Source organism: Triturus cristatus, chromosome 8, assembly GCF_964204655.1.
Source record: "Triturus cristatus chromosome 8, aTriCri1.1, whole genome shotgun sequence".
NCBI lineage: Eukaryota > Metazoa > Chordata > Amphibia > Caudata > Salamandridae > Triturus > Triturus cristatus.
In genome coordinates, this window is record NC_140591.1 from 574,070,180 (window position 1) to 574,214,358 (window position 144,179).

A 144,179-nucleotide genomic window follows, 5' to 3' on the forward strand; every position below is an offset into this window, starting at 1 on the left:
GGCTTGTCAACTGGAAAGGCGCCTGGCTTGGATGGCCTTCCGGGCGACCGTTACAAACAGGAGCCGGACATATGGGCCCCTTATTTCCTGATGCTATTTAACGCGATTCTAAGGGGCATGGAGGTGCCCTGTACTTGGCTGGGCGCAGAGGTGGTCCCGATCTTTAAGAAGGCTCGCCCCTGCTCCCATCCAACTACAGGCCCATCAGCCTGATAGATGTGTCGCAAAAACTCTTCGGGAGGCTCATCTTGGACCGCTTACAGAATTGGATAGAGGAGGCAGCCTTATCAGGCCGGGTTCAGGAAAGGGGTTTCCACTATGGATCAAATCTTTGGCCTCAATCTCATTTACTGGAGGACGGCACTCGTCGAGGGCGGCAGCTTGTACACGGTATTTGTGGACTTACGGGCCGCCTTCGACCTGGTCCCTAGATCCAAGCTCTGGAGTGTCCTGGGTGAGCTGGGAGTCCCGCCAGATATCCTGGCTATTTTGATTAAACTACACCGGGATAACTTTGCGCGGGTCAGGTGTGGCAGGATGGGGGGCCTAGCCGAAAGATTCCCAGTTGACAGGGGGGTGAGGCAGGGATGTGTGCTTGCACCCACCCTGTTCTGCCTCTTTGTCAACGGGGTAATCGCCCATCTGTCCAGGCTGAAAGACATTGATGCTAATTGAATGGCAGCAGGGTGCCTGCCATAATGTTTGCAGATGACACCCTGCTGCTGTCTAAATCCCCCATGGGAATCCAACGGATAGTGGATGGGTTCTTGAAATTTTGTACCGAGAGGGGCCTAGAAATCAACGCCTCCAAGACAAAATGTATGATCCTATACCCTACCCCCTCAACACGTCCAAACCCTTTGTTGGGTATGGTGCGGTTGGAGAGGGTCTCCACATTTGAATATCTGGGGGTAACCCTGAACGAGAAGATGACATGGAGGACACATACGACTAAGGCAAATTTGAAATTATTGCAGAAGGCGGGGGGCATTTTAAGGATGACGGGCAAATCTATATATCGCCCACTGGGCCCTATAATAGAGATTTATAAATCTCAAGCCCGGGGTTCAGTTGTATATGGGGCGGAACTATGGGGCCATGTTCCTGTAAAAAATTTAACAACTACAGAGAATAAATTCCTCAGACAACTAGTGGCCCTCCCCTCTAGCACCCCACTGCTCCCCCTGAGACTGGATTTAGGTCTAAGGCCAATTGCCGAGGAGCTAGGTATAAAGCCCCTTGCCTTTTGGCGACGAATATGGAGCAGCCAGGATCTCAGTGATTATAGAAGTGAGCTCCAGGAGTTCCTGGCTTTACCAAACACTAATAGCATCCCCTGGCTAAAATATATAAGGAGCACATGTGAAAGCTTAGGTCTCCCGGAACTATGGACCGACCCTGCTAATTCAAGTAGGAGGATCTCTCGAAAGGCACTTTCACAACTTTACTATCAGACAAGGCTGACTACCGATTTAGGCAACACACGTGCGGGATCTTTGACCCACACATTTATCCAACTGAAAGATTCCTATCAATTGGAAATTGTATTAGATCGTATGGGTCCTGTGTTGACAAGAAAACTCTACTTACAGTGGAGGTATGGCTCTCTACCTCTGAGGGCCTTCACTAGCTCTTGGTCCCACCTTTTAACAACAGAGCAGTGCCCAGCCTGTACATATCCTCAGGAGAGTGATCTACACGTGGTCCTTTTTTGTAAAGCCTACCAAAGAGCAAGGAGGTACTGGCTCTTACCTATCCTCAAAAATATGGGCTTTAGGAAATACCTCCCTGCATTTAGAATCCTCAAAACTGATTTGTCACCTCCGACTGTTTTTGCTGTGGCAAAGTACCTAACGGCCATGTGGCACGTTCGGTCTCGCATTCCAAATGAGGGGGGCACTGTATGAAGCTATAAGATATTGGCTTATCCTTTTATGATTCTTAATGTTTGACTTATGGGGATTTCCTTTTCTTTCTGAAATTTATTTATAAATGAAATTGTTTAAAGCACTGAAAATTTTAAAATTTTAAAAAACTGTTATGTATTTATATCTTTGATGATCTAAATGATCGAGAATAAAGATTATTGAATTGAATTGATTGTATAACTGACTGATTAAGCGTATCTTAGTGAATACATGGCTTAGTGAGTAATGTTTAAATATGTAAATATCTGTATCACTCTCTCACTTTGTGTATAAGTGGCTGCATGGGTTCGTGAGTAGCTACATGAGTGTCTATATAGGTTATTAGTTGGTTTTTTGAGTATCAGTATGAGTGTCTGAGTGTCTGTATGGTTCGGTGGGGGGTATTACGTAGTGCATAGGTGCATGAATGAGTGACTCACTGTTTGTATGTGTTGAAGACAGCATGTGTGCAGGGCTGTATGGGTGGATGAGTGTGTGCATGGGTGTGTTAGTGAGTGAATGACTGTCTCAATAGTGTCCTTATGAGTAACTACATATGTTTTAAACTAGTATATGTGACTATTGGTGTATATAAGTGAGTATATGTGAGAGTGAGAGATTGAAAGAGTTCCTGTATGAATAAGTATGTGTTTCTATAAGTGATTGTTTAAAAGACTAAGTATGTGTAAGTTTCTGTAGAAGTAAGTGTGGTGGTGTGTGTACAACTGTATATGCAAGTAAATGGATGTTTGATTCTTTATTAGCATGAGTGACTATGTGTGTGAGTAACTGTATGGATGAGTGGCGTTGTGTAACAGGATGTATAGGTGTAGAGTACATATGATGAGTGAGTACATGTATAAGTGACTGTATAGGACTGTTGGTGAATGAGTGCATGTGTATGTGGATCTTAGAATTACTGAATAAGTTGTTGTATCTGATATTGGTATGTCCATTGTTTTGAACATTTTAGTTTCTATTTTTGAATGTGTGTATCAAAGGTTTTATTAGGAGGAGAGAAGGTCTGCCACTCTATCACAAGGATGATGTCATCAGTGATGTCATTTGAGATGTCATCAGTGATGTCATGAGTGATGTCACTGACCATGTCATGAGTGATGTAATATGTGACGTCATCAGCAGTGCATTGCGGGCGCGCGAGTTATAGTTAGCTGAACTAACTATAACGGGGGAATTTCAATGGTTTTGTACGAGTGAAAAGTCCAGTTAACTATAACGTCCCTGAATCCTATGGTTTTTTCAGTGAATTTCTAAGGTTTTTTAAATGCTAATTCCTAACTATAACGTGCCTGAAACCTATGGTTTTTTCAGTGAATATATATATATATATATTAACTACTGGCAGTCGCCAGTAGGTAGTTATTGTTACAACCTAGTTTCCATACGAAAATCATTTTTTGATTTGCTAATAACTTTGGCGTCGTTTGACTAATCTTTGTGAAATTCTCCCAAAAAAATGTCTATCCAGGTCAGCTCTTAGCCTGAAAGTTTGGGGGTGATTCATCAAGCGGGAGCTGAGAAGAATGGGGGGTCCCAAAACGCATTTTCTCCTATGTTAATTTCCATAGGAAATTTTGCGACGAGCTACAGCCCGAACTGCTTAACAGAATTACCCCAAATTTGGTAGAAAGGTAGAGCTTGATTCAGAAAGCAACGTTTTTTAAATGGTGTAAATCTGTTCAGTAGTTTTTGAGAAATTCAAAGAAGAGTCAAAACATTATTTTCCCATAGGAAACTTCGTGCAAGGCTAGAGCCGAAACTACTGAACGGAATTACCCCAAATTTGGCAAAAAGGTAGTGCTTGGATCAAACAGCAACCTTTTTTTAAAATGGTTTAAATCCGTTCAGTAGTTGCTGAGAAATTAGAAAAATAAAAGTTTTGATATCTGGGTGGAGCCTAAGTCCCGTGCACGAGCTTCACTGTGATTGGCAGTCAACATTCCAAACCAGGAAGTGTTGGCAGCCATCTTGTGACTCGGTAGAAGCAAGTCACCAGGAAAAAGAGTAACAAAGGTATAAAACAAGAGAAGGGGCAGGGTAGAAACGCCCTGAGTCCTAGGCCTGTTCAGGGGGTCCCAGAAGGACCCTGAGGGCCAAAGAAAGCATTAAAAATATATATATATATATCGGCGGAATTTGCGCTGGGTTCGCGGGTTCCCGCATTTTATTTTAATGAGACCCCGGGGTGGGTAGGTCTCGGTGGCATTTCTTAAAAAATAATAGCGGGGGCTCGCTGGGGCTGCGGGGGCCCACTGGGGTCCCCTCCGACCCGGGGCTTCACTAATGTTGGGAGGGGGGTTGCGCAGCCCCTCTCCTGGAACCCTCCATGTGCTTATAACTTTGCCGTCGTTTGACGAATCTTTACTAAATTTTCCAGAAAGTTTCTCTTTTTTGACCAGCTCGTATCTTGAAAGTTTAGGGGTGTGTTGAGGACGTACAAGGTTGGTTGTTGATTGAAAGCAAGTTTACTGCGAGACATTTGCACCCATGACCGGAGCCATCCAGCTGTAAAGACATATTACAGGGTGATTGGTCAAGGGGAGGCTGAGAAAAAAGGGGGGTCCAAAAAAGTGTTTTCTCAATGCATTGTCCATAGGAAACTTTAGACAAGGCTACAGGTCAAACTGCTGAACAGAATTGCGCCACATTTGGCAGGGAGAAAGGTCTTGGTCCAGAAAGTGCGCTTTTGTTGAAATTGTGTAAATCCGTTCATTAGTTTTTGAGAAATTAAAGGAAACAAAGATATATATATCTGGACGGTGCCTAACTCCCGAGCACGAGCTTGCCTCTGATCGGCTGCTAACATTTCAAACCAGGAAGCGTTAGCAGCCATCTTGTGCCTTACATCAAGTGAAAATATAAAAGAAGGTTCCGGGGGCAATTTAATATACAGGAGCTCTGTCTGTGCGAGATACTGCTTTCACGCTGTATCTCCCTACATCAGCAGGTAATGCACCCTTTTCCCCCATCAACAGCATACCTCCAACAACATTCTTGGGCCCGCAAGTCTCCTTCTGCGAACCACTTGTCGGCTCACAGCTCTTCGGGTGCGAGTTCTCGGGCCCACAGTTGTATCTGTGAAGCCAAGACTGGAAATATACCGCAGGTCTCTCTCTGCGAGATACCCCGTTCACGCTCCCTCTCCCCACAACACTGTTCCTCAGCTATCCCTTTGGAAGCCGATGGCCCGCACCTTTCCCTATACCAGTCGGTCCTCAGGTGTTCCTATGCGAGCTATCCCGCAGTTCTCCCTCTGTGAACTGACGGGCTGCGGTTCTTCCTCTATGAGCCTGACAGTTGGGTCACAGCTCTTCATCTACGAGCCAGCCCGCTGGCTCGTAAGTCTCTGAGAACAGTTGCAATGGAGGCAACGATCATGCAGGTCGGACACCCAACACTGCTCTGACATCCCCTAGCAGAAGCTCCTTGTCTGCCATCTCCCCTCACCCCCACAAACAAATGTGACAGTCAAGTTAGGTTAGACAAATAAGAATCTTAGTCATGTATGGATTTACACATAAAACATTTTATTAAAACAAAACAACAACACATAAAACTATGTACAGCCATGTCGTGTCCTCGCTGGACCATTTGTGAATCACAGCCTGCAAGACAAAAAAAAAGATAAAATGGTATGACATGCGTCCAGCAAAGGAGAAAGAGAAAGATAGAAAGAGTGAGGGAGAGAGAAACAAAGAAAGAGTGAGAGAGAGGAAGACAAAGAAAGAGAGAAAGTGAGAGAGAGAAAGATTAAGAAACAAGGATGAGAGAAAGAGAGAAACAGTGTGAGAGAGAGAGGAAGAGAGAGAGAGAAAGAGTGAGAGAGAGGAAGAGAGACAGAAAGAGTGAGAGAGAGGAGAGAAACAGTGAGAGAGATGAAGACAGAGAAAGAGTGAGAGAGAGAGGAAGACAGGGAAAGAAAGAAGAGTGAGAGGGAGAAAGAGAGAAAGAGTAGGATACAAGGAAAAGAGAGAGAGAGAAACAGTGTGAGAGAGAGGAAGAGAAAGAGAGAAAGAGTGAGAGAGAGAGCGAAAGAGTGAGGGAGAGGAAGAGAGAGAGAGAATGAGAGAGAGGAAGAGACAAAGAGAGAGAGTGTGAGAGAGATAAAGGAAGAGATGGAGAGGGAAAGGGAAAGGGAGTGTTGGCACTGGAGAAAATCTTCGCAGCTCACCTTTGTTCCACCAGTTTGTCTCCACGCACATGATGGGAAATAGTGCACCCTCAAGTTTAGTCATCTGAAAGATAGTATAGAATTAGTAATTGCAGAGTACATACAACTGCATACATCTAATTCTCTAATTTCGGCAATGTGCACTCAGGTTGCTGCAGCCCATCCACTCCCACTGCTCGGAGGTGTCTGTGCCCTTTTTTTGCGCCCAGGCTGCTGCACACTATCCACTCCCACTGCCCAAAGGTGACTGCCCGCTGCTGCGGAAAGAAGCCTCTCTGCTCACATTCCGCCACCGGTGTGTGTGTGAGAGGTTGCACCCCGTGTCAAAGCAACTTTCTGAGGCGTTGTCAGGATGGTCAAGCATCATCGCAGGTTGTACACGCGTTCTGCTGTGGTGGTGTTGGGGGGGACGTCCATTCGTGAATCACAGCCTGTTAGATAAAAAGCAAGATATGATTGTGCGCTATGCGTCCATCAAAGGAGAGAGAAAGAGAGACAGAGACAAATAAATAGTGAGAGGAAGACAAAGAGAAAAAGAAAGAAAGAGTGAGAGGAAGAGAGAAAGAGAGAGACAGTGGAAGTGAGAGGAAGAAAGGGAGAAAAAGAAAGAAAGAGCGAGAGGAAGACACAGAGAAAGAGTGAGAGAGAGAAAGAGAGAGAGAGAGAGAGAGAAAGAGTGAGAGAGAGGAAGAGAGAGAGAGAAAGAGTGAGAGAGAAAGACAGAGAAAGAAAGAAAGAGTGGGATGCAAGGAAGAGAGAAAGAGAGAAACAGTGTAATAGAGGAAGCAAGAGAGAAACAGTGTGAGAGAGGAAGAGAGAGAGAGAAGAGAGAGAGAGGAAGAAAGAGAAAGAAAGTGTGAGAGAGAGGAAGAAAGAGAGAGAAAGAGTGTGAGAGAAAGAAAGGAAGAGATAGAGAGGGAAAGAAAGAAAGAGTGTGAGTGACATAAAGGAAGAGCTGGAGAGGGAGAGTGACTGTTGACACTGTGGAGAAAATCCCCACAGCTCACCTTTCTGCCACCGGCGTGTGTCAAAGAGGGTCCACCACGTGGTAAAGAAACCTCTTCACCCATTGTGTACACACGGCACAGCGGAGCTCACAATTCAGGTTGAGTGTTGATTGTAGGACGGCCACGCATCATCGCAGGGCTGCTAGACAAAAAGCAAGATAAGATTGTGCGTCATGCGTCCATCAAAGGAGAAAGAAAAAGAGATAGAGAGAGAAAGAAAGAAAGAGGGAGACAGAGAGAAAAAGAAAGAAAGAGTGAAAGGAATATAGAGAGAAAGAGAGAAACAGTGAGAGTGAGAGGAAGAGAGAAAAAAAGAAAGAAAGAGTGAGAGGAAGACAGAGGGAAACAGTGAGAGTGAGAGGAAGAGAGAGAGAAAAAGAAAGAAAGATTGAGAGGAAAACAGAGAGAAAGAGAGAAAGTGAGAGAAAGAGGAAGCGAGAGAGAAAGAGAGAAACAGTGTGAGACGAAGAGAGAGAGAAAGAGTGTGAAGGAGAGAAAGGAAGAGATGAAGAGGGGCAGTGAGTGCCCATACTGTGAACAAAACCCTTACAGCTCACCTTTATGCCACCGCTGTGTCTCCAACCACGTGCCGGGACCTAGTGGAGCCCTCAAGCTCCCACATCTGAAACATAGTACAGAATTAGTAATGGCAAAGTATGTACGACTAAATACGCTTAAATCACTGTGCCGCTTTTCTGCATCCAGGCTGCTGCACCCCATCCACTCCCGCCGCCCAGACGTATTTGCCCACCGCTGTACACCCAGGCCACACTGCTCACCTTTTCGCAGACAGGGCACCCTCCACATCATGCAGCCGCGCTCCGCAAGCCTACAAGTCTTACCATTTGGAGCTGTGTCTTGATTTTTCAATGGCAGAGGACATACTAGTGCACCTATCATCATTTCAGGTTGCACACCCGCTCAGTCCTTGCGGTGCCACTAACACAGTCCCCAGTGAGGCCACGCACTTGGCGGTAGGTCTCCCTGTTCGATGGCTTAGGCCTACATGAGATATCTGGACCACCGGGACGGGCCATCACAGTGCATGCGGTGGGAGCAACTCTACAATGGCGTAGAGCACGTGTGCCCGGTCTTATTTATTGGTAGGGCCATGTGTCCTGTGATGCCTGTGCTGGATGGGTGTGGTATGGGTGTATACCATCCGTGAGGGAGTGGCTGTGGCATAATGACAACTAGACCTGTGACCAGCGGATCACTACAATGAAAATCTGGGCTATGTAGCGTTGTTGTCCTTTCCTGTAAGCGTAAGCAGAGTGGGCTGGCCTGGCGTATGCCAGTCCTGCGTGAGGCTGTGAAGAATGACTCACGAGCTATGGGCGTGGCTCCATCATGAGCTGTATGAGGAATCAACTGATGCGGCACTGTTGACAGATTGGGCTAGATCATGCACAATTGGGCTATATTTTTCACAGTTGTGCGGTAAAATTTTGGTTTTTGCTAGTTACCAGATTATAAATATATATACAGCGCTCCAGCAAACTAGCATGTTAAAGCGCTTTTTTACACAAATATATATATGGCAGCCTGCTGCAACATCAATTCTAATGCATTCACCGCCTGCTTGACGATGTCCCTGCCCCTCCTTCCTTAAAGTAGCAATATTGGGCTTCTTGGGCTACTTTTTGGTTGGCTTGTGGCTAGAGAATGCTGAAAAAATCTGGCAACACTGCCATGCGGGTGTTCTTGTTGTAGTGCTGCCATCACCCGGGTCGCAAGCATCAATATGTCACTCTGTGAGCCAAGTCCCACAACATGGCCAACATGGAAGGTATGGGGAATCACTGACCCTACATTGATCCATAGTTCCGCACAAGAAAGATGGTGGACATGACACATCTGTGTGGATGTGAATGTTTATTGCACATTCAGTGGAGTATTGCAGCTGTAGCAATACAGGGCCATGCACAGCCCAAATTTCAGTTTTTGGGACATGGAGGGCAGCCAATTAAAGACAAGCAATGTGTCTTGCTTACTGGACTGCGTCATCTGCAATCACAACTCTATCTGTATTGTGAGTCCTCCTGTCCGCCATATAGATCGAAGGCAGTAGTGTGTACAGACGTAACTGCAGTGCTGTGCCGCAGGGGGCTTGTGTTGAGGAGGCTCGCGGTCAAGGCAGCAGCCACGTGGTAGGGTTAGGGCCGCCTCTCTGGCAGACGCGTTGGCCTTCACAAAAGTGACCCACGCCCAGAGACCTGTCCTATGTAACGATACAGGTACATGACTGAGATCTTCCCCACTGCCTGAGTTAACATGGTTGCGTCCACTGTCCACAACCCTGCAAGCACCAGCAGTATATGTACACATGGAGAGGTTTGTACTCTGCATAGTGAGGTCTGTCCAGCACATCGCCTCTACACTTGGTATTGTGTGCATTATTATTGGTGGGTGACTTGCGTCCTTCACAAATGTTTGGTTGCCACATCTCACAACATTCAGCTATTGTGTGGCTGAGGGGCCAGGCTTTTTTTGGAAGGTTCTCTGTCCTGTTGTGCGCTGTCTTGGTGGTAGTAGGGGTGTGTGGTCCGAGGGAGAGGTCCTGAGGGTGGTGGCAGTGGGCTTTGTGGCCTTTTTGGGTGTAGGAGGTGCATGATCAGTAGCCCTATGACATGAGTTGGTCTTCAGATGTGATTCTGGGCTGGGCTCCCTTTCACACTGTTGGTAGTCATCCTACTTTACACCAGTAAAAGGCATATGTTACATTCCGACTGCTAACGCAGCTTATTGCCTGTTTTATCATTATTATTATTAGCGTTAGTTGTTGCTCTCATTCGTTGCAATTTTGTTTTTGTGGAAGCTATTGTTTGAAAATTGGCGATATCGGCTGTTTTCAACAGGTTGAGAATGGAATGATAATTTAAAATCACTGAAAAAACTATAGGTTTATTAAACATTATAATTAGAAATTAGCATTTAAAAAACCTTTGAAATTCACTAAAAAAACATAGGTTTAAGGGAAGTTATAGTTACAAATTATCATTTAAAAAACCTTTGAAATTCACTGAAAAAAACATAGTTTTCAGGGACGTTATAGTTACAAATTACCATTTAAAAAACCTTAGAAATTCACTGAAAAAAACATAGGTTTCAGGGACATTATAGTTAGTTGCACATTTCACTCGTACAAAACCATAGAAATTCGTCCGTTATAGTTAGTTGAGCTAACTATAACTCATGCCCCCGCAATGCACTGCTGATGACGTCACATATTACTTCATTCATGCCATGGTCAGTGACATCACTGATGACATCACTGATGACATCTCAAATGACATCACTGATGACATCACTGATGACATCATCCACCTGAAAATCTGATGCACCTCGTCATACGTAATAAAACCTTTGATACACCCACTCTAAAATACAGACTGCCATTTTCGAAACAATAGAGACACCAATACCAGTTACTATGTATGCACGCACTGATTACTAGGTCTACACACACATCCACTCATTCACTCATACAGTCTCTCATACATGCAGTGACTCATCAATACAACACTATTTTAGGCATTCATACACCTACACTCACAAACCACCACTCATCCAGAGTTACTCACACATCTAGTCAGTCATACAAAGAATCAATCACACTTCTATTTACTCAGCTATACAGTTATACACACAACCTCACTTATTCATAGTGATACTAACATATACTTACTCTCTTATACAATCACTGATACAAGTACACACTCATCCATACAGCACTCTCACAATCACTGACTCTCATGTATAGTCATTTATATACTCCAACTCTCTCATGCACAGCATTTTACATGTGTAGTTATTTGGACATGCAGCACTGAGATATCCATTCACTCACCAACACCCCCATACACACACTCACCCACCCATACAGCTGTTTCCACATGCAGTCTTGAACCCATACACCCAGTGAATAAAGAACTCACACATCTATGCACAAAGTCACACACCTCCCACCCACCCACACACACACTCAGGCACCCACACAAATGCTCAGCCAACCAATCAATAACCCATATAGACACTCATGTAGCTACTCATCAACCAATGCAGCAGCTTCCACAGCAATAGACAGACTGATACAGACATTCACACAGTTTAGTCACTAACCCATGAATTCAGTAAGACACATCTAATCACTCACTTATACAGTCAGTCACGCACCTACTAAATCCTCCATCCACACACTTATATACCCACTCATTCTTCAATATACCATGGCCAATATATTTATAAAACATATTTAAACTTTACTGAAACACACAGTCACTGAATGATGTCATCAGTGATGTCATCAGTGATGTCATTTGAGATGTCATCAGTGATGTCATCAGTGATGTCACTGACCATGTATTGAATGATGTAATATGTGACGTCATCAGTAACCCTGGGCGTCGTGCTCCGCTTCGCCCATGGAGTGCACGTAGCGCTGCCTGCTTCGCCGTTTACGAAGTAGGCATAGCAGGCAGCGCTACGCACACACCGTCACAAAGCAGATCTGCCCGCCACCTGCCTCCCGCCCGCCCTAATTTTTCTCGCGAGAAATGCGCATGCACGGGCATTCGCGCATGCGCATTTGTGTGAAGAAGTTACCGTCAGCAAGAAGAGGGAGCCCCGGGACGCCGCGCTGAAGGTAAGGAGGTTTATTTACTTTTTTTAACCTTCTTTAAATTATTTAAAAATTAGGGCGGGCGGCGCGTAGTGGGGCAAAGCGGAGCGCGCGAGTGTGCATAGATTTTGCTCCACGTAGCCCCAATACGCCCACTACGCCCAGGCCTGGTCATCAGCAGTACATTGCGGGGCGTGAGTTATAGTTAGCTCAACTAATGATAACGGCTGAATTTCTATGGTTTTGTACGAGTGAAATGTGCAACTAACTATAATGTCCCTGAAAACTTTGTTTGTTTCCAGTGAATTTCTAAGGTTTTCTAAATGCTAATTTGTAACTATAACTTCCCTGAAACCTATGGTTTTTTAGTGAATATATATATATATATATCATGCTGTTTGAGATACTTCTCAATGTAATTTCCTTTGAAGCCAGCAACGTGTAAATATTGAGCAGCGTATTAGAGAGTTTCTGTATACCCTGTCACTTCTGCAGTATTCTAGAAAAGATGTTCTCATAGATAATCAAAATATTTACCTGATTTATCTCTTTGATGATTGGCTAGAGGTCTTACAAGAGAGTTATCCTTACTGCACAACTGAAAAATGTAGACCTGGTAGAGCAATTATTTGCACTTACAGGTTCAACTTACATTTACAAAGGCCATGATTTACTTATTCACAATATTACTCTCAAACATATAATATTATGCCTTGCTTATATCGCATGGTTGGGCTATGGAGTAGACCTTAATAGGTGTGGATAACCCTCAAAATTTGGACATTCACAAACTCATTAATGTGTATGTAGTTGTTCAATGTTTTCTACCCATTTCTCCAGACATGCAAGGGATTTATTCCTCTGAAGGTCAACATTAAGACCCTCATTTAAAGTTTGGCATATGTTAATGAAGGCTTTTGGTCACCACTCCTCTAGTGTAGTGTCTGGAGCCTTCTATACCCTCCCAACCTCTACCTGCCCCTGCAGTGGCTGTACTGAAGGGTCTGATCCTTTGATAAACAGAAGTGGTAATGATTAAGGAATAAAATCACCCTCCACGTACCATATAGAAACCTCCAATCCGCCAATCTCATCCTAGCCGAAACCCCACAGCCGAAACCCCACACATCCACAGAGCCAAAGCAGGGGGAAGATCCTTCTCCTACAATGCAGCCAAGACCTGGAACGAGCTCCCGATCGACATCCGAAGCGCCCCCTCCCTGAACACCTTCAGGAAGGCTCTCAAGACCTGGCTCTTCGGTTGAACACAAATGCTGACATCTCCTCCCCCCCCAGCGCCTTGAGACCCTCACGGGTGAGTAGCGCGCTTACAATTCCCTGATTGATTTGGATACTTTCTAAAACATTTAATTGGGTTAAGGAATATAGAGAAACACGTTTCCTGTTCTGTGTTTTGGAAATTAAGTCCCGGCATGGTTTTAGTTACCTCATAAAAGAGAGAGAGAGGTCTGTGATTAATGCAGGCCAGGGTCTCCTAAATCCACGAGACACACCGCAGAAGCAACATTTGCCCTTTCGACTGAGGCCCTCGTAGGATAGTCCAATTTTCAAGAGTCTGACAATGAACAAAATGAGCTGTGCGCTCTGATTATTTTTAGTATCATCATCATAAAATCGTTATTCGGTTTTAGTAATTCACGTTTTCTTAAATATGTGTGCATTATGTAAATAGGTATAATGACAACTTACAGCTTTCACAGTACTCTCTGAGGAACAATATTTTAAGCTCATGAACACCAAAGGACATTATATAAAATGTGAGCATTGTGTATTGTAGAGATCGATCTTCATGTCAAATACAAAGTTCAGAATTGTATTGGAAGAGCCCCTTTGAGACAGGGTAATAATTATTACCTCCGCAGCAGACAGCAAATAGCATTTAAAGGTCATGTTTGCGTTTTGTCCTTGAGAAAAAAGAATATTTGACGTTCCTTTCTATCCAGTTACTGGTTTCTCAAAGCAATAAATATGTCACAAACAAAACGCTAATTAACCTTTAAATTAAACTTACAATAATATGCAATTCTTCTTTACATCAAATAAGAAGATATATGTTTAGGATTTGAGAGAATATGCACAAAATACGATTAAAATCGCAATACTCCTTCCCAACAGCAATGAAAGCTTTTCAAGTAAGGTGCATTTTGTCAGTTTTAAGGATATGCTGATAAGAAGGAGAGATGTTTTGAATATTCAGCAGTTTATTTGTGATTACTGTCAAGTATTTCCCGCAGAAACTGTCAAGGCTGTTTTCAGGTTTATTAAAGTGTGCCCTTGTTCTGATGACCTGCCCTTGAAAATCATGATCTGCTTCCCTTGACGGGTAATGGTTGTCAGGTTCTGTACTTAACTATCTGTCTGAAATATTTCCAAAGGGAAGTGAATCGATATATATGTGTTGGTGTTACATGAGTAGTACTTTGACACCCAATCATAAAGACAGCTGAACAGATTTTTTTTTTTTACTTAGGGAATACTTAGTTTCATCTCAGCCATGGATTCTTTCACCCGTGCTCCTCATAAACGCTACATCTTTCAGCATTATAAAACCCAACATTTGCACATCCTACATTCAGAAGTCATATGTCCGATTGTGTCACCTTGTTTCAATCCTGATAGCATGAAATTCAATGTATACATAAATGGCACGACAATTCGCCCTTACTTTGTACAGTGTACATGTGTCCTATTAGAACTCTGTATATCAGAATAAACACCGCTTCTCAGGCGCACAAAAACTCAGAGCTACCAAAGAAACATGCAAAGCAATGCTGCATAATGTACAATCAAAGCTCATTCGATCGTTTATGTTATTGGCAGAGTTGCTTGTCAAATTACTTTTTAAAAAACAACAAACAGCGTGGAGCATTATTTGACCTTTGGTGGGTGTCCCTCCATCCTGCCAGTCAAGCAGAGGGATGGTCTGTGCTCCACTACTGAAAGAGATCCCCACCTGGCCCCCTAGAAAGAGATCCCCACCTGGTCTGTATATTTCTGCTGAGTCTGATTTGAGAAAATCAAAAATGTAATGCACAGAGAGATTTCCTTCTACACGTTGAGCCCTTATTTTCACCCTCCCTCAGTCTGCCCTAGATGGTATGGCATACAGAGGCAGAGATAATGAGTGTTAGTCAACCTGCTCTCAATTGAATAGGACAAGTGTCACAGTGACCTGGCGGGCCATCGTCAGACAGACCTCCAGGTCCAGTGTTTACAGCTGTAAAACTAGCGGAGGTTCCACAATTGTAAACCCGGCGCGTTCCCTAACTCTAAAAAGAGTGGGGAAAGTGTAAGCTGTGTGCGGCAGGAACACAACTAATTTACTCACTTTGCCAAACAATAAGTTAAGCCCTTAGACAATTATTTTTTAATAGAAGGACTACTTTAGGAATGCTGTGGGTTTCAGTTCTTTTGGTTTCTTGCTTAAGGACATTGGGGCGATATCTGGTGTATCAAAATGTCCCGTTCTGATTTATTTCCCTCCGACCAATTATGATGTGGTCGGTTGGAAAAGAATCCAAACGGGTTTTCCGAATGGCTTCTGATAGACTTGGAGAGCTCGTCTGTTATTCGGAAAGGGGCCTATAACCCCAAGTGTGGTTCTTTCTGCCTGAGGGATTACGATGGCAGATTCCCAAAAGCCTTTCTGTGCCAGCCTTTCTGACACAGAAAGGCTGTGGGAATTTGACTTAGGGGGCCCAAAGCAGTGCCCCCATGGGTGCACATGCCCCTCTGTTGATCCCTGCCCCCGGTGGCAGGCACCTGTGGTGCAGGGATGAACTGCACCTCTGCTCTTTACAATGAGAGCATGCATTCCATTCGGAATGCATGCTCCTATTGTAAAGAATAGGATTGGGACAGAACAGTGCTCAGTTGCATCCTACTTGCTGGTTTGGGACCGTGGACAGGAGGTCGGTCAGTCCTACTTCCAGATCAATGTCGGACAGACTCAGGTCCGTCTGCCCATCGAAATCGGCCGCAAAGTCCACATCCACAGTGAATGTACAGAATAATTGTCACTTACGTGGATGATACACTTGAGTGACAAATATTCTCTGTTCATCTTCTTCACGTTTGCTGCAGATGCCTGATATGTTTTTAGAGATTCTTCAAGTAAGTGGTATCCTGTCCAACATAAGGGGGGGTTCATTTAGTTAGGGTTCCTTATACCTCCCATCCCTTTGGAATCAAACACAATACTGATGCACAAACTGCTGTCCAAATGGAAATGTAGCATTTGAAAAACATTACATCTGCTTTTAGACAATCAGATCAAATACCAATGAAAAATGTATATTTAACTTTTGTTTCCTTTTTGACACCTGTGGTAATTGCAGGTTGTAATAATACACCAATACACCTGGTGTTACCAAAAAGAAAGTTATCACGAGTACCAAGTTGGTGATGTACAGGGAAATTGCAACTAATCCCCTGTAGGTCCCTCTAAAAAGGGCAATAACATGAATATTAGTGTCCCTACTCCAAAATCCAAATGATATTCCAGGCCTTTTTTAACTAAGGCTTGCCCTTAATAGTCCCACACTTATAATGCTGTTGGGGAAGCACACTTTTATATTTGCAAAATGAAATGCATTTCTAAACGAAATGAGATTTACATTGCTAATAAACAGGTGCATATTATTCATATAATTTGTAGTAGGTTACTGCCTTAAGCCATTATGAGCAGCACTTGTGTAAAACTCTATGTAACTTAAGTTAGTTTCAGCTCTATGGCCAACTTAAATGTTGTTCTTTACACATTTCAGGCTGAGACGCCTGCATTTTGTTCTTGTTTGTTTTGCATGTTATGTGTTCCATTGTTGATGCTGTGTGTTTTCAAAGATGCCTGTTGCTAGCGAGGGGATAGTTTATTGTTGTGTATTAGACGACTGATAGTGAGGTTTTCCTCAAAAGAAGAAGGTGCCAGAGGATGGGACAGTGACTCGTTAGAAGAGCAGAATGTATCCGGCAGTCTGTCTAGTGTAACAATTCAAGGATATAGGTATGCATGAAACATGCATGGTCATGTGTGGTCAGGGAAAGAGGAGAGTTTACCAGCTCCCAGAGTCTTGAGTAATATGATTGGCTCCAGAGTGAGAGCGAGCTGTAATATTGCAAATCAGTGCCTTGTTGAATAATAATAGTGTGTCTTCCTTAGACTAGAGATACTTGCTGACTTCAAACTGCAAAGACACTTCTCACATCTGCTGACCTCTACAGCCGGAGTGTGAGGGCTTTATGCCTAAGCATTCATATTCTTTCATCAGAGACCTTTAGTTGGTTTTCTGGAACTGACACCTTTCCTTTTTGCATAACTAAATGCCCCTTCCCCACATATTCCTGCTTAATTTACATTAGGGGTTTCCTTAATGGAGCAAACGTGTTGCCCATTTTGCATTCTTTGTGTAATTCATTAAGGTTTTATTCTTCCTCATATTGAAATATCGACTCCTTGGTCATTTAAACTTGTAATAACTATGCTTAAAACTGAATACTTATCAAATGAATACCTTTGATTTAATTAACTTCTTAATACATCTTTTCAAATTTCACTCAGATCTCCTTGCAATTTCCTGTGGAGTCCCGCTGGTCTTCAATGTTTATGGAAATGCTTTCTCCTAACTCTCTCTTCACATCGATGATAAAAGGTCCATATGACCAGTGGTAGGGTTTGTATAATGATTATACCTGACATTTGAAATTCAAGAATCTCTGCTCTATCAAGTGGCAGCAGAGTGACGGTTTTGTAATTCGAGAGAAGGTGCTAGAAAAGGTCCAGACCTGATTGAACCTTATCCCAGCCCACATAGGTCATGCCCATAAAGTCCATGGTCCAACTTTGAAGATCAACATTTTGATGGTTAAAAAAGGCGTTTGCAATGGGGGAGGAATGCGTATTAATAGGTGTGTTTGTCACAGCTTTTTATGTCGAGCTTACAGTGTTGTTTCAAAGTTGTGTATTTTGCATTGTGGTGATGTCTATGGCCTAGTTTTGTAAATGTGCTCATGCGCTTGATATTGAGCTATTGAAGCTGTTATCGGGATTGTCGTAGTCCAAGGTTCTGGGGTTTAACTTGTCTGCTAGGTTTTGTGGTGTCAGTTAGTGTGGTACCGTGGGCTGCACAATTTAAATTAGGATCTGTAACTGATTGCTGTGAGTATGCATTTAGTGATTAGTGCTGGTAGACCCCCTATTACACAGAGGGCAAGCTGCATTAGTCAAGGTGATTTCCCACTAATCGAGATTTCATCTGTGTATGTGTGTGTGTGTGGACATTGGTAAGTGTTAAGTGTTATTTTCGGCTGCTTATTGTGTGAGTGACTGTCTTAAATTCCTTATGAGAGCAGACAGGAGTTATTTGTTAATGAGCTTGCTTTACTGTTTGTGGAAATTAACATATGGAAAAATTGTAAAACAAGGTTAAGCTGCTGAGATAAGTGAGAATTGAGTCAAAAAGTGTTGCACTGCAATAGATCAGTTGATGAGAAATGTTGCGCTAAGATTGACTGTTGCGTCATCAAGTTTCATGCTGTGATAGGTTCAGTGAGAAAAAAACTGCACTGGGAGTGGATGCAAGCAGCAATCTGTATTAAATTGTGATTCAAAGTAAACTCTGCATATTTGAATTGAGATATGTTCATTTCTTTTGCTAAATCATTGTAATCATGAAACATTTGAGAGCTCTTAAAGATTTGATAAGAGATGATATGTGTGAGTTCCTATCCTTGAGGGCAAGAAAGTTCTGCTGGAAGGTATGCCAGGTTAGTACATGATGAAAAATGTAGGGATTCACACGTGTTTGTGGCTTCGTCAATGGTATAAAATCACCAAAATGAAAAGACCTTTAAGATTTCCACATTATGGCATATTTCATTTGAGAATTAATGAGGGGACTCTATTGTATGAAATTAAACCTCACTCTAGGCCACCAGAGTATGAGGCGCTGAACGCTTGGGATCATGCTGCCCATGCAAAGTAGAAAGAGAAATAACATTTTAGAGCAGGTGAGTGGTGCATAATTATTTGGAGTATATGTTCATGTGCTATGGAGTTGAGGTAACCTTGCGTCATTAATGAAGAATTCCTCCAAATTGAGACAGAATCCTTCTGAATGGTAAATCCAGGTGGACAGGTGTGTTAAGATTTTGAACATTTTGTGGATGGATTTAAACCCCTATTTAAACTTTGTGGTACCAAGTGATTTATGAGTGTAAGATAGCTCTACAATGGCCTCGAATGGAGCCCCGAAGAGATCCTCATACTCATGCACTATCTACTGAGGTGATGACAAAGCATGATGGGGTGATTACATTTTTGAAGGGAAAGATCCCAGCAACAGATATTGATTGGCATAAGATCAATAGAATGTCTCAGGAAGATAACAATCAGTGCATACCTATTTTCAACAGGAATTGATGGTGTTTAAACAATATAGCGATTTGGAGAACCCTTAAATGGGAGATATGGGAAGTTTTATCCCACAGTTCACATTTGGATTGTTCCCGGAAGTTACCATGCATATCCACAGGAATATGGTTTGTTGACAGTCTAATTACTGAATGAGATTTTGAAGAATACCAAGTACCGTAGTGATGAGAAGGAAATTAAAAGCAGGTGACTTTAGGAAAACTTTAGACTGGTACAGACTAAGGTAGGACAGAAAGGATTTCAAAATCAGCCATAGGTGGGAAATGTTGGTAGAATGCAAAGAGTTGGTTATCAGCGTGGAAGTCAATTGTTGCTAGGTGGGAATTGTGTTCCATAAGGCAGAGGATGTGATGTTCCAGTTGATGCGAACTCAAGATTAGATATTCCGGAAATAAACAGATCGACTCCTTGTCAGTATTATAACAAGCTTGGACATTGGAAGACGAAGTGCTGTCAGAACCCAAATAGAGTAGCTGGTGAGAGGCAAATGCAAAATGTTAATCCTACTCAAATCAGAATGTTCCGGTACAGAGAATACAAAATTCAAATCAGTCACAAGCCCTAAATGAATCGAGTCCCACAAGCTCCGATGCCTCCGTGCTCTATGGGTAACCGGAAGTTCAATAAGAGTCAAGCCCCGACAGCAAACCTGAATCCCTTCCGGATTCAACAGTAGACCATGTTCGAGTATGAGAGTTTTGGCTTAGATTAGTCACTATGACGGTGCCTGAAGGTGGACGAAGATTGGGTGCTTGGGGTAGTGTTGGAGGTAGACCAGAGTGGTCCATTTGTATAAGTGAGGTCAATGGCCATCAAGTGTAGTTTTTGAACAATACCGCTGCTACCTACTCCACTGTTAGAACAGCAAAGGTCCCAGAACTACCAGTCTCAGGAAAATAAATCTAAATTGTAGGTGTTACAAATAACAAAGAAAACACAAGGAGATGATGGACAGAGAGCTGAAACTTTTCAGACACTCACCCACTGTAACAGATCTGGGTTGAATCCATCATCATTCTTAAGCTCACTTCGCCACCTCAGTTCAGACCCAGCCATATACAAATTAGTCTTGACCCTGTGCCGAATTGCCAAGCCAGGTCTTCCCTGGATCAGAAACAAACATCCTGGGACCAGTTTCGGGGTAACACCCCTCATCAGCCAGGGTAGTTTGAATCCAGTGGCAAAAAGAGTAACAGACTCATGTCTGGGCATACCCTTACAAACAACTAACCCTGTGTCAAAGATGTTCCTTTTTTAAAATAGGCTCATTTGAAGATCACCAACAACTATTATGTTATTCAATGCCCATAATCCTGTTAGGGAGGGATCTCTTGTGCAATTTAAATTGCACAATTTACTGTACAACTGATTGTGTTGAGTTCCAAATACATGATGCAGATGTTGAATTTAAAATGGCCAGACATGGTACAGCTGAAAGGCTGCTCCCTGTAAAGACAGTAGAGGACCAACCCCTCTATTTAAGAGATATTGTGAAACCTGAAGTGTGGGATTTCTCAGGGAAAGCCAGTGGACTTATTAAAGGCATAGAACCTGTCCAAATAATGATCAAACCTAATACTGACTATCACAGAATGGCACCATACAGTCTCACATCTGAGAAAGTGGCTGAAGTTACCCCAGTGAGTGAGTGGATGGTTCAACAGGAGATTTTGAGAGAGATAAGGGGAAGTCCATACAATTGGCTGATTATGGGTTTGCAGAAGTTGAACAGCAAGAACAGAATTGTAGAGGATCTAAAAAAGATTAATACAATTTCTGTTCCATGTTGTCCTATGATATCGAATCCAGCTGTAATGTTATTCCAGATACACTTTATTGCTGATGGGTTCACAGGGTTCAATTTGCATCAGCAATTTTTTCTATCTCCTTGCATGAAGAAAGTCAACTCCTCTTCTCACTTCGGGTCCAGAAGAAAGTGCTGGCATGGTGTCAAGTTCCACAGGGGTATACAGAAAGCCCTTTGATTTTCAATCAGACCTTGAGAAAAATCTTGAGCCTTTATGATTGCCATGTAACTCTGTTCTTGTTCAGTATATTGACAACCTGTTATTGGTGACAAGAACACAAGATGCCTATAAACAGGATACTATTGTCTGTTAAATTATTTGGCTGACAATAGACACAATGTGCCCCCAAGTAAAATTGTGTTTGTGTGAAAAAGAGGCCTGTACCTAGGATATCACAGTGAGAAGGTAGCAAGGACGGTTTTACAAGAGAGACTTGCTGCCATCCTGAAACGTAACCCACCTAACATGCAGAGGGAAGTCCTAATGTTTCTGGGAATGATGGGCTACTTTAGAAAGTGGATACCTAAAATTTCCCTAACGGCCAACCTTTTAGTGCTGTTGCCCCCAAAGATGTGCGTGATCCGCTTCCAGGAGTCAGCAAATGTTTAAAAGCATTCCTAGAGCTGAGAGATAGTCCCTGTCTTGCCCCATCACTGGGTATCCTTGATTATGGTAAAATGTTGATGCTGTATTGCAGTAAGAGGGAGGGCTGTGCTCTGTCTTTGCATACTCAATTGCATGGAGAATCTTGAAGACCTGTGGCTTACTTTTCAACTACCCTTGGCCCTGTAGCCGCAGGACTGCCCGGTTGCCTTAAAAGAGTTGCAAGGGTTGGTGCCAGTATTGAGAGAAGCAAGAGTATAGTCATGGGACATCTTCTTACAGTGATTCTCCCACACTCAGTGGAGATTTTGCTTACGTGCACAAAACCACAAAATATGCCAAACAGCAGGCTCATGCAGTATGAGCAATTGATCCTGGCTGCTGAGAATGTTACCTAAAAAACTGTCAGACCTTTAATCCAGGCACCTTGTTACCATTGCCTGAAAATGAAATTAATGAGGAAGCGGTTGACCATGACTGTCTCTACATCACTGATTAATACTAATACAAGACCTGGTATCAAGGATGAACCCCCGATAAGCTTGACTCTGTCATATTTATTGATGCTCATGCTTAAGAGACAACATAGGAGATTTAAAAGGAGCTTTGGCTGTCTGCTAAGTTCATGAAATACTGGAAGCCTCCTGGGTCTGTGCTGTTACCTCTGTCCAAGTAGCAGAACTGATTTCAGATCAATTGAGGATGAAAATTCCACTCTCCTTTGAGAGTTAGCAGACTTTTGACCACTCTTCATTCCGCTTGGAATGCTAAGTTCTGGCAAAACTCTGCCAACCGCCATGTGGAGGGGCTTTTTCTCACAATGCAGCTCACCAAAGTTAAGTTGGGGAGCGTGAGCAAGAACTTGCATTTCCTTGCATGATTATTGGCTGGTATCATGCCTTGCGATATAATTTCTCAACGCGGGTGGTCGTGGCAGGTCGCAACCATTCATGTTGAGTAAATTAATGCTCAAGTAGAAAATCTAATCGGGCAGCTGAAACAAGCAGCCCCCTCTACATGCAGTGTTGTGCTGTTCACTCTGATTTTACAGTTCAGAACAAGCTCTAGGATACTAAAGTTCAGTGCGAGCAGCGCTATGTGCTGAAGTCTGCCCATTCCCGGAACATCCGGAATCTCACAGAGTTTTTATGTAACCATTGGGTGAAACTCTGCGAGTTCTTCCCACCTCTAATATTTGATGGCAGTCAATATGGATTTGGTGAGGTCCATGATTTTGGACAGTTGTAGACATACAGGGGATTCAGATCTTCATCCGGAATGAGTGATATATGATGCACCTATTGCAATTTTTGCAGTTTCCACATTAAGTTGCTGTAGTTAATGGAATATCCTACAGGGAAATGATATGTAACTTCTGTTAATAGATACTCCTATGAAGTTATGTATAGTGCCACTGTGGAATGTGCATTTAAGAGGGAGTGCACAAATGAATCTGATGAGGACACACATTTTGCTATTTGCTTTCCTGTTGTCTGAGGCTGATACTTGGGAGGAAATTAAGAGATTACAAGTAGAAGTGTCAGAACAACACGGATGGGTTAGTTCAGGATTTACCAAGAATACAAATGAGATCTGGGTCTCAGCTGCTGAAATACCTGTGATGCCTGATTGTTTGTTGTTCGTATTGACTAGACATTTTCATGGTCCCGTACATATAGGAAGAGATGCCATGGTTAGATTGTTCAAACACAATTGGTTCAATCCCCGATTTATAGTCATGGCTAAGGAATTGTGCCATGGATGTGTGACCTGCCAACAATCTAATGTTGGTAGACGGCTACCACTAACCATGAATCAAAAAGACAGGTCAGGAGGATCCTTTAACAGAATACATTTGGGCTTTGTTGAGATGCCTGTCTGTAATGGTCTTAGATATGTTATGGTCATAGTGTGCATTTTCTACCATTTGGTTTGAAGCCTACACAACATGGAAGATCACTGATGTTGCGAGAACTCACACCACAGTACAGAATTCTGGTTTCTCTGGAGTCAGATTGAGGGACTCATTTTAATATTGAAATCCTTTGAATGCTGCATGCAGCACTGAAAGTGGTATAACTATTACATTGTAACTACAGACCAGAAGCTTTGGGTATTGTGGTACAGATACAGGGACACTGAAGTCTTGTTTAGCTAAAGTATGTGTGTCCAGTTCTTTAAATTGGCCAGGTGCAGTGCCTTTGGTGTTAATGAGTCTCCGAATTACACCTGACAGAAGAACAGGATTGCCGCTGCTTGAAATACTCATGTGATGTGCCATGAGACTGCCTGCTGTGCCTATAAATATGCCTGTAAATATCAGTAATTATATGATTCTGGACCAATGCAAAGGACTGGCTGATGCACTATGTTCTGTCTCTCTGCAGATCGGAGCTTCAATTGCTTTTCCACATCAAGAGCAATGCCATTACATTAGACCTGATGACTTAGGGCCTGATTAGGATGGCAGTGAGACCACCACTGACTGCGCTTTGGTTGCGATCTCACCGCTATCCTGAGCAAGTTTCCCACCCACCACATTAGGATGGTTGGTGGTTTGTTGTCGGTCGGAAAGACCAACAGTCATGCATCCGACAGGCTCCTTGAGCCCACCAGTGCAGTGGAGGGCCTCATATTCCCTACAATGTTGGCGGTGCCTACCAGGCAATGCCTTAGGGATTACAATATCCCTTTCTGCCCGCCTGTTCATGGTGAATAACCCACCATGAACAGGCAGACGGAAAGAGACTTTGGGGGCCTGCAGCACGCCCCCCTTCTTTCCTTGCCCTGATCTGTGGGCACTTGGGGACACCCATGGTGCCCCCCTACATATCCCTGCACCATGTGGCAGGCACCACATGGTGCCTGCCACGTAGTGCTGGGATATATACAGTGTCCCTTTTTCTCATTGTGGTGGGTGCTACATCCAGCAGCACCCGCCGCAATACGAAATATTAGGGGTGGGCGGAATTTGCGAAATTAACTTTCACAAATTATCGCGAACATTTTTAAAATTATCGCAAACAAGCGGAAATATCGCGAAGATGCGGAAGTTTTTTTCCGGCATGTTCGCGAGATTTTCTGCATGGTTGCGGGTCGCCAACTTACCCATGTGGTTGCTTGCGGGCGCGGCCATCTTGTTTTGAGTTGTCTCGCGGTGCATGATCGCGAGAAGAAAGACGTGATCGTGCGACGCATGAAGTCACTGCGGGCGCGAACTGTCGCGAGACAGCGCAACTGGCTAAAAACAATACAACATCTCATGGAGAACGCGACCGGATCAAGAAAACTTGTCAGCGAACGCAGGGATTCAGGTAAGGCGATTGCGCGCGCGCGAGAATGTATTATTTTACAGCGCGAGCAAGAAACAAATTATCGCCAAGCTGCGGAAACTGGAATTTTTGACATTTTCGCGCTCTCCGCGGAACGCGAAAATGTCAAATTATCGCAATTTCCGCGAATGGAACGAAATTTTCGCCCAGGCCTACAAAATATAGGCATTGCAACCGTTGTGGTGGCTGTCGCATCGTAATGCCTACTACGTGACCATTGAAAGCCTGTTGGGCAGTCCCATCTGTGATAGGGTGGCTGGCGGACGATAGTTCACCCGCCATCCTAATCAGGCCCTAAGTTTTGGTGAAGAAGAACTTTCAGAAGTCAGGTTTTGAGCTAGGGTGGAAAGGACACTGTAAAGTGTATTGGACTACCTAAATGGGTCCATGCATCTCAAATTCAGAGAGTGAGCTACCTGCTTGATGAGGTGGTGATGCCTAAAGTAAGTTTGCAAACTCCTGTACTTGGCTATCTGGAAGGACCTGCGCGAGGATTTGTGCGGAGGGATTCCCCAGCTGTCCAGGTTCCAGAAGTCTTGTAGAGTAGGGTAAAAGTGTCTCAGGAGTAGAAGGAGACAAGATTAGAGTGAGTGAAACCCACAGAGCTTCTGCAGGAGAAGACATGGGACCCTGGTGAAGGAACAAGAGAAAGAAATGGGAGAACGGGAGAAAGAGATCAGTGGCCAAGAAGCTGAGAGAGATTGAAATCTAGTGCATCAGTTGAACGCTTACCACAAACATTTATTGGACAGTGTGCCCAATACAACAATCAAAAAAATCAAATCAAATAAATTAACAGCAGAACTACTTGAGCTCCTGAGATGTAACACCTCAGTAATAATGATTGATTCTGAATGTAATCAAGTTTGACATGTATCTTGTCCTGTCACTGATGAACTGTGTTTGACCTGGACAGACCTTAAACAAACATTACAATTATAGCTTTAAAAGAAAAGAAATAGGAAAGAATAAAAGAGAATGATAAATAAAGAATTGAGAAGATTCCCTAGGTTTAAAGCCATCGTAGAAGAGTAGGGTTGTCATTTTAGAAGTAGATGGAGTAGTGTTAGGGATGCTTCACGAAGACTGCTCTATATAAGCTGAATTTTAAAAAACACAATTAACAACAATAATTAGATTTGCTCATTTTTCACAAGTAGAACCAATTGCAAAGTATTACAAGTCTGGTTGCTACTTTATTCTACTAAGGGTCTGACTGTAGACAAACATGTGTTTTCTTACCTAGAATAGATGTAGAATAGTGAGTCCTAGTAATAATAATCCTTTTAGTTGGAATGAATATTTCTCCTGATATAGGTACCCTTAGGTCTACCTCTATACCTACATTACCTGCACATTCAGTGGATCAAATAAAACTTGAGTCTTCATATTTAGATGCTTGAGAAAAAGAGTTTGCTTTAAACATTTATTCTAGATTTGTGGAAGAATACACAAATGCCCTACATGCTTAGGATTGCTATTTGCGCGCACACTTACCTTCTTTAGCTGTAGTTGCTGATGGCTTGTTCAGAGGGTGGTGAGGCGGGGGCACAAAAAATAAAAATAAATTGACTTACCCTTCTAATTTGCCACGCAATGTCGTCCTCCCTTGGGTGTCTTCTATCCTCCTGAAATCTCCAGAACAGGAAACTGCATTACCCAATCCCAGCGCTGCTCTCACAGTGTGAGGGCAGTGACAGGATTTGATAGAGCAGGCACTCTCAGCACTCGTAAGAGCACTGAAGGCCTGCGCTTTCTCTAACCTAGCTATCTCAGACAGCTAGGTTAGAGAACTTTGAAATGTGCATATCTGGCTGGCTGTCCCAAGATAGCTGGCCAAAGAAACATGCATATTTTAGAGTGCAGTGCTCCCTGCTGCAGCCACTCGGCAGCACTGGCCTGACACATCCTGACACTTGAGGGCCGATTATGATGTCGGGCGGAAAGCCTCTTCCCGACAGTCGGAATCTCCTAGACCATGTCAGAACACTTTCAACTGACTCGTTTGGATTAAGATCCGACCTATTGATTACGATGATCGCGGTCAGATTGTAAACCGGAAGGTCTTTCAAACCAGTTCTGACTGGCTCTCCGGAAATTCAGGTCAGTTGGACCCTCATCGTACAGCTCTATTGACTGCATTTCCGACTGAGCAATTACAATGTTGATTTCCAACAGCCTTTCCGAGTCAGCCTGTCTGACACGAAAAGGCTGTCGGAAATTGAATTTTGGGGCCCCTGGAAGGACCCCCTTCATCTTGAGGCCTCCGATTGGGGTCATAGGGGGTACCTAACGGACCCCCTTTAAAACCATGCACTGTGTGGAAGGGTTAATGGGGGCCTGCCATATGGTGCAGAGTTTTCCGCACACCCCCATTTCCTCATAGAAGCCTGTGTTGTCTGGAGTAACACAGGATCCCATGGGAGTCAATGTGAATCCGACCAAACAGTGTTTGGTTGCATCGTAATCGGTCATGCGGAACCACTGACCGCAAGTTGGTCAGTCCCGATACCGAGTCGGTGTCGGGAGGATGAAACTCCCAAGGGCATAGTAATGAGGACCTTAGTTCAGTACTGGTTGCTGAAAAATAAAAGGATAATAAATAAACATTACAACCATTCTATTTTTCAACTCTGGGGAATGTGAGGCAATGCTCTTCCACTCATATGGAGGAACCACCCCTGTTCAGCTGCAGAGGATATAACCCATCATCATATTCCACTTTCATATGGACTCACTACTATATTGTTTAGCTTACTTTATAAGCAGAATCATGTTGATTATTACTTACCCAATTATGATTTTATTCTTTCTGAAGTTCCCCTTCATAAGAGAATGCATCTTACCCCATGTGCCAAAGAGATGGAGACAGATTAGAATTTCTTCAGGTCCCCTAGTAGAATAGACAGTGTTAAGTCATATTAACACAATTTGACCTGTTCTTTGAGTCTACTATAGAAGAAATGTATTTAGAAGAAAGTAAAGCTCACATGTTTCATAAGGCAACAGAAAAAAATATGTTTTGAGGGATATGTGAGAAAAGGAGGAAAAAAATGAGTATGAAGCAATGATGGTATATCCTAGATTGAAACTAGACAGATGACAGTAAGGGAAGTTATGCATTTTTGAAACTAGACAGATGACAGTAAGGGAAGTTATGCATTCACGAAAGAAGGACATACAATAGAAATCCACACATGGGATTAAGTGGATCTGTGCACACATTTGAAATATTCAGAGGGCCTGGTCAGATTCTTGATGGATAGCATCCTGTTACTCTTAGAGTATATTTTGTATGCAGACATCATGCCTATTTTCACTTGCCCACTAACTCGGAATGTACATACTATTTAGCTTTAGTGTTTCTGAAAATGTATCATGTGAATAGGCATTTTTCAAAGAAATCACCTCACAGATCTAAATGTAGTACTAATGATGGTTGACATTTAGGGGTCGATTCCGATCCGTTAAAAAAATTCCCCGTACGAATCGTATCCGGATTTTTTTACGTACGAATCGTACAAGTCCCGTACAAACTGGCAAGTACGATTCGTATGTGAAAAAAATCCATACGAATCGCATTGGGAAAATTCCCCGACACATCCTCGGGTCGGAAAAAGTGTCCGACACGTCCCTGGACAGTTTTACGTACGAATCGGGAAACTGAAGTCCGAGCGCGCAAGTACGATCCGTCCAATCCGTCCGAATGCACAACCGTATGGAAAAAACACTGTATGGAGCGAATTCCCATAGCAGCCATGAAGACGTCCAAACATGTGCCCGCATACGCGCCGAACACCCCCCAGCCCACCCCCCCAAGCACGCGCCATACAACCAGCCCCCCCATGTACGTGCCATGCCCCACCCTACCCCCGTAGGCACAGAGCGTACCCCCACCGCGTAGGTACGGAGCGTACCACCACCCTGTGTAGGTACGGAGTGTACCCCTACTCCGTGTAGGTACGGAGCATACCCCCACCCCACCCCGTAGGTACGGAGCGTACCCCCACCCCGTGTAGGTATGGAGCGTACCCCCACCCCATGTAGGTACGGAGCGTACCCCCACCCCACCCTGTAGGTACGGAGCGTACCCCCACCCCCATATGTACTGTGCGGACTGCACCATACCTACGGGGGTGGGGGTACGCTCCATACCTACGGGGTGGGGGTACGCACCGTCCATACGGGGGCTGGGGGTATGGCGCGTACATACATGGGGGCTGGGGGTATGCTCCATACCTACAGGGGTGGGGGTCCGCACCGTACCGACGGGGGCGGGGGTATGCTCCATACCTACGGGGTGGGGGTATGCACCGTCCATAGGGGGGCCTGGGGGTACGGCGTGTACATACGGGGGGCTGGGGGTAATGCGCGTACATACGGGGGGCTGGGGGTATGAGCTGGGGGACGGTGCTTACATACAGGGGCTGGGGGTATGCACCGTCCATACGGAGGTGGGGGTACGCACCGTCCATACGGGGGTGGGGGTACACACCGTACCCCCAGCACCCCGTATGTACGCGCCATACCCTCGGTTCCCGTATGTATGGCATGTACCCCCAGGCCCCTACACCCTGCCCGTGCCTGTATGCACCCTACTCCAGGCCCCAACACCAGCACCCTCATCCAGCATCAATGCGCACAGCAAGCCATAGCAAATGTGAGCACTGTTTAACAACATGGCCAATGTACAGGCGCAAAAAACACACGTACAGAACCAGGAGACTGCAAAACACCACAAGGAGAGTCAATTCGAATCGCACAACACCACAAAACAGGTCCAACAAGCCCAAATACATCCAATACACTGACCTGCAACAGCCAAACCGGTAAACAGAGGCCCACAACACAACCACTCCTTATAACACACCCACCCAAAGTTCAAACACAGCCACACCCACAAATGGACCAATAAAAAGGGCCCACACACACAAACCATGAGCCTTTGCAACAGACCCACTGCTGCCAGACCCCACAGACAACCCACAGCACCATACTTGAACCTTCACTACACCTTATACTTGCACACCTTCACACAACCACCTTCACAAACACCCCCTCATCACATTCACACACACACCTTCACAACCACACACACACCCCCACAACCATCCACACCCACACCCCACACCATGCCCACAGACAAGAACCCAAAGTTCACAACAGCGGAGCTGGAGATCCTTATCAACGAAATCATCTGAGTCGAGCCACAGCTCTTTGGAACATTGGTCAGATAGACCAGCATAGCAGAAAAATCAGCCATGTGGCAGAGGATCGTTGACAGGGTGAATGCTGTTGCGGCCATCAGAAGGACCAGGCATGAATGCCAAGCCAGGTGGTACGATCTGCGGAGGACGGTCTGCCGCAAAATGTCTGACGAATACAACCAGGGGAACATCACTGGAGGTGGCCCACCCCGCAGACCGGTACATTACCATCCCTGGTAGGAGAAGGTGATGCGCAAGCTGCCGCCGGTGGGAGTACACGGAGTAGAAGGAGTCGCTGAGCCTGGGGAGTACACAAACAACTCACCTCACATGGGGGGAACCGCATCAACAACCCAACTCCCAATAATGCACGCAACTACCCCAAGGCCATCACCGGACACAACCACACTCCAAAAACACGCACATGCCACTAGCGGCTACATGCCCCATGCACCAAGCAAGGCCATGCCAAGTCACAGGCCACACAAAACACCAACACAAGACAGGATGTCCGTGATGCCGGGAGGGTGGGCCTCCAAAAAAACATTGCGCAACTCAGAAGCAGACACCAATGCCCTCAGCCCATATGGCCTAGGGCAGAGCTATACAAACAGTGTGTCCCGACACTGTACTGTGTCGCCTGCAAATGGTGGCCGCGTCGCAGGATGACATGGGTATGAAGGCCCAATTTGCACATAACAGCAGCTAATGAAGAGGCATCACTGTGAAAGAGTGTCAGCACACACCACCGCGGCAGCGCAGACTCAGAGACACTCTGCCCAATGGGGGCCAGGAGATTCTAAACAAAGCCACATGAACAAGCCAATGGCCTTTGAAAGACCTGCAAAGTGTGTGTGCCCAGGAAGCTGGGCTGAGGTGACAGAGGGTGACAGACAGACGGAGGGAGAGGGAGAGGGAGAGAGAGGGAGGGAGCAGAGGGCGACAGAGGCCGACAGAGGGAGACAGACAGAGGGAGGAGGGTGACAGAGGGAGGGAGAGAGGGAGACAGAGGGAGACTAAATCACCCTTGGGTGGTGTGGGCATGTCCGCTCGTCAGCAGGTGGACTGTGTGCATGTTGACAAGGTCTGGCAGTGCGTGAAACACCCCATTTTCATTAGGAAATCACTGGGCCATGTGTCAAACTGTGCACAAGTAGATCCTTGCTGCAGGCACAAACCTAACCTTACACCCAGTATACCCACTCACTGTGTTTGTTAGAACCCAGTCACAAATGCATAAGTTACCTAACTGCATTCTCCAATAGATATGAAAAAGCACCATTTGCCCACGTACAGTGCAACACGTAAGCCGGTTCTGCATCGCTCGCTAAGCACGCTCGCTACACTGCTCACTGCGCTCAAAAATTATGCAACAACAAAGAGTGTGTCACACATAGGAAAAGTGTTGAAAGCTGTGGCCAAGGGACATACCCATGCACCATGCACAATGCACAGGGACTTGCCCAGTACAGACAAGGTAGATGACACTTGGCCCCGCTGTAGACAGCACAAGGCAATCCTGTGACCACTGTACACTCAAACACCAACTCCACATGCCACCTACCTACCACAGGAACTCACATCCACTGTCATGCCAGCATGCACCATGAGGGGATAGGTACATTACCTGGTAGACCCAATGACAAATCACACCACACCCAACAGCATGCCCGGTCACACCCCCCCCCCTTACACAAGTACACACCCCCGGGGCAGCCAACGCAAATTGGCACTCCCACAATGGATATGTGACACACCAAGACCAATCCATAGCCAAATAAGCATCCCAACACTCATGAGACAGGCCAAATAACCAGGAGTACATACCAATCTGTCCCCCACAACATACCCATTCACAAGTGCACTGTGAGAGGAATGCTAGACATATCCAACTACCCAGAGGAACTGTGCCAACTTGAGTATGTATGAAACATGGATGTCGCATGAAACACCATTAACATTGTCTCTCTCTCACACACAGGGCAACGTCGTCGATCTCCCCCCAACACTGGGGGGGAAGAATCACAGGACCAAGCTCGGCATGATGATGATCCCACCGGCAGCGGCGACTCTCACCACACCGTGGATGACTCCGACCAACCTGGCCCCTCTGGTGCCCAAGCACCTGCAGCACCTGCATCAGGTACAACTGTGCCAACCACCACCCCCATTCCTGCCACATCCCAGGATACACACAGGAGCCCTGCTCGCACACAACGCAGCCAGTCTGACCAGGAGGGACAAGGTACTCCGGGCACCCAGGAGGAGGCAGGCGACCCCAGAAATGCCATCCCTCAGGGGTCCCGGAGACCTGATGTGCCCACAATGGCAGGCCAGGCTCAAGTGGGCAGGGGTGGTGGGAGTGGAGGACGGCAGAGGTGCGAACCTGGCCAGACAGCTGAGAAACTGGTTATGTCACGCGTCCGCAACATCCTGGACACATACCGGCGTGACACCAGGGGCATCAGCCAGGCCATGGAGGCCCTCAATGAGATTAAGAACCTGCAGGCCGAGCAATATGCCAGTCAACAGCAACACCAAGGACTGATGGAGGCAAGACTGGCTGAGCTTGTGGCGGTGCAAACGGAAATGACCCGTGTACTCCGTTGGATTGCCGAAAACATGGGCAACCCTCCCTGTGCCACCAGGCGAAGTTCACCACCAGCCACAGGGAGGGATCAAGAGGAGGAGGATTCGTCAGACGGAGCATCACAGACATTGTCACGGCCTGCTTCTGAGGGTCTCCGGAGGAAGGTGGGTCGTCCACGCAAAAGACCGTGAGAGTCAGCGGACCATCACCATCTCCCAGGTCACCTGGCCTGGCACCTGGCCCTCTGGCGCAACAGCAGCACCTCATCCAATGACATTCTCTGCCACATGGACTTGCTGGTCACTGTCTGACCAATGTTGACAAAGACTGTGGCATGGACTCTGATGACTTCCAATGGCAAGGATCCCAACTCCCCCTGTGAACTTTGGATTACAGACACCCGGCGAGCACCACTTTACATCCCCCCAAACACGTACCCCACCACTAATAAAGATCATAGAAATCACGAGATGATGCCATTTGCATTATTCCATAACATGTGTGTGTTGGAAAGTCAAACCATGCCTGAGTTTTGAAGTAACTCCAACCATGCATACCCTGGGGTCTGAGTCTGGCACAGGACACACAAGGGTCACAATGTATCATCCAATACAGACATGGAGCACCATACTCACCCGTGATGGTCCCAACCAGCTGAGGGGGTGCCTGCACAACTGTGCGGACAGACCTATTTCGAAGAGCAACAGTCATGCGCAGAGGTCAGGGATCATGTGGAGTGTCCTGGGGTGGGAGTCCCAGGTATGTGTAGCCAGGTGGGAGAACTATGCCCCGCATGCAGGAGTCAGGTGGATGTGGAGAATGGTGGCCAGGCCAAGGTTGGATGCATGGAGATGGCACAATGGGGTCTTGGATGACAGTGCCACAAGGTTGTGTTGGGTTCGTGGTCGTGGGCTGGATCCTGAGTGTGGGCGTGGATTGTGAAGGTCATCCTGCAGCTGACAGTGATCCATTGCAGCTATCTCTGTTGGACGGTGATGTGGCTGGGTCGCCGGATTTTGAAGCAGAGCTGTGCAGATGCACCCTGGATGTGGACAAGTATCATGGGAGTTGTAACGTACTTCTCCGTAGAGTGCAGGGTAGGATTAGACACGGATGTTGTAGTTGACCTGGGGGATGGTCTGTCTTGCCTTGAGGTGGATCGAACTGTGGATCTTGTGCATAATGCAGAGTGTGCTGAAGCCTGAGGTACAGATGCTGGTGATCAGCATAGCACATGTGAGCAAGCAATCCATGATGCACACCAGCTCGTGTGCGTGGACACTGTGTGCCTGTGCAGGGCCCTTGCGGGTGGGACACAAGCAGTTGACCCAGCTGTAAGGGGACAATCCGCAGATGAACACCTCAGTCGTGTACAAGTCCAGCCTCAGGTGGCCGACGTTCAGCCATCTGCCAATGGATACCATGCATTATTCAATATGAGAACTGGCAAGGACTGCGTCTTTGGGGAGGGTGAGGAGCACCTGGCTGTCAATGGGACACCAGATGATAATGTGTTAGGTGTCTGGGAAATGTTGTAGTGTGCTGCTCATGGGGTGGACCCTGGTATCTGTGTACCATCACAAGGTATCTGCAAATAATCTTTGGTCATGTCAGCTCTTACTGTATGGTGACATTGTCCCAAGGTGTGTTCCTTCTTCTGTGGACCCTGACATCTTCCCTGCAGGGTGTTTCCCAATTGTTGTGCTGAGCTCTGTCTACATTTCCTAGGTGTGTGACGGATCCCTTCAACTTTGGCCATGCATGCTCAGCAATGTCTCCACCTGCATAATTTGTGGCATCCTTGTTGGTCACTGTACTTGTGTATGGAGTATATTGACATGACTTCATGTGGACATGTTCCCTTTTACGCACTATGCATGGGTGTACTCCCAGCCTTGCACACATGTGTTACGTGTTCTGCAGGGTCTTTGGGCACTTGTCTGACAATTGTGGGCATTGTATCTGTGGGAACTCCACCCTTTTCCTTCAATGGGAGGCAACAACTTGTTGGCTGCCCCAGCACCTGTACATTCCTATCAGTCCTGGAATGTGCGTGACAGTGTGTGTTCCCTTAGTTTAGTAGGGTGGCAAATGAATATACAGTCTTGTTGCATGCTCTCAGTGTGTGTATTGTGCAGCCTGCGCCAGGGGTGGGTAAGCATGTGTCATTTGTCATCACACCCGCATGTGGTGTGTCATGCAGTGGGGGATGGACATCCACCCTCATGGGAGTAGGACACTGCTGTCAGTGAGGTGTTGGCATGCCACTCTCAATATAGTCGCACTTTGTGTATGCCTTCATGCAGCCATGGAGTTTTGCTAATTGTAGGATGGTGTACACACCACCATGTCTCTGTCCTCTGCTGGGAGGACTCTGCACCCACCACTCCTGTGTCTGGGCACTGCTGGGAGGACTCTGCACCCACCCCTCCTGTGTCTGGGCACTGCTGGGAGTGATAGGCACCCACCCCTCCTGTGTCTGGGCACTGCTGGGAGGACTCTGCACCCACCCCTCCTGTGTCTGGGCACTGCTGGGAGTGATAGGCACCAACCCCTCCTGTGTCTGGGCACTGCTGGGAGGACTCTGCGCCCACCCCTCCTGTGTCTGGGCACTGCTGGGAGTGATAGGCACCCACCCCTCCTATGTCTGGGCACTGCTTGGAGGACTCTGCACCCACCCCTCCTGTGTCTGGGCACTGCTGGGAGGACTCTGCACCCACCCCTCCTGTGTCTGGGCACTCCTGGGAGGATCTGCACCCACCCTTCCTGTATCTGGGCACTGCTGGGAGTGATAGGCACCCATCCCTCCTATGTCTGGGCACTGCTGGGAGGACTCTGCACCCACCCCTCCTGTGTCTGGGCACTGCTGGGAGGACTCTGCACCCACCCCTCCTGTGTCTGGGCACTGCTGGGAGTGATAGGCACCCACCCCTCCTATGTCTGGGCACTGCTGGGAGGACTCTGCATCCACCCCTCCTGTGTCTGGGCACTGCTGGGAGGACTCTGCACCCACCCCTCCTGTGTCTGGGCACTGCTGGGAGTGATAGGCACCCACCCCTCCTATGTCTGGGCACTGCTGGGAGGACTCTGCACCCACCCCTCCTGTGCTGGGCACTGCTGGGAGGACTCTGCACCCACCTCTCCTGTGTCTGGGCACTGCTGGGAGTGATAGGCACCCACCCCTCCTATGTCTGGGCACTGCTGGGAGGACTCTGCACCCACCCCTCCTGTGTCTGGGCACTGCTGGGAGTGATAGGCACCCACCCCTCCTGTGTCTGGGCACTGCTGGGAGGACTCTGCACCCACCCCTCATGTGTCTGGGCACTGCTGGGAGTGATACGCACCCACCCTCCTGTGTCTGGGCACTGCTGGGAGTGATTCTGTATGATGCTGAAAGTGCAGCACTGCTGTGCTTATATGCCTGATAAGAGCAAAGTGATAGAATTTTTTTCAAAAAAATTTCTGATTTGAAAGCTAAATTAGAGGGTTTAGAAGCAACTACTGTTTTAGGAACATTAGGAAATGGGATTTCTGCTAAAATTAGCTGGCTTGGAAGCAATGGTAGTAGAATTTTAGGTGCTATATTAAGACCTTTTTTATATTATTTGCATTTGCTCAATTTATTTATTTGCTTTGTACAAGGGATTTTAATATTTGCAAACATGAAAGAAAAGGAAAGAAAGAAGGAAGGGAAAAGAAGGAGGACATTGAAATGCAGGAGAAATAGCATAAGGCTTTTAAAGAGATGAAGGAGTTGCAAAACTCTAAGGATAAGACGAGGGAGATATAGTGTTCCTTGGAAATTCCTTTGTGTTGAATATGATGAATATTCTAGCCGTCAGAATGCTAATTCGGGAAGTACAGTTTTACATTTGAATAATTAAACAATTTTTTTTTATCAAAGTGCGATTTACATGTCTAAATAACATGTGCATGATAATCATATAATTTGTAGTAGGTGACAGATTTTAGCCATTATGAGCATCACCAAGTTAACACGCTCAGTATCATAAGTTAACTTCGGAACCATTGCCATCTTGAATGTTGACCATTACACTTACCATTACACTTACGAAAGACCTGCACATTTCATTCTCATTTGTTTTGCACATTATGGCCCTCACTAAGATGTCAGTCGGGAAGCCTCCAACCGGCCAGTCATTCCAACCGGCTCATGGAGCCCGTCAGTCATTAGAAACCAAACATAATCCTGTGCAGCTGGCGTTTTCACCATCAGGATTATGATGTCAGCTTCCAACAAACTTTCCATGTCGGGCTTTCCGACATGGAAAGACTATCGGAAAACAACTTGTGGGCCTCTTAGCAGGAACACCTTCTCCCTGAGGCCTCCAGTAGGAGGCAGAAGGGGCACCTGTGGCGCTCCACTGTAAGTTCCTGCACCGTGTGGCAGTTACCGTAAGGTGCCTACCACACGGTGCAGGGATTTATACAAACTCAAATTTCTCTCTGGGAGTGTGTGCTGCAGGGAGCTTCTGCCCGCAGCACCAGCTTCCATAGGGAAATAGGAGTTTATGACCCATACCAAAATACGGTTGGTCGGTTCCCACACCAAGATGGTGTCAGTCAGAGGCAACTCTGACCGACATAGTAATAGGGGCCTATGTGTTTTTCCACTACAAATGGTGTGTGTTTACCCACATGTCTGCTGCTAGCTGGTGAAGAGTTTATTGTTTTATTATATGACTGATAGTGAGGTTCTCATCGAAAGAAGAAAAAAAAGATGCTAAAGGATGGGAGAGGGACTCCTGAGAAGAGCTGACTGTATCCATCTGTCTCTCTAGCATAACTACTCAGGGATATAGCCATACATGGACTACAGTGTTGTCCTGGAAAAGAGGGGAGTTTATGTATTCCCAGAGTAATAGAGTGTGAGAACGAGCTGTGATGTTGCAAATCAGTGCCTTGTTGAATAATAATAGTTTGTGTTCCTTGGACTAGAGAGGAAATATCTGGCTGACTCCGAACTGAAAAAAACATTTCACACCTCTGGTAGCGGGATGTTGGGCTTATAGGGGACAAGGGTGTAGAGTAATTTAAAATATATATTATTAAAAAATGTATAATGTTAATCTTTTATATATTATTTTTTGAAATTTGCAAATTATAAAAGTGGGATGTTGGGTTGGTTTTATATGGGATTAGGGTGGATAGTAATATTTATAAAATGGTATTGCTTAGTATTTTAATTGAAATAATAATTGTTCATTTATAATAATATTTTTATATAGTTTTTTGTTTTTGGTTATTGTTTTTTGATGGGATTAGAATAATATTTATAATTCAAATTAAACTGTAAAAGTAATATTTGTTTATAATATTTTGGTAATGTTTAATTTAAGAAAATTGAAATAAAAAGATTTTATTTTTTATAATAACATTTTTAATTATTATTTGTAAAGTGTATACATGGTCAGTAATTGTATGTGGTGTTTTGATAATTTATGTTTAATTTTGGCAATTAATTTTAATTAACTTTAACATTTTCAGTTGGAATACATGTATTGAATATATTTTAAACTATTGTAAATTTTCAAAAATGTCTTCATGTTTTTAAATGTTTTTATCATATTTTAGAAATATGGTCAATCTTTTTTTAATAAGGATATTTTATAGGAATTTTTTTAATTTACCTTTAAATATATTATGAAATAGTTTATATGTTTGAAGACTAATTATGTATTGTTTATTAATTTCAGGTTTCTGTTATATTTAGTTTTTGATTTATATGTTTGATGTTAATATAGAATGATTGTTTAATAGTTATCATGATTTTAGTTAGGTAGGAGAAGGAGTAGTGATTTTTTCTGGTTTAGTGTCCAGCATTTTCCTTGAATTTAGTTTGTTAGAAGTTTGATTAGTAATGGTTTTTTGTTTTAGTGTCCAGCACTTTCCCTGAATTTTGTTAATTTGGAGTTAGAATAGTAATTGTTTTTGTTTTCCTGTTCAGCACCTTCCCTGAATGTAGTTATTTTGGAGTTGGAATAGTAATTGTTTTTGTTTTGGTGTACAGCAATTTCTCTGCATTTAGATATTTTGAAGTTGGAATAGTATGCTTTTCTGGCTTTCCTGAACTTAGTTAGTATTGAGAAGGAATAGTAATATTTTATAGTTTAGTGTCCAGCACTTTCCCTGAATTTAGTTAGTGTGGAGTTGGAATAGTAATTTTTTTTGTTTTAGTGTCCAGCACTTTCCTTGAATTTAGTTAGTTTAGAGTTGGAATGGTATTTGTTTCAGGTATAGTGTCCAGCATTTTCCCTGAATTTAGTTAGCTTTGAGTAGAAATAGTAATTTCTTCTGGTTTAGTGTCCAGCACTTTCTCTGACTATTAGTTATATTGTAGTTGGAATAGTAAGGTTGATAGGGTTTACCAGTTGGTTTAGGTTAATAGTTTTTTAAGTTCAAGTGTCTAGTACTGTGTTAAAGTTTTAATATTTATTAAAAAACATGTTTTATTTATGCATGGTTACATTTAAATATGTGATTATTTATGTGTTTATCTTTGTAATTGTATTGAAGTCATTTTAAAGGTGTAATTTGAAATGCTTTGTCAAACAAATTGAAGAGACATACTTTTTTTCCTTTTATTTAATTAAATTACATTTGTTTATGGAAGAATAGAACATAATGAGTACATTTTTATTATTGGTAGATGTATTTAAATTTTATTGAACATGTTTAAGAAAAAAATGGTGTTTCCAAGTTTTATTACAAGTAATAAAACAGAAATAAAATACATTTGTACATGATTATTTTTATGTAAAATTGTCAATGTTTTCTTTTGATATTTTTGATACAGTTATGCATTTCCAATATATTTGTTATTTTTGAATTTTTTGTAAACTGTTTATATTTTAACAGATATATAATCATATTCCTTTTGTAATTTTTACAAGTGCATATATTTAAAAAAAATGTTAGTTGCATATATTTTGGAAAAAACAGATACGTTTGTAAATACAGTTGCGTTTTTCATACTCATTGTTCTTTGCACAGTATTTATCTTGCACATACACTTTATTGACCTGCCAGATATGTCAGTGCCTAATTACAGATAAGGATGTCATTTTATTAGATTACCTTTTTTGTTTATTTTCTTGTATTGCATTTACTGTTTTTATTGCACACTGTTATGGTCGCAATGGCCGAAATAAAGGTTTCTGAATGAAAGAAAGTAATTCATATGCGTTTGCAATTTTTTCTTGCTTTAATACATGTTAAATCATTTTATTGAAATTATAAAATTATTGAATATATATTTGACATAGTAACATATTTTGAAACAGATATGGGCCTATCACGATCTCGGCGAAATCCAACAGTTTAAAGTCTGAGGATTTCCTCATCGAGATCGTCGGTTTCCATTCCGACTGCCTAATTACAATCTAGGCAGTCAGAATTGAAACCGGCTGATCATTCCAGCTGGATTTTGACAGTCTCAAGGAGCCCGTCTTCCAGTCAAAGACCGGCCCGATGCTTGGTTTCCAGCAGGCTGTCCTCTGGTTGGGGGCAGAGGGTGCCCCCCCCCTGTCGATCCCTGCACCGTGTGGCAGGCACCTTGATGTGCCTGGCATGTGGTGCAGGAATGAACACAACCTCCCATTTCCCTATGCGAGCAAGTGCTTTGGCAGGTTTACGGCCGCAGCATAAGCTCCTATAGGGAAAGGTGAGTATGAGACCGCACCATGTGCGATCACATCATAATTAGGTAGTCGGGACCATTTCCACGATGATGTCAGTTGGCGGAAACTCCTTCTGACATCATAATGGGCCTCTTATTATAATAATATTAATTTGTGTAACATTTTTATGTTATATAGAAACATTTACAACATTTAGGTACAATTTTTCATTGGTATACATTTGTACATCATGGGGCTCATTTCAATGTCGGTCGAAGTTTCCTCCAACTGACACTATCTCAGACTCGAGACCAACTGTCCAATGATCGGATTTCCACTGGTTCCTATGGGAGCTTGTGTTACGGCTGTAAACTGAGAAAAGGGGGGTGTATGTGAATCCCTGCACCCTATGGCAGGCATCCCATGGTGCCTGCCACACAGTGCAGGGTTTTACAGGGGGTACCCTAAGTACCACCTCAACCACCAACCATATGCTACCGAGGCAAGTTGGCCCTGCTAGAAGCTCCCAAAGCTGCCTTTCTGACAGCCTCTTGGTGTCGGAATAGCCGGCATGGAAAGGGTGTGGGAAACCAACATTATAATCCCCATGTAATTTCCGCCATCCATAGAGGATTGTGGTGCAGTTCCAACTGACAGGAATACTCCAAGAGCCGTTCAGAACTGAGTCAGACCAGCCAATGACATCATCATTGTGCGATCAGACCTCAACCCGACTGAGTCGGTCGGAAAGCCTCTGACGTGGTCAGAAGGCATACAAATAGCAGTCACAGCCTTTCCGACCGACATTCGTAATCAGCCCCATGTACATTTTCATAACATAATTTTGACATTTTAAATATGTTATGAATTTTATTTTGCAAATTAAAATATAGGGGCCGATTAAGATGTTGGGTGGAAAGCCTCCTCCCAACAGTCGGAATCCCCTCGACCGCATCAGAGCTCTTCCGACCAACTCGGTCGATCGGTTCCATTCCGCCCGCCCGATTACTATATTGCATTTGGAATGTAAACCACGCTGCATTCTGAGACAGCTCTGAGTGACTCGTGGAGTATTCATGTCAGTCGGAACTGCTTCGTATACCCCTATGGACAGCGTCTCAGCCCTCGGGATTACGATGCCAATTTCCAACAGCCTTTCCACGTCAGCCTGTCTGAAATAGAAAGACTGTCGGAAAGTGAATTTGGGGGCCCCTGGCAGGGCCCCTTGCCCCAGCGACCTATGGTTGATGGCCGCGGGGGTGCCTAAGGGAGTGCAGGTTTTCTTGAAAATACCTCATTTCCCCATAGAAGCCTGTGTTACAGACGGTTGTCAGTCGGAACACAAGCTCACATAGGGAACAATCAGACTCAAAACCGAACATCGCAATCCGGCTGTCTGAACTGCCGACTGCAAATCGGTCAGTCCCGATTCCAAGTTGGTGTCCAGCGGAGGCCTTCTGCCTGACATCGTAATGAGCCCCTATATGTGTGTGTGTTTGTATATATATATATATATATATATATCACAAGAAAAAGCACCCAACATTGAAGGCCACACTCGCCGTGTCTTTTTCTCTTTAATTTTGTAAGGCAGCAATTCAACAATGTCACTGACCATGTCATGAGTGATGTAATATGTGACGTCATCAGCAGTCATTGCGTGCGTGCGAGTTATAGTTAGCTGAACTAACTATAACAGGGGAATTTTAATGGTTTTGTACGAGTGAAAAGTCCAGCTAACTATAACGCCCCTGAAACCTATGGTTTTTTCAGTGAATTTCTAAGGTTTTTTAAATGCTAATTCCTAACTATAACGTGCCTGAAACCTATGGTTTTTTCAGTGAATTTCAAAGGTTTTTTAAATGCTAATTTCTAACTATGCCGACAGAGATAGGACATGTGAAGAAAGAAGAAAAAACGCACAGAAATAAAAAAAAGAAATGCAGAAAGAAGCAACAGAAGTCCTCAAAGACGAACAAAAGTGCAGGAAGAAGGATAACATGCAGAAAGAACAAACAGAAGAGCAGAAAGAAGCCTTGTTGCAAAATCATCCTGTACCCTCAACTTTTTCAGATGGATACTGGTGGTAACTGAGTCTGACTAACCAGTCCTAGAGCCAGTGCTATGTTAAAAGACACTCAGAATACAGTGAAAACACCTACATACACTAGGGAACACTATGCGTTGGGGTCCCCCTGTGATCAGCATGACCTCCTCTGTAAGCCCCTAGTATATAATAGGGCAGGGGATTAAAACTACCTCTTAAAACGCGCCACAGGGCGTGTTTGCACACGTCACCTCAGGCCCTGTCCCCTCACTTCCCCACTGTGTAAACACGCCCTGTGGCCGTTTTAAGTTGGGAGATTAAGTCTCCTTGAATCCTGCGGGTCCCTAGGGTCCAACTAGACCACTAGTTACCTCCAGTAAGTGCCACAGAGCTGCGTTGCAGAGAGGTGTAAAAAGTGGCATGGCCTGGACCACCTCTCTGCAACACAGCTCAGTGGCGCTTACTGGAAGCACCTGGTTGGCTAGTTAGCCCCCAGGGGCCCTCAGGATTGAATGGGAATTATTTCCCCAACTTATAACGCGCCATAGGGCGTGTTTGCACACTTCACCTCAGGTCCCGTCCCCTCCCTTCCCCACTGTGTAAACACGCCCTGTGGCCGTTTTTTAAGTTGGAAGATTAAGTCCCCTTGAATCCTGAGGAACCCTAGGGGCAAAATAGCCCACTAGGTATGTCCAGTAAGCGCCATTGCAGAGAGGTGTAAAAAGGGGCACGGCCTGCACCACCTCTCTGCAACGCAGAGCAGTGGTGCTTACTGGAAGCACCTGGTGGGCTAGTTGGCCCCCAGGGTCCCTCAGGATTGAAAGGGAATTATTTCCCCAACTTAAAACACGCCACAGGGCATGTTTGCACACGTCACCTCAGGCCCCGTCCCCTCCCTTCACCACTGTGTAAACGCACACTGTGGCCGTTCTAAGTTGAGAGATTAAGTCCCCTTTAATCCTAAGGGTCCCTAGGGTCAAACTAGCCCACTAGGTACCTCCAGTAAGCGCCACAGAGCTGCGCTGCATAGAGGTGTAAAAAGGGGCGTGGCCTCAAAACACCTGTCTGCAACACAGCTCCCTGGCGCATACTGGAGATACCTGTTGGGCTAGTTGGCCCTCAAGGACCCTCAGTATTGAAGGGGAATTAATTCCCCAACTTACAACTGGCCAGGGGGCGCGTTTGCAGAGTGCTGCACGGAGGGGGCATGGCCTCCGGCACGATGCCGGTCTTTTATTTATTTTATTTTTTTAAGAAGGAGGGCTGTGTGGCCCCCCTTCTTTTTCTAATTTACTGGCCCTGGGGACCCCATCCCCCAGGGCCTGCACCCTAATTTTTTTTGTTGAAAAAAATTATTTTGGCCCTCCCAAGGCATTAATCGGCCCCGGGGACCCCAACCCCCGGGTCATGGCCTTTTTATTTTTTTATTCTTTAGAGGGGGCTGCCTTGCCCCCTCCTCAGGCCACTTATGGCCCCGGGGATTCCATCCCCCGGGGCCGGCCTTTGTTTTTTATTATTTTTTTAATAAATATATTTATAGAAAAACCTAGGACATGCTGGACAAACCGTATGTACCTATCACCATGACGATTTGCGTGATATTCATTAAAAGGCGACTATGCATAGAATGAATCCACATGGAATGTATTTACACCGCTAGTGAAGCTCTGACGTGTCTGACGCCCTACCGTGCCTAATCCCGGCGCCCCCGCTGGTGGGTACTCTCCAAGTAAACACCCTTGTCGTTTATTTACACAAACATGGGTAGCTATTGACGGGCACATTTAATATACCAAGCCATTCAAAGCGTATTCGACAAAAATTCGACCAAACTATGCAAGAAACCCCCCTCACGGTTAATAAAACACACATCCACCGCCGGATGTGTAATACTTTTTATTTTACTCTCTGGAAAGGAGACAAACCTCACTTGAGAGTCACAGCGTGCTCCTGGCTGAGCCCAATGCTGTGTTACACCCACCAGTGCCCGCCGAGTGCCTCACACCTCTTTGTTTTATTCCACCAGCTAGTGCGTATGCTATGACACTCTCTAGCCCATGTGCACTGTAACACCAACCAGTGAATATGTCATGCCACACTTGCCTTCGCACGGGTTATATTGCCCCATCTAACGTGCCTTCCTCGATGCCTATGTTATAACGCACAGCGCTATGCCATACATATTACAATCTGGGATCCATATCTTTGTCACAGTGCATATACAACGTTACACTCTCCAGCACATATTTTATATTACAACTTTAGAGACTAGTTAGGTTACACAACACTACCCTGTGCATATTACACTCCAAGGCGCATATCGCATAGCACGCGCTAGTGCCTGTGCTATCTCGCGCTCTCCAATGAATCTGTCACTGCGCACAATGCATTGCATATTATATTTCACGCCCCGGTTTATCTTATATCACACTTTTTGGTGCATAGTTTATACCATATACTATATCTTGTTTTCATTTTCAATTGTGCTCTCAGGACTATGTTCTATATAACACTGCGCCCACCTACCCTTTACACGGGCATTACATTTTGCGATGGGGTGGAGGGTCAGGGGGTGTTTCTGCCAAGTGAATCCGGAGTCACAGTCACAAACGTCCTCTTCTTCCTGAATAAAAGTGAGATTATGCTGCATACTTGTTTATATTTTAAGTAGTTCGCACAGACACACATTTTAAAAACAATAAAGTTCCTAATACCCACCTTCTCTGAACAGTTAGCCTGCTGCCCCATCCACCTCCTCCCTATCCTCTGTTGTCTGAATCCATGGACTAGCCTCCTCCCTCCTGCCATGCATGGTCTGATGTGCTGCCACTGCCCTCCATTTAGCATGATGTACCAGTCCACTTCTCCTGCCCTCCATTGCCCAATTCTATGGCCCATCATTGACCTCCTGCTTAGCCTCTGTGCTTAGCTTGCTGACCCTATTCTCCTTCCCCCTGCCCTCCGATGTCTTTGTGCATGCCCCTGCTCCATCCTTTTTGCCCACCATGTTCCATGGACCTGCCACTCCTATCTACTCTGAGTGTTCTGTTGAGCTGCCACTCCCCTCCCACCTGCCTAGCATGGTCAGATGACTGTAACATGTCCCTGCCACCTCCACACTGCCTATCCACATGCCATGCCCCTATCCCCTTCCTCCTGTCCTCCATGGTCCATTTTTCTGCCACACCCTTCTGCCCTCCCTGGTCTATGTGCTGCAACTGCTCGTCCTGCCTGCCCTATACGGTCTGTTGTGAGGCCCCTTCCCCTGAACTCTCTTCTCTGTGCCCAGGTCCTGACCCTCCCTTCTATCCTCCATGGTCCTTTGTGCATCCCCTGCACCCTCCTTCTTGCCCATCATAGCCATTGTGCTGCCACTAACCCTCCCGCTTGCCATGCATGGTCTTCTGTGCTGCCATGGCCCCTCCCACCTTCCCTGTGTGGTCAGCAAGCTGCCCCTGACCCCCTCCCACCTTCACTCCATGGTCTGTGTGAATGCCATCATAGTCTCATTGTTGCTCTCCATGGTGTGTCTTGTTTCTAGTGCCTATCCTGCCTGACCTCCATGGTCATCTTGCTGCTCTTGCCCTGCCCCCTTGCCCCCAGCCCTCTTTTTCCATGTGCAGAGCCCTATTCCCTCCCTCCTGGCTTGTCTGTTCCATTCTAATGCCCCTGATCCGTCCCTCCTGCCCTTTATGGTCTGTTATGCTGCAGCTTTCACTCCTGTCTGTCCATTATGGTCAGCTAGCTACCATTGCCTCTTTCCCCTATGTTCTCTGTTGTCCTTGTGCATGGTCCTGTCACCTCCCTATTGCTTTCAATGGATTGTTGTGCTGCACTCCCGTCCTGCATGCGCTGTGTGGTGCATTGTGCTGCTGCAAACCCTAATGCCTGCCCTGTAGGGTCAGTTTGGTGCACCTCTCCATGTCCCTCCTGTCCTCTGTTATCCGAGTCCATGTCCCTACCCCAATTCCTCCTGCCTACCATGATCCAATGTACCATGCTTGCGAACATTTTGAACTTGGTAAGAGGGAGATTTTGAAAAAAAACTGGGGTATTGATTTTCCCCTTTGAGTTACATTGAAAAAGAGGAGATTGTAGATAGGAGACAGATCAAATAAAGCCCATTTGAGCTTAAAAACATTGGACTTTTACTGGCTGAAATGGGTCTGTTGGCATGTATGGTTGTACTACCACTGCCTCTTCCTTCTGCCCTCAATGGTCTATTATATTGCCACAGCCTCTCTTGCCAGTCCTGTATTGTTGGTTTGTTGCCCCTGCCCCCCGTTCCACTGCCCTCCATAGTCTGTTGTGCTGCCACTGCAGTTCCTGCCTGCCCAGTGTGGTCAAATTGTTGCATCTGCACTCTCATACCTGCCTTCAATTTTCAGAGTCCGTGCCCCTGGCCTCTGCCTCTCAACAGTATCCCAATGAACAACTAGATTGCTAACATTCTATATTTATTACAAAAGTGTGGAACGCCTGACGTCATCTTGATGTAATCAAAACTGTAATACCTAGAGTATTTCCTTTAGAAATTACATATATGAGAGGGTCTTATTTGCATCAAAATTATGGTTAGTGCTCTAAAAAACTAAAATGAGGACATATTTTCTGAGTTTTCAAATAGCGACAAAGAACTTTTAAATTATTTGTAATCTTTATGTTTTTTTATCCAGTTGACCACTTGATTAAATGTTGCACCTAGGGGAGAGGATGTGGTGTTACTTCCAGAGCTGCAGACTTTGCAACTGGGGAACCAGGTTGGAGTTTCTGCTTCAGCTCAACATTCTGCGATTCTGGTCAAATCACTTAATCTCCCCATGTCTACAACCAAAATGAATTTGATCTTGTGTGATGTAACCAATGCTCATGTAAAGCACTCCAATACCTGACAAGTCTGCACTATATAAAACTGCAAATACACAACATTTAAGTGTTTTGCACACTTCTGTCATTGGGATATACTTGGGCTACATCTGGGTGATATTTGGGCTACATTTGGGTTCTTTTGTCTCTGGTGGCAATCTTGGGAGATTTATTGTTATGAAGTTTCCTAATTTCCTCATTTACTGCAGTCTCCTCAGTGGGAATACTTTCAGTTTTTTATTTTGGTTCCATCAAGAAGGCATTCAGATGTGTCACACATTTGCCATAAATTCTGAATGTTAGCACTCTAGTTGCTCATTAGATCACTGTAGTAAAACTACTGCTCACCAGGGAAGTCTGCTGCTGGTATTCAAAGTGCATGTTTCAGTCTGCATGTCAGAATTTTTTTATGAAATAGAAGAAGATTTGAGAAGTCAAAATGTGCCCTAATTTTTCTTTCTGCAGAACTAATCAAAATTTCTATGGCAAAATGAACACCCTCATTTTGTTCCTTTGTAAATTAAATGTTTTAAGTGTTACCACTTTATTCCAATCAAGATGGCTTCAGGTGTGCCATACTTTTGTCATAAATAAGACTGTTAGCACTCTAGTTGTTCGTTAGAACACTCCGGGACATTCCGTCATTGGGCTATACTTGGGCTACATCTGAGTGATATTTGGGCTACATTTGGGCTCTTTTGTCTCTGGTGCCATTTTGGGAGACTTATTTGTTATGATGTTTCCTAATTTCCTCATTTACTACAGTATCCTCAGTAGGAAATACTTTCAGTTTTTTACTTTGATTCCATCAAGAAGGCATTCAGATGTGTCACACATTTGCCATAAATTCAGAATGTTAGCACTCTAGTTGCTTATTAGATCACTGTAGTAAAGCTACTGCTCACCAGGGAAGTCTGCTGCTGGTATTGAAAGTGCATGTTTCAGTCTGCATGTCAGAATTTTTTAATGAAATAGAAGAGGATTTGAGAAGTCACTCAAAATGTGCCCTAAATTTTCTTTCTGAAGCACGAATCCTACTTTCTATGGCAAAATGAACCCCCTCATTTTGTTCCTTTTTAAATTCAATGTTTTAAGAGTTACCACTTTATTCCAACCAAGATGGCTTCAGGTGTGCCATACGTTTGTCATAAGTAGGACTGTTAGCGCTCTAGTTGTTCTTTAGAACACTCTGGGAAGCTGCAGTAGAACACAAAGGAATCAACTGACAGTCTCTGCCCTTGTTGGATGTATATGTTTTACTGAGAATGTCAGACTTCATTCTCACATGACTGAGAAAGATAATGTGAATTTACAGAAAATATGCTCTCAGTTTAGCTTATAGATCACCTTCCAAACCTCGGTGGGAAAAGCATGAGAAAATAGTTTTCTCGCAAACATGATTCATGATATCACAGTAGAAGGCTTTTCACATGGTAAAATCACTTAGAACACACCACAATTCCTAAAATGGGTATGGTACCATCAACAAATGATTTATAATGTAACTAAAGTCTTAAAACCTTCTATTAACCGCAATGCTTTTTAATGAGGTGCTATCATGTATATTGGCACCAAGATGGCTGCCAACACTTCTTGGATGAAGTGCTGACAGCCAATCAGATCTCACGATGAGGTGTGTGGTTAGGCTCCGCCCAGATATATATGTGATTTTACTTTTAATTTTCTCAGGAACTGCTGAACGGATTTACACCATTTAAGCAAAAGGCACGAGTGTGAACCAAGGGCTACCTTTTTGCTAAATTTGGTGTAATTCCGTTTGGCCGTTCGGGCTGTACCTTCGACTAAAGGTCCTATGGGAAAATGCATGGGGAAAACGCGTTTTGGGACACCCCTTTTTTCTCAGCCCCTGCTTGACGAATCACCCCGAGACTTTCAAGGTAGAAGCTGAGCGGAGCGCCCCATTAGTTTTGAAACTTTCACAAAGATAAGTCAACCGGCGCCAAAGTTATTCAAAATAGAATTTTCAGATTTCCTATGGGAACTCGGTCCTAACTATAACTATCTACTGGCGACCGCCAGTAGATATAATATATATATGTGTATATATATATATATTCACTGAAAAAACCATAGGTTTCACACATGTTATAGTTAGCGGAAATTTTACTGATAAAAAACCAGTGAAATTCCCCCGTTATAGTTAGCGCAGGCAACTATAACTCACGCGACCGCAATCCTCTGCTGATGCTAATACTGTATTTAGACACTTATTTGCCCATGTCTTCTTCCATACATTTTTAGCTATACATATATTACAAATATATTTTTTTCATAAAGACACATATGTCATCAGCAGAAGATTGCAGTCGCGTGAGTTATAGTTGCCTGCGCTAACTATAACGGGGGAATTTCACTGGTTTTTTATCAGTAAAATTTCCGCTAACTATAACATGTGTGAAACCTATGGTTTTTTCAGTGAATTTGCAAGGTTTTTTAAATGCTAATTCCTAACTATAACGTGTGTGAAACCTATGGTTTTTTCAGTGAATTAGTACGGTTTTTTAAATGCTAAGTTTTTTTCCCTTATAATAAGCCCTGTACATTTGGTGGCCTTCGGCCACCAAAAGCACAGGGGGTGGGGTAAGTGTGGATAGTGTTTTTTGCCCTTAACAAAAGCCCTGTGCTTTTGGTGGCCTTCGGCCACCAAAAGCACAGGGGGTGGGGTAAGTGTGGATAGTGTTTTTTTTATTTTTATTTTTTTACCGTACGCTTACGGTAAGCGTACGGTAAGCGTACCCCGCGAAATTGCCGAAAAAAAAATAAAACCGTTTTTGCACTTGGGGGATGTTTGGGGACTCCCTCAACATGACTATGTGGGAGGGAGTTGTCAAAACAGCCCCTTTACATGTTTTTGGGCTTGATATTTTAAAAATCACTCTCAGTGCGAGAGACAAAATGGCGGCCGCCGCTTCCTGGTTTCGGCCGATTCGAATGTTTACTAAGATCAAAGAGCCAATCAGAATCGCGCTCGCGCACGCCACCGTACGCTTACCGTAAGCGTACGGTAAGCGTACCGTAAGCTGGCTCAGATATATATATTGATTTAAAGGCTATTTTCTCAGAATCTACTGAACAGATTTACACCAAACCTACAAAAGGCACTTCCTTTACCTAGGGACTACCTCTCTGCCAAATTTCTAGTAATTCTGTTCAGCCGTTCGGGCTGTAGCTCGTTCTAAAGGTCCTATGGAAAAATGCATGGGAAAAACGCGTTTTGGGACCCCCCTTTTATCTCAGCCCCCGCTTGACGGATCCCCCCGAGACTTTCAGGGTAGGAGCGGAGCGTAGCGCCCCACCTATTTTGAGAAATTCGCGAGGATTCGTCGACCGGCGCCAAAGTTATTCAAAATAGAATGTTGAGGTTTTCCTATGGAAACGTGGTCCTAACTATAACTACCTACTGGCTATCGCCAGTAGGTAATATATATATATATATATATATATATATATATATACATATATATATATATATATATATATATATATATCTCACCCAAAAATGCCCCTGCATTCAAGACGCACTCCTCCAGTTGGTAGGTGTCACCTTTATTTTTCCAAACCGAACAAGGTTACAGCTCCGTTCATTCTGTCCATTTGTTGTGCCTTACGCGTTTCAGTGCATTCTCGCACTTTCATCAGAGGCAAAAGTTCAGAGTGCACCAGCTTCAGGCTCCCACAGCTTCCCTTCGTGCTTCTCTCATTGTTATGGGCCTCAGGTGTGCCGTTTTTTTTATCTCTTCCAAGGCACGCTGGGAACTGTAGTCATACTTCTGCCAAATTAAAACCTCCAGTGGTTGTGTGTCTCTGAAACAATTTCCATGGACCATTTAACAGCTCTCCAGTGGGCCACAGGGCTGTAAACTTGTTCCTACAGTACATGGAACCATCTGCGCCGTCCTTTTAGAACCTGATTATTCAGGTCCGACGAGCCCTTGCGTTGCTTTCAGGGCGGTGCGAACTTGTACGGCTGGACTCGCCGCATATTAATCTCACCCAAAAATGCCCCTGCATTCAAGACGCACTCCTCCAGTTGGTAGGTGTCACCTTTATTTTTCCAAACCGAACAAGGTTACAGCTCCGTTCATTCTGTCCATTTGTCGTGCCTTACGCGTTTCAGTGCATTCTCGCACTTTCATCAGAGGCAAAAGTTCAGAGTGCACCAGCTTCAGGCTCCCACAGCTTCCCTTCGTGCTTCTCTCATTGTTATGGGCCTCAGGTGTGCCGTTTTTTTTATCTCTTCCAAGGCACGCTGGGAACTGTAGTCATATTTCTGCCAAATTAAAACCTCCAGTGGTTGTGTGTCTCTGAAACAATTTCCATGGACCATTTAACAGCCCTCCAGTGGGCCACAGGGCTGTAAACTTGTTCCTACAGTACATGGAACCATCTGCGCCGTCCTTTTGGAACCTGATTATTCAGGTCCGACGAGCCCTTGCGTTGCTTTCAGGGCGGTGCGAACTTGTACGGCTGGACTCGCCGCATATTAATCTCACCCAAAAATGCCCCTGCATTCAAGACGCAGATGGTTCCATGTACTGTAGGAACAAGTTTACAGCCCTGTGGCCCACTGGAGGGCTGTTAAATGAGAGAAGCACGAAGTCACAACAAATGGACAGAATGAACGGAGCTGTAACCTTGTTCGGTTTGGAAAAATAAAGGTGACACCTACCAACTGGAGGAGTGCGTCTTGAATGCAGGGGCATTTTTGGGTGAGATATATATATATATATATATCTCCACACAAGACTTTGCCTGGAATAGACGGTACTTGATAGCCACTTCTTTAATGGCGGAACAGCACACAATCACAGCAGGAATACCTCGCTCATTAATATTGTCCCGTAGTCTTGCCCAACGTGTTTCATGCAGGGTAGCACTTTGTCAGGGGCAACCAGGCTTTGAACAGAGTTCTGGTTACGGCACTCTTATAAAACACCCTTGAATACACTTTGGGGCCGATAAAAAAGGGGGTCCCAAAACTTGTTTTCTCCATGTTAATTCCCATAGGAAACTTTAGACACGGCTACAGCCCGAACTGCTGAATGGAATTACACCAAATTTGGCGAAAAGGTAGCCCTTGGTTCAGAAAGATCCCTTTTTGTTAAATAGTGTAAATCTGTTCAGTAGTTCATGAGAAATTAGAAAAAGAAAAAGTTTCAATATCTGGGCGGAGCCTAACAACACATCTCATCATTAGATCTGATTGGCTGTCAGCACTTCATCCTGGAATTGATGGCAGCCATCTTGGGTCCAATATACATGATAGTACCCCATTGAAATGCATTGTAGTGAATTGAACATTTTGAGGGTTACCATAAGTAGAACTATAAAGGGTGATAACAGACATTACTTACATGAGAATTCATTTGTTGATGGTACCATACTAATTTCAGGGATTGTGGTGTGTTCTAAGGTGATTTTACCCTGTGAAAAACCTTCTGCTGGGATATAATGAATCATGTTTGAGAGAAAACTGAACCTAAAATGAGAGCATATTTTCTGCACATTCACATTATCTTTCTCAGTCATGTGAGAATGAAGTCTGTCATTCTCAGTAAATCATGTACATCCAACAAGGGCAGAGACTATCAGTTGATTCCTTTGCGTTCTACTGCAGTTTCCCAGAGTGTTCTAATGAACAACTAGAGCGCTTACTGTCTTACTTATGACAAAAGTATGGCACACCTGAAGCCATCTTGATTGGAATAAACTGGTAACACTTAAAACATTTAATTTAAAATGGACCAAAATGATGGGCTTCATTTTGTCATAGAAATGATGGTTAGTGCTGTAGAAAGAAAAATTAGGACATGTTTCAAGTGTAATCTCAAATATCTTCCTGTTATATTTCAACAGGAGCAGCCTGTCAGTTGATGCCTGTGTGTTCTACTACAGCGGCCCAGAGTGTTCTAAAGAACAACTAGAGCGCTAACAGTCTTACTTATGACAACATTATGGCACACCTGAAGCCATCTTGATTGGAATAAACTGGTAACTCTTAAAACATTTAATTTAAAAAGGAACAAAATGAGGGGGTTCATTTTGTCATTTAAATTATGGTTAGTTTTGTAGAAAGAAAAATTATGACATGTTTCAAGTGTGATCTCAAATGTCTTCCTGCTATACTTCAACAGGAGCAGCCTGTCGGTTGATGCCTTTGTGTTCTACTGCAGCTTCCCAGAGTGTTCTAAAGAACAGCTAGAGCGCTAACAGTCCTACTTATGACAAAATTATGGCACACCTGAAGCCATCTTGATTGGAATAAACTGGTAACACCTAAAACATTTAATTTAAAAAGGAACAAAATGAGGGGTTTTTTGCCATAGAAATTATGGTTAGTGCTGCAGAAAGAAAATTTAGGGCATGCTTTAAATGAGATCTCAAATCCTCTTCTATTTCATTAGAAAATTCGGACATGCAGACTGAAACAATCACTCTCTATACCAGCAGAAGACTTCCAGTTAACTCCCTGGTGAGCAGTAACTTTACTACAGTGATCTAATAAACAACTAGAGTGCTAACATTCTGAATGTATGGCAAATGTGTGACACATCTGAATTCCTTCTTAATGGAATCAAAGTAAAAAACTGAAAGCATTTCCTACTGAGGAGACTGCAGTAAATGAGGAAATTAGGAAACTTCATAACAACTGAGTCTCCCAAGATAGCCACCAGAGAAAAAAGAGCCCAAATGTAGCACACATATCACCCAGGTGTAGCCCACATATAGCCCAATGACAGAAGGGTGCAAAACACTTTCTATTTTTTTTTTTTTTGCAGTTTTATATAGTGCAGACTGGTCAGGTATTGGAGCGTTACATCTTACTTGGACCCCTTATTGCGTATTTTGCACGAAGTACATGAGATTGATCTTGCGAAACACTGAACATTACAATTCTGTTAACCTGAAGTTGCTCCGAACCGGGCTTTGTAACACCCGTTTTTACCTACTGGTTTTAATTAATTCTCACTGTATTGTATTAGGAAAGAGGATTTACTGTTTTTATGTACACTTTTATGATCTATATTTCTAAATAGGATCGAATAAAGTTTAATGAATTCTATGGCAGGTCGGAGGCGAGCATTATGCATATCTTTACTCACTTTATTTGCAAAGCAGTTCAAAGAAAACGTAACACAACAATCATTAAACAAAAGACTACACAACCCATGAACCATTAGGGGGGTAGTCTCCAAGGCAACTATAGTCCAATCATATCACAGTCCATCGTATATAATATTGAGACGCCCCTTCTGCTTCCTCTTTCTGCACTGCTCGTCAGTTAAGTGCATTCCCTACATTCTTGGCTTAATCTGACGTTGTTGCTGTTTGTATAGCGGTTTCTTGTGCACGTTATTGGCATTATTGCCTCGGTATTGTTTCATATTCCCTGTGCAGCCGACTCTTGCCCGAGAGCGTTCTCCCCCTCTCAGTTTCTCCCGCTGTGCGCTCTGCGTGCTGTGAGATCCTGTAAGGCACGTCTGGTCCGAGCGAGGCAGCTCCGTCGAGCACTCCCGCTGGTCTTTACGTGCGTTTGTGAATCCGGTCACTCCTTTCGTGACCGCTTGATTCCCGAATAACCCTCGCCTAATTTTGACACCACTACGCATTGATTTCCCCACATGGCCACGTTAGTGATCAGAGCCAACTGGTCACTAACAACTGGGCATTTGTTCTTTGCTCACACCCTCTGCCATCATGTCTTCTCCAGAAGACCATTTTTACTCCTCCTACCAGGAAGTGGAGGAGGAATGGCCCCCCAACTTCTCCCTCCAGCTGTAGACCAAGCCCTCTCTCTGGCTATTTCTAGGGCGCTGGCTCCTCTTAGGGATCAGGTTGATAAGCTGTCGAAAAGCATCCCTGGGGTGTTCAGTGACCCAGATCTGGTGTTGGTGGGTCCCAGTAGCTCCCAGATGGGGAATAAAAGGGCCGTTAAGCATAACGCAGGGCACTTGGAAGGATTTGATAAACGTACGGAGACCTTCCTCAAGAATGCGCGAACGCTAAAACATGTACCCTGCCGGGAGGAGGAGGATTGCGACGCTGTCACCACTATTGTAGACCCGACGGCGGGATTCCCTTAGAGGGAGTGGGTGTATCGGAGGACGATTTCTCCTCCGATGAGGATAAGGACTCGGGCGTCCCTGGCATCCAGAGTCCCACTCCTCTCAGTCCCGGGTTGGGGATGAGGTCCACTCTGACATGTTCGAGCCTACCCAAATTTACCATCCTAGGTCAGAGGAGTGGACCCCTGACACTAAAGTGGCAGAGAGTGTGGTGGGGAAAATCCGTCAACCCCTTGAAAGGGAGGTCAGGAATAGCATGAGGGGACAATTCCCAAGACCCTCTCTGAAGGGGAAGGTGGCACACACGCCTGAAATTGATGAGAACCTATGTACCTTTTTCTCCAAGTATATGAGGGATCCCAAGAAAGGAATTGATAGGTCTTGGACGTGCTAGGGCCCTTGACCCAAATTATTCAATTGGCGGAGTGTTCAAAAGAGTCAGGATCCCCTATGTCCATCGATATTGTGGCTGGTTGGGCTTACTACCCTAAACCCTAAAACACTACCCCCTCCACTACCCAAACACCACTGCACTACCCTAAACCCTAAAACGCTACCCCCAGCACGACACCCTACACTACCCAAACATAACTGCACTACCCTAAACACTACCACCAGCACGACTCCCTACACTACCCAAACACCACTGCACTACCCTAAACCCTAAATCTACCCCAGCACAACCCCCTACACTACACAAGCACGACTGCACTGCCCTAAGCCCTAAAACACTATCCCCGGCATGACCCCCTTCACTACATAAACACCACTGCACTGCCTTAAACCCTAAACTACCCCAGCACAACCCCCTACACTACACAAACACCACTGCACTTCCTAAAACCCTATAACACAAGAACCCAGCATGACCCTCTACAGTACACAAACACCACTGCACTGCCCTAAACCCTAAAATATTACCCCCTACACTACACAAAAAATACTACACTCCTCTAAACCCTAAAACACTAACCCCAGTACTACCCCCTACACTACACAAACACCACTGCACTACCCTAAACCCTAAAACACTACCCCAGCACTACCCCCTACACTACACAAACACCATTGCACTACCCTAAACCCTAAAACACTACCCCCAGCACTACCCCCTACACTACACAAACACCACTGCCCTACCCTAAACCCTAAAACACTACCCCAGCACTACCCCCTACACTACCCAAACACCACTGCACTACCATAAACCCTGAAACACTACCCCCAGCACAACCCCCTACACTACACAAACACCGCTGCACTACCCCAAACCCTAAATCTACCCCCAGCATGACCCCCTCCACTACCCAAACACCACTGCACTACCCTAAACCCTAACACTCTACCCCCAGTACGACACCCTACACTACCCGAACATAACTGCACTACCCTAAACACTGCCACCAGCACGGCTCCCTACACTGGCCAAACATCACTGCACTACCCTAATCCCTAAATCTACCCCAACACAACCCCCTACCCTACACAAGCACCACTGCACTACCCTAAACCCTAAAACACTACCCCCAGCACGACCCCCTTCACTACACAAACACCACAGCACTGCCTTAAACCCTAAAATAATACCCCATCAGGACCCCTACACTACATAAATACCACTGCACTACCCTAAACCCTAAAACACTACCACCAGCATGACCCCTACACTACTCTAACACCTCTTCACTGCCCTAAACCCTAAAACACTACCCCAGCACATCCCCTACACTACCCATACACCACTGCACTACCCTATACCCTAAAACACGACCCCCAGCATGACCCCATACACTACTGCACTACACTAAACCCTAAAACACTATCCCCAGCACGACCCCCTACACTACCCAAACACCACTGCACTACCCTAAACCCTAGGAGAAAAAAAAAACCATGACCAATTCCCCTTACCCCTCTCTCCTCGTGGTTCCTCTCGCCTCATGGTTCCTGCTTCACGTCGTCTCTGAAGGGCGGTGCACGTTGTTGTGAGGAAATGGAACAGCCTCTACATGTCTACATGTTTTTTAGAACGCATGGTCATTTACCATACATACCTTTACAATTAAATTTGTTGTAAAGACATGTGTGGTAAATGACCATGCATTCTAAAAAAATGTGTAGTAATGACATCGCGATGTACAACGCATGCGTGGTAATGCATGCGTTGTAATGGTATCACGAAGTAAAAAAGTCATTGTAACAGTTGTTTACCGATCGAAGCTGGCCCCTGTTCTTCAGTGAGACATTTATTTGATTAATTAGGAGGAAGTAATTTGTTTTTTTTTACTGAAAAGTGCATTCCCAGCTGCTGTATTGTGAAAGTGTCCGCATGGCCTGGTTTCACTTCCGGTGAGAAAGTGGAAGAGTCTGTTTAGATCTAAATGAGTTCTGTTGTTGGACGGGGCTGGCGCAACACGTCATCAGAAAACATAGCTAATGGAAAGCGTCCTCCCTGATGTGTGGAGCAGTGCCATGAGAGGTCAACTAGTGTGCGTCCCACTGCAGTATGACCGTACCGCGTGATCCATGTGCCGCCTCCAGGGTACGGAGGCAGAAGCGGCATCGCAGGTCCACTTGAAGACCGTTGTAGCACTAATTCTACATTTTGGTACAAGGGCATTTTAACTTTGTTGTTCCTGACAGATACACAGAGAAGATCCTGTGTTATTCAGTGCCCCCATTACCTTTTTTGTGGGTTGTGGTGCTTGTCACTTTGCTGCCCCGCCGGTGCACACGCCTGGGCATACCACCTCGAATGCCATCTGCAGGGCCTCTGCCCTCAGATCACTGGTTTCGGTTTCTGGAGAGGTAACATAAACAGTTGCTCCCAAAGGACTAGCCTGAACACTTAGGTGAATATCCCCTGCACCAGCATTCCACAGAAATTATTTCCTAGCTTTCCCACGTCGACGTCATAAAAGCACAGCTCCGCTCACAACACCGTATGATGTCATCGGAGCCATAAGATGACCTCGTTGGCATGCTGACGTCAGTTCCACCCATTTTTTCTGTGCCACCGAGGCAAACAAGCAGACCGAGACATTTTCACATGTTTACTTAGTATAATAAATATATATATATTCACAGAAAAAAACATAGGTTTCATTCACATTATAGTTAGAAATTAGCATTTAAAAAACCTTAGAAAATCACTGAAAAAACCATAGGTTTCAGGGGCATAGAAATTCCCTCGTTATAGTTAGTTCAGCTAACTATAACTTGCGCGCCCGCAGTGCACTGCTGATGACGTCACATATTACATCACTCATGACATGGTCAGTGACATCATTCATGACATCAATGATGACATCTCAAATGACATCACTGATGACATCATCCAGTGAATGTGTGTTTTTCTGAAAATTAAATATGTTTTATATATTGTATATTTCAAGGTCGATAGAAGAATAAATAGGTATATAAGTGTCTAAATAGATGATTTATTTTTGTAAAATTGATTGTATAACTGACTGATTAAGTGTATCTTAGTGAATACATGGGTTAGTGAGTAATGTTGAAATATGTAAATATCTGTATCAGTCTCTCACTTTATGTATAAGTGGCTGCATGGGTTGGTGAGTAGGTACATGAGTGTATATATGGGTTATTAGTTGTTTTTTTGGGTATCAGTATGAGTGTCTGTATGGTTCAGTAGGGGTATTACTTAGTGCATAGATGCATAAATGAGTGACTCACTGTTTGCATGTGTTGAAGACAGCATGTGTGCAGGACTGTATAGGTGGATGAGTGTGTGTATGGGTATGTTAGTGAGTGAATTACTGTCTCAATAGTGTCTTTATGAGTAACTACATATGTTTTAAACTAGTATATGTGAGTATTGGTGTATATAAGTGAGTATATGTGAGAGGGAGAGATTGGAAGAGTTCCTGTACAAATAAGTAGGTGTTTCTATAAGTGATTGTTGAAGAGAGTAAGTATGTGTAAGTTTCTGTAGAAGTAAGTGTGGTAGTGTGTGTATAACTGTATATGCAAGTAAATGGATGTTTGATACTTTGTTTGCATGTGTGACTGTGTGTGAGTAACTCTATGGAATAGTGGTGGTGTGTAACAGGATGTATAGGTGTATGAGTACATATGATGAGTGCGTACATGTATAAGTGACTGTATAGGGACTGTTGGTGAATGAGTGGATGTGTGTGTAGATCTTGGAATTACTGAATAGGTGTGTTGTAACTGGTATTGGTATGTCCGTTGTTTTGAAAATGTTAGTTTGCATTTTTGAGTGTGTGTATCAAAGGTTATATTAGGGTGAGAGGAGGTCTGCCACTCTATCACATGGATGATGTCATCAGTGATGTCATCAGTGATGTCATTTGAGATGTCATCAGTGATGTCATCAGTGATGTCACTGGCCATGTCATGAATGATGTAATATGTAACGTCATCAGCAGTGCATTGCGGGGGTGTGAGGTATAGTTAGCTGAACTAACTATAATGGTGGGATTTCTATGGTTTTGTACGAGTAAAATGTCCAACTAACTATAACGCCCCTGAAACCTATGGTTTTTTCAGTGACTATATATATATATACACATTAAATGTTATTTCTAATGGTGTTATATAATGTAATATATATTTTACAATTTTGTTTTTGCATTGTGAAACATTTTGTATTTTTTACAACATTTTTCTATTTTTTCTAAAACAAATCATAAATTGTTTTTGACTATTTTCTACTTCTCCCCATTGTTTTCTTTGGTGAAATAATGTTTTTGTTTTCACTTAAATTAGGCAGCCATTTTTTTTTTTACTGTCTTTGTTTTTTTAAATTCTTTTTCGTTGTTTAGGTACTTTTGCAGTGGGAAGCTCGCAGTTGGGAGCTGTGTTTCTTTGGTTAAGGTAAGTTTGTTTTAATTTATTTTTAAGCTAATGTTAGGGGGTGGTTAGTAGATGTGTAGGTAGAGTAAGTAGAGTGTTAAATTTAGTTTTGTTTTGTAGTAAGATGTTGTTTTGGTAGTGTAGTGTTCAGTCTTTTTCCCATGCTTTGGAAGTGTAGGATAGTATATTAGATTATTAATTACATGTTTTTAGTTATATGTTATGCTTTATTGATTTTTGTATTTGTAAATCCAGCATTTTGTAAATCCAGTATTTTGTAAAGCGGGAACAGCTACCGGAAGGCATCCCAGCACTGGGGGCCATTGGAAAGATTAAGCAAGCTATTACCCAGAGTCACATGGTGCTAGGCTGACCTGCCGCCGAAGCCACGGATTGAACCGTGAGCCCAGATTCCAGCGTCAGTCACCCTGGCTGTGGCACCACACCTCTTAGTGTCTGTGGGGTTGTATATGTTTTTGTGGGAGAGATATGTGTTTTTTTGCAGGTTTCCGTTGCCAATTTACGGTGGAGCTGAAGATGTATTTTTTCTTTTTTTAAAGGAAATGGTATATAGTTTTATTGAAAATATAAATTTTATGTGTATTTACTTTTATTTTAGTGGTTTCTCAGATAGTTTCTTTATTTTGTTTTACTATTTTTCAGGTTTTTGAGGGTTTGATTATAGAGAGAATTGCTTCATTGGAACCCTATTTTAACAGTTGTATTTTTTCATTTTTGAGGGGGTGGTTATTTTTTATATGGAATTGGGTTGGGATCGACTTCGTTTGGGAAATCTACTTGTTTGAGGAGGATCTAGTGCAACAAAACAGAAAGGAACTTTTGACTTTTTACATGGACGGGAAATGTTTAATATTTTTTTTTTTCTGTTTATTTTTTAATTAAATTAGTTTTATTATGTCATAAGTTATTGCTTGTTTTTTTAATGACATAACATATTTATTACATTTAAAACCAAGTAATAGTTTTTGGTTGGTGTATTTTGATTATTGTGGTAGGTGGTGATTAGATAGGTATGATTTTTAGAGCATAGTTTTGCAATTGCATCTTAGGGTGTTTGAATATATATAATCTAGTTTTGTATTATAGGTGTGCGTACATTGTTTTGGTTTGTTTACTTAGTTTAGGACCTATTTTAGTTACAGATTTTTCTAGTCTTAGCTCTAGGTAGCTTTGTTTGTTTTTTATAGACTTTAGTCGCTTGTGTAGGCTTGGGAGGAGATTCCAATGTCGGAATGACCGGAGTCCATCTGCCAACAGTAAGAAACTGGAACCGAAAAACCTCTTGTCGTCGGTTCCAGACCTGCAAGTAGGATTTAACCGAACCATGTTCGGTCGCAATCCTATAGTTAACAATGAGAGCTTGCATTCTGAATAGAATGCATGCTTGCATCGCTAAGTGTAGAGGCGCAGCTCATCTCTGCACCCGGTAGGAGGCATCCAAGGTGCCTGCCACTGAGTGCAGGGATCAACAGGGGGGCTCTGCCGGGGGCTCCCAAAGACATTTTCCCACTGCCTTTCTGTGTAGGAAAGGCCAGCCCAGAAAGGCAGTGGGAAACTGCCATCGTACTCCCTCGGCTGGAAGGAGCTGGCCGGGGGAGTACTAAAGGGATTCCAGATGGTGAATTCCTTTCCGACCGAGCCCATCGGAATGGCTCAGTTGGGTAGGAATCCAAACGGGCAGGTCCGATGCGGTTAGGATGGCACTGACTGAGGGTTGGAGCCATTCCTAACTGCATCGGAATCGGGCCCTTAGTTGTGTTCTTCCCAATGTTGCTTGGATGGCATTATGCCATCCTCCCACTGCATTGTTGGTTTTAGCTTTTTAGGACAGAGTACTGTCATACACATTCTACCAGGGAATGTGGAATTTGGGTTGTCTTCTATATCCTGATCTGTGGAGTGTCCCTACCTATTTGTCTTCAAAATAGTCTAGTAAGGGAGTTAGTTTTGTTTCATTTGATTACCAGAAGGAACTTTCTATAAGAAGGTTGTAATAGTTTGCCACTTCAGTTATGGGGACGTAGGCTAGGGCTATAATGTTTTTATTTGATATGCAAAGCTACTGTTTGTTGCATATTCTACACTCAGGAGCTGATTACGATGTTGGTCGGAAAGCCTTCAACCTTAGGTTGGAAGCTTTCTGATCGAGATTGGCAGTTTCACTTTTAACTGCCTAATTACAATTGATGCAGTCAAAAGTGAAACCGTTGGTCATTCCGGCTGAATTCCAACTGGCTCAAGGAGCATGTCGCCAGTCAAAGACTTGCCCATAATCCATGTGGATGGCGTGCCGGGCTTTCTGACATGGAAAGCCTATCGGAAAGCGAGTTTGGGTGCTCCTGCCAGGGCCCTTCTGTTTGCGGCCTCTAGTCGAGGGCCTAGGATCCCTGCACCATGTGGCAGGCACACTGAGGTGCCTGCCGGGTAGTGTAGGGGTGAACATTACCTCTCATTTCCCTATGGGAGCTTGTGCTATGGGCGGTTTACGGTCGTAGCACATGCTCCCATAGGGAAATGTGAGTATGTGACTGCACCATGTGTGGGCACATCCTAATTAGTCGGTTGGAATCGCTGACCAGAACTCGATCAGACCCGGATCCGTGACGGTGTTGGGGATACGCAAGATCACCCAGCATAGTAATAAGACACTCAGAGTACCACAATCACAGATGATGTCCAGTCAAGTCTCAATAAATTAACCCTTGCACAACCCTTGGTAGCTTGCCAGATGAGCAATCAGGCTTAACTTAGGAGACAAGTGTGTAAAGCGTTTAATACCACCAAAACAGTAACTAGGTAAAAGACACAACACAATAAAAATCCAATACCAATTTATACAAATAGAGAATGTTTTTAATCTTTCCCATGACCCCAAACAACAAAAATCAAATATATGACTGGTGGCCTGCTGCAGTGCAATGCCTCGGTGAGACCTGGAAGTCTTTGTCCTCATCGTCGATGGCGAGGAGCTATGGAGCTTTCAGCGGTATATACTAGTGCAGTCAGACAGAGTTGCTGTTTGTCATCGCCGGCTTGACTCTCATTGTCGATAACGGTCTTCCTCTGAAGATTTCTCACAAAACTTTACAAATAATACCTAAACTTTCAGATCTTCTTCGGAAAGTGTTCCTGAGGGTCGGATAGTGTCCAACAGCACCAACCAACAGTTCAGAAACTCTGGTTTGGCTCTCTGGGTATGGGACTCAACCTCCCACATCCTTCTGGTCAGTCCAGGAAAATCGAGGTAAAGCTTGTCAGAAGTAATAGTCCTTTCAGGGGATATTGAAGTTGGCTTCTTCCAGCACATTTCTACTTTTCGCTGCTCAGGGATTCCACTCCTTATTCTTTAAGACAGGTGCAATCCTTCTTGCATGAAGCCTTGAGAGTGCAGCGGGTGCAGTCCTTCTAAGGGCAGGTCTTCTGTGGTTAAGTCCAATGGTGCAGTAGGGCAGTCCTTCTTCTCCAGATGTTTCAGACAAACGGATGTATTGTTTCAGCCCCAGGCCTCTTCACTCCTACTCAGGGAGCAGCTTGGCTCAGGCTGTCAGAGGCTGGCCAATCAGAAGAGGCAGCTTAGGAAAGCTCAGTAAGTTCTAAAACTGCTTTCCTGCAATAGTTTTAATAAATCTAACCTTGACAAGTTGTTGAATGTATTGTAACTATTATTTTTATACTTTGATTTATGTTGCATGCTAACTCCAATCCAAAGTTAGACTTTAATAAAGTTTAATAGAGTCTTCTCATGTTAGCATATGGGGCTAGCAGCACTACAATCGGGGGAAAAAGACTTTGGCGGTTGCTGGGGGCTTTTGTGTGAGGCCGGGCTGGTGCTCCGCTGAGCGCACTTTACACCCATCGTCCCCCCTACATCGACGAGCGGCCGGACCACATTACCCAGCATTCCCCTGGCGCCCTGGTGACGTTCCCGCTGGCGATACTCCCGCGCCTGGAGGCGCTTAAAGCTGCGGGCGGTTGCTCGTCCCGCGAGGACGCGCGCGGGACGCGCCGGGCGAAGCCCGGGCTAAGGGCGGGCCGTCTGAGGCCGTCAGAGGACGAAGGAGGCCGGGCTGGGCCACCCCCCCTTTATTGCATCAGAGCCATCTTCACCATTACCACACTTCAATGATAAGGTACTGTGTTACGCCTAACTGTCCTCCCGAAACCCTGGCCTTATAACTGGCTTGCTGTTGCAGTGTGTGATATTGCTTTCTATCACTCACTTGGTCGTTGTTAAACAGCCTGTCAGCTTGTTTTGCATTACTCCTGCCGGAAGAAAGCTGGGAATAAGCCATGGGTAAAAGGAAAGCCGCTGAGGGAGGGCAGACGAATACCGGTAAAAAAGTTAAAACATCTAAAAAGAACAGCCATGCCGCCATTAACTGTGTTCTGACCAGAATAGAGGAGATAGTGCATGATTGTGAGGACACGCTGCTCGATGAGCAAGGGGAAAATCAGGTAGCTATAGTTGCACCCAAGACAATTGCTACTATACCAACTATGTTTCTTGCTCATAGTTCGACTAAACAACAAAGGTCTGACCCCGCCTCTGATACTTCCACGCCTACCTCTACTCAGAACACTTTGGAAGTACTTCCTCCAGACTCGGATACTGCTTTACAAGCCCTATTATGTAATAACAGGTTCGCACCTCTTGACCCTGACCTGTCTCATTCATCTAGCCAGGCCGCCGGACCTATAACTGACTCTTCGACTTCAATCAGCTCCGCTGTCGATCACTACTCAGTATTATATGACAGAGTGGCGAGACTGGAGGAGTTGGTGGCTGAACTCAACAATAGGGTGGAGAGTCTCATTAGACATATGTCCCCCCCGCCCACCCCCCCGGTCTCTTCATCTGTCCCTGGGTTATTCTTGTCTACGAAGAAGTCCGATCCACTAAAGTTACCTCCCCCAAAAATTAATGTTGGTCATGCAAACATGGGCCCGCACACTAAGGGAAACATCTCTAGAGAAAATGACCACTCCAGGCTACACCTAGATCCATTGAGAAGCCCTGTACCATCAAGTGCAACCTCTGGAATTTCCTCTCTCTAGACGTCCTCCTAGTCTTCCTACATCCTAGTAATTCTACATCTTACTCCCCACCTCCCCTGCCAATTCACCATCTCGGGTGCAGGGCTTTCTCTGTTTTCATGACCCATGCACCAAAATTAAATTCTTGCTATGCTTCTGAGGGCAGCGAATCCCTGCAGAACAAAGTTATACACTGGTTGAGACACGTAAGAGGATGCAGATCTATCATCAGAGAGGATATTGTTAGGGTAAGGAGGCTTTCTCGTGTGGATGCTGACACTGATTGCATAGAGATTACGTTTAGGGATCCCAACTTAGCTGAAAATTTACTCCTGCTCGAGTACAGAACTTCACCACCAGCTTACTCTTCCATTCAGATCCGTAAGCTCCCTATTTGGAATTCCCACAGAGAGGGTGAGGACTCTGGCCTTAGACAAGTCGATTGACCACTAAACACAACTACAGCTCCCCCATTACACACATTTCCACTCCATCTTGCCATGGGCCCATCTTCAAACAGCATTCCTTCGTCCTATTCGCCCTTAAATGTCCGGGGAAAAGTTACTGCTAGCTTGACGATAGAGGTGAACCCTCAAATCACCTTACCTGCTGCCATAGGGGCCTCTTCCACGCCACCCTCTATGGGTGATATCAAGCTACTATCATGGAATATTGCAGGCTTAAGGAGGAATCTTACAGACCCTGTTTGGAGTGATTTCATCAATAACTTCGATGTTATCCTCTTCCAGGAAACCTGGAGCCTAGCTCCCCTGCATAGGACAGGATTCTCTACCTTTTTCGTTCCCGCGATCAGATCCACACGAGGTCGACCGTCCGGGGGTCTTTTAATCTGGATCAGTATTAGTTTGAACTGGACAGTTAAACGGCACTCAATCATATCCCAGGACCTTTTGCATATTTCCATCAAAGGGGTAGCCCAGCAGCCCTCCCTTGAAATATTCAATATTTATGCTAGGGGTACTCCTGGGGGGCAAGTAAGTCCAACTATCTCAGCTCTTGAGTCGGAACTCTCTTCAATTTCCCCCAAGGCGGGTGTCATAGTTGCCGGGGACCTAAATTGCACTTTCGAGCCCCTGAGCTGTGATGACATTCTGGGTTTAAGTGACACTGATTCCAAACAAGGTATACCCCAACTAACCCTTCCACCACTGAAGAACTGGACCAAAAGAGCTGTGCAAATAAATGCTCTAACCCTGGAGTTTAACTTGAGGGCAACAAATGGCCGTACAAATTCAGACGGCTTAGGCGCCCCTACATTTATGAGAACTAGAGCCCCCTCACGCATTGATTATATCCTTCTGAGCATTGACATCTGGCCATATTTGGTTGACATGATAGTGGTTGATAGGTCTGAGAGCGACCATAATCCTCTGTTTTTACAACTTAGGAGGGACCTGGCCATCATTCTTACCGAGCACTCGGATGAACAGAGGCCCGGGGCTAGAGAGGTCGCCCTAACAAACTGTAACAGACGACTCAAGTGGCCTAGGGTGGCAAAGTGTGAGTTGGATCTAGGTAAAATCAAATCCCTAGTTAAAGATGGTATTGCAGCAATGGACCTACTCACCAGTTGCCACTCGAAGACCCTCCCTACTGTTGATCCCCTAAAAATCTACCAACAAACGATAGGAAGGGTCGGAAATTTTTTTGTGGCACAGGTGAAGGGGGATTCAAAGCAGCCCCCTCCAAAATCAGAAAATCCTTGGTTTTCACATGACTGTAGGGTCATGAGACAGTCGCTATCCCTAGCTATTAAATCCAAGGATCAATCACTCATCATTAACGCCCGGAAAATGTATTACAATACCATAAGGTTGGCAAAGCGCCTGTGGGATGAATCCCATTGGCAAGACTTAAAGGCCGCAGCCCTATTAAAAGATTCATCACACTTTTGGAATCTTGTAAACTTTGGTATGAGGGGTGGGGCTGATCCAATACCAAGCCACATAACGGGTTCCCAATGGTATTCACATTTTTCAAATCTCTACTCATCTTGTGATACAGTGGGCCGCGGGGAGCTGGAGCTTGCATCAGAGTACTCGGAAGCCACTGAGCAGGAGCCTGACTTTGCTCTGATTGAGGTCTTCTCTGCAATAAACATGATTGCCCCGGGCAAAGCAGCTGGCCCTGACGGCATCCCAGGTGACTTATTGCTTCACGAAAAAGACCTTTGGGCTGAATTTATCCTGCGCTTTCTTAACAAATTAGCCCTAGGGTGCCCAATTCCGGACTCCTGGAAGGGGGCGGAGGTGGTGGCCATATATAAGAAAGGCGATAGAGGGGACCCTGCCAACTACAGACCGATTAGTCTAATCGATGTAATCCAAAAAGTGGTTGGCAGAGTCCTCCTAACCAGGATCAAGGCATGGATAGCCGAGGAGGATATTTTGAGTCATCTGCAGGCGGGTTTCAGGGAGGGAGTAGGTACCATTGACCAGGTCTTTAGATTTTGTACCATCTACTGGAAATCTGTGGTCATCGAAAAAGGCAGCCTTTATTTGGCGTTTATTGATTTAAAAACAGCCTTTGACCTGGTCCCACGAGTACAGCTGTGGCAGGTACTACTTGATTTGGGAATCCCTCCCCTGACCCTGAACCTCCTTAAACGCCTCCACGCAGACAATTTCGCCAAAGTGAGGTGGGGTTTGCAGGGACAACTTACAGAGAGTATCTCAGTCGAGAAAGGAGTGCGACAGGGATGTGTTTTGGCACCGACCCTGTTCTCTCTATATATAAATGGTGTGGCAGACCATTTGAGAGGCGACAGGGTCGATGCTCCGACCCTGTGCGGGGAAAAAATATCTACCCTGCTCTTCGCCGACGATACTCTCTTGATTTCAAAAAGCCCCATGGGCTTACAAACATTGTTGTCCCGTTTCTCCCAGTTCTGCGATACCAGGGGGCTGAAAATAAATACATCAAAAACTAAGCTGATGGCGCTCTCCCCCTCAAAAAATTTTAGGAATAACATCCACCTCAATGGTACCACACTTGAGTTAGTGGATGCTTTCGATTACCTTGGAGTGAGGGTCAACAATAAGCTCAAATGGGCCCCCCATCTTTCCAAAATGCTCCTCGCCCATAAAAGAGCTACAGGGGCAATATCGAAATATCAGAGGCTCTCACACAGTAGACCAATAGCGGCGGCTGTTAAGGTTTATGAGGGGAAGGCACTGTCATCAGCCCTCTATGGGGCGGAACTGTGGGGCTTTGAAAACTTGACAGAGCTAATTAGATCTGAGAACAAGTTCTTTAGAGATCTAGTCTCTCTCCCCCTGTCTACCCCACTAGCTCCACTCCGCAGCGACTTTGGCAGATATAACATCAGTGACGTGGCCAGGCTGCGCCCTATCCTATTCTGGTCGAGGATTAGAAGGTCCCCCCAACTCCACCACTTTGCCTTAGCCCTAGATGAGTTACTAAACTTGGGAGCAGACCACAAGATCCCCTGGATAATAAATTTGAAAAAACAACTGCAGAAGATTGGTTTGGAAGAAGCGTGGGTGACTCAGGTCCCACCCCCCAAACTAATGCTAAAAAAAATCTACTGGGATTGTGTTATGGCCAAAAAATTAAGAAGCCAGGATGGTGTCCTCACTGTGCGCTTTTTAGATATGAAACCAGCTCATAAATTGGAGCTTTTTCTGGATTTTATTGAATCACCGCACGACCGGTCATTATACCTCAAGCTCCGGTATGGTACCCTTCCTCTCTATGATTTCCAATCTAGTTGGAACAAGGTAAATACGCACCCAACAGGTTGCCCTGGCTGTGCTTCGCCCACCGAGTCCATCGGCCACTTTATGTTTGCTTGCCAGGCATACAGGCAACCCAGACTAAGGTGGCTTAAACCTGTTTGTAAAAATCTGGGAATAAGGTCTGCAAGGGCAACATTGCGTATTTTGACATACGACACAACTGTCCCAAGTGTAATCTGCGGGACTGCCAAGTATCTGGGTTGGGCTTGGAGGTTAAGACGTAGGTTGCTTAAGGTGCATCATCTGCAAGAATACCATCCACCCACATGAATTTGCAACCTTTTTCTGCTTATAACATCAATGTCAGAGGTCATGTGAATATAACCTGAGCATATATGACTTTTTTATTCTTTTTAATTTCATATGAATTTTAGTTGGTTGCTGTAGTATGGTCTATTTTAAAATGTTTTCATACACATTGTGATGAACTTTTTATATACATTGAGATGAACTTTTATGACATTTTTTGCTAATGTCGAATAAAGTACTACAACAACAACTTTGGCGGTTTCTGCCCCACCAGAACATACTAGACATATTTTATAATGCCTCTCCTTTTTACAACAAGACATCTTAGCCTTGGGGCACCTAGGGCAGAGCCTATGTGCGACACATATATTAATAAAAGGTCGTTTTTGACTTTGGGAGTACTTTTAACTCCAAAGTCGAATTTGGAAACAGTATAATTTTAAAACCAGCATGCAATGCAGGCCTGTCTTGAAACTGACACCAGACACCACAGCATGGAACACTTAAGTCAATCAATCAGTCAGTCATTTGTTAAGAGCACTACATACCTGCGCGGGTCTCAAGGTGCTGGGGGGGGCCACTACTGATCGAACAGCCAGGTCTTGAGTGTCCTCCTGAACGTCAGCAGGTCTTGGGTCTGACGTAGGCTCAGTGGGAGGGTGTTCCATGTCTTGGCGGCGAAGTGGGAGAAGGATCTCCCGCTGGTGGTTGCTCTTCGGATGCGCGGGACGGTGGCGATGTGCATTATGTCCACTTGGGTCTCTAAACCTACATGCCCTACCGTATAACTTTTAAGGAGGGAGCACTGGCCCAGGGCCTGGTTAGCAGAACCCAGGAAATTTTCAGAGTTAGCAACCACCAGTATCGGTAAAAAAATGGGGATGAGCAGGGCAAAAAGGTTTACTTTTCTACAGATTGTTTCTTGATTAAGGTTAACTATAGAGACATTTTTGATGGATCTGAAAGTTTATTCTGCTCTTTTGGGTTGACCTTGATTTGTTCATAGGATGCTAAGCATGATGACAGGAATGGCAAAGTGGTCAGTCCAGTTTAGGGGAAGAGTGTTTGCATTGTATATCACTGGTGATGTTGGAGGCAATGTCAAAGAGGTGGCCTTTGGAGTGCTTTGGCTGTGTGACATGCTGTATCACTTTAGGTGTGTTAATGAGGTTGAATAAGGTATGTGTTTTTCTGTGTGAGGTTGTGTTGCTTGGGAAGTTAAAGTCACCCAAGAGAGTGGTGTGGCCATTTCAGATGGTGGAGGTAGTGAGGAGATCTGAGAATTAATCAATGAAGTCTTTATTCTCGTCCAGAGGCCTGTATATGAGATTGAAGTTGATGGTCTGTATTACAGAGACAATGAATTGTCACCAACTCCTTGGAGCAGAGTGTGACTTGCTTGCCTAGGGTGCAGGACCAGGAGGACTTATGAATGGCACTGAGGGCTCCTCCCTTCTTATGTGTATGGTCCATATGATGGATGCTGCTGCTTGTGGAGAAAACTGACATCTAGGATGTGTGAATGAAGATGTTTCGGTAACAAAGAGGGCATCAAACTTGTGATAGGTGAGGAGGTCTGTGGTGTCTGTCGCATGGAGTACTGCAGAGCAAGCATTGATGTGCATGAGATGGAATATGTGTATTATAGTTATAGGTTGTATGGTAGATAGCAGGATGGATACAATATTGGGTCTATGTGTTTGTTCATGTGCTATATGAGTGACTGGTTCTTCCATATCTGGGTGTGATTGAGCGGATTGGCAGTATGGGGTGCTCACTGAGGCACATGATTATATCATATTTTGAACATATTAGTGGGACATGGTTCTGATCCAACGGCCTTCCTGGCACTAAAAGGCTAACACAGCTAATGGCTTCGTCTGTATTCACTCCTTACTAAGGAATCCACAGTGATGGGATACCCTGAAGATTTGTTTGAAGTAGGAGGAAGCCCGGAAATGATGTCACATCCTTAGTAACTGTATGTTGGGAAATAAAGTCCCCCTTGCTTTGCTTCTTCTTTTAAGACAGTGCTTGCAGTTGAACAGTGATGTCACTTCCGATGCAGATGGATGACGGAAAATGTAATGGTGTCAGATATGATGGGAAATGAAATTTTCTCTCTTTGTTGCTTCTTTTAAAGATGTTTGTCATAAAACCAGTGATGACACTTCCTGTGCACATAAATGATGGGATATTTAGTCATTTGACTGCATGTGCAGATGAATGATGAAACATGCAGTGGTGTCACTTCCTATGCAGATGCATAACGAGAAATAATGTCTTACCAATGGGGCATCACACTTGACAGTTGAAAGGTGAGTCAATTGTACTGGTCAGATATCTGACTGAATATTGTACTGTTTCAAGGAAACTGACTCGGTGGAGGATAAATAAGAGATTACAGGAATATACTGGCTTCTCAAATTATATTGGATCACTTGAGGATAGAAAAGGTGGATAAAGATGAGAGGGAGTTAGTAATTCTAAAGTTAAGGCACTGTTATGGTGCTACATTTAGTGATAACAACATTTTTAATGCTTGTCCAACCAATTCAAATTAGTACTGTACTTAAGAAATCAGTACTGAAAAAATGTGATCAATTACAGAATTAGAATTACTGATTTGGGTGTCATTACTTAGAGCTGAAGGAGCAGCAAATCTGATGAGTATCTCTAATCAGAGACATTAAAGGTGCTGGAGAGACAGCATTTTCATCTACCATTCTTGAGAATGTGTAATAGTACTTCTAAAGTACTACATCAAATACTCATTAATGCAGCTCACATAGTTACAGACTTAGATCTATGTTCCTTTCTCTTATGTGCTCGCTTTCCCTCTGAACGTGCACGGAACTCAACACAAGTACAACTACAATTTAAGTGTAAATATGGGAATGTCAATTGGAGTGGCATGAAATTATGGCTAGCTATTGCATAGTGGGAAATGTAATGGGAAATTCACAGAGGGGCACAGGACGAGAGGTGTAAATCAAAAAAGACACCTACAAATGTTTAAGTCATTTGCAATTCACCAAAGTTACACCAACATCTTCTCCATTAGTGCTTCAGCCTAAATTGTCTAAAATTTACTCAAGCTAAGCCTTGTGGTAAGTTACATGCAACACAGGGTCACTTCCAGGTTTTGTAGGAATCAGGTGCAGGAAATCACATAGAAATCAAAGCAGAAAGGAAATAATACTATCAGCACAATTGCACACACCATAAAAATAGTCATACAATGCAAATACAGATCACATTAAAATGATATTTGATGAAAAAAAAAATAAGGGGTTGATTTACATTTTGGTGGAAAGGGTACTCTGCTGCAAGCCCGACTGAGCACACTATCCATAAAAACACATTCTAAGATGGGTGGACCATCAGCTTTCTGTCCACGGACCCCTTTTGGATCCATCACAGGAAAGCTACCTCTAATGGCACATGGAGTAGGAACTGTTGGAGTATAGATTTTCTTTCAGTCTGTCACTATCAAGAAAAGTGAGGGTAAAAAAGATAATGACCCTGGGAGAAAGTTCCCTTTATGTGGGGGTCTTTGTTTATGGGTTTTCAATTGCAAACCTGCAAACTCCCACTTTGGGAACTTGATTTTGAGGAAACAAAAAAAGCAAAAGGTTTTGTGGATGGTAATCAAAACCGAAAGTGGCCGTCCACCAAACATTTTTTACCTTGAAGAGAACATCCATGACGGCAGTTCCTCTCAATGTGCAGACATGACTGCTGGGTCATCTCTAAATAAAATGGTCTACCACCCATTAGAGTTATTGATGTCAAATCTTCAGTCACATTGGTGGACAGTACTCCATCCCATTCACAAGGTGTTAAGTCAGACTCTAAATTAAAAAAAAAATACATAAAGGCATCTAAGGTAAAAAATGGTTATATGACTTCAGGCGTTGCAGACGCCCACACACATTACATTGTCGAAATGTAAACATAAAGATAACTATAAATATATAAATTTCTATTGAATTATAAAAGTACTATTCATCTAACATCTAACAATACTCTACAGTCAATCAAAGACAAATCATAACACATTGCATGGCACAATCTAATACACTCAACAACACGCAGAACAACTGGGGCAAGAGGGATGAGCACATGGCACGGGCTCAGATCGATCAAAGGCTTTCTTTAACCCTTGCACCACACAAAGGGCGTAGGGCATTGCAAAAACTGCAATAAGATTTACCTTGCATGCTCCTGCGTGGCTTGGTAAATCTGGAGAAAGTCAAGGCAACGCAAGGCACCACCTTGTGCTACCCTGCACCAGGGAGGCATTCCATGGGTGAAGCATGGGTGTTTCAATGCATCCACCCTTGGACTTTAGTGTATTCCCAGATTTACCATGAGTGTTAGACCTGGGTACACCTTAAAATGCTATGCCTTCCCAGGGGAGGAGTAACAAGGAGAAATTGTATTATTTCTCCTCGTTTTTTCCTCTTTCTACGTGTGCTACATTCTACTACACACATAGTAAGTAAAAACAGCCTCAGAGGATTGCTTTTGTGCAGGAAGGCATCCCTTCCTGCACAAAATCAATCCTGCCTGCAATGCTGGCACCCTTGCACTATAGTGGAAGAGTGCCTGCATTGGCGCTAGGCAGCATTTGTGTGCCAGCACAAGGAGAGGGCAAGAATGTGCCATATAATATTAAAAATGGTGCATACCTGCCCTCTCGCTGACATGCAATGCATTGTAGCATGGTGTCTTGCTGTGCTGGGTTTCATGACATTTTGATGAATCTGTCCATCTGTCTAGATGCTTATATGCCCTGCTGTTAGATCTACCTAGAGTTGTGTAGATTATCAGTCTGATTGCATACCGAATGCCAGCTTCTCATATGTTTGTTTGCTTGCCAAATAGACTAAAGTAACAACATTGTCCAAAACAAATAAAAAGATTCACAATATATTCCTGAGTCTCATCCACTTGTAACATACATGTTGTTGTTGTTTGTTGATGGTAACGCATAGGGCCAATTTTTACGTTGATGTATATTATCAACAACCTATAAAAAGTCGAAAAAAAACTAGTGTCCAATATTAAAAAGCAAGGGATAAAAAGTGCTTGCTAAAAAAATTGAAATTGTATGTGTAAATATAACATATTAACATGATCTTCTCACATTGGCTTAGAAAGCTGCAGATAATTTTCCTATCATTAATTATTTTTATAAGTGCACTGCTAGGTCCTTGTCGCATTTTAATTCATATCGGAGTATAGTATTCATGTCAACAATTTTACGGGATTCCAATCTTTTTCACTTCAAAATTCTGTACACTCCTCTAATGTCTTTTGGACCCTGAGCAATGGCAAAATATTGCATCAGTTTCCAAACAGTTTTATACCTTTAACAAAATTGTGTGCCTGTATTGTAACTGGTATTACGATCTGATATGCATGATATCACGTATACATTGTAATCCACGTTACAATTGATGTGTTGGTGGGTTTTATATATAGGCGTGCTGCATAGATCCATGAACTCCGTATTATTTGCACTGCATTTGCAAGCTTTACAATTCCACAGACAAAGAAACCCGATTTGGGGCACTGCCATTTATGTCTGGGATTGATTTCAAAGTTTTTGCGTACTAATTTGTTTTTAATTGAGACACTGCGCCGAAATGTTATTAATGGCTTTTCACTCTGAGTTTTTGTTAGTGTGTTAACAGCTTTTAAGATATCCCAATTTTTACTGAAAATATTCCTAAATTCATGTGTTACAATGCTATGGGTAGCTATAACCTGTGCATTTCCTACAGATTGGGAATTAAAGTCCTATTATCAAAAATAATTTCTTCCCGTTATCTGTTCTCTAACTTTTTAAAAGCTTATTGTAAAACTTTCATTGATTAGCTTCTAGCTTTAAACCTGTCCAACGTTTCCTCTTTGTATTAAGGATAAGACAGCTCCGAGCTTCAATTCCGTTTAGCAGGAATCAGTTCCCAAAATGGAGTAGCATATCTAAAGCAAGGAGGATAACTGCTGTGTGAGTGGAGTTATAGTTTCTTCATTTAACTATAACTGATGAATTTCAAGTTTCTTTTAGTTCAAACATGTTGTAACTGACATTTTCACATAACGCTAATATCACTTTAACCTTTGTTTTTTTCACGATGCTCCGTGCCCTCTTGGAGCAGATGCCATATCAAGCCAAGGTCAGAAGTTAAAATCCTTGCATCACATAAGTAATTTCGGGGCATATTATCAAGCCAGGCGATAAAATTATCGCCGCTTTAGCGGCAGAAAACTGCCGCTAAAACGGCGATAATGGGCTTGATAATATGCTCTAAGGAATTCCAATTGAAGCCCAGGTTAAACGTGAAGGACATCTAACCTGAGCTTCAATTGGAATTCCATAGAGCATATTATCAAGCACATTATAGCCGTTTTAGCGGCAGTTTTCTGCCGCTAAAGCGGCGATAATTTTATCGCCTGACTTGATAATATGCCCCTTCCATCCTCAATGAAAAACGGCCCGAACATCATGCTTTTCTAACGCCCATTGTTTTGTATTTTGTCAGTTTGCCTTGCTCACACCAATTTCACATGATCAGCCCTAATTTCCTTTAACATTTTGGGGCCGATTCCGATCCTGGAAAAACCGGGTACGAATCGTCGGCGTTTTCTCCGTCCGACTCGTACCCGGGAAAAATACCTTACAAACATGCAAGTACGATTCGTACGGAAACACCATTTCCGTACGAATCGTAAAAAACACCGACCGGCAAAAAAACACATACAAATCGGATCCGGGACACCGCGTACGCGACATTCGCAGAGTCAGGCAGCGTTTTACGGATCAGCAAGTACGATTCGTACCCACAGCACTTCGCACGGCAAAATTTTTACGGAACCCAAAAAGTGCCAGAAAAGCTAAGTACGCCACGAAGCATGACGAAAAGGGGGCCCGGTACGCATTGTACCCCCATCCCTACACGTCCGCACCATACCCCAGCATCCCACCCATGTCCGCACCATACCCCCAGCCCCCCCATGTCCGCACCGTACCACCAGCCTCCCCTCATGTCTGCGCCGTACTCCCACCCCCGTAGGGTAGGTACAGAGTGTACCCCCACCCCCGTAGGTACGGAGCGTACCCCCACCCCCGTAGGTACGGTGCGGACCCCCAGCGCAGGGGTGGGGGTACGCTCCGTACCTATGGGGGTGTGGGTACGCTCCGTACCTACGGGGGTGGGGGTACGCTCCGTACCTACGGGGGTGGGGATACACTCCGTACCTACGGGGGTGTGGGTATGCTCCGTACCTACAGGGGTGGGGGTATGCTCCGTACCTATGGGGGTGTGGGTACGCTCCGTACCTACGGGGGTGTGGGTACGCTCCATACCTACGGGGCTGGGGGTACGGCACGGACATGGGGGTGGGCTGGGGGGGTGTTCGACATGTATGCGGGCACATGTTTGGACGTCTCCATGGTTGACATGGGAGTTCGCTCCGTACGGTGTTTTTTCCAAGCGGTTGTGCATTTGGACGGACGGGACGGATCGTACTTGCGTGCTCGGACTGCAGTTTACCGATTCGTACGTAAAACTGTCCGGGGACGTGTCGGACACTTTTTCCGACCCGAGGACGTGTCGGGGAATTTTCCCAATGCGATTCGTATGGATTTTTTAACATACGAATCGCACTTGCCAGTTTGAACGGGACTTGTATGATTCGTACGTAAAAAAATCCAGATACGATTTGTATGGGGAATATTTTTAACGGATCGGAATCGGCACCTTTGTGTCAATCCATGACAAGTGAAAAAGGACTACAGTCTTGCAGGATAGGAGAGATCGTCAGCATCTTTAGTACAGTTTTGAGATAGCTTGTATTTGTAAAATATTGACATAATTCAAGACATTGTCCTGTCCTATGGAGAATAATGAGCATATTAAGCACAATTTTTGCACATTTTGATTTACAAAACAAATGGTTTATAATATCCAAGTTATATGCCTTGCCTAGGTGGGTCTTTACCATAGTCTGTACACAGTTTGAGTCTCTCAAAAATCCATACATCCTATTCGGCTGGGCACATCCCGGGAACCAGATGTTGATGTGTTTGGAATCTCATGTTTCAAAAGTATCCCTCTGATCATCAATCAATGAGAACGAAACTATCGATCTTTCCATCAGAAAGAGTGCAAACTTTAAAATAACGAATGAACACATGCCAATTCCTTTAAAGAAATCTCATAATAGACCCTAAAGAAAAGGTAAAGGTCACAACTATATATTTTAAAATACACTGATAGCTCCTCTTTATTCATACCTCTGGGTTCACTAATCTAATAATATATTATGATTCCTTAATTCTCAGTTATATTTCTGTGTACCTGCTCAACCCTAAAGAAAGAGAGTGGATTCTGATTACTCTGATGTTTCTGGGTAAAGTGGCATGCAACAGGCATGTTCTATTTGTATTTTTTGCATGCAGATGCTGCAATACAAGGTCTTGCAGATTCCACACAACTCACAGGGTAAGGTCATTTCTATTATGTGCACATAGTGAAGTATGATTTTTAATCAACAGACCCTTTTTTCTATTTAAATGAAACTGAATATTCAATTATGTTGTGACTATTTTTGCATACTTTACAATTCACACATTTCCCACATCTCTTTGGCTTACATATCAAGAGCAGAAAACGATGTACCAGATAGTCTGTGATGGAATGGGTCTTCAAGTGGTGCTTTGGATTGTAGAGATGGACCAATGATACTGTTTACTTTCCAGACCTAACAATGTTTACTATGTCCCTTACGTGCTACATGAGATTGTTCATTATAACTGGTGCCAAGTCTAAGATTATTCAAGTACTAATTTTTTCATTTATATTTCTGACACCAAGTAATATCGTTTCTCTAATGACTTCATTCTGCCCCTCAATAGCACCAATAAGAGACTTCTTAAAAAAGCTTCTTTCTTTAAGTCCTCCACAATATTCACCTTGCCTGCCATAATTTCCTTTAGCTGATGCGCCACTTGAGATTTGGCAGACACAGAATACTATGAGTTTCAATGGAGTTCAGTGGTCGAAGAGTTTTTTCAATATTGTGATCCGCAGATCGAAAACTCCATTCTTGTCCTTTCTCTCATGGTTGTAAATTTCAAATTGAACTTTATATCATTAATAGCCTCAACAAAACTCAGCAACATCACATATTGGCCTATTTCATATCATAAATATAGCTATGTAGCTTTACCACCAAATTGAATTCTATTATATTGTTAGAAATGGGATTTCAGGTTGGCTAGGGCTTGCGCCAAAGCCAGGCAGAAACCACCACTCTAAGTCAGGGCTGGGGAGTTACAAGCCAAAGATAACCCCTGCTCACCCCCTTGGTAACTTGGCACGAGCAGTCAGGCTTATCCCGGAGGCAATGTGTAAAGCGTTTGCACGCGCACACAGCAACAACACCCTAGGCCCACCAAAAAAGGAACTCCACACAAGGATATATATAAAAATAGCCTTTGTATTATACCAAAACACATTAGATAATAATCACATAATTTACACCGTGCCAAATGGCACTGGGCAGAATTTTACAGGGGACTATTTACACAAGACGGGCCACATGGACCACTGTCAGAATTAGCACAAATCACCAATTGTAAATGTAGACATGTAGAACAAATAATAAATGTAGCGCACAACCAGTAACCACTGGAAAAAGGTAAGTACACCCTACGCAATCCTAAACACCTTAGGCATATATCACACAGGGAACCATGAACTCACTGGCACAACCTATACTAGGAAAAACCATCTCCTACGCATAGACACAGTTAGAAATAAAAATAAGCATAAAGGCAATGCCCATTGCACAAACGTACACAGGTAAAAATAACCATGTACCCTAGGTGAGGGCACAACACAGAAAAACTGTCCCCAGGCCAACTTGGCCTCTCAGGGGCTCACACGCCCTTTGTCCAAAATGTCAGGGCTGGGCTGCGCAGGCAGCCAAGGCAGAAGGTGCAAAAGATCAGGCCTAAAAGTTGCAGCTGCCCACTACTTGCTGGGCAGCTGTAGGCTCAAAGATGGGCCCGGGAATTCACTGTGCACTTTCTAACAGAACTGTGCCACGTTGCAGCTGCCCTCTATCACACGGGGCAGCTGGGGGAAATGCCAGCACCAACCAGGTGCAAGTTGGAGTCCTGCTCTGGGACTCTGAAAACGCTGGGGCCCCCATACATTGGAGCCTCTCTGGGCTCTAGACTAAAAATGCCCCCTTCGGTGGAGCCCCTCTGGACTCTAAAAGAATAATGCCCCTGCTGGAGCTTTGAATAACACATGCCCCCAAAGCGCTGCCGCTGCCCACAGTCAGACGGGGCAGCGGGAAGGAGGAATGAGCACTGCGCCCGTGGGGACGTTGTAGGCTACTTCAGCCGATGCTGCGTCTTCGCCCGGTCCCGGGACTGGGACTTCACATGGAGCCCGCGAGGCTCCAGCTGGGGGAGGCTGCACAGGGCTCTCTGTTTCTTTTCCGGGGTCCTGCTTCCGACGACACCACATGCAGGGCTCGCACCGCAGCTGCGGGAGCCCTGCCTTTGCGGCCCCTCTCAGCTTCCTGGTTCCCATCACAGGAGTGCGGGGTAGGCTCCGGTCTGCTTCCTGTTCAAGTCCCGCCCACGTCCTCGCAAAGGTTGCCTGGCTTCCTGTCTGGGCCGGGCTGTGGCGGTGATCCTCTCTTCTCCTGTCACCGAAGCGCGGGGTGGGCTCCCGCCTTTGTTTAAATAAAAAATCAGGAAATAAGCGGGGTAGGCACCCGCAAGAGCACCGCAATGCGGGGTGGGCACCCGCTTTACGATAAGTAAATCTTCAAGGCGGCAATAGTGCGGGGTGGGCTCCCGCTCAAAAGGCACAAATCGGGGGAATCCCTACATCGGGATTCCCTCGGAAATTATCACAGCTCAGCGCTGCTGTTCACAACGAAGGTGATCCTTGGAGAAGAAAAGCGCTCTGCACCAAAAAGGAAGTGCTTTCAAGGCGCTAGGATTGAGAGTCCCCTAAAGTCCAGGGAAAATCTTTCAGGAGGCAGGGGGCAAGGGCTGGGCCCAGGGGCCAGCTCACAGGGCCCTCAAGGCAGGGAGAGAATCCCCAGTGGCGGTCCTCCTGGCGCCCAGCAGCAGCGGCAGGCCCCCCCCTCTAGTTAGGATCAGAGAAGAACATTTTACTTGGGGTCACAGCACCTTTTTATATACACATTTCCTTTGTCCCAGGCTGCAGGGTTAAGGAAAAACCAGATGCAACTGGTTTTGGAGCACTCTGTTGTGCTCAGCCCCTCTCCCCATTCCCTGAACAGGCTAGGGACATCAGTCGCACCACAGGGGGTGGAGCCAGCATTGTGTAGGGAAAACCCAGCCCTATTCAGGTCCCAGGTGTACTCCTCCCTGCCATCAGCATGCAGATCTCTCCATTCACCACCGGGGCAGACCCATCCTGACTCCTGGAGACAGGCTCACCAGCCAATCACAAGCCAGACAGTCACTTCACATTTATTCGACAGACGTGCCAGCTTCTAGAAGTGGCACTTCTACACTAGACACACTAACGCCGCACACATCATCGCGCAGCATTCAATCTCACAAGTTCGCACATACCAACCTCGACCCTGCACTCCCCACGCACCAGGAACTACCATGGACACATACGTTCCCCATGCATTCCTATGGGAGGGCAGGTCAGTCTCACTAACTTTAACACAGAGCGCACGCACTTTCCACTGGGACACAGTGTAAAAGCGCCTAGAGGCCTAAAACCACTTACACAACAAGGGGAAAAAGCTAGGATAATTGCAAAATGTTTTGGGGGTGAACCGGCCAGAAGGGCCAAGTCCAACATATATGCTGTGTGTATTTGGCCATTTTCACACTCCACAACACTTGCTCCTCCCACCAGCCTACAAGCTTGCATAGCTGGGGGTAAGCAGGTACCCATCACAGTGTGATTAATTTGCTTACAACATATTATGAAATAGAAATAAATTATGGGTCAAGCACAAGTTGACCACATTTCATGTATTCATAATAATCTATAAGACTTATTTCCTAGGTAGAATGTTACTGCTTTTAGAACATATTCATACAGAATACTTGTATAAAGGATTCTAATCTTTGACCACTTTCAGATCACACATGTGTTTCAGAAATTCGTTACTCTCCCTCAAATAAGAGAGCAGCTACATAATCCATGGTAACAAAAAGAAATCTGAAAATCTAGATGTATTTTGTAGCAAGCTATTCTGAGCATAAATAATTGTTCTCCTCAGAGGGTTAGCTTGATTCTTCTGTATCTCGAAAATATTGGGATCTTACACATAGAGGCCGATTACGATCTTGTCCGGAAAGCATTCCAACCAAATCAGTCCGGGAATGCAATCCAGACCAGTGGGATCGGGTGAGTCCGACTGAGCAATTCGGATGTATTCAGATGCTTCCAGATATGATTCGGTTGGACTCCCATTGACTTCAAGGTGAGCCTGTGTTCTGAAAGAGAACACATGCTCCCATTTACAAAAGGGGTGGCTGGGGAAAATTGTGCACCCTGTGGCGGGCACCCCATGTTGCCTGCCACACTGTGCATGGCTAGAAAGGGGGGTTCCTTAGGTATACCCATGGCCCAATTTGGAGGGCGCCGGGTGAAGGGGGGCCTGCTATGGGCCCCCAAATACAGATTCCAGCAGCTGATTCATTCCAGAGAAATCGAAACGGCTGTCCGAATTGGTTATATTTACCACCATACATCCTAAGGAACAGGGAAATTAAATGTGGTATGCAGCAGGGCTTAGTGTTATGTACTACGTTGCTCAACATATAGATGGCATCACTGGCTCTGGAAGTGGAATCATGGTACTTCAATATTGTGCCACCTTCACATGAAACACAATTGTTCACAGCCTTCTACCAACTGAATGACACTATAGTACAAACTTTTTTAGGGGTGTCTTACTGCGGTGCCTAACTGGATGCACAACAGTTGTATCAAGCTGAGGTCTGATAAGTCAGAGATTCTGGTCTTTGGTGATGCTTACCCCCTGAGCATTAGAAATATTTGGGCCATTGGTCTGGGGGAGTCTGCAATCTAGGCAGCGGTGGCCAAAAATGTAGGGGTCAGATTTCACAAGGACCTATCTTGCAAGCTGTAAGTACGGCCCTGACAGCAATTTGCTTTTCAGTTCTAAAATCTTTTTTTTTCCTTCCTGTGCACATGTGGAAAGACATTGTTCATGCTCTTATCACAGCGAGACTAGACTATGCCAATGTTCTGTATCTGGGAGCACCAAAACTGCTGAACAAATTCTAACAGGTGCAGAATGCTGCAGCATGCCTCATCCTGAAAATCACTAAAAGGCAGTCCATCTGTGGAGGTTTGAAGGTGCTACAATGGCTTCCTATCAGGCAAAGAGTTAAATATAAATCCTTAATCATTACAAAGCACTGCACAATAAAGGTCCAATTTACCTACAGGAAAGAGTCATGGTTTATGTATTTAACAGAGCACTTCGATTAGTTAACAAGGGCCTTTTATGTCTTCCTAAGGTCTGCAAAGCTAGAGCAGGGTAAAGATCTACATCCGTGTGTAAAGCTAGGCTGTGGAAATAAATGCCAAAGCGTTTACGGGAGCACAAAATGGAATCAGCTTTTAAATAAGGCAGGGTGTATATCCTCTAGACATGGCAGTGACTGTTAGTTGCCTCAGTTAGCTTAGCACCTGAATGCTTTGTTTGGGAGTAGGTTTTTGTGCTTTACAAATTGCTCTTCATTCATTCTTCTCGTCGTTGTAAAACAATAAAGAAAGATTAAAAAAAAAGAAAGTAAACAAAATAATAATCTGCTTTAGACAATCAGATACAATGAGCATTTAAATAGAAATAGGAATATGGGACATTGGTGATACCCACTGCCACTGTATTATGCAAGAAGATTAGCATAGAGGAAAACCAGTTACTTTTGGACTCCCCCGAACGCTGTCTCGAGATTAGCAATTCTTGTGAGAAAAGGCACCCATGTTGGGCACCCACCTTCCAGACCTTGTTTGCTATCCTAGAACTCACCTGAAAAGGAAACACTCTTATTGCCTCTCTGCTCCATCTGAGATTCTTCTTGCTGCTTGCCCCTCTGTTGCACCCAGGATTCCCTCCATCCACTCGACGCAAATCCCAGACAATCAGAAGGACTCTAAAATTAAAGGTGGCAATGTTTGAGTTCCGATAGTATTAAAGAACCTGCTTAAAAGCAGTAGCTGCTACATGTGTGAGGCTGAAACAGAGTGAATCGATTGTGATGGGACATCCTATAAAGGTGTATGTACCACACTCAGTTGAGATCCTATTAACAAGAACTTGTACTCAACATTTGACCCCTAGTCGGTTGACTAAGTATGAAAGAGTACTTTTGGGTGCTAAAAATGTAAGTGTGACAAGATGTACCATGATGAATCCAGCAACATTGTTGCCCGATTCCTATTGTGAAGAAGTGAAAGAGGAAGTTGATCATGATTGTTTGGTTGTGACAGAAATGTGTAAAAAGCCAAGACCTGATCTCCTTGACGTTCCACTAGAAGAAACAGTCTTTGTACTGTTTGTTGAAGGGTCATGTTTGAGAAGAGAAAATGTAGAATTGATCTCTGGTTATGCTGTATGTACAGTGTCAGGTATCATAGAAGCTTCCTGTCTAAGAGGAATCAAGTCTGCACAAATAGCCGAATTGTGCGCTTTGACAAAGGCTTGTAAAATTGGAAAGAAATTGAGAGTAACCATATTTATGGACAGTCAATATGGTTTCGGGGTTTTGCACGACTTTGGCCAATCGTGGCTACAGCGAGGATTTCTGTCTTCTTCAGGATTTCCCATATGAAAGATGTTAAAGAACTGTTGGAAGCATTGCAGTTGCCTCAACAAATTGCAGTGGTCAACTGTCCTAAACATAAGTCAGAAAATGATTATGTGACACTGGGTAATTGGTACGCAGACCAAGTGGCACAATTTTGTGCAAGAAATAAAATGTCTTTGAACAAAGGGAGGAAAAAAGAAGTTACCAATTGCCATTAAATGTTTTTCTCTGCTTTTGAAACATGGGATGAAGTTAGACAATTACAGGATGAGACATGAAAAAAAAGGAACACTGGATCAAAAGAGGTTGCACAAGAAGGACTGACAATGAAGTGTGGATGTGTCCAGATTGTAGACCAATAATGCCAGATAGCTTGTTGTCACAAATGGCTAGGGTATATCATGAACTACACACGTTGGGAAGGATGCCATGATTAGATATTTCAGACAGACGTGGTTTAATCCCAAGTTTAGGGTCGTTGCAGAGAGTCTCTGCCAAAGATGTTTAACCTGCCAAATGTACCTGGACACAAATAGATGAATATAACTGATGATTTATTGTTAGACTATTGTAAAGGACTAGCTGATCTGGTATGTTCTGTTTCTCACCAGGTTGGAGAAGATGCAAATGCAGTACAGCCAAATCAAGCTCATGATTTGTGTCCTAGAGACTGGGTCATGATAACGAAGCACAAAAGGAAATCGTGTTTGGAACCCAGGTGGAAAGGACCTCATCAAATCATATTGGTTACGGCAACAGCAGTGAAGTGTGCTGGCCTACTAAATTGAATCCATGCCGGTCATACCCAAAGAGTCTGAAGTCCACCTGAACGACAAGAGCAGCAACTGGTAGAAAAAAGAAAAGAGCAAACACAAGGAGATGATGGACGGGGCACTGAAACAAAGAACAAAGAAAAGAATCAGAAGCTGATAGTTGTGAAGTCGAAGAAATCAGAGCAACATACTCTGAAGAATGCATTGACGAAAAACAACCAAGTGCAAGTCAAGTAGAGTGGGCACCATTTACTGGGACTGAAGAGACTGCTGGCGAGGCTGAGAAAGAGTTAGAGCTTGAAAGACCGACCAAAGTGCACAAAGAATAGAAGAATCTTCTATAGAAAATACAGATCAAGCTCAGTCAGAAGAAGAAAAAGAAAGACGAGAGGGTTCAGGTCAAATACAAACAACAGAAGACAAAGAAGCAGAAAATTCAGAACAAGTCCAACCAAAAGAAAAATAAAATAAAAGGACACTTGCAATAGGTGAAGACGGTGAAAAGGCAGTACAGACAAAAAGAGTTAAAACGGGAGATCACTGTCCAAGTGGAGTTAAAAGACTGAGATACTTTCTAAGAAGAAAAACAGGGAAAGAACTAGAGCAAGTAAACAAGGTATCAAATCAGGTTGAGCAAGAACAAACAAGAAGAAGATCATTAAGATTGTCAAAAAGAGCGATCTAAACAGAGAACCAGAAAATAACATTGTTGAAGGATCTGATGAAAGGAATTTGAGAACACCTTAAAGAAAAGACTTTTGTTCAAAGGGTGGATTCACTGAGAAAAAGAAGAAAAGATCGAAAAGGAAGAGGGATTGACCAAAAGCTGAAAGCCTCTGAAGTGTGGGATCACACAAAGATTTACTTTGATAATGTGTTAAATGTTGCCTATGTAGTATTACAATACTAATATTGATGTGGTTTGTTATGTTATGTTATGTTAATAGTTTATAAAGCGCGTGAATCACTCCCAGGGGGGTCTCTCAGCGCTAGCAAGGCAGTGCGGGGCGGCTGAAGCAATATCATTCTGTGAAGAGGGTGGTCTTCAGTATCTTTCTAAACCTAAGGTAGTCAGAGCATTGCCTTAGGGGAAGGGCGAGCTGATTCCAAATCATAGGAGCTTGATAGGAGAAAGATTTACCTACTAACCGTGTTCTATTAATTCTCGAGTAAGAAGCAGGGATTTAGAGCAGGATCTCAAGTCGCGACTGGGAGTATATTGGTGAAGTCTCACAGCCAGATATTGGGGGCCGGGTTCCCACAGTGCTTTATGAGTCAGGCAACAGAGCTTAAACTTAATCCGTTTCCCCACTGGCAACCAATGAAGTTGTTGGAGCAGTGGGAGTGAAGCTGATCTATATGGGGCATTGGTAACTAATCGTGCCGCGGTCTTTTGAACCACTTGCAGACGGCTAAGAGCAGATTCATTAGCAGCGACCAAGAGGGCATTACAATAGTCCAACTTATTCAGTACAAGTGCCTGCACAAGTGTCTTGCGGAGAGAGTCCAGGAGATAGGGGAGGGCTTTCCTCAAAAGGCTCAAAGTAAAAAAGCATGCGCCGACTGTGTGAGATACATGGTCCTTCAGAGACAGAGCCTGGTCAAAGCGCACACCCAAATTGTTTGCTGTTAATTTGGGCAGAGGAGCAGGGCCCAATTCCGATGGCCACCAAGTGGGAGACCACATGATGGGGGCATCTCCGAAGAGGATGATCTCCATTTTATTTACATTCAGTTGGAGAAAGTTGTTACTCATCCACTGCGTGATGGCCAACATACCTGAGGCAAAGGATGTATGGGTTGTCAGAGAGGGTTTATTAAATGGAAAAATAAGTTGGGTATCATCCGCATAAGATATGGGGATGAACCCAAGAGATCTTAAGAGGGAAGCAAGGGGGGCCACATAGATGTTGAATAATGTGGGGCTTAAATAAGAGCCCTGTGGCACACCCTTGGTCAGATTTTTGGTGGTAGAGTGGAAAGGGCCTAAATTAAGTGTTTGTGTGCGATTGGAAAGGAAACTGGTAATCCAGTTCAGTGCCATTCCTCCAAGACCAGTCTCCTTTAGTCTTCCGAGCAAGGTCAGATGGTCAACCGTATCGAAAGCAGCAGAGAGATCTAAAAGGACCATTAATATTAACAGTTGTGATACCTGTCCTAATGGCAACTAATAATATTAATAACATAAATACTAGTGAAAGAGTGAGTGCAGTTACTAAGAGACCTACTACTACAGATTTAGAACAAATGGATTAAAGCATGTATTATCATGATAAATCAAATAGTGATTCATCATTAAATGTATTCACTAAACTTCTTTATCCTTATGTAGATACAATGGATGTGAGTGACTGTTACGTTTGCATGAAACTACCTACCTCTGTTTTGGATGGTGTAACCTATCACCATCTTCCATTAACGTATGGTGTCACGTGTAGTGTTATGTCCGTTTTATGTTACTGGTAAGTTGCAATACTATTATAGTAACATGGATTATGTATTTTCAGAAATCCCTGTTAGAAGAAATATGAATCCAATACTTAGCGGTAAAAATGCAGAGATCATGGGAGAATTTTTTCTAACAACGAATCCCATAGATATAGCAAATGCTCATAGAAATAATCTAACATGTCTTTTGCGTGATGAAGAAAAGGATTTTTCAAATTTAGTAGAAGAAAGAAGGCAGGATTTCTAAAAGAAAGCTGTTGAGCAAAAGTCCCATATACCTCAATGGGCTGCTTTAGAAGGGGATTATAAGAAAGGCAAGACTCATGCTGCAATGTCCCTGGACTTCTCAAAATTGGGGAAATTCTGTCTACATAGATTAAAAACTGAGTATTATAGTATTTTCATTGGTACTAGCGAATGTGAACATACCTTCTTAATAAATGGGGGGACGGGGACTAAATGGTGGAACTGATCCTGTATTCCCGGGAATGTATTATTTGTGTGGTAAAAATGCCTATTATAGGTTACCTACACGATGGTATGGCAGTTGTTACATTGCCATTGCATTTCCAAAGGTATACCAAATCACTAAGAACGATGAAATGAATGACATAAGTAAAGGATTAACAAGAAATAAAAGAGCACTTTTTTCAGAAATAGTAGGCAATATATTTGGTGCACTGATACCGTCAGTTGGAGCCATATTGGATTGAGAGTGTGCACGTGATTGCTGTGGTCCTGAGGCGGAAGCCGGGACTGTTGCTGGTGTGTGTCAGAGAAATTTTAATCCTTTTAACTGCTTTTAAAATCGCTGCTTTTAAAATTGTGACTGTGTATTGTTTATGTACTGCATGGGACAAATTCCAATTTTAGAAGCGTAATAGCGTATTTTGGTGAACGCTTACCTGGGCACTGAACTGAACTTTGTTCCTCCTGTTCTCGCCTCACGAACCCTGCCCGCCCCATCGCAGCCGATCAGGCGCTGCCGGGGACTCGAACGGAAGCCACCATCTTGGGTGAGGAGTAGGCGAGCGGCACAGTGCTCGGCCCCTCCCACCTCTAATTGTTTAAAGCCGCCGACTTAGAGCGCATGCTCCGATTGAGAGTGTGCACGTGATTGCTGTGGTCCTGAGGCGGAAGCCGGGACTGTTGCTGGTGTGTGTCAGAGAAATTTTAATCCTTTTAACTGCTTTTAAAATCGCTGCTTTTAAAATTGTGACTGTGTATTGTTTATGTACTGCATGGGACAAATTCCAATTTTAGAAGCGTAATAGCGTATTTTGGTGAACGCTTACCTGGGCACTGAACTGAACTTTGTTCCTCCTGTTCTCGCCTCACGAACCCTGCCCGCCCCATCGCAGCCGATCAGGCGCTGCCGGGGACTCGAACGGAAGCCACCATCTTGGGTGAGGAGTAGGCGAGCGGCACAGTGCTCGGCCCCTCCCACCTCTAATCGTTTAAAGCCGCCGACTTAGAGCGCATGCTCCGATTGAGAGTGTGCACGTGATTGCTGTGGTCCTGAGGCGGAAGCCGGGACTGTTGCTGGTGTGTGTCAGAGAAATTTTAATCCTTTTAACTGCTTTTAAAATCGCTGCTTTTAAAATTGTGACTGTGTATTGTTTATGTACTGCATGGGACAAATTCCAATTTTAGAAGCGTTATAGCGTATTTTGGTGAACGCTTACCTGGGCACTGAACTGAACTTTGTTCCTCCTGTTCTCGCCTCACGAACCCTGCCCGCCCCATCGCAGCCGATCAGGCGCTGCCGGGGACTCGAACGGAAGCCCCCATCTTGGGTGAGGAGTAGGCGAGCGGCACAGTGCTCGGCCCCTCCCACCTCTAATCGTTTAAAGCCGCCGACTTAGAGCGCATGCTCCGATTGAGAGTGTGCACGTGATTGCTGTGGTCCTGAGGCGGAAGCCGGGACTGTTGCTGGTGTGTGTCAGAGAAATTTTAATCCTTTTAACTGCTTTTAAAATTGTAACTGTGTATTGTTTATGTACTGCATGGGACAAATTCCAATTTTAGAAGCGTAATAGCGTATTTTGGTGAACGCTTACCTGGGCACTGAACTGAACTTTGTTCCTCCTGTTCTCGCCTCACGAACCCTGCCCGCCCCATCGCAGCCAATCAGGCGCTGCCGGGGACTTGAACGGAAGCCACCATCTTGGGTGAGGAGTAGGCGAGCGGCACAGTGCTCGGCCCCTCCCACCTCTAATCGTTTAAAGCCGCCGACTTAGAGCGCATGCTCCGATTGAGAGTGTGCACGTGATTGCTGTGGTCCTGAGGCGGAAGCCGGGACTGTTGCTGGTGTGTGTCAGAGAAATTTTAATCCTTTTAACTGCTTTTAAAATCGCTGCTTTTAAAATTGTGACTGTGTATTGTTTATGTACTGCATGGGACAAATTCCAATTTTAGAAGCGTAATAGCGTATTTTGGTGAACGCTTACCTGGGCACTGAACTGAACTTTGTTCCTCCTGTTCTCGCCTCACGAACCCTGCCCGCCCCATCGCAGCCGATCAGGCGCTGCCGGGGACTCGAACGGAAGCCACCATCTTGGGTGAGGAGTAGGCGAGCGGCACAGTGCTCGGCCCCTCCCACCTCTAATCGTTTAAAGCCGCCGACTTAGAGCGCATGCTCCGATTGAGAGTGTGCACGTGATTGCTGTGGTCCTGAGGCGGAAGCCGGGACTGTTGCTGGTGTGTGTCAGAGAAATTTTAATCCTTTTAACTGCTTTTAAAATTGCTGCTTTTAAAATTGTGACTGTGTATTGTTTATGTACTGCATGGGACAAATTCCAATTTTAGAAGCGTAATAGCGTATTTTGGTGAACGCTTACCTGGGCACTGAACTGAACTTTGTTCCTCCTGTTCTCGCCTCACGAACCCTGCCCGCCCCATCGCAGCCGATCAGGCGCTGCCGGGGACTCGAACGGAAGCCACCATCTTGGGTGAGGAGTAGGCGAGCGGCACAGTGCTCGGCCCCTCCCACCTCTAATCGTTTAAAGCCGGCGACTTAGAGTGCATGCTCCGATGGAGAGTGTGCACGTGATTGCTGTGGTCCTGAGGCGGAAGCCGGGACTGTTGCTGGTGTGTGTCAGAGAAATTTTAATCCTTTTAACTGCTTTTAAAATCGCTGCTTTTAAAATTGTGACTGTGTATTGTTTATGTACTGCATGGGACAAATTCCAATTTTAGAAGCGTAATAGCGTATTTTGGTGAACGCTTACCTGGGCACTGAACTGAACTTTGTTCCTCCTGTTCTCGCCTCACGAACCCTGCCCGCCCCATCGCAGCCGATCAGGCGCTGCCGGGGACTTGAACGGAAGCCACCATCTTGGGTGAGGAGTAGGCGAGCGGCACAGTGCTCGGCCCCTCCCACCTCTAATCGTTTAAAGCCGCCGACTTAGAGCGCATGCTCCGATTGAGAGTGTGCACGTGATTGCTGTGGTCCTGAGGCGGAAGCCGGGACTGTTGCTGGTGTGTGTCAGAGAAATTTTAATCCTTTTAACTGCTTTTAAAATCGCTGCTTTTAAAATTGTGACTGTGTATTGTTTATGTACTGCATGGGACAAATTCCAATTTTAGAAGCGTAATAGCGTATTTTGGTGAACGCTTACCTGGGCACTGAACTGAACTTTGTTCCTCCTGTTCTCGCCTCACGAACCCTGCCCGCCCCATCGCAGCCGATCAGGCGCTGCCGGGGACTCGAACGGAAGCCACCATCTTGGGTGAGGAGTAGGCGAGCGGCACAGTGCTCGGCCCCTCCCACCTCTGCGGCTATAAATGAACCCCCCTCACAGGAAGCGCAGCGGACGAGCGAAGCGGGCGCGTCGGCGGCGCGTCGAAGACGCGCCAAAGACAAGCCCGTCTGCGCCCGTCCGCGACAGGCCGGGACCCGGGGCCACAATCCCTGTCCCTTTTCCCTTGAGCAAAAGTCATATCTCCTATTCAGGGAATGAGCTAAGAAACTTGAATATTGCGAATTCTCACACTCAAGCATTATGCGCTAAACTGGAACCCTCATGCAACACGGGACCGCTCAGCTGTGGGAACTGTCAATGGTTGAGTAACCCCGGGCATGGTCACTTTAATCCCGGCGCCGCAGAAATAACGTTAAAATGCATCTATCTCAACGTTAGGTCCCTCCCTAAACATGCAACGGAAGTATGGGATATTTTGGAAAATGACCAACCAGACCTAGCCTTCATCACGGAGACCTGGCTAGATAACCATAACACTCCGGATATTGCCATGGCCCTTCCGGAGAACTATAAAATTCTTAACCTGAATAGGAAGAAAAAGAAGGGAGGAGGGGTTGCAGTGCTGTTTAAAGACACTTTTTCTTGCAAACAAGAAGCAATCACTCAGGCTAGTACCCACGAGGTTATGGCATTCTCCCTATCCTCCAACACCACTATCCTACTCGGAGGAGCTGTTATTTATAATCCCCCGGGCTGTACCTCTGAATTTAATACTCGTCTTCTGGCTCAGGTTATGCCAATCTGTCTCCAGAATAAAAACATACTACTCGTAGGGGATTTTAATATCCACTACGATGATAGCAATAACCCTCTTACCAAACAACTAATGGAAAACATGGAGATACTTCAGTTATCGCAGAGAATTGACCAACCAACTCATCAGGCCGGTCATATTCTCGACCTGATCTTTTCCAATATTAACCATATTTCCATCTTAGGGATAAAACCAGTGCTTTGGACAGATCATTCTTTGGTCGAATTCGATATAAAACTATCAGTCAAAAACACTAAGCCCTCTTATCAAATAACAGCGTATAAAAGAAGTTATGCTAACTTCAAGGCCGAAACCTTTATGGAAAACTTTGTATATCACACCACAGGGGAAACAAGTGTCAACGAAGCAACGGATAGACTGCAGGATCACATCGCAATGGCCCTTGAGCATTGCTCTCGACAGCGTCGGAATCCCAAACCCAGCCGTACTAAGTCAGAAAAATGGTACGGCCAGGAATTAAAGACACTCAAAAGGAAATGCACCAAGCTTGAGCATAAATGGAGGCTAACAAAATCTCAAGAGAATAGGTCAATGTATAAAAGAGCACTGTCGCACTACACCTTAGCCATCAGGAAAGCAAAAAAGGACTACTTCTCCCAGAGGATTCTAGAGAATAAAGACTCCTCCAAAGAGCTCTTCAAAATAGTTAAGGAGCTATGCAGCCCGTCTAGTCTATCATCTGAATTGATCCCATCACAAATCAGTTGCGATAAAATAAGCAGCTTCTTCTGTGAAAAGATAGACAAGATTTATGCTTCTTTCCCTAATTCGGAAGCAGGACCCCTCATAGATCATGAGCCCCCCTCTCCTCAAGTCCTCTGCACTAGCTTTGGGCCATTTTCCGAAGAGGAAGTGGGCAAAACAATGATAGAAATTACATCTGGCTCTCCTTTGGACCCGTGCCCCCATCATATTTTCCGACAAATTATTCCCTTCATTTGCCCTGCAGTAACTCAAGTTTTGAATCACTCGTTAGAAGTTGCAGAATTTCCACGCAGTTGGAAGAATGCCATAGTCACCCCCCTCTTAAAAAAAGCAGGCCTAGATATTAATAATCCGGCCAATTATAGACCTATCTCCCAGCTTCCCTACCTGTCGAAAGTCTTGGAGAAACTGGTCAATAGAAAATTGGTCAGTTTTCTCGAGACTAATAATTTACTAGACAGTACGCAAACAGGTTTTAGGGCCAACAATAGTACGGAAACAACTCTCCTGGCCGTGCTTGATAACATCAGAATGCTGGTGGACCAGGGGAAAACAGTTGCCCTAATCCTGTTGGACCTCTCGGCGGCATTCGATACCGTCCCACACAAATTGCTCCTGGAGACACTAGCCACCAGAGGCATTAGGGACAGAGCACTGGGATGGTTGCGGTCCTTCCTATTGGAAAGATCCCAATCGGTGCATTTGGGTAAGTTCTCATCCTCCCCCCGGACCATCAAATATGGGGTCCCACAGGGGGCTTCGTTAAGCCCTACTCTGTTTAACGTTTTTGTGTCTTCTCTGGCCGGAATTGGCAGAAAATGGGGGGTGGAAATTTGCTCCTATGCAGATGACACCCAACTTACGGTAGTCCTGGATGAGAAGACCAATTCCAAGGACAGACTTAGGAGTTGCCTCTCAGATTTGGCTGATTGGATGCATAAACACTATCTCAAGCTGAATGCAGACAAATCAGAGATATTGCTGTTTGGAGGCCACACACAAATATGGAATGACACCTGGTGGCCCGAAGCATTGGGCATCCCCCCAGCCCCTACATTATCAGCAAGGAATCTGGGGATAACGATCGACACGTCCCTTTCCATGAAAGCTCATGTAGCCGCTATACGCGGCAAAGGCGTTGCGATCCTGAAGATGCTCAAAAGAGTTTTTCCTTGGATTCCATTAGAATGCAGAAGGATCCTAATTCAGTCTCTCTTGATGAGCAGGCTGGACTATGGAAACTCTCTGTTTGTTGGCATGGCGGAGTATCTTTTCACCAAGCTACAAACACTTCAGAACGCAGCAGCCAAGGCCATCTGTATGAAAAGGAAATTTGACTCGGCCAAAAACTGTCTGCGAGATCTGCACTGGCTTCCGATGAAGCAGAGAGCAACTTTTAAGATGCTGTGCATTACTCATAGAGCACTTCATGAGACAGGCCCTCTTATCCTTAGAAACAGGATCCGGTTCTACACTCCCACTAGACACCTCCGCTCACAAATCGCGGCTCTGGCCAGCATACCGAGGGTAAAGAAAGCCAGAATGGGTGAACGAGCCTTTTCCTACGTTGCCGTAAAGAAGTGGAATGAACTTCCCATGGCCCTTCGACTTACAGAGGATCACCTGGCGTTCAGGAAACAACTAAAAACTTTTCTTTTTCCTGACTATGACTAAAGACACCTATTTTTTTCCCACTGCATCCTCACTGTAGCAATCGCAGCGCCGTGATATCCCCCGGGATGATTGTTAGCGCTTTATAAGTAACCTAAATAAAATAAATAAATAAATATTGAATTCACATAAGATATGTCAAGTGTCCACTGAAGTTGATCGTTTATCAACAGATAATGCTGGAGAATTCTTAATGATCAATACTGAAATGGTTGCGATCAGATCTAGGGTTCTGCAAAATAGACTTGCCCTTAATATTTTATTGGCAAAAGAAGGTGGAGTCTGTGGCATGTTGAAAGTTCAACACTGCTGTACATAAATCTCGGACAAAAGTAAAAGTATTGAGTGATATATCAAGAATATTACAAAGATTCATAAAGATTTGACCCAACTGGAGGTTGACGGTGTGTGGAAAAAAATCAGCAAAAGTCTTTCCAAAATATGTAACTGGTTTTCCACTTTGGAAGTAGTTTATTAGGGAAAATATCAATCCCTGTGATTTCAATAGCAGTAGTGATATTAATGATAGTGATAACATATAAATGATCCAAAGTCAAAATGAGAACTGGTTCAATGATTGAAATCAAGAATAGAAGGATGAGAAGAAAGAGAAAAAGAGAGGAAATAGAGTTAGAGGAAATGAGAGAAAATCTGTTACTGTAAGATGAAAGAAATGAACATAAAAGAGAAAAATAAAGAATGTGTAGAAAACAACATAGTTATCAAGATTCAATGATAAAGTTAGCACTTGGTAATGATGGGTATTTTACGATGGCTCTAAAATGCCATTAGAGGGGCGATTGATGGAGCAAGGATATAATGAAAAGAAACTTGCTCGGATCAATCTCTCATTAATAGGTACTAATAACTAGAAATAGTAAATGAGAGAAAATTAACACGCACATGACATTCACATATGGGAAAAAGAGCTTTATGCACGCTTGAATAACAAAGAATAACTTACTACGCAACTAAAACCCCACTTGAAATCGAAAAAAGAAACGCTTTGCGCATGTGCAAACCAGAACCGCGTAAATAACCATGTGACTAACCGATCTGAGAGGGAAAACTCTCACGCATGCGCAAGAGTTACTAACTGTAGGTCTTGAGGCACCGCATGCCTGACATATGCTTGCGTGAATTTAAAGGGAGCTGTTGCTGCTAATGCTTTTGCTTAAAGAAAGAAAATATAACATGGGATAAAGTAGAAGTGGGTGGTGAACAGTGATAATCACATATTTGAGAAATTAACATTTGTTTGTGATTCTTTATTAATAGTGTACGTTTGGGCCTGGTGTGATAAGCCAAGGGAAAAGATGGCGGTGGAAACGTAAACAAGCTGATTCTGTGCACTAGAGTTATGATGTGACCCCCTGATCGGACCATTGACAGGCTGCCAGAGCCAAGGACAGAAGCCATGAGAACTCTTTTCAACTGTGGAACTACATATGAATTTGTACCTAATCTATTACTTTAGATGTGTGTGAAAGGAAACGGAACAGAAAAATAAATACATTAAATGGGAAGGGTTTGTTAAACAAAAGGGTTCATTAACAAATTGAGTATGGCAGCAGGAGGTGATGACAACTCCCCTGCCCCTGCCCAATCACAGTCCATGATCCACTGATATTGGCAACTTTTTTGAGGGTGGGACATGCAAAAATAAATAGTATAACTAGAGTGACTTAAGTAGAGAGGGGGTGAACATTGATGCTGAGTGAGGTGTTGGGGAGGGCTGCTGCTGAAAAGAAGAGAACAGACTGGGAAGATTCATTCCTGAAGGGCAGCCTGATTAGATTGAAGATTGCAGAAGAATATCGAGGAGGGAGAGAGTGTAAGAGAGGGGGATGCTTTCTGGGGCGTCAGGGTTCCAGAGAGGTTTTAGTAAGTATTATCTTATTTTGCTCCTGTCCTATAGTCTTTGTCACCTGATTCTTAAGTCAGGAGACCTCCACCAGTCCTTTGGCCAGAGGGTTGGGATTCCCATTTCACCATTTGGTAATTATTATTCTGTCTTAAATTTGCATATCGGTTGCAAATGTATGATTCTTATGTCTTTTGTCTCTTCATCAATCGCTCTCAATGCATTGGATTGTTGAATGAGTTTGCTAATTAAACGTATTTGACAAATGTATTATCTCTCCCATGAAAGTTGATGGAGTTTGCACTGTGAATTTGTACAAATGAGCGTTCACTTCAGTTTGAGATTTAGATAAAATCCATTAAATCTTATCAAGGAGTGTGTGGTTATTTCATTAAGATTAGTAAATTAGTTAGTTAATTTGTTAATATAACCATCAACTTCTCGACTAATGGTCCATTGACCAAAGGAAGAGTGTTGATCTGTAAAGACTAGTTAGGCAATGACTGATCCAGATCAAGGTGAAATTAAAACTTGACCCCCAGCGAAACAGTCAGGAAACTTGAATGTGTATATGGGCCCATTTTGAAAATATTGTTGATTATAAAATGGTCATCCTGGCCTTTCGCTGGATCAGTACCCTGCACACAGGGGCACAGTCATAGAAAGCACAGAGTTGATGGGAAGAGCTAACATGAACTCCTCTCACATTACAGAAAATACAGCTAGTTGATAAGTAAGCTCCTGTTTCTCCGCGTGATATCCTGCCCTATCCTGTGCCATCCACGCCTTTAATTCAGCTGTAGCTGTACAGTGTCGCGCTCTTTACCTGTGGTGCAAAACCCGACAGGCTCTGAGGTCGGAACGTGTGTCTGTGCTAAACTTTTTTCCGGGACAACGGCGGAGCGGGAATGGCAGCTCTCCGGAGGCATGAGTAGAAGATCGCAGCCTTGAAACAGCAGTGGCATTGCGATCCCACGGTGCCCAGTGGGACTTCGGAGGTAGCACAGGCGTAAACTAAGACTCTGCTGTCGCAGTGTGAGACATCGGATCGGATCGGATCGGACCACGCGTGGCGCTGGGGCCTTGGAGGCGAGAGCCCAGGGGCCGGCGCTCCTAATCGAGGTCCCGGCTCAAAGGCCTAGTGGCTACAGCCCGTCACAATCAACTCCGGGGAACTGGCGAAAGACAGAGCCGCAGAGAGAGCAGAGGCTGGCCAGGAGCCCCAGGGGAATGCTTGCTGCTGTGGGAGACAGAACTGTGTAGCGGAACTCGATGTTTTAGTTTGGTGAGGGGGACGGCACACAGCGGCAACCACCATTCAGGGGCCCGGCACTGGTGCGGCGGCGGGCCTCATTACTCGAGGCCCCGGTTTGCACGGCCCGCTGGGCCCCATGTGGCTGGACCACGACCTGATGGTTTGATGTCTCTTGAGACAGTGGAGAGGGCCTGCCATTCTTGAAGGAAGTATGGGCCAGACATTGCAAGGCCAGATGCGCTACTCGTGACCCCACATTCTAACGAAGTGGCGCCAGGAGGAGCTGGGGGTCGAGTGGCGCAGGGGCTTACATCCAGGGTCTGTCGCCTGTCCGACCTGCCAGAGTAAACTCAGGACTATTCCGGGTAACCGAGAAAGTGGCCTACACACCTTGGGGTTGGCGCCTCTGGCTCAGTTTATAGCTGGCAAGTTACTGGAATATGCGATCAGGAGGTCCACATGAACAGCAGTAAGCGACTGGTTGGCTCCATTTGTTTGGAATTAGGGCTTGTGGATCGCAGGGACCGCTGGACACGGCTTGGCACATATGTAAGGAGAGAAACGGCCCACAGCCCTCACTGGGAAACAGAGTACCTTCACTGAGGAGGTAAGTGTCCTTGGGTGCCAATTGGAGGGGGTCAGCGCTAGAGCTACAGGTCCAGTGAAAGGAATAAGATGCCTGACCGGCTCGGACTGGGTCGGAGACGAGCCGGGAGCGGGGTGTCCTCAGATCCCAAGACGGTGGTGAAACGAGGCTGGTGCGGATCTCTTGCCTGGGGCACTTAGACTTAACTTGGTAATGGAGAGGTGGTGGTCTCGGGGGAATTATCCAGATGGACGGAGGTGGCACCACGCTTGATAAATAGGTGACAGGCATCATCCAGCATCACCCCAGACTTTCTCTTGACCCCTGTGTCATTGCTTTGCATATCTGGCGACGGGGGTAAGGGCTCGAAGACCAACGCCCAGAAGCAGCTGGCCAAATTTGCTTGGTCTAAGGCGGGAGACAAAGGTGAGCCGCTACAAATGGAGAAAGATGGGATGCAGAATGTCCCTAAACAGGGGACGGAGCCGACACTGCATGATGTTATGGTGGCGATTAATGGAGTACGTACCTCGCTAGATTCAGTGACGGTGGAGGTTTCCCTCATCAGGGCCGACTTTCGGAAGATGGATGAGAAAGTAAAGGAGCTCAAAATCGTTACTAATGCTTTGCAAACAGATACATCAGAGCTCCAAACGCAGATGGTCGAACTACAAAAGAAACAAGAGCGAATGGCACAACAGCTTGATGACTATGAAGGTCGCCCATGCCGTAACAACATACACATTTTAGGAGTTCCGGAGAGAGTCGAGGGGCTGGCTGCAGACCTCTATGTAGAAGAAATAATCACCAAACACCTCAGACCTAAGACCCTGTCCAGTTATTTTTCAATTTAAAGGTCTCACAGGGTGCCGGGAGGTAGGCCCAAACCTGGGGCCCCCCCAAGGCCCCTTATAGCCCGGTTATTTATCTATCGGGACAGAGACATTATTTTGCAGAGGACGAGATCTAGTCCCCCTCTGACAATTTACAACAATGACGTCGCCTTCTTTCCGGACTTCACGGCCAAGGTTCAGGCCGAGCGTTGGAGTTTTCAGGCAGTGAAAAAGGAACTTTGTGACCGTGAAATAAAATATGCAATGATATTTCCGGCGAAGCTGAGAGTGGAGTCAGACAGTAAAACATGGTTCTTTGAGTCACCGAAGGAAGTGTGGGACTGGATGGATCAGAGTTGGGGGCCAGAGACGAGATCGCGCTGGCAGATCGAGCCAGCAGAGAGGTGGCCGTACGGAAGTACTTGGGAGTGGCTCAGTGGAGAGGAATGGTCAGAAGAAGGAGCCGGAATAGGACATCCCTTGAGGACATTAGAGAGAGTTGGAACCCCGCCGGAAGCGCAAGTATGGTGGGGGAGGGACAGGGTTTCGGATACCACTTTGTACAAGACAATGATATTGGGTGCTGGTGACTTGGTTAAAACATGCGGGCCTAGCTGATGAGGTCCATCTGAGACTTGAGTGCTCATATATATTGGATGGCAAAACCTATACAAATGTGATATGTGTATGAGGGGATGGGGAGTGACTTACCCTGTGCGTTTTCAGCATTTCAGGGAGGGAGAGAGGCACTCTGCCATGTTTGGGAGTGGGTAGTTCTAAATCCACGGGCAGAGGGGCAGGGAGGGGGGAGCGGGAGGAGGCGGCTGTTTTTGTGATGATTTAAATTGTAGAAGTATTGTTTTGTTATGTGACGATGTTCATATTGGTTTTAGAAGAGACGGACACACGTACAGAAGAGTCGCTCTCATTCTATTGGTACGCCATGACATGTTTTCGGATGGGAGACAAAATAAAAAGGGGAATTGTTCAACAATATCTGAAGAGGCACTCCCCGGACCTTGTGCTGCTGCAAGAAACCCAACTGGTAGGGAATAGAAGCAAGGCCCTCAATAGGTGGGGATAAAAGCTACTAGTGCATGCAGATTACACCACTTGTTCCAGAGGTACGGGTATCCTGGTAAAAAAGGCACACCCCTCATTGTGCATGGGACATGGGCAGATCCCATGGGAAGATTTGCTGTGGCGGAAGCCCAGTGGGAGGGAAGAGCACTTAATGTCATCTCTCTCTACCTGCGACCAGCATTGGGTAAGGTGGCCTTGGCAGACCTTGGCAAGGTGCTGATCGGACTCCAGGATGGTACCTTAATTATGGGTGGAGACTATAATATGACTATGGATGATATGATTGATAGGCACCCAGAGAGGCCGAAGGCCAGACCAAATGATCTTATGGCAGAATTCACCACAGCAATGGGGCTGTCAGATGTGGGGCGGGAACTACAAATGGCAGATTCACACTACACATACTTCTCTAGCATGCACAGCAGTCTTTCCCGTATAGACTACTTCCTCACATACACAGCTCCGATAGGCACTTTTAGACACCCTCATACATTGCCCAGGGGTGTCTCTGACCACTCCATTGGGATTGAATTTACACACGGGGAAAGACACGCGCGAACCACTATTGTTCTTAATCCGTGACTGTTGAAAATACCTGACATAAAAGAGGAACTGTGTGTGCAGACAGGGAATTATTTTACAGAAAATGTAGGTTCGGTGGACTCAGCTCAAACTATATGGGAGGCATATAAGGTGGTTTTAAAGGGGCAAGCCCTGTCACTGAAAACGATATACATCGCAAAACGGCGCCAAATTTTGGTTCAGGTAGAGGAGGAGCCCCGGGAGCTAGAGGTAGACCACGCGAATTATCCCTCCAGTGGTACACAGCATAGATTGACCTTGAAACAAGATGAGTATAGACTCAAGGCACGCGAACACATGCTGGTTAAATATCGTGCCACCCAAAATAGGCTATACGAATTGGGGGACAGGGCAGGTGAAACCCTGGAATGGTTGGAAAGGAGGGAGCAGGGTACAAGGTGGGTGCCTCGACTGACGCTGCCTAATGGAGAGATACTCAACCATCCCAAAGATATCGCGAAGGCATTCGCAGAGCACCTCAAAATAATGTATTCTCCTTCCACTACATACACGGCGGAAGACTCATGTCAGCTCCTGTCGGATAGTGACGTGCCGACCTTCTGGGAACTGGATAGAGACGTACTAGACGAGGACTTAACAAATGGAGAGATCCAGAAAGCCATTGGTCAAATTAAGTCTGGGAAAGCAATGGGGCCGAATGGTACCCCCATTGAGTTCCTCAAAGTCATGTCCTCTCAGGTGGTCCCACACATGCGGGCTATATACGAGGAAAGTTATGAGAGGGGGCACCTTCCGGCAGACCAAAGTATAGCTAGCATTGTTGTCATTCACAAGGCCGGCAAATCAGTGGACATCTGTGGCTCGTACAGGCCTATGTCGTTGATAAATGTGGAGGCAAAGATTTTGGCAAAGGTTCTTGCTACACGACTTGGGACAGTGATTTCCTCCTTGGTACACCCAGATCAGTCTGGTTGTATGCCAGGAAGAAATACAGCTCTTAACATACGCCGACTCCATAATGTGATGGCGCGCAGGGAATTTATGGCAGAGGACGCAGTTATACTGTCCTTAGATGCCTCCATGGTATTTGATTCCATAGAGTGGCCGTATCTATTTGAGGTTCTCACTAGAGTCGGACTGGGCCCTAAATTTATAGGATGGGTGAAACTGTTGTATACTGACATACAGGGACAGGTGAGGGTTAATAACTATACGTCCCAGGCGTTCACGCTGAGACGGGGCACCAGGCTGGGATGTCCGCTGTCCCCACTGCGGTTCTCCTTTATGCTGGAGCCCCTGGCGGCCTGGATCCGTCGGGATGTGATGGTGCATGGCTTGCGGTGGACAGCGGATCATGAGGACAGAATATCCCTATATGCCGATGACATATTACTTTATCTTTCCTCCCCCTATAAATCCATACACACTGTTTTAAATATCTTTATGAACTTCAGGAAATATTCGGGATATGCAATTAACTGGTGCAAGTCTTTGCTGTTTGTGCTTCAGGGACAAACTCCCCGTCTCCCCAAAGACTGCAAACTAGAAGTCGATGTGGAAGGGTTTAGATATCTAGAAGTCTTTGTTACACCGGACGCAGCTCTTTTTTATAGTCGTAATTTAGCAACCCCGTTGGCCAGACTGTGAGTAGACATAAAGCACTGGAGGTCATTGCCTCTATCTCTGGTGGGCCGGGCAGCTCTTTTCAAAATGCTGGTGCTCCAATGATTTTTCTATATTCTCCAGAACTGCCCACACCGAATCCCAGACACATACTTTGCAGCAGTGGACGGGGAGGGCCTCTAGGGTGGCGTTTAAGAAACTAACGAAAGGGTGGTATGACTGTGGGATAGCGTTGCCTGACCTCAGGATGTACTACTGGGCCTCACAGCTGGTGGCTGTAAATCATTGGACATATTCCCCGCCGACTGACCGGCCTATGTCCTGGGCAGGTACCAGACAGACCGCTCGGGCAACCTGGGTGCCCTATACTCCCGCACTAGAGACAGGAAATACATCGGTCCCACATTACACATGATACAGATTTGGCATCAGGTGAACTCACGGTTGGGGTGGGCAAACACCCTCACCAAGGTGACACCTTTGTGGTATGCTCAAAAATTGGGCATGTTGGGCTATCAACCAGGGTTTGATAGATGGGATACAATAGGGATCTCGGTGGTGAAGGACTTAGTTAAAAAAGGTGCGATACTCAAATTTGGAAGACCTCCAAAGGATTTATAAGATTATTTCAGGGGAGGTATTCAGATACCTGCAAATAAGACATGCCCTGCAGGCGGCTTTCCCGAGCTGTGAAGACATACCGGACTCATCGCCTCTAGAGGACCGTCTGCTAGATGGGCCACTGCAGTCTAAAACCATATCCTTAACATAGAAGAAACTTAGTAATAATCTACCGGACAGTTTTGGCAAGCTCAAGGAGCAGTGGAAGAAAGACCTGGGACCAACAGATGAGGAAGATTGGCGATCGGCCCTTATGTCACCTAGGGAGGCAGCCATCACGCTTAGATTTAGACTGATACAACTCAGGGTTTTACACCGGTCTTATATGACAGGGATAACACTCGCAAAATAGGCGCAAGACAGGATGACCTCCATTTGAAGGGTTGCCGGCAGCCGGCAACCTTCTATCATACACTGTGGGAGTGCCCGCTGGTACATTGCTTCTGGCAGAGAGCTAAAAATTATATACAGTCTGCACTGGGAAAGACGGTAGACCTGAAACCGCAATTGGGCTTATTAAATATCTGGGCAGCCACTGACCTAACTGAAATTGAACAACAGCTAATGACACTAGGGTACACGCTGGTGAAGAAGGAACTGGCGAGATGATGGGGCGGAGTGGCACCGCCTTCCGCATCAGTATGGTTGAAAGAACTAGACAGATGCATGATTGCGGAAAAAGTAGTTTTTATAACCCGGGGGTATCCGAAAAAATGGGATAGAAAATGGGCCAAATGGAATGTTTATAGAGGGGGCTTTTGTGTATCGCCAGTGGTGGAGTTAGAAATGCGTAGGAATGTGGACAGAGATGTGAATTTTTAACTCCTTGAGTGCTCATGACGGCTCCCGGCCGTCATGAGTCACGGTGGGCATGTGCTCATGATGGCTGAGAGCCATCCGAATGTTGCCGCTCCGCCCACGCGGTATTAATTCCCCGCCTGTGCAAGATAATTAATCAGTGGGCGGAGTTTGGATGGCTCCCGGCCGTCATGAGCACATGCCCACCGTGATTTATGACTGCCGGGGGCCGTCCTGAGTACGGGAGCACCACGCCCAACCCCGCCCCAACTCGCACCGCGGCAGAATTTGCCCAGCGCGAAGGGTTTAATGCAATTGCTTTGTCATCCTCTGTATAATGTACCATGATGAGAGTAACCAGTCAATATCATAGATCGATGATTTCTGTATGTCTGTCATGAAGTTTAATAAAAATATATTTAAAAAAAAAGAATACAGGAAAATCAGAATCCACTTGATTCAACTGAAGCAATAGCAACAAACCACCTAAACAACTCTCTCTCACTCTCCTGCCACACCCTTCCCCTTTCCGCTTTTGGACCTAAGTCTAGGTAGCAGGGTCTCACGGCTGAAGAATTGGGACAAAGTCAGTGTTGGTAGCTAGCAACTTGGAGTTGTGTCTGTCCCCCACAGGACATTAGGTTAGCGCTTCGCAGAATAGAAAGCTCACGCTAAGGATCTAGTCTTGAGAAACACACTGGCTGATTGGGCTAACATGATATGTAATTTACAAAGAGAACCCTGGACTACGGCCCGTAGTGTAGATGAGCTTCAGGTCCAAAGTCTGATAGAGACAAAAGCGCCCTGGGGAGGGACTTCTAACAAGTTTCAAACTAAGCCTGTTATGAAAAGTAACACAACCTTTTATTTTCTGCTTCCAATCCCTAGATCATCAGTGGAAACTGTTCCCACATCCTGTAAACCATGTTACCACTCTTCCGACTGTGTTGCTAACTCCTCCTGAGCAGTTCACTGTAGAACCATCTAAATTTGTATTATCTTTAAATCAATGCAAACTACAGTTCTTTTGCAACCCAGCCTTATTCCCAGACCAACTGTAAAAGGTAGTCTTTGTGTTATCCTATTTAGAGGGTACGGCAGCGTCTTGGTCTATAATTTAATGGAACGCAATGGTCCACTTTCGTTTGACTATCAAGCTTTCAGAACTGAAATTACAAAAATATTTGACAAGTGCACATTTATGCAGTCAGTAGATTCTTAACTTTTAAATCCGAGGCTAGGTAACAAGAGTTTGTTAGCATACACAACTTAATTTAATAAATTGATTGTGGTGAAAAAATATTTTGAAAGAAAAGAAGATCCTTATACTATCATAAACTAAGAGATGATTTGAAGGACCCGCTGGCACTAGTAGCTCATCCACCTGAATCCTTCGAGGACCTAATCGATCTTGTTGTAAAACTAGATTATTATTGATTGAGTAAACTAAGAAGTGACAGAGGAATGTCTTAAAACAAGGTATTACTCTTTAGGGAACCAACATCTGATCCCCATAAACACACTGAAAGTATGAACTCATGCAAATTGTGGCTTTAGACGGGCCCAAAATCAAGATGAAGAGGCAATGTCCAAAGAGACCAGAAATTATGCCTGTGTTGTGATAAGAAAGTATTCACTTTATTAAAGAGTGTGCCTTAAAACTAAAACAGAAAGACAAGGAGGGTGAAGCCAAGAAGACCCAGACAGGAACCTAACAAACCTGGTTGCATCAGAGACTAGCCTGTTGAATGACCAAGTCTATGAAGTTTCCAAAACCCTAACTCAAACAAGTTCTGATATTCGATATCCTCTGCCTTTAATCTTCACCCTGTTGGATCAGATGAGGACTGCTGCAATCTATACCAAACTAGATCTATGTGGAGAATACCATCTTGTTTGAGTCTGGGAGGGCGGCGAGTGGAAGACAGCATTTTATACCAGGTTTGGTCTATACAAAAACGTATCATGCTCTTTGGGCTCTGCAGTGCCTCTGAAGCTCTCCAGTATTTTATTAACAAGGTCCTATACAGAATACATCTCAGACATCCAAGCAATTTTGCACAAACTGCATGACAATCATCTCTACACTACATTATACCAGTGCATCTTTCATGTCAAGGAGGTTGAATTCCTAGGTTACATTCTGTCTTGAACTGGAATTCATATTGATCCAAAAAGATTGGACAGTCATAGAATTGAAATCTCCCAAGAACATTAGGAAACTACAGAGCGTCTTGAGTTTGCAAAAGTCTATGGAAGGTCCATTGACCAAGTTTCCACCTTGGTAACTCCAATTACTCGACTCCTTAAAAAGGAGTGAAATTTCAATTGGGAAAGGAAGCTGAAGTAGCTTTCCAACAGTTAAAAGACACATTTGTTAAGGCCCCAGTGTTAAAACACCCAGGCCCTACACAACCATTTGTGGATCATGCTAATGCTTCTCAAGTTGCAGTCGGCGAGGCCCCTCTGAAAGAAGCCCGAGCAGGACAATTTCAAACTGTGGCTTATTTTTCCCACAAGTTTACTGCATCTGAAGGTAATTATTCTTTGGCCAATTGAGAACTTTTAGTCAAAGAATAGAGACATTACCTCTTGAGAGGGTTATCCACAGTCACCTTACTGACAGACCACAGAAATCTCCAGTTCTTAAAATCTTCTTGAGTCTTGCCAACTTATCAGCAGTGTTGGAATCAATTCTTCCACATTAACGATTTTTTCATCCAATTCCAACCTGTCAAGATAAATGGGATAGCTTAGGCTCTTTCTTGATATGGGTGTTTAGTCACAGAAACCAATGAAGACTCTCTTGATTGCTCCATTAGAAAATATTCAAGGAGCACTGACTTCCGTCACAGATTTCTTGCTTCAGGTGCAAGAAGATCAAAAATACCACAGAGGCACAAGAGGTTATACTATCAATCAATCAACCAATCAATCAGGATATATAAAGCATGGCTAATCACCTGATAGAGTATCCAAGCATGTGCAGGTCCTGGAGGCTTATTCAAACAGCCAGGTGGTGAGGGCCATTCAAAATTCCAGAAGTGAGGTGATGGTCCGGAGGTGTAGTGGAAAGATGTTCCAGGTCTTTGCTGTTATGTGGGAGAAGGAGAGTCCTCCTCTTATGCCTCAGTAGATTTTGGGAGTCTGGGTAAGTAAAAGGGAGGCTCAGTATAGTCTACACCAACACTTGAGGAAACATAGACAGGGTTTAGAATATACAGATACACAGAACTCTCAAAACCAGCTTTTAACATGGTGGTACAAGAGAGCCATTGCATGGCATCCAGGAGAAAAGAAAACATAAGCATTGTTGTGATGTATTTTTGGTGGTGGTCCATGTCCCTGGATGCAAATAAATTTGTTGAAAATTGTGCCATTTGGTCCCAAGTAAAAATTTCCCATAAACCTCCAGCCAGTCTTTGTTACCAATGCCAGCACCACCCCAACCTTGGCACAGAGTATCCATAGAATTCACAGTTGAATTGCTCAGGTCATTGAAAGGGCACACTCAAATTCTGGCTGCTCTTGACCATTTTACTAAGATGCCACATTTTACCCCTCTTAAAGCCTTGCCTAATTCTAGAAAGCTAGCTGCCTTTTCTCTGCAACATATGGTACGATTGCACAAAGTCCTGTTTGTTCTTATCTCTGACTGAGGCTCAAATTCAGTTCCAAATTTTGGAACTCTCTATGCAATCTCATGAATATGGGTGTGAGATTGCCTTAAGGTAATCATCCTCAGACTGATGGGCAAAACAAAAGGGTGAACCAGTGTATGGAACAATATTTAAGCTGTCAAATTCTTCAATCTAGCAAACATTGAGCAGAATGGTTGTGGGATACAGAATTTTCTTTTGATAAGGCTCCAAGTACTTCATCCAACCTTTTTCCCTTTAACTGCAAGTATGGTTACCACCCAAAAATGCTTGAGATCCACATTTTGCCTACTAATTCCACACCTGCTGTCCAATACTTTTTAGAGCAATTGATACTTGTACAGACTATCGCACAAGATTATTTAACCTTAGCTAAACAACAATACAAGTTACATACTGATAAACATTGCTGAACCGATTCTGAATTGGTTGAAGGACACTAGGTATAGTTATAAACCAAAGACGTCTGTTTGAAGGGTCCACAAAAGTTCAAACCATGTTATAATGGTCCTTTCAAAATCTTTAGGAAAGGTTTATGAAGTGGCTATGAAATTAGATCTACCACATGCATTTGCAATTCATCCAGAATTCCACATATCATTATTGAAACCAGTGCTCATGGACATCCATAATGCCAAAGGACCTCCCACAAAATAGTGGATAACCATCCAGAATATGAGGTGAAATCAATTTTAGACTCCAAATGAGTATGAAGTAACTTGTACTGTTTGATTGACTGCAAAGGATACGGACCAGAGAATTAGACTTGGGAACCAGTTGGTCATGTTCAGGCCCCATGTTTGGTTTATTCAATCAAAGTAATCCTCCTAAACCTAAGCCCACCAGGGGAGCCTTGGAAGGGGTGTACTGTAAGGGCTGCTACCTCCCTGACCCATGCAGTCTGGAGCCACCAGTCTTTGCTCCCCTAATCCGGAGCTGGAGACCCCAGCCACATCAGGCATACCACAAAAGCAGGAAAATGGGACATTGGTGAGGCACAGTGCCTCCGTGTTATCCAACGACACCAACAAACAGGAAAACTAGTGACTTTTTGAGCCACCCAAACACTAGCGAGATTGGCAAATCTCACAAGAAGAGGGAGCCAAGTTTGGTGCAGCCACTATATAAAGCAGCACCCAAATTCCCAGAACATGTTTGCTAAACTAGAACTAAACTTAAAAGGATCCACTCTTTGATTGTCACTGCTGCATCTGGGATTCTTATTGTTGCTTGCTGCTATGCTGCATCCCGCATTCTGTCCAGGGGCTCGACAAATTTCTGCAGAAAAAGAAACAACACAATCAGAAGTACTGTACAGTTAAAGGCAAAAACACGCTAGCGCAGATATTGTTAAATAACCTGCTACTTGCCACATTATTTAGTTGATGCCAGTTAGCACACAACTCTAAAAGAGAAAGAATTATGTCAGACAATCAGAACTGCTACAATACATTTATGTATAACATTGTTTGAAGTTTGCTTGTGGCTTAGAGCTAACCTTCGCCCAGACACGGCATGTATGTATGTGTGACCGTTCTATGTTTAAAAAGTGTCACCCTCATTGCATTTAAGGTGTGTGTTTATCAAAACTGTTTTTATTGATATTGCATGTAGATAAATGCAACAGAACTGTATGCTGATAATACTAAGCACTGTTGCTTGTTAAATAATGTGATTATATGTTATTGTGCTAGTACCCAATACATTCTAGTCCGCTGAAGCACATTTTGAACTGCTATAAGTATCCACAATGGATCCTCCATACTGATAAGGAGTCTGAAGACTCTGGAGTGAACAGGAGCTTTTACCCATGGTGCTCACTTGTATGGGATGAGGATTAGGAGCATATGATTTGTTGAATCTTGTTTCTTTTAATGGTTTTTGCATCTACACATCAAAGCCTAAAAGAGATGGAGCATCAAAGGTGGCAAGGGGGAATTAGAAGTTTAGAAGGTACATACCAGACAAACAAGGGCACAGTCAGGGAAAGCACAGGGTTGGAGATGTTTACTCTTCTCCCATTACAGAAAGACCAGCTATTTCATTCTTGAAAGGATACAGGAACATTAGAACCTACCACATTCATCGGAAGGAATTGTGGTGAACCGCCTAAACCACACTCTCTCTCTTCTGTCCCATTCTGCTCTTCCCTATTGGACTCAGTCTCGGTCCCTAGTCTCAAAATCTGAGCTTTGGTGCAGAGGAGGAGTTAGGAACTAGTGTCTTGAAAGTGTGTCTCATCCCTGCAGGATATCAATTTAGTGCTTTACAAAAATGATAAATATCCAGTCAGTAGAACCGGAGATATGCAATTTAACCCCTGTGCTGTGCTGAAGGTTCTATTGCGCGGGCATGACGGAGCGGTTCCGTCATACGCACAGTGCAACCGATGCGCATGACGGAACCGCTCCGTCATGCGCATCGAAGGGGTTAAAGACTTTATGAAGGTATTGCACCTAAAAGCAAAAAGCACCACTTGCAGTTATCCGACCATGCAAGACAAGGGGAAATTAATAAGTTCTGGCTGACCACGATGGAGCACAGGCTGGATACAACCAGGTTAGTCCCTCTGTAAAAGTTACCTTCTCATAGTCTGGCACAAAGGGCCTAGAACCTGAGGTGCAGTAATAACATTTATCAAATGTGCTCTAAATTGCAGGAAGACACTTATCTATTTAGAAAATCTGCTGTGTAAGAGAATGTAGCAAATATCTTGATATGAATAGCATGGAATTTTTACATTTTATCGGCAAAAGAGAAATGTGATGAATATGAGCTTGCTGGTGATTATGATATTGTGTCTTTTATGGATTTCTTTTATCCATATAAAGATAATTTTGGATTGAATTGAGTCCAGAACTTTACGATTTTGCCTTTTCTTTTAGGGGACTGCACGCTGGTGCCAGCCAAGGGACTAGGACCTGGACTGTCACCCTTTGGGAATCAGGGACTCACTTTAGCAGAAGCCAGCAGGGCTCAGGCAGGTCCAGTTGCAGGTCGGGAAAGTCCAGTTGTAGCAGGTCAGCTGGGCAGATGAAGGGAGCCTCTGGAGCTTTTTGTGTCCCTGGCAACTGACCCTGAGAGTCGCTGGGGTAGCCTGGGATGAAGGGTGCAGGCCCAGACTCCCTTGACAGAGAGCAGGGCAGTCCTCAAGAAGCACTGAAGTCCTCTGGGGAACAAGGAAAGCCTCAAGTCACAGGGAAATATCCTGGGAAACAAGGCATGCCACAGGCAGTAGGGCAGTCCTCTGAGGAACAAGGCAAATGTCATGCAGCAGAGCAGTCCTTTAGGAAACAAGGCAGTCCTTCTTTTGTAATGTCTACGGTCCAGCAGTGTACTGAAGAGTAGCTCAAGAGGACCAAAATGTGTACCTTGTGCCATCCTTCAAAGTGAGGGAATTTTCTAGGCTACCCACACATCTGGTTCTGGAAAGTTCTTCCCTTCCGCTGCAAAGGCTCAAGGAAGTCTAGGTCACAAAAGACTAGAGTGTGCTGTAGGCAAGCCATTTGAAATGTAACTGTGGCACGGAACAGCTCCAAACCAACCACCCTGGCAGGATTGCCCATCCTGCCCATACCCAGTCTCCTATTATTCATTTTCTGTACCCCATTAACAGTCTTAATGAGGGGAACCATTAACAGGCCCAGGGAGTTGGAAACTCCTTTGAGGCCTTATCAGCTTTTGGGCAGGAAAATGCCACCTTTCTAAAAGTGCAATTTTCTAAATTGTAAACAAAAATTCGATTTTACCATTAAAGAGGATTTTAAATGACAATTTATTAGAGTCCAACTTGACATCCCTATCTGTTCCCAATCAGAAGCAGGCCCGGGTGTAAAACTCTGATATGCTTGGGGAGTTGGCAGAATTCAGGCACTCCGCATTCCTCAGAGAAAGGTGGAGTTCTTGATTTGTGCCTTCCAGGGCACAAAGCAGAGATTTTTGCATGCTCAAGATTTGTTTTGGTGCTCACTTCCAAGCCCCATGATTATCTTGGGCCACTAGTGATCTCGCAAGATACTTTGCGCTCATTTGCACCTTTACCGGCCACGATGGCGCAAATGTCGCACCGATCACGAATGGACTGCTTGAGAAGATTTTGTGCTCGAGAAGCAGCTGAGAGGCCTTTAGAGTGGATTTTTTTCCAACTGGCTGTTGAAGTTGTTTTTTCTGTGCAAATAGCCATTTTTTACCTTTTTTCCAGCAGGAAGGTAGTGCCCTAGAGACTTAGAGCTAGAAGGATCACTCTCCTTGTCTAATGCATATATACCATTTGATTTAAGGAAGTTGTCTTTGAGATTTCATAAGTAAGTTGAAAAACTGGCGTATAACGGTGTTGTTTGTTTGATTGGGGACATACACAAGGATGTATTTTTACTTTTAGTCAATCTTTAAAATGTATTGTGCAGGGTGGCCTGCAGTTTCAGTAGTGGCCTAGGTATTTTTTTGCATGCAATTTTCTTCTTTGGTTTTGGAAAAATGTTGCACAGATTAGTACATGTTCTATATGATTTTTAATAAATGTACAATATTCATTTTATTTGATGCCTTTGGAGGATGTGTGTTGTAAAATTTCTTAGCTCAGTTAATTTTTGTTTTTGTCATTGCTTAATTAATACTATTTTTTATGAGTTATCATGCGTCCTTTGTCTGACCAGTGTGTTAGTGTGTTTGCCATAGGCCACCTTTTGTCTTTGTTCCCCATGTCATGTGTACATGGGCAATTTTTTTGTCTAGTCATTGTCCATAGGCCTGTATGTGTTCTTCGTTTTCCATGCCTCATCCTCATTGTTGTTTGACCATCCGTTTTGTGTAGCCAGATAATGTACTTTTGCCACAGGCCTGTATGTGTTCTTTGTTGTAGCTATGCCTCCTTGCTGGTTGTTTTTGTTGTGACCATGTGGCTGGTGGGCATTTTTTTGGAGCTAGACTGTGTGCTTATTGCCATACGCCTGCTTGTGTTCTTTGTTTACTAAGCCTCCTGCTTGTTGTTGTGACCATGTGGCTGGCGGCCATTTTGTGTAGGCAGACAGTGTGTGTTTGCATAGAACTGCATGTCTTCTTTGTTCCCCGTGCCTTCTTTGTCTGTTTGGTTGTTGACCATGTGGCACCGGCTGGCAGCTATTTTGTCCTGCCAGTGTGCCTTTGACATAGGCTTGCATGGAAAGATGGGGCACCACTTTAAGAATATGCCTGAGGATAATTTCACTTATTGCTAATTTTTGTTAATTTTACAATTTTTTTCTAACTTAATTTTTCTATTTGAATGTTTTGTAATTACAAAAAACTTGTAATTTACATTTTTTGTTACTTTTGTAATTTACATTTTTGTAATTTCAAAATATTTTTTAATTGTACATTTTTTTCACGTTTTGCCTTGTTGGATTCAACCTTCATCCATCCACCAGAGTTGCACAGCCACGCAATAGCAACAGCATTCAGTTTTTTAGGTATATAATAAAATTTCCTCCTGGTAGACATCCTGACTGCGGATATTACATATTACAGTGTCTGGCTTAGGTGCACACTAACCTCCATTTTTTAAAAAGATTACTGATCCATTTACCCATTTAGTTTCCTGAGTGCCACAGGAGTCTCCTTTAGAATATATGAACATAAAGGAAAGAGCTCCATCATTCTGTATAATGTGTGTTATTCCGATTGGGAATTATGCTATGGTGGTGTGTTTTGAATTTAAAGTGGTTACCTAAGTTAACAAAACAATCACACTAATATTGCCTTTGTCTGTACTAATTCGAACTGCAAACAATGTCACGATTCACACTATAGCCCTCATTACAATGACGGTCAGATGAGCATCCGACTACCATTGTTTCGGGATGGAGACTGCTGACCAGTAGTCAGCGGCTCCACCCACCTTATTACGATCCGACAACCATGAAGGCAGTCAGAAACATACCTTTTTTAGGCTGCAGCACAAACTGCAATTGAAAAAGGCATGTTTTTAAACATCCATGCACAAGTGCCAGACACAATTTGCTGCCTGACACATGTTGCATGGATTTTGGGGGGCACCACATATGCCCCCTGTACCCATAGCAGAGGTCCATGGGGGAGAGTGGCCCTGCTAGGGCCCCCAAAGTCACATTCCATTTGACTTTACATGGCAATCAGACCATCATGTAAAGGCCAATGGAAAAGGGACATCGTAATGCCTACGGCAGTGCATACACAGGCACCACCCCCATCGTAGGGATTACGCTCCGACCAATGTTCTGACGTTGTCCCTTTTCCATCTGCCTTTACATGCCAGTCAAACCGCCATGTAAAGGTAGATGGAAAAGGGGCATCGCAATGCCTACGGCCTTGCCTCCGCAGCCACCACACCCATTGTAGGGATTACCCTCGGACCAGTATTCTGACTGGCTCTATGAGCCTGTAAGAGGCGTTGGTCGGTCCCTACATCCGCTGCACTCCGACTGACCACATTGTGATGTGGTCGGTCGGACCACAGCCTCAGATGTCAGACAGACCGCTATCTGCTGGACATCATAATAAGGCCCTAAATGTTTTTCTTGCTTGTTTGCTTTTAGGTGCACAAGACAAGATGAAGAGACATCACGCGTAGTATTGCCAAACAGAAGGCCTGGGTAGTCCCACATCAGTCCTCCAATCACTTCCGCTTGTGTAGTGTGGTGCAACTGCCAACTGAGAGCTTTAAGATGGCCCCAAAGAAAGATGCTTCCAAGAAAGTAGTCAGTGAGAAGAAGCTTCTTCCAACCATTGGCATTTTGAACTAAATCTTTTTTGGACCACCATGTCAAGTGCCTGGCGCACCGGACTGCGGGAATCAAACTGAGCGCAGTGCTCATGCATCTACAGCACCACCCCAACCTAAGCCCAGGACCATGTCTGTCAGTGAGGCAGCCACAGCAATCATGTCAACATGACGTTTAATTGGATTTGTCCCTTTCGCAAAGTAGTACACAATTGTTTCAGTAATACTATGTTCTCCTGATGTTGGAGCAGAATAGGAGGTTATGCTTTCTTCTGAGCAAGAACCTCCTTTTTTAGAATCATAGGCTTGCAGATATGCAGCAAGGAAAGGGATGGATACCACTCCACTGCCACTTCTGATGATAGGGACATGGAGTGGAGCAGAGCAGAGTCCAGGAGACAACAGGAGAAGCAAGAGGAAAGAAAATGTCTGAAAGACTTATACTTATGGAATGTGATGATGAGGAGGATGATGACAATGAGGCAGTCATTATGGAAGGTGACACAGAGGAGTCTGACATTGCTATTCAACCTTCTCCTAGGGATGTGAAATAGATAGCACCACCAGCTCCCAAATTTGCAAAGCCCCAGCTGAGACCTGCACCAAGCTCTACCGTAGGAGAAGCAGAGAGGGAATTGATGACATACCCACCAACCTCCACCTCTTCTTCAGACATTGGCTTCTCTCCAGTTGTATTTTTTTATGGTTAGCAAAGACGGGGAACATATTGCAGTATGCAGAATTTGTCACATGAATGTTCATCGAGGTATGCCTTGGTACACATTATGGTCCTGGAGGTCAATCAATATGGCAACAAAACACACAATTAAGTGGGAGGAGCACCTTAAAAAAGTTATTGAACATGGTGGTGGTAGTGAGGAGAGCCAGGGAACATCATCTACAAGTCCTATCAATGGTGAGACGTGATGATAAAAAAGAAGAGGATGGCATCTTCACAAAAAGCAGACCTGTCCCCAGCAGTGCACCAGCAGAATCAACCACCTCAGTGGCTTCACAATGGTACAAGATTTGTCCTGTAGCCAGTGTGTCTGCTGAGCATGTGTTCAGTGCAGCTGTTGCAGTTGTTCAAGTGAGAAGGAACAGTCTCTCACCTCAAAACATGGAGAGAATGACTATGATCAAAATGAACCAACATTTCATACCATACAATTACACCATTCCTGAACCAACATAGCTGGAGGAAGAGGATGATGTGTCAGTGTAGGAAAGTGCTCCTTTTTGCATGGTTGCCCCACCAATTTTTGCCTAATGCTGATCTACTTTGACTGAGTGTGCCCTGGGTTCCTACCAACTAGGTGCCCAGGGCCTATGTTAATTCCCTAAACTGTACAGTTGCAATACCCAATAGGCAACTCTCTGATAATTACCTTGTGAAAGTTACCATAGGTACCAAGGGGCCTGTGACCAGGAAAGAACTCTAAGGGCTGCAGCGCTCATAATGCCACCCTTGGAGGCCGTATACCTTTACACCCACTCACTGCCATTGCAGGCTGCGTGCTTTGGTGCATAACAAAGTAAAGAGTCGACATGGCACGCCTCCCTGTGTGCCATGCCCACAACCGTTTTCAGGCTGGTTTCAGGCCAGTTACTTCCAATCCAGTGTCAGGCCTGGGCAAAGCACGGAAACCACCATTCTCCACATCGTGGGTGATGCCCTTCAAGCCCTTGGCCAAGGCCAAACCTGTTTCCTAATCCTCCTAGATCTATCTTTGGCCTTCGACACGATCAACCATGAAAAACTTCTCGAACGCCTCAAACTCAGGATGGGATTGGATGGCTCTGTTCTGGATTGGTTTAGGTCCTTCCTCCATAACCGGTCTCAGAGGTTCCTAATTAACGGTAACCTTTATGCTCCTTCTCCGGTCACGGTTGGGGTCCCCCAAGGATCAACCCTGTCCCCTACCCTCTTCAACCTTTACTTTGAACTGCTTGCCGAAGTATTGCAAACTGCAAATGTCTCCTACCATGTGTACGCTGATGACACCAAGATCTACATCAAAATCTCCTCCCTCGAGGAGATTCTTTCCCTGAATGAAGCCTTGAAACTGTCTGTCCAATGGCTCTCCTCCAATCAACTAAAACTCAATGCAAAGATGACAGAATTTCTTCTAATTTCCCCACCCAATATAAACCATGAGACTCAGGTTTGGATTAAGGCCATCACAGCCTTAAACTGTTGTGGACTCGGCCAAATCGCTTGGAATAACCCTGTACTGCAACTTGAGCATGCGGGACCAGATCAATTTGATGGCCAAATCAGCCAGATTCCACCTGAGCTACCTAAGAAAACTGAAACCCTTCCTTGATACTCCCGACCTAAAAATGGCAGTTTCTAGTCATCTCTAGACTTGAATATGGCTGCTCTACCCTCTCGGGTCTACACAAGATCTCTCTGGAACCTTTAAAAGCCTGCCTCAACATGGCCGCCAGACTACTAACTGTCTCAAGGAAATTCAACCATATTTCTCCTCACCTAAAAACTCTGAATTGGCTTCCTCTACAGGCCAGAATCCAACTCAAGTTAGCATGTATCACGCACGAGTCATTATACTCAAACTCCCTGCATATCTTGCTCAGAAACTCATGCTATCCAGAGGAACCAGAAACACACGATCCTCCAGACACCTCTTGCTCCAACCTGCATGTTTTCTGAAAAAGAAAACTTACAATCGGGCCTTTTCTGGGGCCACATCGAGAAAATGGAACTCACTCCCGCCCGCCATTAGAAGAATCCCTTCTCTGGCTTTCTTCAAAAAGGATGCTAAAACCTTCCTAATGGCAAATTCCTCACCTAAACTTTGCCTCCTACTCATTCACAGACCTTGCCCTACTTCCGTCTAATGCATCCCCCTGGAGTACCCTGACACTATCCACCCGAACGTCCGGTCATCCCTCCATGTACCCAGGGACCTACATTGTCTCATAAAACGCAAATGTAAAATGAATTGTTCATCCTTTATCCCTTGTGTACCCACCCGCCCTCAAGTATATTGTATATTATTGCTGATTCCTGTAAAGCGCTCTGATACCCTAACGGTTCAAGTTCGCGCTCTATAAAAACTTCAAATAAATAAATAAAATAAATAACCCACTGCCCTGGCATAGGCAAGCTACCCCTCTAGCTGGGTGCACTATTCCAGTGTGAGGGTACAGGGACATAAGACCTATACACCTACAGTTTCTAAGTCAATTCGTAGACATTGTAAAGTGCAGTAATGCAATTAAGAGTATAATGTGCTGAGAGTTTGTCATTACGAGCTCCACAGCACCATAATGGCCTTACTGAAAACTGGGACGTTTGGAATAAAACTTCTCAGCACATTAAACCCACACTGATGCCAGTGTGGGATTCAATGAAAAATGCACTCAGAGGGCATCTTAGTGATGCCCCCCATAAAAATGACCTAATGCTAGTGTCTTGGCTGCATGGCTACTCACCAGCTGCCACCACCAAACATGTTTCTGGACCCCTGGGTTGGGAGCCTCCCACTCTCGGGGTCCTGAAACAAAGCACATCCTGGGATGAGGTGCCAAGCCTCCTCCCCCAGGATGGGCAGAGCCCACAAAGGGGAAGCTTCACAGGCTTGCCGCCTTTGTGAGCTCCCCAGCCGTTTGCTGCTCCCAACAACTGGCTCCCACCGGTTCTAACCCACACTTTGGGTGGGAGAATCGGCAAGAAAACCAAGTTAGGAGGAGAGGTGTGCCCACCTTTGCTAACCCACCCCTCAGGTGGGGAGGTGAGGTGAAGCAAAACTCTCAGTCCACACCATCTTGCATATGGGGGGCCCAGCCAACCAGAGTGAGGCTTATGCCCACTCCCACTGGAGGGTGGCATAATAGGGGATATCCCCACCCCAAGAAAGGGACCCATTGGCCCCAACCTGTACCTACCAGTAATGCCCCTACATTTAGTATATAGGGCCAACCCTGAACCTTGTCTCTGCAGACAAGAAGAAACAAGAAGGACCTGCCCTGCTTTCTCAAACCAGAATTTGTCTCCAATGAGCACCAGATATGCTTACCCAGACTCCTGCTCAGGCCAAATGTGTGAGTCTGCACCACTCTGCACCCAAAGCCCTCTGCCCAGGTTCAAGTGACCTAACACCATGAGGAGGTCTTCCCTGTGATCCTGACCTGATATATGGTGATCCCTGACCTGCCTCAAGTCTCCAACTGACACCTGCAGCTCCTTTGTGGAGGATCCCCCAACCGTGACAGGATCGGGTACGAAAAACCTGCTGCCTAACAACACTCCTGCACCCGACATTCCATGGCCTTAGGTGGCCCAACCGACAGTGTACCAGCATCCCCAGGCATCCCAACTTACCTCTCCAACCAGTGGTCACCTCCAGAAGATCTTCATCCCCAATCCTGCATTTTTTGTTGCAACCGGATAATCCCCATTGAAATCAACAGGGCACCTGATGCCAAAACAGCACCATGTACCCAACTGCCCCTGTGCTGCTGTGGTCTTACCTTGTGAGCTAAACTGGATTTCCATTTGCCCTGAGCCTAACACCAGGAACTTTGCTCTCACAACCTCACGTCCTGCTCATGCGCAGCCACCAACCGGAGGCCCCTTATCCCCCATTGAATAACTTTGGGCCTCAGCACTCGGCACCTGGCTGCCCTAGTGCTGCTGAGGGTGCTCTCAGAGTGCATCCTTGACACCGGGGGAACCCTGGTTCTAAACCCAGAATACAAACTCCAAAACCTATCTACTTACCGATAAACAGATAACACTGTTTCCTCCCATAGGACTGCATTGACTGCTTTTCTAGGAAAAATCTTTTTAATGTGGAGTTGGTTTGTATGAAACTCTAAGAAAATGCAAAGGTATAGAAATTAATTTACTTACCTTTTCTCCAGGAAATGTCTCAGTGTGATATCTAGGTATATAACACTGAGTAGAAAAAATAACCTAAAAAGTAATCTGTAAAGTAACTTGAAAAATAATCTGACAAATAATTCTACTGTTTTCTAAACAAATGACTAACCTGTAACCAATCCAATTGCATCCAACTACATACCATCTGTATTTCACTTCATAGTCCTTCAAAGTATGATATACTTACCTGTACCAGGCCTGGCTTGGTTCTAGAAAATAAAATATAACAAAATAATATTTTTATACAAACAAATTGGTCTGAGTTCAGTCTTTGGGTGTGTGACATCATTTCTTGACTGAGTGTGTACAATAAATGCTTAACATTACCCTCTATTAAAGCCTTACTGCTCGCCCAAACTACCACAAATAGAGAGTAAGGTATTATCTACGTTTACCTCTGCCTACCTTTGGTGTTCTACTGGACTCTGTGCACACTATACCTTACTTTGGTATAGTATATACAAAGCCAGCTTCCTACATTGGTGGATCATCAGAGGGGCCTACAACTTTGCATTTGTTGGACTGACTTGATCAACTCCTGATCACATGACAGAACTCCTCAATTAACTTTAGAAGTTCAGAATTTTTTAAATGACAAATGTTTTCAAATTACTAAAAGTCTTGTTAGGGCCTTGGTTAAGTCCCTTTAGCATTTTTAGAAAAATAAAAACTCAGTTAGGGGTAAGAGGGGTTAGAAATGTTGTCAGAATGTCGCTTAACAAGAGCCCAGCTATTAGTAAACATATAACTAATGACATAGAGAATATAATTGAGGAGCTCGACCTCACCCCTTATCTCCACTTAGAATTTATGGAGATAAGGTCTCTATGTAAACTTAAAAACATTACCATGGGGTCCCATCCCTCCAGACAAAAGCTCCAGGAGCTGCTGGCAGGGTATGCTAAGGACCACCTTTCTGAGGAAGGTGAAGACCTCTCAGAGGTAGAAGAGCATGAAGGGGGTGAGGATAACTTCCAGCCACCCTTACTTCCTAGGGAGAACAGGGCACTTGTGCCCCTGACTCCAAGAATACAACTCCCAATACCTAGATCCCACAGAGGTGGTTGTGAGTCCTGTGAGAAAAGCCTCAATGAGGTGACCTACCTCTAAGTGAGTGTTAGATCTGGGGGTCTCTAGTTCGCAGAGGTAGGTACCACTGTCCAAATAGGGACCCTTGCATACTCTAGGGGCCCCCGTTCCTACTGGACCTCCCATTCCTCTGTGAGTGGAAAACGGCCTCTTCAGTCCCTCTTTTTGTTCTCTAGTCCTGACCCTTGCTCCTAGTCAGGGTAAGGGGGATACATTCTTTAGATAACCCCTGCTCACCCCCTTGGTAGCTTATCAAAGGCAACGTGTAAAGTGTTTGTACCAACACTCACAGTAACACAGTGAAAACACCACAAATGGACTTCACACCAGTGTAGACAAATAAAGAACTTTTATATAAACTACACAAGACCAAAACGACAAAAATCCAACATACACAGTTCAATAATATGGTTTCAAAAAGAGTTCTTAGTTTATCGACAAAATCATTCACCTTAGCGTCAATTTTAGCCAACAGTACCTGGTGATGCGATAAAAGTTCTTAGCGGCACTCAGGCGTCAAAAAACAAGCAACATCGTCAGTCCTGAGTCCCTGGGGAGGCGAGGCGGCAACCCCGATGCACGCAGTGGGCGTGGGCGACGAATCCGGTCTGTATGGGGAATGAGGCGATACTTGTAGGGATTCAAAGGCGTAGATTTTCCAGTAGAAATTTACTTGCTAAGGCACGATGCGACAAAATTCGGCCCGCTAACGAGCGGGGCGACAATTTCACCAGGGATGATCTGAGTTGGCTCTGCGACGATATTCGCAGCGATAAACTTCTGCCCGCTAATGAGCGGTGCAATGATTTTGGCTGGCTCTGCGACGATGTTCGCAGCGATAAAATTCTGCACGCTAACGAGCGGTGCGATGATCTTGGCTGGCTCTGCGACGATCTCACTTAGCGGCGGCAGGCTCTGCGACGAAGATCGCAGCAATAAAATTCTGCCCGCTAACGAGCGGAGCGGGGATCTGGGCTGGCTCTGCGACGATGTTCGCAGTGACAAATTCGGCCCGCTAACGAGCGGGGCGACAATTTCACCAGCGATGATCCGGCTCAGCGGCAGCAGGCTGTGCGACGATGTTCGCAGCGATAAAATTCTGCCCGCTAACAAGCGGAGCGATGGAAATTTTCTCGCTAAGCTGGCTGTGCGTGAAAAAGTGTACATCCTTTGCTTCTTTCTTCTTGGTCAGCTTCCCAACAGCAGGCACAACTTCCAGACGCCCCACAATTGGATCTAGCACTCTAGGAAGGGCAGAACTCACTCAGCAGAATTCAGGGGGAAGCTGGGGGTGAAGTCCTTTTGTTCCTGGAACTTCTTAACAGGAGGCCAGCTCTTCTCGGGCCCTTGGAGATCTCTTCAAGCAAGGGGACACAGCAACAGCAAAGTTCTTCCCCTCTCCTTGGCAGCAAAGCAACTGCAGGTCAGCCCACAAACACACAGCAGGACAGTCCTTCCTCTTCAGTCTTCCAGCTTTCTCCTTGGCAGAGGTTCCTTCTTGATTCCAGGATGATCTAGTTTTCTGTAGTCTGGGTCCCAATACTTATACCCCAAAATCCTTTGTCCTCTGAAGGGGCCTTGGCCTAGTCAGAACCAGTTCTGGCCAGTCCTGGAGCACTCTGTTTACTTGGATTCCTCTTTCCTTTGAGATAGAGGGACAGGGTCGTCAGCCACTCAGCAGAGGGTGGAGCCAGCTTTGTGGAAGACAGGCACAGCCCTATTCAGGTCCAGGTGCTACTCCTCCCACCCATCTACAGGGGAATTCCCTATTCAGCCCTGGGCTGACTCATTCAGCCTCTGGGAGCCACCCCTGTCCATGTCACTCACAAACCAGACAGTCAATTCACAAACAGGCCAAGGCACACAGAAAGGGCAGAGAAGGAAAACATCCACCTTCTAAAAGTGCTGTTTTCACACACAGGATTTAAAAACCATCCTTCCTAAAAGATGTGTTATTAAATTCTGAATTCAGGGATACCAGACTGTAGCTTTCTAGCTTGCTCCTATGGAAAGATATGCAGGTAAACATTATACTCATCATTCCCCATTATAGCCTATGGGCAAGATAGCCTTTCAATAATGAAAAATGAAAATGGCTGTAATTTACTACCAGAGCATGTCACCTACACCAATACATGCTCTACCTTTCACATACACTGCACCCTGCCCAGGGGGGTACCTAGGGCCTTCCATAGGGGTGTCCAACGTGTACAGAAAGGGAAGGGTTAGGCCTGGCCATTGTGGACACTGGTCAGGTCAGCATGGCAGTTAGCAACTGCACCCAGGCACTGCAGTGGCAGGCCTGTGACACCATTTTAGGGCTCCTCCTGTGGGTGGCACAATCAGTGCTGCAGGCCCACTAGTAGCATTTGAATCACCAGCCCTGGCACACTCAGTGCACTTTACTAGGGGCTGACAGGTGAAACAAATATGTCAATCATGGATACCCAATTACAATAATAATTTACCTCGGGAGCACTTGCTCTTTGACACTGATCAGCAGTGGCAAAGTGCCCAAAGCATCTAAACCAGCAAAAACGAAATCTAGCATAGTGTCAAAAATACAGGAGGTAGAGGCAAAAAGTCAGGGGAAACCACGCCAAAGATGCCAGGTCTAACGGTGAGGTTGACCAAAAGATTGGATCTAGAGACCAGACTCCTGGCTCTGGAAAAAGAGAGAGCAGAGATGGGCTTAGCTCTCATCAATGGTAAAAAGCACCTTAATAAATAGGGACAGAGAGCAATCTTATGACCCCAAAATCCCCAAAGGGATTGTCCCCAAAGTTGGGGAAGGTGATGACATTACCAAATGGTTCCCGGCTTTTGAGAGAGCTTGTGAAATGAGGAAAGTGAGGAAGTCACACTAGGATAGAAGCCCTGATGGATACAGGTGCCATTGTCACTATGGTGAGAGACACACTGGTTTCGCAGGAGCAATACCTGATTGGAAAAGCTTATCCCCTGAAAAATGATCTAATTCTGTCCTGGCTGCCGCCACCAAACATGTTTCTGGACCTCTGGGTCGAGGTCCTGAAACAAAGCAAATCCTGGGAGGAGGTTCCAAGTCGGCTTCCCCAGGATGGGCAGGGTCCACAAAGGGGAAGCTTCAAAGGCTTGTCGCCTTTGTGAGCTACCTCAGCCATTTGCTGCTCCCAGCACCTGTCTCCCACCGGTTCTGACCCCCACTTTGGGAAGGAAAATTGGTGGGTAAACCAAGTTAGGAGGAAAGGTGTGCCCAAGTTTGCCAACCCCATCCCTCAAGTGGGGGCGGTAAGGTGAAGCACAACTCCCAGGCCCTGCCATCTTGCAGATGGGGGACTCAGCCAACCATAGTGAGGCTTATGCCCCCCTCCCACTGGAAGATGGCATAATAGGGAGTGTATCCACCCCAAGAAAGAGACCCTTTGGCCCAAACCTCTATCTACCTGTAACGCCCCTAAATTTAGTATTTGGGTCAACCCTGAACCTTGCCTCTGCAGACAAGAAGAAACAAGAAGAAGGACCAAAGAGCTGTGCTGAAGAAGAAGTGGAGGACACCAACTGACTTGGACCCAACCCTACAGGCCTGTCCCAACCTCAACCTGCTACAGCGAAATCCCAGTGTGTCTTGCTGCCAGCAGGTCCCAAGAATCCAAAAGACCTGCCATGCCTTCCCAAACCAGATTTTGTCTCCAATGAGCACTGGATTTGCTCACCCACAGACTCTGGCTCCGGCCAAATCTGCATATCTGCACCACTCTGCACCCGACACCCACGGCCTGAGATTGAGTGACCCAACACCACAAGGAGGCCTCTCCAGTGATCCTGACCTGGGTTCTGGTGATCCCTGACCTGCCTCAATCCCAAAATAATGCCTGCAGCCCCTTTTTGGAAGATCCCCTGAACCCGATTGGAGCTGGTAAGAAAAACCAGATGCCTATAGACACCAATGCACCTGACATCCTACGCCTTTGAGAGGCCCAACAGATGGCGTCCCAGCATGCCCAGGCATTACAAATTTCCTCTCCAACTGGTGGTCACCTCCAGAAGATCTTCGTCCCCAAGTCTGCAGTGTTTGTTGCAACCGGAGAATGGCCATTGAAATCGTCAGGAAACCCGATGCAAAAATAGCACCCTGCACCCGACCGCTCCTGTGCTGTGGGTGCTCCTTGTGTGCTAAGCCAGATCCCCTTTGCCCTCAGCCTAAAACCAGGAGCTGTGCTCCCACAATCTTGTGGCCTGCTCTTGAGCACCCACCAACCGGAGGCCCCCTATCCCGCACTGGATAAGATTGGGCCTCAGCACTCTGCACCTGGCTGCCCTAGTGCCACTGAAGGTGCTTTGATAGTGCATCCTTGACCCTGGGAGACCCCTGGTTCTAACCCTAGAATATCAACTCTAAAACCGTACTACTTACCGAAAGACTGATAACACTGTTTCCTCCCAGAGAACTGAATTGACGGTTTTTCTATGAAAAACCTTCTAAGTGTGGAGTTGGTTTGTAAGAAACAGCAAACATGTAAAAACTGACTTACTTACCGTTACTCCAGAAAATGTCCCAGTGTGATATCCAAGCATATAACACTGAGTAAAAAAAGTAACTAAAAAAGTCATCTGTAAAGTAACTTGAAAAGTAATCTGAAAAGTAATTTTGCTGTTTTCTAAACGAATTAAGCACCTGTAACCAATCCAACAGCATCCAACTACATTCCAACTGTATTTAACTGCATATTCCTGCAAAGTATGATATACTTACCTGCACCAAGCCTGACTTGCTTCTAGAAAATAAAATATAACTAAATAATATTTTTATACAAACAAATTGGTCTGAGATCAGTCTTTGGGTGGTAGACATCATTTCTTGACTGAGTGTGTACAATAAATGATCAACACTACCATCTGATACAGCCTTACAGCCTTACTGCTCGCCCACACTACCACAAATAGGGAGTAAGGTATTATCTACTTTTATCTCTGCCTACCTTTGAAGTTCCACTGGACTCTTTGCACACTACACCTTACTTTGGTATAGTACATACAGAGCTAGCTTCCTATAGTCGAATCAAGTGTGTTAGCTGGCCAACTTCTGGGTGAACTACCTGAGTTTGAGGACATACTACTTCCCAGTCTAAGTATGCTAGTGCCCCTATGGAACTGTTTAAATATTTCTCCTTGAATTCTATCTTTGTGGAAAAAAGTGGCTAGTGGCACATTATTATTTTTGTGTCAGTTTTATGCTGCCCCACATATATTGCCTGATTGCAGTTGGACCAGTGTGTATTTAAGAACCCCCCCACAATTCCATCATGACGTTGGAGAAAATACCTGCCTCCCTCATTTTGTCTATTTATAACAGTTCTATTATCAAAATCCAATGTGTTGCCTGCGTCAAAGATGAATACCTATTACCTAAACTATAGATGTTTGGACTGGAAGAGGTAACCACAACTATTGCAACGGTTAGTGAGTGATTGTGTGAGTGATAATAATTGATGATTCATCATATGGTGGAAGACATTTAGGGACAGTGTTGCACTGTAATGTGGGAACTTGCTGGAGATGATTGATTTGCAATGTTTGGGGTCTAATTGATGGGCGATCATTTTTCCTGTGGTGATGGGCCATTACAAACTTACTTTGTGAACATTAATTAACCTGTACGGTCCACTCCTATGGTCCTTCTGTGTTTTTCATCATCTACGATGGCTGCCCCAGAAAATTGTTTGATTTACAAGACTGACAAATTCCAATCTGTTGCTTGCATCAAAGGGTAGACAGTGTACCTACCACTGTGCTTGGATTGGAATAGTTAACCATTGCAACATTGAGTGATTGTGAGTGATGATTGATGATTCATGTGATGGCTGACAGTGAGAGAGGGTGTGCTGAACTGTAATGAGGCAACTTTCTTTAGATGATTGATTTGCAATGTTTAGGGCCTAAGTGATAGGTGATAATTTGTTACCAGGATGTGATTGGCCCTTTCACATTTAGCCATTGTTTATTGCAGGATTCTCACAATTTTTCTGGTTCTTCAGACACCAGAACAGTCACTTAAGTTAAGAAACACAATAATACTGCAATTCTGTTTCTCTACTTGCTCTTCAACAGCAGTGTACTAAACGTCTATCTTGCTCGGGTCATGATGACTGGTCTGGGACAGAGTTACTTGAAGTCAGGAGGAGGATGGATGAACTCAGGGTGGGGGATGCAAGACTACGTCATCAACAGATAGAAGCAAAACGTTATTGACTTCAGTTCAATGGTAAACAAAGCATCTGAGGCCTAGTACTCAGCTATATGGAATGGAGAGAGGTGTGTTTATTTGTGAAATGCTGATGTGTGTGTAGCTTGGATTTGTGGCAAAGGTAAAACTCTGAGTTTCCCTCTTGTTTTTTTTTCTCTACCTCTGGGTCTTCTTGATACACCCCTCGTGCAGCTTACCATCCTTCTGTCCTTCTCCTTGACCCTAAAAGATATTTTCTGTTTTACAATCCACAGGCCTTCTAGTCTCCTGCATGAGCGAAAGGCGAAAGATGAACTCCATGCTCCTGCTTACCTACCACATCAGTCCAGACAGGTATACAACAGTGGTATACATTCCTGAGGAGAATGCAGATGAACCACCTAATTTTGCAATACAGCATAGTTTTTCTTTTAACAATCATATTTAGAGAGCTGGGAGAGTGGGTTCTCCCCCAACCAAGAAGACAGAACATTTTAATATCTGATAGCTTGTGTCACAGGGCTAGAAGGACTGTTTGCAATGCAAAAGATTGATGGTGAATGATGTGCTATTGCTCATTGCCCATATCAATGTTATCCTTGTGTAGTCTTTGCCTTTTTCAAACCTTTCTCTAATTCCCTTTTGCCATATATTCATCAAACTACTAAACCTCTTCCAGCAGGCTGTGTGATTTATTGAGGTGCAGCTTATATTAAATCATCAATGGATCCCACATTTGGGGGGATGGATGTGGTTAGAGCAACACCAACTTACAGTAAGATATTCTAAGCAATAGCCCACACTAGGCCCATGCACCCACCCGTGCATGAAAAGTGATCCATATTTTAAATATAGAATGAAGAATATCAGTAATCAACATCACCATTCAGGCCCTGCGGGCAAAACTGTAAATGGCATGCCTAAGATTGTTCAGTCCATTTTTTATGACTCAAGGATTTTGTGAGTTACTAGAAGCTAACCATTAGCCAAATTACTACTAGTGCTATCTTTTGTTATTTTATCATTATCAGGAATTCTCGGCAGTCTTTTTATTTTCATTTAGTTAACTACAATTGATATTCATTCGGATTAATCCTACAGTTGGATCTCATCAGGGTGGAAGTGGGACCTCGTTTGTGAAGATGTGATGCCTTCCCTGTTATTTCTTTATCTATGTTCAGGTAAGACAACTATGGAGTGAAATGATCTAATTAACTTAGTGAGTAATTAAATATTTGCTACTAACATTCATCTAGGTTATGGTAGACAATATAGGTCAAGGCAGCACCCACCCTAATGTTCAAGATAGTTAGAGAGGTATAACTCTATAATTAAGAAGTAGATTCTCTCCTACAAGCACATAAACATGCTGCATAAAAACTGAACACAACACTGCAAAGTAAAAGTAAAACAAACTACTTCAGGCATAAATTTAGATAAAATATAGTTTTCCCCTTTATTCTACACAGAAATCCACACTTACCACCCATACAACATGCCCACCTCTCTCCCAAAACAAACTGACCCAAGCTCTAGTGTCCCAAAATCTGAAATTACCAAAGAAACCTGCTACCACATCCCTTCCCACCTTCTCCAGCCAGCATCACGTTCCTTCCACAAAAACAAAAAATGTAAAAAAGCCCTAAAAGAGGGCAATCTGGATGTCGGTCTGGAGCTGGTCTAGGCTCTGCTCCATTTTGGTGAGTCGGCTCTCATTGGTGTCTAGCCACTGCAGGATGTGGCGCAGCAATGGCCTGCTGTTGTTAGTGTGAGAGAGGGAGGCTGAAGTTAATGTCAGCTGGCGGCCGTGCTGGTGATGGGATGGCTGGGAGGCTGGAGGCTGAGGGGAACTGGATGCACTGGGGCCCAGCTGAGAGGCATTTATTTCTTCCTCCTCCTCCTCCTCCTGGGCCACCAGCCACCAGTATCCTTGCTGAATATGCCCCAGCCTCTGCTGCCACAGACAGGCCGGTATCTCCTGCCTGGACCAGCAGGAGCTTCTATATTGAAAAAAACAAAAAGAAAAAAAGACAAATTGTAAATAATGCCCTGTGTTTTATATTAGTAGATGGCAAAGTAGATAGTCCTATAGGGCCTTTGGAATTTGATGCAATTATGATTAGGAGAGTCACAAGGACAATTTTGTTTTACCCACACATGCCGTGCATAAGAAGCACTGATTGTGTGACAGAAAAATTTTAAGGTAGAATAACACTGGATTAAAATAACTGTGATTTGATTTTTATTTTCTTCTACTGGCTTTTCATGTATCGATAAGCAGACACTTCAAGTGGAAAATTAAATTACCTTTCATGAATGAATACAGCATTATACACTATGGAGTACAAGTTGTGTGTTGTGCTCAAATAATGGAGCCATGCTCATTGCTAGCCAGCACGTCAGCTTGTTTGTACTGTCTGCAGCTGGAGCAGCTGGAGTTGACAATTTTCTATTTTAAGTCCAATGGCCCACTCTTCTCCACATGCGGTTCTCTTTCTACCCTGACTCCTCAGAGACAGATTAATATTAAATGAGATACTACATCACAAATCTCACATATGAAATGTGGATATTATTCTGTCTGCCGTAAGTAGACATTGGGGGAAATGGTGGACTGCACTACTGGGAAAAGAAAAGGGCTATATAGGTTGTATTTGGCACTTTCATCACAGTGTATCCCAAATGCCAAACTTGACATCAAATCATGCGCCTTCTCCCATTTTACTCACTGGCCTCCCTCAGCACCACATATTACTTCCAACAAATTCATTCGCTGGGCAGTAAGCAAGAAAAGGAAACTTGACTTACTCAACTGCAGGGTAGGGTCGAGGAATTAGACGGGTAGGGTAGAGCTTTTTTGGTACAGGATAGAGGGGCCGCCACAATGATTATCATTTCATCATCTTTGGCTTATTCAGTCACTGTACTAGTAAACAATAAATCTGTTATGGGAAGCCATAAAATATTGTCAAGAATCACTTCACTTCACATGGTTATAAAATCAAATGTGGCACATGCCAAGAATGGATTTTCCAATTTTTTTGGTTGGCTGGGAGGAGTGAAGTACTAAGAGATGACTGAGTGAGTGCAGAGAAACCACACGCCTTGTATGTTTATTTTGCAATGTATTGAAAACTTTGTAAATGAAGCACTAACTGAAGCAGACGCATCTTGCACAGCCAACACTGCAGTCACGAATTGAACCATACTGCACAACGGTCATAGGTTGCAAAATGCCATGGGCGACGAGGGAGGTAATGAATTAATGGCGGGATGCATATGGCTCACTTAACAAACAAAGCGAGTCAAGGGAACAGAACAAAAAATAAAAAATAGCCTCTACTTTGAACCATAGATTTGTTAACCCTACATAAACAAAGTGAGCGTAGTAGGTGAGCAGCATGCTCCTCATAAGAACTGCCTTGCTTATTTATCCAAACAATCCAAAGATTCATTCATCCTTTCATTCTATTTCACCCATTGCCATCATGGTTAAGCTTTACTTCCTCTTATCCAGTCTTTCACCAACATTTCCAATCCATTATCCATCCATTCAATATCTACCCTTTCTTCTAGCCATCCTTTCACCCATCCATCCCTCACTACCAACATTACAATGACTCAGGATTCAACCCTAAGCCCACAACAATCATAAAACACAATATTAGGGAAATAATAACAATAAATAATAGGACTTACTAGGCTGAGCAGAGCCCTCAGCAGTGGCGCTGGTGGTTGGCACACCCTGCTGACCAGCTACTTCTGGACCCGTCTTCTCAATGTCCCTCTTCTTGCCCTTGGGTGCTGATGTAAGAAATGATGTTGATAAAAAAAATTGATCAGTGATTCAGTTAATTTCCACAAAATTATCATGACAGGCAAATGCAGTCACATTGTACTTCTCTAAAAACAGATTGCCTTTGCCTATAGTATTAGTTTTGTGTCTATCGATTATCGTTGAGTTGACCATACTAATCCTAAAAACCGTATTAAAAATGTCCTGAACAAAAAACTGCATCTAGAACTAATGCATTGCAGTGAATGATCTTTGATTTAATTCTGATTTCTCAAACCCCTTAATTGATCAAATCAGTCTCCCTTTTTCCAATGGTTAGATGCATATTACACATTGCTGTGAAATAACTTGGAACTGAACATGATTCATAAACAAAATCACAGAGAGGGTGCACTACTCACTGATTCACTATAGTAACAGGAGGACAGTCTGCAATGGATTTTCAATTAATCAGTTGAAGCTAGTGACAATGATGAGTATGATTAGGTAGCGCAGACCCCTGCTTAGCAGAAACTAGAAACTGGATCACATAATAATAAAAATATTCCAATGTAAACTAAACGTAACTTACTTCTGAGTGTGAGCAGCATGCTATTTGGAAAGAAAAACCTGTTTACAATGTAAAATACAAACACAACAAATAATATATACTCACTGAGGTAGAGCAGGTCCTGTTCAGGGTTGAAAATATCCGCCAAGAGGTGCATCAGCTGCTTGATGGTGCACTGAATCTGGCTGGTGCGCCCCGTGCACCAGCGCATCCTCCCTCAGTGTAAATGATGCTCCCTCAGGGGATATCCGCTGCCAGTCCTGCCGCCTTCTAACAGCATAAAGGGAGGTGGGGCTGCACAGAAAAAACAAGTGCTGCCACCTCCTCTACGCTAATAATCATCTGGGCTGCTCACCTGCGCAGCAGCACCGCCTGCAAAGAAGACGCCCCTCTGCGCTGGGTGGGGTAGAAAAGAAGGAAAAGAAAGGGAAAGGAAAGAAGACATAAGGAAGTAAGGGGATAAATAAACAAAATACAAAAAGTCACAAAACACACACAAAATATTTCCAAAATACATATACATTTTACAAAGACACACACTACTATAATAAATATTTAAAATGAGGGGTAGATATATTTTTTGGGGGAGGATTAAAGAGGTTAGGCGGTATTGTGAAAATACGCCCAGCACCATAACAGAAAGTAAAAAAACAAGATGACCGCGCCAATGTGAACTGCATGGTGCAGTTCGTGCATGATTTCCAATGCCAGAATGCACATGAGAACTGTGTAGTGCCGTTTACACATGATTTGCGATGTGAGTATGCACTCCGCGTTGCACATGGCAACGTGAATGGGTGCCTGGCAAACTCCGCCTGCATGCAGAGCTCCAAGTAGCATGATGGAGTTTTTTAGCCACTTCTCAGAGATCCACATAACAGACCTCCGTAAACTCCGCCCAGGCCTAATGAGAAGTTAGCAACACAAGGTAATCCAATGGGAAGGATGGGCCATACAATATTGAATAATGGATTTTGGTGTTTTGCACTAGCAGGACAGGCAAAAGTCAAAAACAAATGTCTTAATTTTCAGTGCAATGCACACTGCCCTATAGGATGTTTAGGGCCTGCCTTAGGGGTGATTTATATGTATAGAAAAGGAAGGTTTCGGCCTGGAAAAAGGTGTATTTGTTTGCCAGGTTGAAATGGCAATTTGAAAATGCACTATAGTCTTCAACGGCAGGCCTGAGGCATGTTTTGAAGGGCTACTGTAATGGGTGGCCCAATGAGTGCTTCATCCCTGTAGTGGAACTTAATTTACAAGCCCTGCATACATTTAGCACCACATACTAGAGACCTATAAGAGAAATACATGTGCAAAACAGGTGCGATGCAATTTTACCATGCTTTAAGGAGAAAGCACAAGCACTTTAGCACTGGTTAACAATAGTTAAGTATCCAGATTCCTAATGCCAACAAAAATGAATCACAGAAAACAGGAGGGGTGAAAGCAAAATGTCCGGGCGTGACCTTGCAGAGAGGGCCATGCCCAGCAGTGGCATTGTTACAAGACCTGCTTATCAAGGTGGACGAAAATAACAATGACATTGAGTGAAGGTATAACTCTTTCACCTGTACGGCTGGCAAATTAAACCACTTAACTAATATTTACCCATACCAAACATAACAGCCCAATTTGATAATTACTAAATAAAAACTGTATACAAACTCACATTGTCATTCATCTTGATCCAAATACAGGTATTTTCAGTACTTGCAGTACAATTATTAAAACACAACTTAAAATGTAATAAAAAAGAAATGGTCTAGCAAAACAAAATATTATACAAAGGGGAGATAGGTGAAAACGGCTCTCCAAAAATAAGTTCCATACTCCATAGCCAAAATTCCAAAAATTGTATTCTACTTAAAAAAAACACTCCACACAAGCTGATAGATGGGGGGATCCATATTGCAGAAGCTCCCAGAACTGTCATCTTAAAACAAATTAGCTTCTTGACTCATTAATAATGCTTTCACTCTTGATAATCTTTTGAAGAAGCACATATATTAAAAAAAATTAAAAATAACGAAAAGGTGTATTTTAGTTGAGGGAGACGGCCAATCCCCCTTTGATAAAAATAAAAGGTTAAACTTTGAAGACTTTGTTCCATCCATTGGCTTTATCATGCGCTCCCAGCAAATAAGAAATTCAACAAGAACATCCATGCAAACCTTCTCCTTTATATATCCTCCTTAAACCCCTGAAACTGTAATAGGAGTATCCATATTTGCCCCAAAAGTTATAAAAACATCTTTACCTGAGCACCTACTACACTTGCCCACTGTGGACTGCAGAAATTGAAGGAAAACGTGCAACATACCAAGCTAATTATGCCATAATACAACAAATGAAAGATGACTGATTCCTAATATTAGACTTGAATGAAAAAAACGGCTGCTTGATCAAAATAAAAATATTTTCCTTACATATACTTTAAAAAATATTTCAATAAAGTGTTTATAATTACATTGAGGGCTTCAGGGCTTCATTATGATGTCGGTCGGAAAGGCTCTGACTGGGAGTTGGATTCTCCTAATCAGTGCCGGAACCTATGTTTTCCACAGACTTGGTAACATTTCCGACTGACCGATTACAATGGAAAGGTAATCATTCTGTCAATTCCGAATCGGTTCCGACTGGCATTTGGAAACTCTGAGTTGCTTGAAGCTGAATTGTACAGCTCTACAGACCACGTTTCAGACCGAGCAAGGATTTGAAAAGCCTTTCTGAATCTGTCTATTTGACACAGAACAGCTGTTGGAAACTGACGTTGGAGGGCTGTAGCAGGCCCCCCTTCATCCTGAGTCTGCTGGTTGGGGGCCGTGGGGGTACCTATGGGACCCTTCTTTGAAACCATGCACAGTGTGAGAGGCACCATGGGGTGCCCGCCGCAGGATGCAGAGTTTTCCGCAACCAACCCTTTTTTCAATGGGAGCCTGTGTTGTCAGTCGGAACACAGGCTCCCAGTGTTCAGAAGCATCATAATCAATCGGTCAGACTCACCGAAAGCCAGTCGGTCAGAACTGATTCCGACAAGGAGTCAGTCAGTTTGCTTTCCGACCCACATAGTAATACTGCCCATAGTTGTTATAAAAAAATGAAACAATTGTCTGCAGATTTGTCATTTGTTATTTCACTGTTCATACATCTTTTCAATTATTAAAATGCAATTGTAAATATGTATATTAGTTATCCAATTACAAATAGAAAATGCATTATTTTTATTTTAAAGTTCATTTACAAACAGTATTACTGTTATGTAAACACCTCTTGTGCTAAATTATTTTGAATATAAAGAGTGAATATGGAACTACATATAATTAATTCATATATAACATAATTACAATGTATTTGCACTTCCATGTTCTAACTCCAGATGAATTTACTCCCTGTATCCTACTGCTGACCTCATGTTGTCACCCACTTTTTAACATTCACTCCGCAACTTTGTTTGCTTTCAGCCTTCCAGAGAAATACTTCTGAGTCACAGTGTTCCCAACTTAAGGGTTTTAATATCAGGTCAGTTTTCCTGGTACCTATTCGGATTAATAGGGCACTCATAATAGCTGCATTTGAGAGGGACATAAATGCATTGATCTTAGGGACTAAATTCCAGAAACACTGAAATCTTCTTGGCAGATGATTGCCCAGGAGCCTTGAAATCCCACAGTCCAGCTGTTCTAATTCAACTCTGTGTGTTCTAATTATTGAGGAAATGCTAATCCCTTAAATAATGTCACATTATTAAGCCTCCACTGCTCATCCTGTATAACTCTTTCCTTGACTTAAAAAGGACACACTGTGCGTACCAGTCGATCGGAATGGTCACCCTGATTCCAGAAGTGTTTTAAGAGTATTTATAATCGGGCGTGCCTTTATGCCTAAGGAAAATAGCAGTACTCGCGAAGGTCTCTGCGGGTCAGCAGTCAACTTCTCTTAAAGGCGGCAGTTTCCTGCCAGTTGACTATCATAAGGCATGGTGAGCACACAGAGAGAGGTGTTAGGCCATCTTTTGTATGAGAGGAGGATGTGTCATGTTTTTCCCTTCTGTGACACGCTCCTCTACCTCATAGCGTTTGCCATTTTGTATGCTTGAATGGAGGTGCATTCTTACCAGATGAAGTCGGCTGCATTCAGTGCTTCCAGGATTGGTTTCTTTTTCATGTTTTGCTGCAACTTCTACATGATTGTCAGTAATTTTATGCTTATGTACAATTTCAGATGGAGCATTCTTTTCTACAGCACTGTCTCCTTGTTGTGATTCTCCTTCATACAGCCTTTGAGGTGCCACTCTCCTTGCGAATTAAGGAGGCACTTTTTCATCTACTGTTTTTTTCAGCAGTAATAGTACCGGAGCCAAACTTTTCACTCTTACACCTTTATGGGCAGATTGAAGAAATATTAAGTTCTTTCTATGTGTTCTTCTGGTTCCTTACAAAAATTTACTTCATATTTTCCTCGACATTCAACGAATTTGAAAATAGAGGACTTCACTTCTACAGCTCGTGGTTTACATCCCTCCTCAGTTGTTATACCAGAAGCAATATTCTGCCACCTTCGGTTGGGAATATTTCCAGTAAAAGCATCAAAAATGATCCTCCCTTACCTATTAAACCTTCACCTCCCACATCAATGGATTTTCTTTTGGAGGAAATCCGGCCTTACATCCCTACATGAAAGAAACTAATATGAAACTTAAAAACCTGGATAATAGGTGGTCATGAATATGAGAAAGACTTATGACAGTTGAACAACATATTTCCAGCTTCAACGCCACTACTCTCACTGTCAACCACCTTCAATCTTAAGTCACCATGCTCCAAAAACAAGTCCAGGATTTAGAAAATAGAAGCAGGCAAAATAATCTACTTATTTATAGCCTACTGGAGGGTACGCCTGGGCGGTAAATTCCGTTCCGCTCGCGGAATTTGCGGAATTTCGGTAATTTCGCGTTCCGCGGAGAACGCGAAATTGCCCAAAATTCTGCTTTCCGCGACTTCGCGAAATTTTTTCTTGTTCGCGTTCTCAAAATGCGTGTTCGCAAGATATTTCTCCCCGAGCACGCAAACAGCAACTGTGAACAGGAAAAAAGCATCGCGAGCAAGCCATTCCGCGTGTTCGCGGAATTTCTGCATGTTCGCGGTGATTTTTTACCGTTTCGCGGAGATTTGCGTAACGCGATTACGCAAATTCCGCCCACCCCTACTGGAGGGTTCGGAAGGCTTCAACACAATTTTGGTCTTTAAAGCTTTTCTCCTCAAATTACTTCATTTACCAGAGATACCTTCTCTCAACAGACAATTAGATCACCGATTAGGTCATGTCCCTACTATTGCTTCTACTTCCAAATGTCCTTGAGGCGTTATTCTTTACTTCCTTGAATACACAGACTTATTTAAGGTTTTTTCTGCAGCCAAGACACTAATGAAAATCTCTTGGTCCAGTACTAACATCTACTTCACACAGGATCATGTCAAAAATATAGCTGATAGACTTAAAGAATTTCTTTCAATGAGACCAGCTCTACGTTCCCTTGATGCTCACTTTGGTCTTTTCCATCCTTGTGTGTTTAAAGTCACCAACACAAACAAGACCTTCATATATGATGATACTTGTCAATTGAAAACATTTTTACAGGATTGTAGGGTTGAAGATATGGATGTTCCCAGATCCATAAAGTCTTGATATCATCTGCTTAACCCTTGTGGTCTCTGCTGGTGATGCCTTTTTCCCAATATGTTATTTGTTTTTGTATGTGTTGTTCTATATATGGTATTCTTTTATGTTTTATATCAAAAACCTCATAACATGCTCTAGTACACTACAGTTCTCTTTCCTTTCACAGATATTGCTTTTCCTGTTTGAAATTGTGCATTTCCATCTGGAGCAAAATCTGGATCAAATTGCTGAAAACATCTTGTGCGGTCAACAATACACAAAGTTATTGAACATCTGCAACAGACTTTTTTCTCACCCTCTCTTCCTCACCATTTGTGCCCAGTCCTTTTTGACAGTTGATGGTCATGTCACTCACAGCACACTGACACTAAACATGAAGGGGCAGATTTACAAGAAAGTGACTCATCTGTACAGATGCGTCACTTTCCCTGCGCCACGCTTAGAAACCCTTGCGTCACCATAGATGCGCCGTATTTACAATACGGCGCACTATTGCGCAAGGATTGACAGATGCGTCAGAAATTCTGACGCATCTGTTGGTGAAAAAGTCACGCATTGCTGGAGTCGTGTCGCAAGCATGACGCAACTCCAGAAATGCGTGTTGAGGCCTATTCCCACTACACTGCGTCACAACGTACCCCTGCTTGAAGCAGGCGTAAGGTTTTGATGCAGTGGCGTCCTAAAAGTGGCGCAGTGAAATCTTGTAGATTTCACTGAGTCACTTTTACGAGGTCTTCCTGCATGGGAACGCCCACCCTGCATACATTATACCTGACGCAGGTATGATGTGACGCAGGGCTTTACAACGTGACACATCTCCCTAGATGCGTCACGTTGTAAATAGGCCGCATTGTTTGCGCCGCTGTTGCGTCAAAAAAGTGATGCAACTGCAGCGCAAAAGTCACGCAAGAGGCTTGTAAATCTGCCCCGTAATATTCACTTGCCCCAATAGATATCTTCTAGATGTAAATCTGGCATCAAATTAATTCTATTTTCAATACATCAAAACTTCTTTCCAACATTAAACTCTTTTTAGGTAGTTTATCCAGTGATTGGAGGGATGTCTCATCACCCACGAGAATCATAGTTTTACTGCTTCCTTTGGCATTTCAACAAATCCCAAAATATTGGAAAGATTTCATTCATCTTTCCTCTCAAGTCTGTTGGTATGCAGTCTTTTACAATCATGGACTTGAAATTTCATATATTCATTCTATTTCACTTGTCATTAAACATTCTGCCTTATCATCTCCCATCACTATTTCTTTAGCTATACATGCACAATTTTCTTTTAAGCTCGATCTATCGCAGAAGTAGTTGCCAAACATCCCTGACTTTCCTTTTTTACCCCTTTATATTCACTTTTAATTATATTTTTAATTTGCTTACAAATGCTTGATAATGCTCTGCAATATCATCAGATTGTTTTCCACTTTTAACAATGTATGCTTTTCTTACTATATTGCTCTGTTTTCTCTTCTCTTTCCTCACGCCTCCCATTTAAATGCATTTCCTTCATTGGCGTAATTGTATTATCATGATGTACTTTGTTTCACTTCAGTAAACTTCCTTTAAAACTAAAAGAGCATTAATTGCTTCCTGGAGATTTCACTTCTTAGGTGTGGTTGGAACCTGAACCTAAATCAGTGCTTTCACTGTTAACTAGTAAGAACTATTGCACCACCAATGAAGTTTGAAAATGTCTTTCATTTATGTGATTCTGATCCTAAAGGGGAATCTTACTGTGTATATTTTTTTCATTTACTTTCATCACTAGCTGACTTAAACTATTGAATTTGGGAACAAATGTAACTGCACCCAGTGAGCCTATGTTGCAAATGACTCTATACCAAAGGGCCAATTACTTTGGCACTGGAAATTTGGGCGTGTTTATCTTAGTGAACCAGAAGTCTTTCTTTTGAGAGTTGGGTATCCAAGTTCCCTTTTGAGAGGTAGATTTGGCATATAAATTCAGAAATAAATACTGTGTAACATTCTGTCTAGTACCTAATTTGACTGCAAAATAAAGTCCATACTAATTGAATTATAATTTCCAGAGACTATGAATGAACTGGAATTTGTGATGCATAACAGCTATAATGAATTATCAAATGTATTGCAGGTATAGCTTCTGCCAAATAGCAGCTACAAAAGTCCTTTCAGCAGTACTTGGGGCAAAGCTAGGACTTTCGGTTTTTGTGTCTGCTTTTCTTTTAACTCCTTTCTTTTTGCTACTGTAAACAAAAATCAGCAGTGTTTCAGAAATACAGTTAGAAGTGTGCATTTGCCATTATTAGGTTGTTACTTTGTGAAAGTACTGAGTACGAGCTACCTACTGTTATTGCCACCTAGAGAGACTCTTGACTGTTTGCCTGCTCAACTGTCTGTAATTAAAAACCCAGAAACAATTCTTGATACCCAATCATTGCATAATTTGCTACAAAATAGGAGCCAGACCTTTGTTAAGAGTCCACTGCAGCTTCCACCACAGTTAGTTCAGTTAGCCTTAGGGTGGTCTTTCCCCCAACAATTTGCTTTCCTCTTCGATTTTTTTGTGCTGATCTTGTTTTTGCAGGTCTTAGGACTGTTAACAAGTGCTAACTGCTGGTATTCTCTCTTCTAAACTGTTAACATTTTCTTATACCCAATTGACATATTAGATGTATTTGTAAGCCCTTAGTAAAGTGGGACCAAATGATACCATGGCCTGTAAAAGCCTGTAGTAGCCCTTTAAACATGCCTTGGGCCTCCTATTGCAGGCCTGTATGTGCAGGTTAAACCAGCCATTTCAACCTGGCAAATAAACCTGATGCCAGACCCAAAATTTCCTTTTTTAATACATGTAAGTCACCCTAGGGAATGCCCTGGACAACCCAAAGAGCAGGATGTAATGTATTCAAAAAGGAGGACATGTTCGTTTAATTTTGTACACGTCCTGTCAGTGAAAGACTCTTAAATTTGTTTTTTTACTACTGCAAGGCATATCTCTTCCATAGGATAATATTGGAGTTGCCTTATTTCATTTTATAAGTATAGTTTAAAAATTGGAAGATATAACCAGTTCATGTTTGCTGGCTCTAGAATCAAAATCTAAAATCCTAACTTATGGTGAAGCCGTGTTTTAAATTACTATTTTGATAAATGTCACTTTTAGAAAGTTGGCATTTTCTTGTCTTAGCCAAATAGTGCATGCAGCCTGTCTCTGGTCACATAACTTGGTGTAGATGACATTTGAACTTTGTGTCTTCCTCCTGGACAGCCACACATAATAGGGAGCTTAGGTGTGCTGGATGGGCAATCAATGGCAGGATGGGAGGGAAGAGCCAGGCACACCCACACTTGCACCTGAATAGGCTGTGTCCTGCCTTCACAAACAGGGCTGCCTACTCCCTGTAGCTAGTTTGAAGCCAAGGCAGGGAACGCAGGTCGCCTGGGGACTTCAAAGGTGATCCTCTAGTAGCTTCTCCTCAATTTCCAAAGCACAACTGGGTATAAATACTGGACTTCAGACATCAACTCATCAAAACACTTCTGGACCAGTACACCCTGCCAGGAAGAAGGACTGCTGTGCTGCTACAAGGACTGCCACTCTGCTGGACTGCTACGCTAATGGAACTGCTGCCCTTCTGTGCTGACCTGCTGCCCTCTTGCTTGAGGAAGAAGAACTTAATCTGCAAATTCATCTTGAACCCAGGACCCCAGAGTGACTCCAAGGGCTAGTTTGCTGGCCTCCTGATCTGAGCCTCAACGGCATAAAAGGCTCCTCAACCAGCTCCTGGACTCAGCAAGGACTTCCTTGACCCCCAAGTGATGCTTCTAATGTCCTGGCTCCATGGTGTGGTTCACGGGCTCCTTAATGAAGTTTTTGGACTCTTCGCAACCTCAAATAGGTCCATTCACACCAAGACAGTGACGCTCACACCAGAAATCAGCCCGATCCACCATCAGCCTGTCTCTTCACAAAGCGACATTTACCCCCAAAGGGGACTGCCAACGCGAAGATCCAGGCCACCCATCTGAACACCTGACCTGCTCTTTGTGCCATGCTGACAACCATCTGCAATGCTCTTCTTGCTCCTCATGACCCTCTCCAATGCAAACGGGACTCTTGGCACAAAACTTGAGAAGGTAAACCTTCAGCAGCACTAATCTGGGACTGTATCCAACTCGTGCCCCTCACTGTCGGCCTGAATGTTTGAATTTGACCCGGGCAAAAGAGACGAGATAGCTGTGGTTGGCATATTGTGCTTTTAGGTGCTATTTTTCATGTAATTCTTTAAAGAGTTGTAGCTCTGGTACTACTAATTGTATTATTGTCATTCTGGTCTTGTTTTACCTTTTAAATTAAGCTTGTGTTTTCTAATTCGGTGTGGGATATTTTGTGAGGCGTTTTTTCTGTTGTACTGTTTGAAGTGTTTCACAGTTACTTCCCACAATTTCCTGTAAGTTAAGCCTGGTCGCTCTTTGCCAAGCTTCCAGAGGGTGGAGCACAGGTTAATTTTGGGTTTGCTTGTGCCTTACCCTGACAAGGATTGTGGTTGCTGCTGACCAGGGCTCACACCCTGGTCAACAAGTAACCCAATTATTTCAACCACCCATTGCCCCTGCCAGTGCTGCCAAAGGACAATACCAGCATAACCACTCATCATCATACTCCTACACGTGTGACAATTCAGGCTATTCTAGGATCTCATAGCTATAAGAATATAGTTGTAAGCTATAAGAATGTCTTAGACACCAGGTACTAGTAATTTTTAATGTGTGTTGAATTAATAAACAACTGTTGTGCTCATCTTTACATTACACACACAGTGCCATCACGTGGCAGACTGTAATAAGGGCCTGTGTTGACAATTACATGTTTGTGCCGAGCACCTGAGACCACTTGCTCAAATTAAGCACATAACCCAAGGACCACTGGAGTTGTGCCCAGACATCCTAGATGCAATTGTGTAACAATATTCTGAATATCACTGCTCAGTAATGAGGGACAGCTCAAGGGACCTGGAGTACAGGTCTGACGCTATACTACAGCAATAGGATTTCATGGTAAGTTTAGAAAGGGAAGATACAATTAGGACAGTACTAGGTGCCATAGTGTCCTGTTGTCATTACCATATCTTCCATCTACATATTGCAGCGGCAGCTGCCACCGAGTAGTAAGGGTGGGGCAGGGGATAGAAAAATAAATCAAAAGTTACTTACCGTGATGCTGGCTGCCACCTCACCTCCGTCCTCTTCTGTTCTTGCCGTAAGCAGGAATCACACACAGGCTCCCCTAAGCCAATCAAGACGCTGCTGTCACCATGACAGCAGTGTCGTGATTGGTCTGCATATCTTGACTCGTCACTCAGACGGGGACTACAAGCCTATGCATGTTCTCCACTCATGCTGTACAATACAGCAGGTTGAGAACATATAAAGTGCACATGACTGTTTAGCTGACCCAAGACATTCGGCCAAACATTCATACGCACTTAAGTAGCCCAAGCACTCTTCCCCTGCTGGCTGTGACATCAGCCCAGCCCGCCCCGTAAACCTGCCTGACAGCAGAAAAATAAAATGATAATAATTTGTTTAATTATCATTTTATTTTTCCTCAGTGGGGTGATGCTCCTCTGCCTTAGCAGAGGAGCTGCTGCTGTGACTATTTACAATTTGATGCGGAAGAGAACATCGGGGCATATCAACAACAACCGGCGATAATTATCTCTAAGCGCACTTAGCGCTAGGATAATTATCGCCGGCTAGCGTGAATTTTTATCGCTGAGATAGCGTGCTATTAGCAACGCTTATCTCATTAGCGATAAAAATCCTCACGCTAACAGGCTAACGTGAGATTATCGCTGGAAAGCCAGCGATAATCACACGTTACCTTGTTGATAGGGTCAGGCAAACTTAGCCATGATATCCTCCTTCCATAGGATATCATGGCTAAGTCAGAAAAATACCAGACTTAAAAAAGCAGCGTTAACCGCGGTTAGCGCTGCTTTTTTTGTCTCTAACAGGGTTAGCGACATTCTTGATAATAGGAGAAATGTCGCTTAGCGACATTTCTCCTATTATTTTACTCTGGAACGCCCCCTTTGCATCTAATTAGAGATGCAAGGGGAAGCGTAGAGTAAAAGGGTGCTAACATGCAAATTTGCATGTTAGCACCCTGTTGTTGATAGGGCGCTAGTTTTATCTCTCCTTTTTTGGCTTTTAAAGCCAAAAAAGCAGAGATAAAGCCCTTGTTGATATGCCCCATCATTCTTTTGATAGCTAGTGAAGTCTCAGTTTGAACAGAGATTATCAGATCCCACGTTTAGGACAGTAGTCATGAGATGTCATAACGGACAAAACACATATTAGGCATTAAGAAAATGAAATAAAAATTAAATTTGCTATATTTGAATTGTAAACTAACTGGCTTGTATAAATGTAACAAATTAAAAAAATATTTCATTGTGTTGCTTTTAAAAGAAAGGCATTCTGCCAAGATGATGCTTCATAATTACGCTGCCATTTTGCTAATTAGGAATAGGAAGTAGAAATCCCATTCAGAAACACACAACTCAATTAGCAATATTCAAAATTAAGATTTATGTGAGGCCAGTGGCTGTGGAAATATGTATTCAATACATTTACTGTCTAATATACCAGGTCAAGGAAATTGTCCTATATTAGAAGTACGTCAGTGTCTAAATGGAATTAAAACACGCAATCTGATTTGCATATCGCAATATTGGAAAAATAAGCATCAGAGTGATATATAAATACCAAGTTTCTACTTAGTGACTCACCCAGAAACGATACACAATGTGCTTTCACATCACTGACAGGGCTAATCTTATAAGCCATTGGATAGATCAAATAGATCAGTACCTTGGGAAAACATAGCTTGATTGAAGATAGCTTTTATCTATGAAGCCAGTTATCAGCTCCACTTTATACCATTACCTCGAAAAGAATTCTCTGTGCTGCTTGTGTTATTGTTTCCAGGAAGCATTATGACTGCTAAAATAAAATGGAACTGTATCAAATTATACTGTTAGAAGGCACACAAAAAGATAAAGAGGTAATTGGAAGCCCATTAAATATTTCTTGTGTTATTACAACTGCTAGGCTGCATTGGGTAAAAAAGACGGCAGTTCTTTTGCAAAAACAATAAAATTGAGGTTTAGACACACAGTGGCAAAACAAGCACTTACCACTAGGGATGTGTAAAATGCAGCTGATGTGCGTTCATGTATTTATGCAAAATTTAGCGACAAATATGCAAAGTTATTTGTAATCACACAAATTGCAAATCTGACATTTAGCACTATCTTTCAGGGTAAATGTCCTTTTGCATGGCACTGCTCAGAGTTCTTCCATTCTTTCTATATCAGGGTGCATATCCCAGAAGAGAAGTGACAAGCCCAGAGTTTCTACGAATTAACACCTTCATGTATGGGTTGGTGCAAAGAATATTCTTGCTGTGGAACAAGGATGTAAGCACTGCAGCTCTGCTTAACCCAAACACTTTGGAGAGAAGATGAGACCTGGCAGGCTGAGTCTAAACTGTCCATTTCAGCAAAGGGCCACAGTAGTGAAAAAGCTGAGACTGAACCACTTCCTGCATGGGTGATCCTGTGACCTTTGTCCAAAGGCAGACTGGGGTGCACTTTCCTCTTTATGAATAGCCAAAAGTTGTAAATTCACTCAAAATGTAAATTACTCAAAAAGTGTAAGTTACCTTTGTGAATCAGCTACTCAATGTACAGCACCTGCCATGCTGTCAGTGCTTTCAAGGGACATATTGCACTTGACCACCTTAAGGAGCAGTTCAACATTTCCACTGTGGATGGGTTCAGTGCTGGACTGCACCACCTACACTACTTTTGTGGAGGCCGTCTGTGCACATCTGTAGGGCGATGCACAAAAGCACAAAATAATCTGTGTTTCCATGTTGCACTGTATGCTAATTCAGTGATGTATTGCATGGATTGTAGAAATAATGATTTTAATTGTAATGTTCAAGCATGCCTGTAACTGAGAGTTCAATTACATGCCCTCCTTTATATTGGGGGTACATT